This window comes from Anabrus simplex, chromosome X (genome assembly GCF_040414725.1).
Source record: "Anabrus simplex isolate iqAnaSimp1 chromosome X, ASM4041472v1, whole genome shotgun sequence".
Taxonomy (NCBI): domain Eukaryota; kingdom Metazoa; phylum Arthropoda; class Insecta; order Orthoptera; family Tettigoniidae; genus Anabrus; species Anabrus simplex.
The window spans coordinates 190,125,920-190,270,098 of NC_090279.1; the positions used below are offsets into that span (position 1 = coordinate 190,125,920).

Below are 144,179 nucleotides of genomic sequence, written 5' to 3' on the forward strand. Positions count from 1 at the left end.
GAGATCAATTTGGCTTCAGAAGAAATGTAGGAACATATGAAGCAATCCTGACTTTATGTCTGATGTTAGAGTATCGAATTAAGAAGGACAAGCACACGTAATTTGCGTTTCTATATCTAGAAAAGGCATTCGATAATGTTGAAAGGACCAAGCTATTTGAGATTCTGAAGGTGATTGCGATCAGAAACCACGAACAAAGAATTACCTATAAACTATATAAAAGTCAGTCTTCAGTGATAAGAATCGAGGGCTTTGAAAAAGAAGCAGCAATCTAGGAGTGAGGCACGGTTGAAGTTTGTCCCTCTTCCTTTTCAATGTTTACATAGAACAGGCAGTAAAGGAAATCAAAGAGGAATTTGGAATGGGAATCACAGTCCAAGGATAGGAGATCAAAACCTTCAGATTTGCCAATGATATTATTTTATCTGAGACTGCAGAAGATCTCGAGAATTTGGTGAATGGCATGGACAGAGTCTGAGTAAGAAGTACAAGATGAAAATAAATAAGTCCAAAACAAAGGTAATGGAGTGCAGTCGAACGAAGGCAGGTGATGCAGGTAGATTAGGAAATGAAGTCTTAAAGGGAGTAGATGAATATTGTTACTTGGGTAGTAAAATAACTAATGATGGCAGAAGTAAGGAGGACATAAAATGCAGACTAGCACAAGCAAGGGAGAGCTTTCTTAAGAAAAGAAATTTGCTCACTAGAAACATTGATATAGGAATTGGGAAAATGTTTCTGGAGACTTTCATCTGGAGCGTGGCATTATATGGAAGTGAAACATGGACGATAACTAGCTCAGAAAGAAAGAGAATAGAAGCTTTTGAAACGTGGTGTTACAGAAGAATGCTGAAGGTGAGATGGATAGATCGAATCACAAATGAAGGGATACTGAATCGAATTGGTGAGAGGAAATCGATTTGGTTAAATTTGACGAGAAGAAGAGATAGAATGACAGGACACATCTTAAGACACCCAGGACTTGTTCAGTTGATTTTTGAAGGAAGTGTAGGTGGTAAGAACGGTATGGGTAGACCAAGGTATGAATATGAAAAGAAGATTAGAGCAGATGTTGGATGCAATAGTTACGTAGAAATGAACAGGTTAGCACAGGATAGGGTGATATGGACAGCTGCATCAAACCAGTCTATGGACTGTTGACAACAACAGCACATAATTGAATCATATGTATCTACGGGCTTATACTGAATACATTACTTTTAAGAGTATTTAAAAATGTGCAAACAAACTATTTTGCGGCATCACTTTAATTATAACCCTTATTAGTATTACAGTACCAATCAATCAATCAATCAATACTGATCTGCATTTAGGGCAGTCGCCCAGGTGGCAGATTCCCTATCTGTTGCTTTCCTAGCCTTTTCCTAAATGATTTCAAAGAAATTGGAAATTTATTGAACGTCTCCCTTGGTAAGTTATTCCAATCTCTAACTCCTCTTCCTATAAATGAATATTTGTCCCAGTTTGTCCCCTTGAATTCCAACTTTATCTTCATATTGTGATCTTTCCTACTTTTATAAACGCCATTCAAACTTATTCGTCTACTAATGTCATTCCACGCCATCTCTCCGCTGACAGCTCGGAACATACCACTTAGTCGAGCAGCTCTTCTTCTTTCTCTCAATTCTTCCCAACCCAAACATTGCAACATTTTTGTAACGCTACTCTTTTGTCGGAAATCACCCAGAACAAATCGAGCTGCTTTTCTTTGGATTTTTTCCAGTTCTTGAATCAGGTAATCCTGGTGAGGGTCCCATACAGTGGAACCATACTCTTTTTACAAGACAGGATAGAGCAGGCTACATACAACAGTGAAACAAGAAACATACTGCCGTAAAAACCTTTGGAAAAAGCCTGTTAGCCTCTTCTGTTTGTTACTGTTAACCTTTCCTCCCTTCATGTTGAAACTTCTCGTCAGTACCACGCAGCCGAGATTCGTAAACGGAGCTTGTCATCCGCGACTTCGGGGGTCACTTTCGTACGTGACCGGTAATTAATTCACACCCGAGAAACAGCGAGGCTTCGCCGATTTCCCGATTACTAGAAGTTAGGCCTATAGTGTTTCGGTTCCCGTCGTATTAGCTCCCAGCATCAATGTAACCCTTTCTTTTCTTGTTAAACTGTTCCTCACAAACCACAAATAACGTATTGCACAAAATTGGAGTTATAGAGTATTCTTTGCTTCAAGGGTCGAAATGTTTGCTTCGAGAAATCGAGAAATTCGTGTAATCGAATTTCGAGTAATAGGGAAATAAATACACGTGAAGAATAGGACAAACGACCGGTAAATTCAATCCAAACCCCATGGCGCAAAAGTCCTGAAGGGCCTTGGCCTACCAAGCGACTGCTGCTCAGCCCGAAGGCCTGCAGATTACGAGGTGCTGTGTGGTCAACACGACGGATCTTCTCGGCCGTTATTATTGGCTTTCTAGACCGGGGCCGCCATCTCACCGTCAGATAGCTCCTCAATTGTAATCACGCAGGCTGAGTGAACCTCGAACCAGCCCTCACATGCAGGTAAAAATCCCCGACCTTGCCGGGATACTGAAAATTCGAGATATGGAGGCTCGAATGTATATGACTGAACTTCCTTTACAACTTGTCTGAATGCCAAATAAAATAACAAAAACAACAAGGCCCTAAAAAGGACTGAATAATGAATCGCATAGTGTGTTGTGTTTTGTGGTCGAATGGCCGAGTCTGGCAATTAAAAGTTTGCCGGGCTGAGTGGTTCAGACGGTTGAGGCGCTGGCCTTCTGACCCCAACTCGGCAGGTGGTACTTGAAGGTGACAAGTATGTCATCCTCGTGTCGGTAAATTTACTGGCACGTAAAAGAACTCGTGCGGGTCTAAATTCCGGCATCTCTGTGTCTCCGAAAACCGTCAAAGTAGCCTAGTTAGTGCTGTGTGTGTCCTCCGCGCCTACAAGCTCCGCAGCCCGCCGAACACAGACGTTTCCAGAGACCACGAGGCAGTCTGCAGTGCGCTGACGTGATCGTCGGTGAAGTCAGCCAGCGCTATAAAAGGAGCAACATTTCTCCAAAAAACTCGGAATACGATCTATGCCAGTTTTTACTACGGCTAGGGAACACGCCAGTCTCCACTTCGTACCCTAGCCGTGACAAGAAAGCACAATCAGGCCAAGACACCAAACTGGAAGTCGGCCTCCCACCACTATGCCCAACTGCATCCTACCTGGCGTAGATCTTGCCTACACAGACGATGTTCTGTTCCGATACCTGAAAAATGAAGGAATCCCGATTATAAACCTCCGGAGAATACATCAGAACTACATGCCTACTGACCGGGTACTCCTCCAACTTTCTTCAGAACGAGCTGTCCAGACAGCAATAAGATATGGAATTTTCATCAACGCCAAGCCGCACTATGCCGAGCCCTGCCCACCGCAACTGGAAAACGAGTTCGGACCGGACCCGGGAACCAAGCCACCTTGCCAGCCACCTCCAGTAAGGACACCCCCATACATCCCACCACCCCAGCCAACAACCCATCCCCTCACTACCCTAGTCACTACCATCACCACCACCATGGCTACTACTCCTGCCCGCAGCTCTCTCTACACCCCTACAACCACTACCACCATGACCCACTCCTCCCCTATTATGATGTCCCTCGTTTCCCTACCCAATCCAACCCGACCAGCGACAGAAGAAGCAGCCCACAATACCACCATGGACACAGAAAGACCACCGACACCGCCACCAGCTCCCGAGTCCGAGCCCAATAGAACAACCCTGCATCCACCAGTTCCAGAACTTCATACCAGCTGTGTCATTAGAGGAGTGAATCCAGCCATCCCACCAGAACTAATAAACCAAGAACTTCAACGAGCAGGACTACAGCCGAAGAAAGTAAGCAGAATCCACAACGCAACAGGACCCACCTACATGATAAGAGTACAACTCCAGCTCCCCGAAGAAACTCACCGCCTGACCGAAAACGGAATCCAGCTCTTCGGGAAGCACCATCGGGTGGAAGCATCACGCTCCCCTCCGCAAAAACCCACCCACCCCAATCGCAACCCCTCCCAGAACCATACCCGTCTCGCTCCCCCTACCAACTCACACAACAACTCCCAGCTCCTTCTACTACTCCTCACCTCCCTAGCAAACATCACCTCCTTCTACCATCAAATCATCCCTCTATTCCTTCCAAACAATCGCAACCTCATTAGAATCTAAGTCTATCTATGTAACCAGCCAATGTATGTAAACCGTAAACTAATTCCAATTAATGTATGTAACCACAAAGATATCAATAAAAAGCAAAGAACGGATACTGCACCTTAGCCAAGAGGCCAATCCCTCACTTCAACAAATCCAAAGCTCCTTCCTTTAACATCAAACCTCTCCAAATCCCCGAACCCCGCCAAATCTCCTGGCCAGAGAGAAGGCGTAACCTTCTAGGTGGCCCGCCCCTTCCCTTCGGGAAGGGGAATGAAAACTTCCCCCTTGGTCCTTGGTCGCCTCTCCAGGACTCCTACAGTGTCCAACGACCAGACTACACCGCAAGTCAGACACGGAAGTACCCTCTTAAAAATGTGTTCTGAACAGGTGGACTGATTCCTGGCCGTGAGGTTTCACCTCTGGACATTGCCTCATTCATCCTGCATCCCGTAGCCACGTGGAGCACGCATCCAAGCATTCTGCTACTCACTCAAGTCCCCTACAGTGCTCCGACTCCAATCATAGCATTCTGCTATATATGAACACTAGACGCAAGTTCCTTGCTAGTTATACAACTCCTGTTAGCATTCTGCTAATACGAACTCTCTCTACAAGTTCCACTTGTGATTATACATGACCAATAGTTTTCGACTATCAAGAACATTCTCTCATTTGAACAGGGTGTCTCATCAAGACAAGATTGCATGAATATAGGAATCCCGATTCTTACGTATGTAAATATCATTCAGGCCCTCAGCCTACTACATTATATTAACATTAAACGTGTGCAACTCAACAAGCTTCAAGAAAAGTTTCGTTCTATTTTATGTACGTATTGTATAAATGTGTCGAAGCAATAAACTTTTATGCTGTGCCTTGTATACCAAGTTCCTTGCATACAACAGTTAGTGTGGCGTACAAACAAATAACATTATTATTGTTACGGAGTTTTCCGTGGTAGTTAGAGGTGAAAGAAGGTGCGGGGGGTGAACAGGTCTCAGGCTACGAAATTAAAGTGAATTTAAAATTTAACAAGGTTATATTTTCTTAGCAAAAAACAAGAAATAACAATAATGGCAGGTACAGAGTAGCAAAACCACAAATCGAGAATGTACAATTACAGGATTTGGGCTCCGAGAGCCAGACACACAATTCTTGAGCAATTAGCCCAACTTTACGATATACAGAATTCAACAAAGGGGCAGAAGACCCCAATCAAGCCCAGGAGCACTTGCTCCCAATTACATCATAAAGCCTCCTCGAGGCGCGCAGAAACAAATTTCAAAAGAGCGATCTGCTCTCAAAGATTAAGCCTGTCAAAGGCCACACCAAACTCCACCTTCAAGTTGTCCTCTAAGGACATAGACACAGGGGTAAAATACCCAACCTACTGAGGCCTATTAAGTGAGAAAAAGGTTAATTACATGACCTCTAAAATAACAATTTGAGAGGAGGCGATCTGCACTCCTACTACATTTGTTTTAAAACCTAATCTGGCTCTAGGCCACTAATGCAAGGGCTAATCCATACTACAGAGGTGACTTTAGAAAAAGAACAATTTACATTACATTAAGTTAGAAACGGTTGTGAAAATAAGTTCACCTCAATGCAATATGAAAGGGAGCTCGAGAGGGTAAGCACTCTCTATCCCAATGTGAAGCTTGAAAGCGAATAGATACAAAGATTCTTTACATTTTAGGGAAAGTTACATGGTGGAAAAGCTTCGGACCCGCCCCGAGAGTTAAACTGCTAAGCTAGCAAGAAAAGAAGTTATTAATCGGCCATTACCTTGTTGTTGAACTGCTGCCCGAAGGAAGAGGCGCTTCCCGCCCCCTGCTATGTACTTTACACACTGAAAGATGTTACTGAAGTGGCACCGAGACCCGAAAATCAGCAGTTTATATACTCTCGCGGAAAGTTCGAGGCGTTTTTGGAATGAGAACACCCTCCCACAAGGATTTTATTGGTTCACCAAGAAACCCCCTACACAATACGAAGAAGAAACATATTATTGGTGGAAAATTAATTCGAGAAATTCAGGATTGGCTAAATTCAAAACAAGGGGAAAGAAAGGGGTATACAGCCAACTTAAACAATAACAGAAAGAAATTTAACAAGAAACAAACTTTTGAAATAAAATTTTCTCCAAAAAACAGTTCTTTCACCTTGCACTAGGGTGCACTATTGTAGTTCTTCAGTAGTGTCCTCTAGAAGAGAAAGTTCACCCTTCTTACTACAAGCAAAACAAAAATACGTCGAAAACGACCCAGTTCAGAAACTTCAAAATTTCCAAGTAGTGACATCTTCTGGGTAACTTGAAAATTAATACAATTAGATAAGGTTCGGACTTCCTCCAGCAGAGGAGTTTCAATTGGCGCAAATTTTAAATAAGCGGCGTGGAGGTGTACCGCCCGGTACAATTATAATAGTAATTTTCCTTCTTTATCCAAGGGCCTGGCTGTAGAAGAATACAAACATTTTCCTAACCTAGAACACAAGTACATTCGTTAAGTTAATTGCTAACGAACTTTTCATGTCGAGCTCAAAGGATGACTCAGTATAAGCTATCTGAAACATAAATATGAATAAACTTAGGTCTCACTTAGGGCAATCATAGTAACGCATCGATCACGATCCGTGGTATCAAACCTGTTTCTTGTCGACAATTTGTTCACTGACTAATTTCCTTGATCAGAGGAGTGAGTGCTGTGAGAACCAGTTTAACGCTATCCCCCACCTGATCTTTATTCCTCTTGTAAGTCAAGTGTACGGGAGTGGCTGTGGTGGGGAATACCATATGTTATTATTATTATTATTATTATTATTATTATTATTATTATTATTATTATTATTATTATTATTATCAATGGAAATATCCCGGTGACAATGGTCACTTACAGTACTGTGATAATAAGGTAAAGTTTAAACATAATTAAGCAACAACAAAACAAAATACAACAGAAGTACAACAAGCCATTCCATGGAAAGAAAGTATTACGAGAAATATTACTAGTTTAACATTTTTAAGTACCATCCAGTGCTTAACATTACGGCTTACAATACTATAGTTTGAGCTTACTACTACCGGGCGAGTTGGCCGTGCGGTTAGAGGCGCGCACCTGTGAGCTTGCATCCGGGAAATAGTGGGTTCGAGCCCTATTATCAGCAGCCCTGAAGATGGTGTTTCGTAGTTTCTCATTTTCACACCAGGCAAATGCTGTGGCTGTACCTTAATTAAGGCCACGGCCGCTTCCTTCCATCTCATCGTCGCCATAAAACCTATCTGTGTCGGCGCGACTTAAAACAAATTGTAAAAGAAAAAAAACCTCACTACTAGCTTAACATTACAAGGATAATAAAGTTAAAACCTAACTACCCAATAACACCACTAGAACAACTAGAGTACAACAAGCAATTCCATGGAAATAAAATACGACAAGAAATACTACTAGTTTAACATTCTAAATCCAGCATCGCAATATATATACGAATTCACACACAACTTAAATATTTCCAGTGCTAAACACAATACTATAGGTTGGGATTACTATTAGCCTAACATTACAAGTGATAAAATAAACTTAAAACACAAGTGAAAAATGAAAATGAAAGCCTACAACCTGTTTTCCAGTCATTGACCGAGTCAGGAATGAAATGAATGAATCATTGTATAGGCTATTAGTACGATGGGGTCGCCACTCCCAAAGTGATTTTATTAATGACTGATAGATGCTATGAAATGAGAATTGAGAGTGTTGCTGGAATGAAATATGACAGGGAAAACCGGAGTAGCCGGAGAACAACCTGCCCCGCCTCCGCTTCCTCCAGCACAAATCTCACACGGAGTGACCGGGATTTGAATCACGGTATCCAGCGGTTAGAGGCCGACGCGCTGCCGTCTGAGCCACGGAGGCTCTTAAAACACAAATATCCAACGATAATAACTACAACACGAGTAAAACAAGCAATTGCATGGAAAGAAAACATAACAAGAAATACCACTAGTTTAACATTCTACTATTCTTGCTACTAGCGTAACATTACAATGATAATAAAGAAAAGTTAAAAGCAACAACAAGCAAATCCAAGGTAAGAAAATATTACAAGAAATACTACTACTTAACATTCTAAGTCCAGTATCATCATATACAAGTTCATACACAACTTAAGTATTTCCAGGTCTTAACACTACAGCTTACAATTCTATAGGTTGAGCTTACTATTAGCTTAACACTACAAGTGATATTAAAGTCAAGTTAAAAACATAGGTACGGTAATTACCCAACAACAACAACACCAACAACTACAACAACATGAGCACAACAAACAATTCCCCGGGAATAGAATAGTTTAACATTCCAAACCAAGCAGAAAATCACAAGTTCAGTGTCCGTAATTTACAACTTTTACTTTTCTCTTTACACTAGCACTAATGATCTCCTTAAATGACTTGATACCGGAAGGGAATGTATCAAAGACTGCTGCAGGTAATTTATCCCAATCCCTTACGGTCCTGTTTACGAAGGAAAACTTGCTCAATTGTTCATAAGAGGTCGAAGACAGCCGCGAACTTCCAGTCCTCCTTCAGCATGGTGCTGGTCAACATGTGTGTCTACCTAGGACTGCTGTTCCTGGCTGGACAATGTCTAGCGGTACGTACCTTGTTAAGTCAATGTGCACTAGTTGATTTGTTACCCGGCGTAGATTAACATGAAAAATGTATTGAAAATTAAATGGGAACTTACGTTGCAGGCGATCGCGAATATTCGACCCTGTCAGAGGGCGAATTTATCTATTTGATGGAGGAAATTATTTCCGCTCCTTATTTTGACATGCATGTATCACCAAGTAACTTGCATCTGTATTATTATTATTATTATTATTATTATTATTATTATTATTATTATTATTATTATTGATTATCCAGTTAGAATAGAATGGAATACTCCCATATCCAAGATCCGATTCGCCCGAAACTGGGGAGAGAGCACTCTTTTATTGCAATTAATTAAGTTCGATACATACATTACATTTTTCTCTTTCCTCTCCCCAATAGGTCGAGTTTTCACTAACCAGCGTCACGATACTCTTAGATGAATAATAATAATAATAATAATAATAATAATAATAATCCGTTACATTCTGAATAGAAATCTGCTTGCATTACAATATTAATTAATGAATTAACTAGATTACAATGGCATTTATGCACACACATTAATAGGCTAATAGCTTTTTTTTTTTTTTGCTAGTTGCTTTACGTCGCACCGACACAGATAGGTCTTATGGCGACGATAGGACAGGAAAGGGCTAGGAGTGGGAAGGAAACGGCCGTGGCTTTAATTAAGGTACAGCCCCAGCATTTGGCTGGTGTGAAAATGGGGTTCGAACCTACTATCTCCCGAATACTGGATACTGGCCGCACTTAAGCGACTGCAGCTATCGAGCTCGGTAGCTTATAGCTAATGCAATCCCGACTATTATGGAAATGCACTGTTTCACTGATCACAATCACAAGTGATAACAACAACATTAATGAAAACAAATAAGCAGTGCACTCCCGAATTACTCTCTCCTTGCTCAAATTTCAAAGCATGACAACGTATTTAACAATTTGATCACACTACAAACAGTGCCGTCATGTTATGGTTACATTCTGAAGATCCGGTTCGGTGTTTAAGACCTTAATTATTGCACTGTTCTTTCTTTCTTTCTTAATCTGCTTACCCTCCAGGGTCGGTTTTTCCCTCGGACTCAGCGAGGGATCCCACCTCTGCCGCCTGAAGGGTAGTGACCTGGAGCTTCAGACTCTGGGTCGGGGGATACAACTGGGGACCAGTACCTCGCCCAGGCGGCCTCACCTGCTATGTTGATCAGGGGCTTTGCGGGGGTATATTCGAAGGGATAGACAAGGAAGGGGAAAGGAAGTTAGGAACCATCCCGGCATTTGCCACGGAAAACCACTTCCAGAATGGCTGAGGTGGGAATCGAACCCACCTCTACTCAGTTGACCTCCCGAGGCTGAGTGGACCCCGTTACAGCCCTCGTACCACTTTTCAAATTTCGTGGCAGAGCCGGGAATCGAACCCGGGCCTCCGGGGATGGCAGCTAATCACACTAACCACTACACCACAGAGGCGGACTACTGCACTGTTACCTTGTTTTATGCATTCATTCCCCTCTTCGTTACACCCAGTCACGAGGCACGGCGCATTAATATAGTCACATGGTAAAAGGACGTTGCTACATGATTTCGCTAGCGTTCAGAATCGTGTGGTAACTGTGCTCACGGAACATTAGTAACAAACAGTACGCCTGTAGGGGAATAGCACCCCTATAACCATGTGCACGTTAGTTGGGCTGCAGCAAACGATATTGGAAGGGGCTGCTGAATCACACTGCATACAGTACTAAATAAGAGTCGGGGTCTATTGAAATTCACTTCTGAGGAAGGTAGCAAAGTCTTCTGGAAGTTTTCCTGCAGTTCCTCTATAAAATTATATGAACCTTCCAATATTCTCATATCTATTATCCTGGGCCCTGAAATCTATCCACCAAAGTTATTATTCTTAAAGTGGTTCATTACCTGGTAGGTAGATCGTAGCTTTATCATTAGTTTTCTGAAACTGTAATAACTCAAAGCAAATTCGTGACTGTTCCTGACCTTTCCCCACATTCTAAATCCTGAGTTCGCTTCCGTACTGAGGCCTTTCATTTGTCGGTGTCCGTCTATCGAAGGAGGAATGCTCCATTACTGTACGTCTCAGTGTTGGCCGTTATAATAAATATTCTCTTTCCGTGTTGGTGTTCGTGGCCTCCTACAGAGGTCTCCTACCGTTTATAATTATCATAACGCTTGCTGACTGGCTTTGCTCACTGGATTCATGACAGCAGCTACAAATGCCGCGATTATTCCACTAACGTTTGTGTCATTTGAAATGCAAATTATTACTGAACCAATAACCTAATCACTACAATTAGTGTAGGGTATATCTAAACATGTAATTAACAATTGTAAATGAATGGCCGCTAATCAAATTAAATTAATGTAATGTGTAATTCGGTCCGCCTCTGTGCTGTAGTGGTTAGTGTGATTAGCTGCCACCCCCGGAGGCCCGGGTCCGATTCCCGGCTCTGCCACGAAATTTGAAAAGTGGTACGAGGGCTGGAACGGGGTCCACTCAGCCTCGGGAAGTCAACTGAGTAGAGGTGGGTTCGATTCCCACCTCAGCCATCCTAGGTTTTCCGTGGTTTCCCACTTCTCCTCCAGGTAAATGCCGGGATGGTACCTAACTTAAGGCCACGGCTGCTTCCTTCCCTCTTCCTTGTCTACCCCTCCCAATCTTCCCATCCCCCGCAAGGTCCCTGTTCAGCATAGCAGGTGAGGCCGCCTGGGCGAAGTACTGGTCATCCTCCCCAGTTGTATCCCTAACACAGAGTCTGAAGCTCCAGAACACTGCCCTAGACGCGGTAGAGGTGGGATCCCTCGCTCAGTCCGAGGGAACAGATAAAGAAGAAGAATGTGTAATTCATTATTTACTAGATTGTCACCTTCACGGTCTCTGTCCTGAGACTCCGGTTCCTGTGCCTTTGGGGTAGATTCCTGACTGATTTAGAAAGCGGAATTAGTGCTGGAACGCGATGCTCATGGCCTAGTGAGGACAACATGTAGAGGGGGATCGATTTCCCACTCGACAGCCATCTTCGTTGTAATTCTTAATAGTTCACTCTTAACGCTCAACTATAGTATTGAGGCGAGATCTCCAGCTAACTCTGAATAATAATAATAATAATAATAATAATAATAATAATAATAATAATAATAATAATAATAATAATAATAATAATATAATAAATCCGCCTCTGTGGTGTAGTGGTTAGCGTGATAAACTGCCACCCCCGGAGATCCGGGTTCGATTCCCGACTCTGCCAAAAAATTTGAAAAGTGGTACGACGGCTGGAACGGGGTCCACTCAGCCTCGGGAGGTCAACTGAGTAGAGGTGGGTTCGATTCCCACCTCAGCCATCCTGGAAGTGGTTTTCCGTGGTTTCCCACTTGCCGGGATGGTACCTAACTTAAGGCCACGGCCATTTCCTTCCCTATCCTTTCCAGTCTTCCCATCCTCCACTAAGCATAGCAGGTGAGGCCGCCTGGGCGAGGTACTGGTCATTCTCCCCAGTTGTATCCCCCGGCCCAATGTCTCACGCTCCAGGACACTGCCCTTCAGGCAGTAGAGGTGTGATCCCTCGCTGAGTCCGAGGGAAAAACCAACCCTGAATGGTAAGCAGATTAAGAAATAATAATAATAATAATAATAATAATAATAATAATAATAATAATAATAATAATAATAATAATAATAATAATAATAATGATAATGATAATGAAATGAAATGAAATGGCGTATGACTTTTAGTGCCGAGAGTGTCCGAGGACATGTTCGGCTCGCCAGGTGCAGGTCTTTCGATTTGACGCTCGTAGGCGACCTGCGCGTCATGATGAGGATGAAAAGATGATGAAGACGACACATACACCCAGTCCCCGTGCCAGAGAAATTAACCAATGATGGTTAAAATTCCCGACCCTGCCGGGAATCGAACCCGGGACCCCTTTAACCTAAGGCCAGCACGCTAACCATTTGGCCATGGAGGTGGAAATAATAATAATAATAATAATAATAATAATAATAATAATAATAATAATAATAATAATAATAATAATAATAATGAAAATGAAAACCTACAACCTGTTTTCCAGTCATTGACCGGGTCAGGGATGTAATGAATTAAGCATATATAGGCTGTTAGTACGATGGGGTCGCCACTCCCAAAGTGATTTATTAATGAATGATAGATGCTATGAAATGAGAATGGAGAGTGTTGTTGGAATGAAAGATGACAGGGAAAACCGGAGTACCCGGAGAAAAACCTGTCTCGCCTCCGCTTTGTCCAGCACAAATCTCACATGGAGTGACCGGGATTTGAACCACGGTATCCAGCGGTGAGAGGCCGACGCGCTACTGTCTGAGCCACGGAGGCTCCAATAATAATAATAATAATAATATATTTTACAGCCACCCCTCTTTCAAATAATCTGAGAACGATTACATGAACTACAAAGGTGTTGAGAACACTTGCTTCCTTTCGAGTTTCTTGAAGAGAAGCAATGGTATTATGTTGTTTTCGGATCGGTCGTGCTATAGCGAAACACTCCTACTTACAAAAAAGCAGCAACATCCTCGATGTGTATTTGGCGTCAGTTATCTGACCGTGGCACACTCCTTACGGATTGCGTGAACCTGGCCGATCAGCCCCATAATCTAAAACTTCTGAGTACTATGTCCCTCATTCTACGAGACAACGGGCAGTCAACAGAATTTAGTCATTCGTTTTATGAGAGATAGTAGTCCACCTGGTGGCCGTGATTGTTAAGGCGTTGAAGTCTAAACGGTCTGACACAGAGGTTAGCCGGTTCGAGTCCCATCAGAATGTTGGCCGGCAGGGTAGGAAATGTGGTGGTATACAATGTCTAATCACTAGATTACGTGCCAAAAGCCTGGATTAAATTCCAAACCTTTCCGCACTACTCATATGGAGTGAGGGCATATGACGCTGTTGATGGTGAATCGTCCGTCGGATGGTGATGTTAAGCCTTGAACAGACCCTTTGGTGCTATTCAACAGAAGTAGGTTATGTGCCGGCACCAGGTAACCTTACCATCGGTTACGTCGCGCATTCCTGTCTACAAAATGTCACTGTAAAATTTGTCACAAATGGAACATAATAATTGCTTTTACTTAAATGAAGTGAAAAATCTGCGGTAAATTAAGAAATACCGTCGTTATTAGAGAAATATGAATACACTTACGGCCTGTATACTATACGCGCACTTTATCTTGAGCCCGGATCTCCATAGTCTTTTGTTATTTCTTCAGGTCCAGAGCTAGCACCGAGGAATGGGAGTGTTATGTCTGTGGACTCTCGTTATCTTTGTCCATATGACTAGAGCGGCCAGTTCAAACAGCAAAATGGAGGTCAACAGCATTCACGATGTTATTTCGTTCTTCAATGAGGCAAATGACCATGTTATAGTGAAGTGGCTGGAACTCGGAAAAACAACTAAGGACGCATTCAACAACTTGGTGCTGCACATTACAGAGAAATATCGTAAGTACCGCAAAAATTATTTTTGTTGAAAGAAAAATAGCATGATCCCTGGACCAATAAATCACTACCGGTAGTCCACAGAATTCTTCTTATGTACATTGGCCATAGCTTTTTATCGCATATTAAATCTTGCATATCGCGATACAATTCAGGAACTGATGTCATTGACAACTGAAGCAATGAAACGAAAGCAAAGAAGGTACCACCTCATCAACTGCACCTCAAGAACAATATCCATTACCGCACTCGCTAAAGACTGGTAAAGAGGAACCGCATGCACTTACAACGGACGAGGCATGTTCAACAGAGTGTTGCAAATTAGACAGACAGAAGACTCTACATCACTGTGCCCTGTAATTAGCGATCTCAATACAGTGTCGCAAATTAGACAGACATATGACCTCTCACCACTGTGCGTTACAATATGAAACTATGTTTTTACTCTATTGACTCTGTTTTAGTCCTGTCTTCGTGTACTTTTAATGTGTTTTTAAAATTTTAATTTGCATGAAATGATTTCACTTCAAAGGTAATGCCTTATTTAGGCCTAATTTTATTACATCTTAAACTATTTCGGAAGAGTGCACAACTCCGTACAGGTGCACTAACTGCCCTGGTCTTCATTCTCCTCGAGATCGGAACTCTCCGACATATCTGAGTGAGAAGTAGATCCAGGAGATCAAGACCCTGGATGGCCTTTCTTACCAGGAAGTGCGCCGGAAGTTTAATTCTGCGAATATACCTGCCAATAAACCCAGACTACAGCATGATAGCTCAGAGTCTCTCAGGTTCGTTGTTCACGACGTCGTTACCAGTCAAGATAGCTGCGCCCAAGGCGGCTGTTGCTCCCGCGAGCAAAGAGTAAAAGCTCGAGGGGAAGGAGGTGGTGGGGATTGGACCACACCACCTTCGACCACAAACAAGTCTGTGCTGGATGGAACTCCTAAGGACAGCAGGGGAAGAAGACATCGTCTCCTTCCCTCAATAGGTCGATGAAGGCCACGCCCAAGCCAACGGAGGCGGCATCGTCGACCAGGGCTGGGGAATTATCTTCCAACCCGTCTAAACACGAAAAGAAGGCGAAGTGGAACTCCCTTACCGAGCTCTCCCGTATTTCTCCGGCGAAGGGGAAATCATGCCCTCCACCTGGAGCGTATGAATCTGTGCCAACAGGTACGCCTGCTCCAAAACCTGCGCGCTCCCCTCGTAGGGGGCTTCCCGCCAGTGGAAAGCGTCGAAGTTCTGTGCGTCCGTCGCGCCGTCTGTCGATGACGGGATGGACGTCTAGCTGTCATCTGCATCTACGGATGTAGATGTTGATAGTGTTTAGGTTTAAGAGCACCTTGTCGCTCATAACCTAACACATTCTATTTTAACCCACACTATGGCACCATTACAGTTAAACTGTAACGGTTATGACAGGCATATTGCTGAGCTGCGTCGGCTCAGTGAGTTCGCGGCGAGCATAGTCTGCATTCGGGAGACAAACCTAACACCAGGTCATGAGAAATTTCGGACTATACTCGATAGAACAATAATATGCTCACCGGGCGTCCGGTGGCATTGGTATTTTTGTTCGTTCTGATACTTATAGCGAAGAGGTAAGCAGTTGCGGTGCGGGTACTGCTGCCTGTCATAGCAACAGTGTGTAATGTTTATTTTCCAGACGGTCAGCCTTTTAACATTAATGATGTCACTGATCTTATAGACCAACTTCCATCTCCCTTCCTATTATTGGGTAATTTTAACGCCCATCAACCATATTGGGGCACTGAAGCGCCTTGCCCCAGGGGAAGGGAGTTGGAAACATTAGTAACAGAGCTGGATTTATGTATTTTGAACATAGGTGAACCAATTCATTTCAGTGTACGTTACAGCACACACTCTCGCATAGACGTAAGTCTATGCAGCCAAACATTGGTTCCACTGTTTCGGTGAAATACACACAATGACTTAGGTGACAGTGATCATTTTCCCATTATTCTTACTTTGTTGCAAAAATTTGTAGAGGCTCCTCCTTGATGAATTCTTAAACATGCTGATCAGCCAAGGTTCACATCATTAATGTCTTTAACGACATGACCAGGCAGACTGTAGATGGTGAAATAACTTACATAACACATGTTATTCTTGCTGCTGCTGAGGAGTCCATTCCGTTCTTCTCAGGGACTCCTCGCCAAAAACTCCTTCCTTGGTGGAACGAAGAAATCGCAGCAGCTATCAAAGAACGCCGTAACGCTCATAAACGCTATCATAGGCAGCCTACTATGGCCAACTTGGTAACATTTAAAAACCTCCGCGCTAAGGCACGAGTTCTTATTCGCCAAAGTAAGAAAGATTCATGGGAGAGATATGTGTCATTTATGGCGTCACTCCATTATCTCAAGTGTGGACTAAACTTTGACGTATTTCGGGCATCCAAGGATTATCTTCTGTACTGGGAGTTTCCATTGCAGGCAGTATCGTCACTGAACCACTCTCGATAGCTAACCATCTAGCCCGTCATTTCATGGATGTGTCTGGTTCTGGGAATTAACAACGTGATTTCCTCGCTCTGAAGCGGGAGGCAGAACGTCATCACCTTAATTTTTCCACTCAAGCTTCAGAACATGCCCTTTATGGAGTGAAAACTCCCCAGCGCCTTGGCGCTTTACAATGACACATCTCTTGGATCAGACAATGTCCATAACCAGATGTTGAAACACCTTAGTGAGGATAGTCTGTTATATCCCCTTCGTGGTTCAACCGAATCTGGATGGGGGTGAGTTTCCATCTCAATGGCGAGAGGGCATATTAATTCCTGTCCTCAAGCTTGACAGAAATCCTAAGTATGCAGGAAGCTATAGACCTATTTGTCTTACCAACTGTGCAAGCTATTTTTGAGGATGGTAAATAGCTGACTTGTGTGGTGGCTGGAGAAACAAAGACTTTTGTCCGAGTACCAATGTAGTTTTCGAGCTGCTCACTCAACCACTGACAATCTGGTGCACCTGGAGAGTTCTATCCGCAAACAGCATTTGGTAACTGTTTTCTTCAACTTGGAAAAGGTCTATGACGCCACATGGTGATATGATATCCTTTCAGCTCTACATCATTGGGGATTCCGAGGTAATTTGCCGGTATTTATTGCAAATTTTTTGTCCCTCCATCTATTTCGTGTCCAAGTTGGGAGGGCATATTCGCAATACCACGTTCAAGAAAATGGAGTCCACAGGGATCGGTTCTTAGTGTCACTCTGTTCACGGTTACCATAAAAGGTATTGTCACTGCTGCTGGTTCAGCAGTAATAACGTTGCTATAAATGTAGATGATTTTGCTCTGCATTATAGCCTGCTTACTATGGCAGTCATAGAGCAAGAATTACATCAAGCTATTGGGAGAGTGGAACAGTGGACTTTAGAACATGGCTTTCGGCTTTCACCCGCAAAAGAACTCTGTCGTCCACTTTCACCGGCAGCGTACTCTTCACTCGCATCCTGAGCTTTATGTAGGAAATGTCGCTTTTCCTGTAGTTGATACTGATTTCTTGGGCTCCTTTTTGATAGCAAATTATCCTGGCATATGTGGCAGTTAAAAGTGCAATGCATCAAGAAGCTGAATATCCTGAAGTTATTTAGCAGCATTAATTGGGGGACTGACCGCATGGTGTTCCTACCATTTTACAGGGCACATATTTTATCCAGGTTGGACTACGGCAGTGCAGCATATGGCTCAACAAGGCAAAGCGTCCTTGCGAAACTGAATAGCAACCACCACAGCGGAGTTAGGTTGGCGACTGGAGCTCTTTGTTCAAGCCTTATTGCTAGCCTGCTCGCTGAATCTGGTGTGCCGCCTTTACACGCGAGGTACCAGCAAATGCTTCTGTCATATGCTGCAAATTTGCGAGAGATGCCACTTCATCCAAGCTATCCTTGTGTATTCCACAATAGAAAACATTGACAGTATGCTGCTTATCCTCGAGCAACGCGACCGGTTGTAATACGCTTGGATAGCAGTCACAGATTGTTTGATGTACCTTCGGTTCCTTGCCTTGTCAGACAACCAAGTGGGGTACCTCTGTGGATAATGCACGACCTGAAATAATCCTGGATCTGCACACTGGCTCGAAGGAAAACACGGACCCTTCGATCTATCAGAGGCTCTAACTGTCCGTTGTTGGCTGGTACCAGGTTCAGTCGTCGTTTACACGGATAGTTCGAGGACAGAAATGAAGGTGGGCTATGCATCTGTTGTCGACAATGATAGGTTTATTTTTGTTCTCCCGGAAACCTGTAGTGTGTACACAGCAGAGCTCTATTCTATCTGGGAAGCTCTGCGGTACGCACTGTCCGATGAGGCCTTTAGAGTTGCTGCCTTCCTAACACACATCAGTGAGAGATGCAGAGCTCCAAACAGTGTACATAAATCGAAGCAGGACTACGGGAGGCAAACCCGGATGGAAAATTAATTTTTACATGACACAATTAAAACTGTTAATGAAATGGAATTGCCTCCAAAATAAAAAAAGGTATGCTTAGCTGACAAGCTAAGGCATCACAAATCAAAACGGCAAAAACCAGGGTCTAAGGTAAACTCCGAAGCAAACATGTTAATTTAAAATTTGAGAAAAGGAAACATGCTTACCCTGAGGTGGCTGGAGCCTCTGATGGGACCACACCCAAAGTGCATCTGACCGGGTGGACGTGCAAAAAACAAAGACGTGGACCAGGGCCCTGCTGCTACCAAGGAGCCCAAAAGCCAGAAATTCAGAAACATGCAAACAGCCAATCAGGGAAGCTTACTACAATTCGTCCCAAAATTTTCGCCAATGAAGGAGGGCGTTATTCCGACCAATAAAAATAGCTTACCAAATATAGACAAGTTCTAGAGGTTTCAATTGCAAAACACAGCAATTTTGTTACGGAAACCTCCATGCGGCAAATACAGGGTGATACAAAAGGTTGTTTAACAGATTGCAAGTTACAACAAGCACAACTACAGGAGATTTCAAATACCAAAATAATACATCATAATGATTAAATAAATATAATTAAATGCCTTCCTTGCGAATACTGAAAACCCTACTAACACATAAATAAATTCTCAAAATGAAAATGTCTTTCTTGCGAGTACTGAAAACCTTATTGTTATTTTTACATAAATTCACAAAACAAATGTTTCATTGACTTCTTCGACAATGTGTTTGAATGTTCCTTTGTTTTTGTAATGGCAATTTTACAAAATTTTAGAATAATGACAAGACAAGAATTAAATGAACACATCTTGATAAATTGACACTTTCCACGTTATTAACGTCCCACCACTGGCGACAGATTCCGTTGAGGTCTTCGCTCGTAACCCTGAGCTGGGACCCTTACCAGACGTTAGACACTGGGTCATTGTGCTCTCGGACTCACATAGGTAGGCAGGGCTGTCTCCGAAGAGGGTCCCTACCTGCTACCTGTGAAGTAAGAGGTCATTAGAAGAATTTTGTAATGCAAGTGAGAGAATGAGGAAAAATGTAGAGATTATAACAAATAAAGGAAAGAGAGGTAAATATGATGGTTAATGGGGATACACAAAAATAAAGCATATGGAGAAAATAGAGATGAAAATAAATGGTTGCTATGTTCTGAATAAATAGAATGAGTACACCTTATAAAATCAAATATGAGAGCAATTTATAGATGAGGAGGATTTAAGGAAAATTGATAATGAAAATCAGCTGTATACAATTGTAAAGTTATTGAACAGAGAGTGGATGCACCCAGGCAGAATCACAAAATTATTTAATATTATTAGGGGAATGTGGAGTAGGAAACTGAGGGAAGGAAATGATGTGATACATGTTAGCAAATACAGTAGAGATAATACGCGACACTGAGCGAGATATCGAGGGACAGCTACTGGAGCTCACTCTAGCGGATAGACCTGAACAGTACTGATTCTCTCATAAGAGCACGTGTATTTTTGTGTGAAGTTTTTGGTGTTATTTATGCGTTTTCAGTGAGTTGACGTAATTAAATAGTAGCGTGTGTCATTCCTTGATATCTCCTCTCAACATGAGGGGAAAGGTATGTGCTGTGTTTGGCTGCAGTAATTATGAAGTAGAGAAAAATGCGCGGTCGTTCTTCAGGTTCCCTCGTGACAAGAACATGTAAATAATATTGCGTTTGCATATATATTCTTCCAGTGACACAGATTTTTATAGTACTTCATAATCTTCTGACCTGCTCGACCCATATTTTAACTGGCATAAAATGTAATATGCATATTTTATTTTATAGTGCAGCAGTTAACCTTCAATACCGATGTGTTGTTGTAGGTGTGATCTGTGGATTTTGAAATGTCACAGAAGTGATTTGGATAAAGTGTACAAGAAAGAAGGGACTTACGCTTATATAAGAATTATAAGATCTGTTCAGATCATTTCCAGGCCAGCGACTTTAGAAATCCTCGACAATACAGTCAAGGGTATGTTACATTTTTGCTCTAATTGTACGTAAATATTCCTTAAAGCATCACTATCGACAACATTTTCATACTTTTCTTTCTTTTATCCCTCTTCTCAGATTAAAGCCGGGATTTTATAGATTTTCTTTCTGTTAGTAGGCTTCATATTAAGAAGCATCATGTGTGTAAGGAATGTGCTGATATTTTTATTGATGAGTGTCTTAATGTGATGATACAATGTTTTTTAAGTGAGAAAAAAGACAAATCCAACCGTAAAAGTTCAGGCAGGAATGCTAAAGCTAAACAAGTAATGCATAAATGAAAGATCAAGCCATTTCACAGCAGCCCATTTCATATCTTGTTTATGTGACTAATTTCAGTCTTTGAATAATAACCTTTCAAATAATTCTTCATTCATTTATCCAGAATTGCTTTAGCAACTTCAAAGTTAATATCTCAATAACACTTTCTTTCTAGACGTAATTTATTTATCCATTTCCGTATATACATTTCCATTGATATTTGAATTTAGCGTGACTTTTCAGGTCAAGTCACTAGGAGCGCCACCGTCGAATTGTCTCCCATTTTAGCAAGGCGAAATCTGTAAGTGTCGCGTATTATCTCTACTGTATTTGATGTTAGCCAGGAACTGAATTGTGCCTAAGGTAATCTAGACAATATAACTCCGAAGTCTAGAGCCATTAGGTACGTATATTAAGGTACTTTGTCATAGTAGTTCTATTAGTCTGCATTTGCCCTATTTTTGCCTTATTGCCAATAGTCTGAAAAGACTATATTGAGATTCATTGAGCTTTTGTTTGTGTTTTATATTAATATTCATTGATGTTTTGGTTTTTCTTTTAAAGTTCCATCTATCAAGCAAGTTGCTTTACGTCGCACTGACACAGATAGGTCTTATGGCGACGATGGGACAGGAAGGGGCTAGGATTGGGAAGGAAGCGGCCGTGGCCTTAATTAAGGTACAACCTGGTGTGAAAATGGGAAACCACAGAAAACCATCTTCAGGGCTGCCGACGGTGGGGTTCGAACCCACTATCTCCCGAATACTGGACACTAGCCGCACTTAAGCGACTACAGCTATCGAGCTCAGTAAAGTTCCATCTATCAACACAATTCCAACATTCATTTCAGGTTATTCTTTTTGAATTATTGTATACTGCATGTATCACAAATTATGAAACGATTACAATAAACAATACCTCTCCCTAATCTATGGTTTTCGAGATTATGGGAGACGGGTATCTTTGACTTTGACTTAAGATACTACCCCTATACATTTGTGTTAAGTAGCTTTCAGACCTTCTGTGAGTATTTGAGAGTAGATTAATATCTGAAGTTACCCTCCTAATTTAATGAAGTATTTCTGTGAATGTGTTCTTCTGGTTTCTCTACCAATTGGTACTTGTGTGTTAATCTCGTTTCTATCCAAATCCTTTATCCCAAGCATTGAACTTCTATTTTGATGCTGAGCAGTGTTTTGATTTTCTTGCCCTGATAATTACATTTCTTTCTTTCCTTACAGCAAAATGCCTTGAATGACAAGAACACTCTTCTGTACCTGATGGACCGGCCCCTGGAGCCACTGTTCTATGCAAAGGGAGCAAATAAAGAAGTTCTCTTCCAAATTCCTTCAGAATATTTAGTAAGTACTAAAGTTTCTAGAACTAATCAAAAAAGAAAAAGAAAAAGGAAATGGCATAGGGCTTTTAGTGCCAGTATGTGTCCAAGGACTTTAGCTCGCCAAGTGCAGGTCTTTGGATTTGATGCCTGTAGGCGACCTGCGTGGCGTGATGAGGATGAAATGATGTTGAAGACGACACATACACCCAGTCCCCGTGCCAGGGGAATTAATCAGTTATGGTTAAAATTCCTGACCCTGCCGGGAATCCAACCTGGGACACCTGTGACCAAAGACCAGCACGCTAACCATTTAGCCATGGAACCGGACAAACTAATCGGAAATTGCTTGAAATATACTTCATAAAAACTTATGCTAAAAGTAAAGCAAAGTCACTTCCCTACAGGCCATGAAGGCCCTTGGAGGAGTGGAAGGTAAAGGCTTCCACCATTGTTAACCTCGGCATGTGATGGGGTAGAGTGGTTAGCTCTATGCCCGGCAGCCTTTGTCCTCAGGAATTAACCTGGCACTCAATTTTGGTATAGGCTGAGTGAACCTCAGGGCCATATGCACCTCTGGACGTGGACATCTTGTTTCTTAAATTTTACGACTTCCTGGCGGGGATTCGAACTCACGTCCTTCCGGGCGAACTGAGCACACCTTTACCACCTCGGCCAGGCAGCCCCTAAAAACTTATGCTACTGATTAAAAGTATTGTCATCGAATGAAAATATAATGCAAATGTTGAGTGCCAGCAAGTTAAACTTCATTTAAATTCCAGATAGTACGGAAATAGCAATAATTCAAGAAAATATCTACGGTCATGTCCAGAAATTCGACTGGCCTTGTGATGGAGCGGTAACGTATCTGCCGATTTTTATCCATTTCTGAGGGCTTGTTCAAGGTCCACTCAGCCTATGTGATTTCAATTGAAGAACAATCTGACAGTGAGTGGCCCCAATCTAGTGTGCCAAGTTTGTCATGCTGACCAAAAGACGCCTCATTATCTACAGGACTTAAGGCTGAGCAGCAGTGGCTTGGTAGGCAGAGGCCCTTGGGGTTTGGTATGTCCAACAATTCAGAAATCCAATACCAATGGAAGGCTTTACTTTAGCCGCACTTCAAAATGTGCCTTTGAGGACTGGTAAACCTGGAACTGAGAAGGTAAGACATAAACATGTAGTCTAACATGATATAGGCTTTTTTGGGCTTATGCGTGGCAAGGAAATGTGAAATTCTTTACGTTTCACAGAGAACTTTGCTATTCCTCGTGAGCAGTCAAGATTTTCTTCTGAAGACGCAGAGCAAAGTTCTCTGCAAGATGTAAAGAATTTCACCTTATTTTCTTGACATGGCATAAACACAAAAAAGCCTATATTACGAGCCATGAAATCACCAATGGTAACATGTAATCTAACAGTTTATACATTAAATTAAAAATACACTTGTGGCCAGATTTGATCTGCTATGGAGTGAAGTAGACTGTACAGCCAGCAACTCGGTGCATATATCGAGCATTGAAAAATAACCTGACGACTTCGTACAGGGGCGAACAGTTTTGGGCAAAGGAGCCCTTGTAGGAAGGCAAAGGAACCTCAGTGGAAGAAATGCCTTTGGAATTCCATTACAGGAAATGTCAGCAGCATCTGTAGGAGATGGCAGGTCCGGGAACATAGCTGTCTCCAGAAGGGAATTTATAATATAGCACCACTAGCCACGTGCCTAGAGGAAACCTCACCAAGTTATTGCCATAGCTTTTTTTTTATTCTTAGAACAACAAAACACTTCTTTTTTTTTGCTACTTGCTTTACGTTGCACTGACACAGATAGGTCTTATTGCAACGATGGGACAGGAAAGGGCTAGGGGTGGGAAGGGAGCGGTCATGGCCTTAATTGAGGTACAGCCCCAGCATTTGCCTGGTGTGAAAATGGGAAACCACGGAAAACCATTTTCAGGGCTGCCGACAGTGGGGTTCGAACCTACTATCTCCCGAATACTGGATACTGGCCGCACTTAAGCGACTACAGCTATCGAGCTCGGTAAACACTTTTCTAAGAGCAAAGAAACATATTAAATACGTCATTCTCAATCCCTTTGTTTCTCGGGATCGTCGTCGTCGGCTCCAACGTGTATCCGAGTAAACATATTCTTCAGCAGTTTACCTTTTCACACTCACAAAGCTTTGTTAACATGTTTCTATGAAACATACGTCCACACAGATCACATGAATGGTTGGAGAAGGGCGGAACTGAGCTTGACTGAGCTTCCATGCTTGTTGTTTATCCTCTTCACGTTGCCGTCACATTACAAACATTATTCCCCTTCGCTTTAATCATGTCCTAACTCCTCTGTATAAACATCGATTTAACCTCTCGCTTCATTCCTCCTGTATATGTGATACTCCGATTATCGATGTTAATCATTTATTCTTCCAATGCCCTGTGTATGATTCTTTTCATCGGGCTTTTATTTCTTGTCTTGTCAGTCTCCACAAACCTCTCCCCACCAGTGTCTTCTGTTTGCTTACCGATATGTCTCCCACCATAATACATGGATGATTCTCATATTGCTTTGTAAAGTACCGTATTTTTATTTTTCATTTCTGCAAAGTTACATACTCCTGCTTCCACTGTTTTTGATTATGCACACTTCCTTTGTTCGTCTCTTGTTGCTTATGATGTGTGCATAGACATGGTTTTCAACTCTGTTCTTGGGATCTTCATAGTGTGAATAATTGCGTGTGATTCTGCATTATTAGTGTAATTTCAAGATTATAAGTGTTGTCACTGGGTGAAATAATAAAGCCCATAACAACAACAACTACTACTACTACTACTACTGTAGAAACAGTGTTGCACCAAAGTGTACAATTCTCAACAAGTCTATCCTAGGATTGAAATAACTTGGGATAACAGTTAACGGTATGTTCCATAATCTCCATTTGACCTCTACAAATCATGTTTACAAATCTTAAAGCATTTCCTTGGTTTGCAGTTAAAAACTATTCAGAAGAACACTTTTCATTTGTTTTTCATAGTGAAATTAACCTCCTGGCGGTGACCCTATCTCTTACATTATCCTTGGTTGCAGTTCTGAAGTTCTGATGAAGTTCGCTACTGAGACGGAAACTTATGTTTCGTGTGTTATCTATACAATTTACCAGGTTCTGAATATTCTGGTTTTGTGTAATCTTAAATATGACTTATATATGATGTACTGTATTCTGTTTGTCCAACCCTTGTCCCGTTTCCCTACGGGGTCGGGTATGAGGTGAGATGAATTTGTCGTGGCGGTTTTTTATGACCGGATGCCCTTCCTGACGTCAACCTCATCAGAGGAGTTAATGAGAGATGAAATGAATGACGTGATATATGATAGTAGGGAGAGGGTGAAACCCGGTGCCGGCACATAGCCTACTCCTGTCGAATAGCACCAAGGGGTCTGCTCAAGGCTTAACGTCCCCATCCGACGGACGAATCACCATCAACAGCATCATATGCCTTCACTCCATATGAGCACTGCGGAGAGGTTTAGAATTTAATCCAGGCTTTTGGCACGCAATCTAGTGATTAGAAATTGTATACCACCACCTCCCCTACCCTGCCGGCCAACATTCTGATGGTGAAATTTTTTTCGACCAACGGGACTCGAACCGGCTAACCTCGGTGTTAGACCGTTTTTAGACTTCAGCGCCTTAACGATCATGGCCACCAGGCGGGCTGATGTACTGTATTCTGTAGTTACCTCAAATAGTGACACCTTTGGGGGGTGTACTGCTTTAATTGTGCCTGTGGATGCATCAACAGTTTACATTTCAAAATGACTGGTGGAGGATCCTGCAAGAAAATGACAGGCAAAAGAGGTTTCATTTGGATGGGATATTATTGCCAAGAAAGGCAAGGGGACACTACCTCACCATTTGTAAGGTGATATAATTGCAAAGAACAACTGACCACAGAGAAACTTCATGGTGTTTACTAGTCCTAGTATTATTACTTGTGGTGATGAAGAATACACTGTTTGCTGGACATAATAGAACTACAGGGTCTCTGTCATAAACTAAAACAAAATGAACAGTGTTTGTACTCTATGCTACGGCAGCTGCCTCAGCTGAACTTATGTTGAGCGTGGCTGCCCTGGTTTAAGCGTGTATACAATCTTATCTTATAAAAGATGCTGGAAGAGTCGTCCTTCCTGGGTTGTACAGTCACTGTATCTGGTAACCACATTCTGGCTGACGTGAGTGAGTTCTGGCACTTTAATGTTTCTGATTTGATTTGTAATGTTTTCTTTCAGTTCCTCCAATGTGTGAAGATTTGTTCAATACACTTTCTTTTAGCTTACCCCACAAGTAAAAATCACACACTGTTAGATCTGGAGAACGAGAGGGAAGCAGACCAGCACTGATCACTGTCTGCAAATACTTCCGAGGTAGTAAGAAGGGATCACCCTGTGGGAGGGGGCGGTAGAATAACTCCCACGGTATCCCCTGCCTGTCGTAAGAGGCGACTAAAAGGGGCCCCAGGGGCTCTGAACTTTGGAGCGTGGGGGTGGCGACCACGGGGCCCTCAGCTGAGTCCTGACATTGCTTCCACTTACTTGTGCCAGACTCCTCACTTTCATCTATCCTACCCGACCTCTCTTGGTCAACTCTTGTTCTTTTCCGACCCCGACGCTATTAGGTTTGCGAGGGCTAGGGAGTCTTTCATTTTCACGCCCTTCATGGACCTTGTCTTCCTTTGGCCGATTTCTTCATTTTTCGAAGTGTCAGACCCCTTCCATTTTGCCCTCTGATTAGTGTTATATAAAGGATGGTTGCCTAGTTCTACTTCCTCTTAAAACAATAATCACCACCACCACCACCTAGTAGGAAGGGAATCTTCTGCTGTATGAACAGGGACTGAATCTTGTTGAAACCACCCAAGCTGTATTCTCTTCTGTTAACCGATGGAAGCACAGCGTCAAAATGTCATCTAGGTACCTCTCTGCATTTACTGTCATCTCGAAAAAAGTAGGCCCAATTATTCGTCTTGCACCAACAGCACACCAAGCACCAATCTTCCTATCATAACGAGGGACTTCATAAACACCGTTAGCGAGAGTTACGACTGTTCACACGACCTTTAAGACGAAACCGAAACTTTTACATACGAACATATGGTGTTGCAAGGATTACTGTCTCACCATGTTAACAGCTGAGATTCAGACCAGAGACCGATGCTGGCCATTTCAAGCATGTGCAGGCTACTTACAAGGTCAAGAGCTAAGTGTGCGCCTGCCATATTGCAGAACCCCAATCGGGACTAAAAACGCTGCTCCAACTGTCTTGTTTTATGAAAGACCTTGTACAGTAATATGCTGCTAGTGGCGTGATAATTTTTACAAAATACGAGGGGGGATCAAATATAAATGGAATTTTATTTCTTATTTAAATTCACATATTGAAAAACACAAGGCAATTACAATTTATTTTTCCACATAGTTTCCTGCTTTGGAAATGCATTTGTTCCAGTGTATGGGCAGCTTTCTGATGCCCTCATCGTAAAAAGAACAGGGTCGTCTCACCAGCCAGTTGGGCACGAAGTCTTCCACACTTTCGTCGTCCTCAAATCGTTGCCCTGCTAGAGCTTCTTTAAGCGGTCGAAACATACGGAGATTGCAGGGCAATGAGTCCAGACTGTAAGGAGGATGATCAAGTGTAGTCCAGTGCATTTCCTGTAGCTTGGAGGCAGTTAGAGCTGCAGTATGGGGCCGCACATTGTTGTGGAGGAGGATGACCTGTCGAATCGGTTGGTCTCATCTTTTGCGGCGATATGCAACCCTCGCCTAGTTGAACAGCTCGCAGTAGTAAGCAGCACTGACTGTGCACTGCTCATACAAAAAATCAATCAACAAATTACCTCATCAATCGAAAAAAACGGTTTCAAGAACCTTGCCAGTTAACAGTCGAGTCTTGGCTTTTGTTGGTGCTGCCTCCCCTTTCCTCTGCCACTCCTTACTGGCTTGTTTGAATTCGGGACTGTAGTGGTGGAGCCATGTTTTGTCGCAGGTGACGATCCGACTCAAAAATGCATCATCTTCTCCTGCAAACCTCTGACAGACCTCCAAACATCTCGGCTTCAGATTTTCTGTCAAAAGGCGAGGTTCCCATCTGGAACACACTTTACGGAACTGTAGGTTATTTGTGATGATTGCTTGACAGCTCCCATAACTGATTCTGACTTCTTCTGCAATTTCTGATACTCTCGCCCGTCGATCATTGTCAATAATGTCTTTAACCGCATGAATGTTTTCATCTGTAATGCTGGTCCAAGGACAGCGATCGTGTTGCTGATTTTCGATATGTTTTCATCCTTCCTTGAACTGTTTATGCCAGGCAAACATATGCGTCCTTGACAATGTCTGATCACTGAACTGTGCAGTCAATCTCTGGCAAATTTCTGCTGCTGTAACTCCTTCACGAGCAAGAAATTTTATAATTATGTGTTGTGCAGCAGACGGATGCAGCCTGTTGCTCCGACATCATGAGCGTTACTGACGAAACTGCGCAAAATATCTAACAACACGCTCTCCCCACTGTTAACGGTCCTGCCTAAGCATAGCAGAAGTGCAGGGCCAGTCCTACCAACTGTTGATGTTCAGGAACAAAAATCACGTTTATATTTGATCGACCTTCATATTTTCAGTTTATGAATGGAGTTTTTATTGAAGTATCTGGGATTGTCTTGCACTAATAGGAAATCTCCTTTTTAAATACTTGGATATATTACAAAGAGTTCTAATTACATGCCCTGGGGGTTCCACCATGCGAGAAAGACCACGGATCTGGGTGTTTTCTGTGGTTAGTACCATCGCGATACCACTTCTACTTATTATTAAATAAGAATGTAATCACTGCATTTCTTATTCTTTTGTATTGAATAGGTTGAACCTCTTTATTTATTATTTCAATTTTAACTGTGCTACTTTTCAATATGGAACAATGAAATTTTTATCTTTAAATGTATTCCACCAAGGTGCGAGGCGGACACTCGGCTGCACGGACTAATTTTCGTGCGGGAAAAGGTGCCTACGCTGCGCTGGAATGTCGGTTGTCCTGTATTCAGAATGCGTCTGCGTTACCTATGAGTGGTAACACCATATGAAGAACACCATGGGTCTTTCATTGCCTGAGATCAGTACCACTATTGGAGGAACACCATGGTTCTGTTTTACAGTGATTAGTACAATTATGAAGGGCCAGTGACCTGGATTTTGGACCTTATTTTATAATGAGCATCATCTCAGAAAAGGCTTTGTGAATTGGATCCACTGATTGTTTTGGTTTCATGGTCATTTTTTCATTCTTCATTTTATATTTTAGTCAGAGGATACATTTTGAAGTTTAATTATTGTTTCATTTTGTTCCACCTGTTACCATTAGGGACCCTTGACCTAGCTGTTAGACACCTTTAAATAACAAACATCATCAATTTTGCTGCTTAATTCAGATACACAGGATGGGTCATTCTTTTTTTCCAGAAAATCTGACTTCGTTTTTTCCGAATAAAGCAATGATAAAAGTAGGAGTGTGGTGGCCAAACAAAGGTCAGATAACCCTCATCATCTTAAATATTACTTTTGTGATATGCCATATTCTGCTGTTATTTAAATTACTGATGCTTGACTTGTTTAGATTTCATATTTTGGAGAGCACAGGTACATCACAGAGATATTATTTGCCCTATTATGTTTTTCATCTTAATATTTCTACGTAAGACTTGATATAATAAAAGTTAGTTAACAAATGTTCATTTACGTTTTTGCAGTCGGATCAGTATCGGCCTTTTGCTAGCAACCTAGAGAATCGTTTTGGTGCCAACAGTGAGCCAGGTGCAATGCTAATCAATATCCCTTCCCTGAATCTGCCAGACCTGAAACTTCCCAAGAGACTAAGACGGGACGAGTTGTTTTCCACCTTCGTCCCTCTGCATCGTAAGATGGCGGAACGACTTGTTGAAGTTTTTCTAGGTATGGTGGATTTAATTTAAACTAGATATTGTATCTTTTTCTCATTGTAAGGGTCTTCAAAAACTAGTCCTGGCTCATGCTAAAATTATCAAGTAATAAACCGAAAAGGCAATAAATAAACACACAAGAGTCAGTTATAATATCTACATCAAGAGAGTCAAAAGTGTAAAGTACCTTGGGGAATGGTTCTCAGAGGACCTCAGTGAAACAATGACTCTTGAACACAGGAGACTCAAACTAGGTAAGGCTTACCATGCCTGTAGAAAGCTATATGCTTCAAAAAATCTGTCGATGAATGTCAAACTAAGACACTACAATGCAGTAATCAGACCTTCAGTCCTCTATGCAGCAGAGTGTCTATATTTAACTAAGAAGACCCACTAAGAGCCCTCGAAGTACAAGAAAGAAAGTTCCTGAGATGGATAGTGGGACCAAGAATTTTACCAGATGGAAACCAATGGTATCAACCAAATCGTGAGCTATATAAACATCAAGAAAATCTCATAGATGCCATCAGAAGAAGGTGACTTGGCTTTTTATGGACACCTATCCAGAATGGACTCAAATAGGTTATCCCATAGGATCTTCAAGGTTGCTAACAAGGGCAAAGCTACTGGATTCGTGTGGATGAAGCAAGTGGAGAAGGACCTTTTGGAACTCCATATAAATCAAAATGACATAGCTGATCGGAGTAACTATCATACAACTTAAAACTAAATCCTTTGTAACATCCCTCACAGAAGTTACCCACAGACCAAAAGACAAGACCAGGAAATGGTCTGAGGAACGTAAGTTTGAATTTAGCCAGAAAATGAAGGACTACTGGGCCATCAGAAAAGCTTGAAAACAGCTGCTAAACCAACCGCTAAGAACACCAATTGTGGCAAACAACAACGATGACGTCAAGAAAGAGCTAAAACACAAGCACCATGGTCCATAGATAGCCCTAACGAAAAAAAAAAAAGAAAATAAATGCACAAGAGTGTATTAGTAATATAAGTAGTGCTCTTTGTGGCGGTACGCAGTACCGGCACAGATTTCTCAAAAGAAACAATCAATTGCAGCATGTTATGCTGTGAAGTGTTGGCTTATGGCTTAAAATCAAGCTTGTCTCCTTTAAGTTTCTACACATATTATGTGTACAAATACACAATTGACATTTCTGTACACTGCCAGTCTAAAATTATATTGAAACTAAGGACTTTGTGTATATGTATATAGAGCCTAAGAAGGAAGTGCAGATTGGAAAGAAATAGAGTTAGAAATGGCTGAGGAAGTAAGGAGATATTGACGGAACTTACTAGGAAATTGAATCTAGGAAAGAAGGCAGCTAAAGATAACATGATGGCAAGCATAATTGGCAGTCATACAAATTATAGTGAAAAATGGAAGGGTATATATAGGTACTTTAAAGCACAAACAGGTTCCAAGAAGGACACTGTAAGAATCATTAATGAACAAGGGGAGTGTGTATGTGAGGATCTTTAAAAGGCAGAAGTATTCATTCAACAGTATGTAAAGATTGTTGGTTCCAAGGATAATGTCCAGATAGAGGAGGTGACTAATGCTAAAGAAGTATTAAAATTTACATATGATAACAATGACATTTACAATAAGATACAAAAGTTGAAAACTAGAAAAGCAGCTGGAATTGATATGGTTTTGGGGGATATACTAAGGACAATGGGTTGGGATATAGTACCATATCTGAAGTACTTGTTTGAATATTGTTTGCATGAAGGAACTTTACCAAATGAATGGAGAGTTGCTATAGTAGCCCCCGTATATAAAGCAAAGGGTGATAGACATAAAGCTGAAAATTACAGGCCAGTTTGACATGTAAGCTTTGGAAAGGCATTCTTTCTGATTATATTAGACATGTTTGCAAAATTAATAACTGGTTCGATAGAAGGCAGTTCGGTTTTAGGAAAGATTATTCCACTGAAGCTCAACTTGTAGGATTCCAGCAAGATATAGCAGATATCTTGGATTCAGGAGGTCAAATGGACTGTATCACGATTGACCTGTCTAAAGCATTTGATAGGGTAGATCATGGAGACTACTGGCAAAAATGAGTGCAGTTGGACTAGATAAGAGTGACTGAACGGGTTTCTATATTTCTAGAAAATAGATCTCAGAGAATTAGAGCAGGTGAAGCTTTATCTGAAAGAGGGGAATTCCTACAGGCAGTAATATTTTACCTTTATGTTTTCTTATATATATATATATATATATCAATGATATGAGTAAAGAAGTGGAATTAGAGGTAAGGCTTTTTGCAGATGATGTTATTCTGTATAGAGTAATAAATAAGTTACAAGATGGTGAGCAACTGCAACATGACCTCTATAATGTTGTGAGATGGACGGTGGGCAATGGCATGATGATAAATGGGGTTAAAAGTCAGGTTGTGAGTTTCACAAATGGAAAAGTCCTCTCAGTTTTAATTACTGCATTGTTGGGGTGAAAGTTCCTTTTGGGGCTCATTGTAAGTATCTAGGTGGAGGGTGTTTAGGGGTTGTAGTAAGGATGTAAAGGAGAGTGCATATAAGTCTCTGGTAAGACCCCAACTAGAGTATGGTTTCAGAATATGGGACCCTCACCAGAATTACTTGATTCAAGAACTGGAAAAAATACACACACACAAAAAAAGCGGCTCAATTTGTTCTGGGTGATTTCAACAAAAGAGTAGCGTTACAAAAATGCTGCAGAGTTTGGGCTGGGAGGAATTGGGAGGAAGAAGACGAGCTGCTCGACTAAGTGGTATGTCACTTAGTTCACAAAATGAGTATATTTATTATCCCACCTATTCAATACAATTAGTACCATGTTATGTGGTTAAGTAAACACAGAAAATCTAAATTTTATGGGGACTTAACCACATAATGTGGTACTAATTGAATAGGTGGGGTAATAAATATACTTCTTTTGTAAACTGAGTGAGATTGCTGTTTTCAATATGGAACAAAAATGAGAGTGATGGTTTGTAATGTAAGTGGTATGTTCCGAGCTGTCAGCGGAGTGATGGTATGGAATGACATTAGTAGACGAATAAGTTTGAGTGGCGTCCTTAAGAGTAGGAAAGATCACAATATGAAGATAAAGTTGGAATTCAAGAGGACAAATTGGGGAAAATATTCATTTATAGGAAGGGGCATTAGGGATTGGAATAACTTACCAAGGGAGATGTTCAATAAATTTCCAATTTCTTTGAAATCATTTAAGAAAAGCCTAGGAAAACAACAGATAGGGAATCTGCCACCTGGGTAACTGCCCTAAATGCAGATCAGTATTGATTAATTGATTGATTGATCTTGACTTCATCCATGTCAATCTCTTGCACATGAAAGATGAATTTATACATCACCTTCTTAACCTAATTTCTCATGCTGTTAAATAGGAATGAGGTCTCTCTCGGACTTCATCACTGCAGCAGCGCTAACTCGAGACTCCATCAACCCTGGCCTTTGGACATTTGCCATGTCAATCGCTATGCTGCACCGTAATGATACTCAGAATGTGGATCTGCCTCCCATCAGCGCATTACTGCCAGAGAAGTTCTTCGACCGAGCAGCTTTTGCAAGAGCGCGCCAGGATATTAACATCCTAGAGGGTAGACAGAGGGTAGGTCTCAGAAGTTCAATTGCTTTTTATAATATAGAAGAACCTTTCTGTGTCAGTGCAAAGTAAAGCAAGTTGCATTCATCTCACATGACCCCACCATTGAAGCTAGTATGTACATTCAGCTTCACTCATTGAATTTATTCCTAAATTAGCCTTTATCTGCTCATTCTGAATACTCTCCTGATTCTGTTCTCACCTCAATCTCCACATTTTTTTCATTTCAGGCTGTCATCCAGGTGAGATTCCTTATTAGTTGTTTGTCCTTAAGTCTTTTCTTAAATAATTTTAAAGAAAGTAGAAATTTATCAATCTATCAATTTGATGCTGTTATCATTTGGTACCCCTTGTGCTGGGGCTCCCTTGTGGTTTTTCTCTTTGTAAATTATTCCAAATTGTAATTCCCCTTCCTATAAATATTTTCCCCACTTATCCCTCTTGAATTCCAATTTTATCTTCATTCTATGACTTTTCCTACTTTAAAAAACTTTGCTAAAGCTTATTTGTCTACTGTCATCCCAGTTAATCTCTACACTGTCAGCTCAGAAATACCGTTTAGTCAGTCAGCTAGTCTCCTCACTCCATAGCCTCTCCAGCCCAATGATTGTAACATTTAGGGGCCAATGACCAAGATTTTGGGCCCCTTTAAACAATAAGCTTCATTGATTTTAAAATTTCCTTAACTCCACTCCTTTATTGGAAATCAACCAGAACAAATCGTGCTGCTTTCCTTTGGATCTTTTCCAGTTCTTGTATCAAGTAGTCCTGGTGAGTGTCCCATACACTGTTATTGGGGTCTTACCAGCCACATATGCCCTCTCTTATTTATATCCTTACCCCAGCCGCTGTGTAACCGGTCTTTCTCGGTTAGACGATACACAGTTAAGAGAGGAAAATAAATCAAATTACACGGTACTTTAAACCCTAAACAAGCAATAAACATCAGATGAACTGCGCCGCATACACACAAACAAATATCATGTTGCAATTTATTAAAATTCGTATCCACCTTATTCAATACATTAAAATGTTGTTGTTAAGATGAAATTACAACATATATTTTATCAGAACTAGTTTCAACGCCTTATTTTGCGTCATCATCAGCTGAAATACATTCTAGGAAATATTTGGCAAACATATAAGTTTATCTACGTCACATAAAACAAATTTTAAAAACATATCGATGATTTAAAAACATGTTGTAATTAAACTATTTCCAAGTCCATATTAACTAAGACTTGCAAGTATTAAACTTTGAATTGATAAAATCCAATGTAAGATAGTTTATATTATTGTGGGTTTAACAAAAACAACCACTGAAAACACAATCTTCTTAAAAAACATTAGCTCTGTTTGACAATTTATAAAAAAAAAAAAAATCATGTAGAACCGTATTAAAACTAATTCAATTTATCTACTTAATTAAATATCAGGTTGGGCAACTTGACAACTATAAACAAGGAACATGGAACGAGGGCTGAGAAATCTATCAAATGCCATAGAAATGCGAAGGTTGTGGGTTTCCAGAAAAATCAATGGTGATCTCTTGTTTTCAAAATATTATTTTCCGAAAACAACATTACAAGGTAACCTCCGAACATATTCATCTATCCAAGCAATCCAGTCACATAGTTCACAAATACAAGATTAGATGTTGTTTGACAAGAGCTTTGCTTATAGGCCAAGAAGTTAACCACAAATATTTTAGCATAATCCAAGTTCTACAATATGATTTCTGAAGGTAAGAAGGCACACAAGATACAAATACAATTTAGAATGAAAGTAAACGAGCTTTCTAAAACATCTGAGCAATAGAGTGTCGACTGGGGCAAACTCCTATGTGATAACACCAGCGACCATTAAATGTAAATTAAAACGGGACTGAAATCAACCGTGCTTACCCCAAGGTAGCCCATCCTGGGAGCGAGGATACGCCGAAGTGCATCAAAACGGCAGGACTGACGAGAGAACCAAAGACAACAAAATCTTGCCTTGCTCACTTAAAAAGGAAAGGCTGGCCTTGGTGCGATTACTGAGTGGCCAATCAGAGCACAGGAGCTTGTCTATTGCCACCCAGATCCACCAACCAAATGCGAAGTTTTTATTTATGATTTTCCATTGATCATTTTTTTAAAATCCTCCACGCCTGTCTTATCTCCTACAAGTTACTACCTAACAGTCCTATTTTACAACTTTTCTTTCTATCACATTTAATCACCACCACCACTACGATAAAAACAGCTTCATAAACACATACACAATCTATCGCTTCAGTTTCTCTAGAGAGCTCATCTAGATTGTTTCATCAGCACCATGTCTAGAATATTTTTGCTCTAGTAGATTCAATCACTTTCTCATTAAACTATCATTCCCATATTAACTTACTTACCATTTGTTGTTCATGCTTTTCATTCACATTTCAATGCTCTTAGGTGAAAAGAATAATAATTGCATGGCCTCAGTGTTGCAGACATTTTGATTTGATAGCCTGGGTGACACTTTCAACATTCCATTTTTATACTACTGGATGGCAGAAAAACGACAATTCCATGTCGAATGGACAGTGGCGGCACCTGACAAAATTTTCAGGGGGTTCACAGCAACATTTTTGTTCACGCCTCAAATCTAACAAAGAAGAATGCAAATCAGTATAAAACATACTGAAAATTCCTTGTATGGTTCCTTCTCTCATACAATGGTACAACCACTGCAACCGAGGACGTATTTTTCAGAGATTAATCTGTGAGTGTACAACAAAACTAAAATTACCACTGCCGGGCTGAGTGGCTCAGGCGGATAAGGGCTGGCCTTCTGTCTGCAACTTGCTCAAATAAGTCAGCCTTGTGTCGGCAGATTGACTGGCACATAAAAGAAATTGTGCGGGACTAAATTCCGACACCTTGGCTTCTCCAAAAACTGTAAAAGTAGTTAGTGGGATGTAAAAACAATATTATTATTATTATTATTATTATTATTATTATTATTATTATTATTATTATTATTATTATTATTATTATTATTATTATTATTATTATTAAATTTAAGACTACTCCTAAAATGGTTTCTTTCCGTACCCTGATGGTGGGCTTCCTAGAGGGCAACATCCTCTAGGAGATGTGCTGCGGTGATTTGAGGTGAGAGGAACGACTGTGGCCTATAAAAGGAACTTTTAATTTATTTCATCATTTGCTTTAGAGAGGAGAATGGAAAACCACGGAAAACCATTCTCAGTACAGCGGACAGGAGGAGGAGACCGACCCCACCACCTCCCTGAGAAGCCACAGTAAAGCCGTGGCCACTGTTACCCGAAGCTACTCATCTCGGTGAAAGTGAAATTTACAGCAACTGTGCTACAATGCTGTAAGCTACTGTACAAATACTAAAAGATGCGAACACTATTCTTGGTTTTTACATAGCACCAAGCTCGATAGCTGCATTCGCTTAAGTGCGGCCAGTTTCTAGTATTCGGGAGATAGTAGGTTCAAACACCACCGTCAGCAGCCCTGAAGGTGGTTTTCCGTGGTTTCCCATTTTCACACCAGGGAAATGCTGGGGCTGTACCATATTAAGGCCATGGCTGCTTCCTTCCCACTCCTAGCCCTTTCCTGTCCTATCGTCTCCGTAGGACCTATCTGTTGATATAGATCTTGATTCCCATAGGGAATCTGAAATATTTGTCCCGAATGAGTAAATGTATAAATACCAATATAAATGGTTCGTTATTGGACATTATAAATTTTCCAGCTAACTCATTCCTGGTTGCCAGCGTTTCGCCCTCGTGTGCTAGGCTGGGCTCATCCGTTGGTACCTAGCGCATCTACCAAGACGCTGGCTAGTGCATACCATGGAGGCCACTGCGTAGGCTACTTGGAGCCACCGGCAGTGCCAATGCACTATGAGAGACTTTGTCTCTTTACCAAAAATTGATGCCTGCTTGGCCATCAGATGATATAGATCTTGATTCCCATAGGGAATCTGAAATATTTGTTCTGAATGAGTAAATGTATAAATACCAATGGTATGCACTAGCCAGCGTCTTGGTAGGTGTGCTAGGTACCAACTGATGAGCCCAACCTAGCACACGAGGGCGAAATGCTGGCAACCAGGAATGAGTTAGCTGGAAAATTTATAATGTCCAATAACGGACCATTTATATTGGACCTATCTGTGTCGGCGCGACATAACAACTTATAAAAAAGCGTACTGTTACCACTTTTACTGGTACTCAAATTAATTTCACTGGAAACGATTCTCCACCTGTAATGAAATGCAAACTTCTTCTCCCGATTATGGACACCTCTTCAGAATTACCCACTGGCGAAATCTTTCGGCGATGTAATGCAATTGTAACTTCTGGAAGCTGTGGCCAGCAGTAGCAGGGGAGGTGGCAGACACTTGTGGTTAACTTTAATATTATCTCTGCACTGAGGGTGGCTTAGACGGAAAGGCACAAACCGTGACGTCATCGGCATGCACATGCGCATAGTCCTCAGGCTCATAGCACAACAGCCAGTGTGCTTCCTGCATTGTCAGTTGAAACGAAGAACTGTCAATGTAACAGAGCTTCGATACAAGGCATAGAATCTCAAGGATAGTATAATAAAACCAGCTATTCAACACTTTCCATACGTACCGGTACGTCAAGAACATGAAATGATATAGGTGGGTCAAATGAACCCCGGTATACAGGATGAAGCGAAATTCGTGCACTCGGGCGTCGTAGCGTGACTGCTCACATGCCAGCAATAAAAAATTGTCTCTCACAAAAGTTCGTCCTGCGAGTATATCCGGGAGAAAAAGGACGTTGAAGAGTGGCAATCTGGCAACAGCGTAACCACATGTAGGGTAACTACCTCTGTCAGCACATATTAGTCGTACTGTACAGTTGGTGCAGTGGATAAAGTTTTGGGTTAACATGCAGGAGGTCGAGGGGGGTCGATCCTGGGTTGAGGCGTATGTTTTTTATTTCGTAAATGTAGTCCAGGTGGTATGGTATCTGGCATCTTAATCGTCAACAGCGATTGCAGCGGATCCTCTAGAAATTATTTGCACTTACATATTACGATCCTAGAAATGCACGAACATTCGTTTTCATTGGTCAGCTTTGAAAGACGCCCTTTCCACATCGTGGGCGTGAATTTATTCGGACCACTTCATCCACTAGATGCGTTACAACGTGTTCAGCATTACTAAATTTTGTAAATGTAGGATACATGTGACCTAAGAAACGGTGTCTTACTGTATTACAGTATGTAATGACCGATGGAAATTAGCAAATTAAAAAAGCGCCTCAACCCAGGATCGAACCTTCGACCTCCTGCATGCTAACCCAAAACTGTATCCACTGCACCAACTGTATAGCACGAGTGGTATGTGCTGACAGAGGTAGTTACCCTACATGTGGTTACAGTGTTGCCAGATTGTCACTCTTCAACGTTCTTTTTCTGCAGGATATACTCGCAGGACGAACTTTTGTGAGAGACATGTTTTTTATTGCTGGCATGTGAGGAGTCGCGCTGCGATGCCCGAGTGCGCGAATTTCGCTTCACCCTGTATAATATCCTCTTTACCCAAGACTTATGATAGAGGAAGAAGATCCATTTTAGTTTTGGACATATTTTTATGTTAGATAAAATAAGACCTACAAGTTTTAATTGTGTTAAAACACCACTAATTTATGATACCCACAGTTATTGTTTTGTTCACATTTTAAAATTATTATCCTGGCATGTTAGTCTTAAGAGATTATTTACTTTCTTATATTATAGTACATATGGTTAAAAAGGTCCCAATCCTTGACCTAAAGGTTGTCTACAGGCTGAAGATGGGTGAAACATGTACCTGACCTTATAAGTGTACATAAATTCATGTAGATTCAAACCACATTAAACGTGGAAAGTATTGAATAGGTGGTTTTATTATCCTTGAGATTCTATGCCTAGCATCATCTTCAATGTGGAACAGTAATGAGAGTTGTTACTTGCTTTGATACAAGTCGAATGCTTATAACTAATTGATTCAATCAGGTGGAAACAATTTTGAATTATCCATGAATGTGTAAATATGTATGAGAATTGGGTGTTCACATGCTCATGTGCTCCTGAGAACCCATCAGTCTGCGAGTGGAAGTTTTTTTCTGCCCTTCATAAATCAGACTGTCTTTGCCAGGTTTCAAACTACACTCTTGGGATCCTGAACCTGACACACTATCACTAACCTACAGAGAAGGCTTTGTGAAAAGGCATCGCCAGTAAAGTGGTGGCAGAATTACTTTCCTACTCTCACAAGAGCATGGCGAATGTGGCTGTTGGTCAAGGGTATCTGGCATGCAAACGACATTCTTTCTCCTCCTGTGTAAATCCTGGTGGATTCAAAGCAGCTTTAAGTAGGCTAGTTAAGCAGGTCCTCATCTAATTTTCTTCAGACCACAACACAATTGACTTCGCTTTATGGCAGGACCATTGTCATAGTTACAGAGGAAAATGCCAATTCCAAACTCTTTGCTTGGTGAGAGAATGCTTAGCACATCGTAAAGTTAATCAGTCAGTTGATTAAAACTACTGAGCAAAGCCCAAATCTGAGAAAACTGCCACAGATCATTACAGTACTACCCCCAATTTTCACTATTGACACAGTTTGTTCTGGATTATGATGTTCACCGGACATCCACTTGATTCCCACTCATCCGGTGGTGGTGGTGATTGTTTTAAGAGCAAGTACAACTGGGAATCCATCCTCTATTAACATTAATCGGAGGTAAAAATTGGATGGGGTTAGACACTTAGAAAAATGAAGGTATCAGCCAAAGAAATAAAAGGGCCACAAAGGTTATGAAATGACTTCCTTGGCCTCGGAAACCTAATACAGTCAAGGTCAGAAAAGAACAACAGCTGTCAGAGGGAGGACAGATAGAGTAGATGAAAGTGAGGAAATTGGCACAAGTGGAAGCAGTACCAGGACTCGGCTAAGCAACCCGTGGGTGCCAACCATGTTCCCAAATTCAGATCCACTGGGAGCTCTTTTAGTCACCTCTTACGACAGGCAGGGGATACCATGGATGTTATTCTACTGCCCGCACTCCCACACCTGATTGCCATCACTGTCTCACCACTCTTGTACATAAGTATTGCACCCTAAATCTCCTTTAATCTGTTTAACTTGTAAGCCCATGGACTCTCCCAGCATTCCAATGAGGAAATAGGCTTCACATGTGGCTATAATCTCGCATTCAGAAGAGGTTCATTTAAAATCCACTGTCAGCAGCCCTAAAGATAATTTTCCATGGCTTCCCAATTTCCATACTAGGCATATGCCAGAGCTGTACCTTTAAGGCCACAGCTACTAAATTTCTTGTCCTCACTGTACTTTATTTTCTGACAAGAGCACTTCCTAATTGTAGCTTCCTATTGAGATTCCACGGGACTCCACAGCCACAGATGTAGAGAAAGAGCACCGAGTAGCCTATTTCAGGGAGGACATGGGTATCAACTTGCATCACTGGACTTGGCATCTCGTATATCCATTTGGTGGCCCCCTTTCGATAGTTAACAAGGATCGTCGTGGTGAGCTCTGGTCTTATCTGCATCAACAGATAATTGCAAGGTAAGCATAATTCTATGAGAGCAATCTAATACAGACAAAGCCTGATATAACGTCGTTATTGTGAAATGTACTTTGCCCCAGCATTATGTTATCCGCATTATATCGGATGGTGGCCTATATAGTGACAAATTATGGTGTGGAAGGACAGGAAAAAAAGTACAACATACAACTCGCATGGTAAACTTGCCCTTGATTTCCCTTTCTTCATTCGATCAATTATTTCGGGTTTATCACTCGCAGAATATGCTTTTCCTTTCCGAGGCATCACTCGCATATAGTAAACTCGGAATTAAAACACTATTTGCAACAATACTGTTGTATAGTCTACACTTGTTGACAGAAGGGGAGGAGTAGCTTTGTTGCCTTGTTCCAAGAACACCGCTCCCTGCTTTGGCAAGAATTCCTTGAAATGAACTGTTCAGGAATTGTTTCTGGTTGCTTCTTATGATATCCCACAAATTCAGTTCTACATCCCCCAAGGCTAAGACCGTTATGCATTGGTTTGATCCTTGAAAGGCTTAAAGAACTGCTGAGCTACAAAGTTAGTATGATAGTCATAGTAAGTAAGGCACTAAATACACTAGTAAAACTTTTTACATAGTTGGACTCTGGAGAAACTGTTCTAACCCCACATTGGAGTTTTAAACATGGTGTTTTGTGGTTTTTTAAGTAGGCTAATTTACTGACTCCAAAAATGGCTTTCACCGTCACAGATCATGGGAATAGAACCAGCTTTTGGGTGGTTAGGCCATATGTGTGTGCAGAGTTCTGCCCAGTCGTGCTATTTGGGTTCATCAGTTTGATTGGCACGCCCCTCCGAGGCTCTACCTAGCAGTGACAGTCCAACTGCGTGGTCCTGCCGTGTTAGCAAATAGGAATTGCTTACTTTCTAAAGAGAAATGAATTCTGTTTTAAAAATATGTATGTTGCTTGGTAGGCAAAGGCCCTTCAGGGCTGTAATGTCATGGGGTTAGTTAGTATCTCCATGGGGAGTACATATTTTTGAAAACAGAATTCACTTCTCCTTTAGCAGGTTGTAAGGAAAGGAATAGAATTAAGTAATTTAATAGATATATATTTACCAGATATTGTAATAGGAGTTGAATCATGGCTGAGAAATGATATAATGGATGCAGAAATTTTCTCATGGCACTGGAGTGTGTATCGTAGAGATAGGATAGGAAGGGTGGGAGGGGGAGTGTTTATTCTGGTGAAAGAAGAATTTGTAAGCTACGAAAATGTTAACGATGAGACACATGAAATTCTAGGTGTAAGGCTCATTTCTAAAGATAATAGGAAAGTTGATATATTTGGAGTGTACAGATCGGGAAAGGGTAGCACTGACGCGGATTCGGAATTATTTGATAGGATAGTCAGCTATGTGAGAAACGACATGGAAAGAAATGTGATTGTAGCGGGAGATCTGAATTTGCCAGATGTCAATTGGGAAGGAAATGCGAACGACAGGAAGCATGACCAACAAATGGCAAATAAGTTAATATGGGAAGGACAGCTGATTCAGAAAGTGATGGAACCAACCAGAGGGAAAAATATCCTGGATGTGGTGCTGATAAAACCAGATGAGCTCTATAGGGAAACTGAAGTAATAGATGGTATTAGTGATCATGAAGCTGTTTTTGTGGTAGTTAAAAATAAATGTGATAGAAAGGAAGGTCTTAAAAGTAGGACTGTTAGGCAGTACCATATGGCTGATAAAGCAGTAACTATGATCGGTGGAAAATGGTAAATAAAAATGTAAACAGACTCTGGGATGGGTTTAAAGAAATTGTTGAGGAATGCGAAAACAGGTTTGTACCATTAAGGAGGTAAGGAATGGTAAAGACCTACCTTATTATAATAGAGAAATAAAGAGACTAAGAAGGAGGTGCAGACTGGAAAGAAATAGAGTTAGAAATGGCTGTGGAAGTAAGGAGAAATTGAAGGAACTTACTAGAAAATTGAATCTAGCAAAGAAGGCAGCTAAGGATAATATGATGGCAAGCATAATTGGCAGTCATACGAATTTTAGTGAAAAAATGGAAGGGTATGTATAGGTATTTTAAGGCAGAAACAGGTTCCAAGAAGGACACTGTAAGAATCATTAATGATCAAGGGGAGTGTGTATGTGAGGATCTTCAAAAGGCAGAAGTATTCAGCCAGCAGTATGTAAAGATTGTTGGTTACAAGGATAATGTCAAGATAGAGGAGGAGACTAAGGCCAAAGAAGTAATAAAATTTACATATGATAACAATGACATTTACAATAAGATACAAAAGTTGAAAACTATAAAAGCGGCTGGAATTGATCAGATTTCTGGGGATATACTAAAGACAATGGGTTGGGATATAGTACCATATCTGAAGTACTTATTTGATTATTGTTTGGTCAGAGGAGCTATACCAGATGAATGGAGAGTTGCTATAGTAGCCCCTGTGTATAAAGGAAAGGGTAATAGACATAAAGCTGAAAATTACAGGCCAGTAAGTTTGACATGCATTGTATGTAAGCTTTGGGAAGGCATTCTTTCTGATCATATTAGACATGTTTGTGAAATTAATAACTGGTTCGATAGAAGGCAATTCGGTTTTAGGAAAGGTTATTCCACTGAAGCTCAACTTGTAGGATTCCAGCAAGATATAGCAGATATCTTGGATTCTGGAGGTCAAATGGACTGTATCGCGATTGACCTGTCTAAAGCATTTGATAGGGTGGATCATGGGAGACTACTGGCAGAAATGAGTGCAACTGGACTAGACAAAAGAGTGACTGAATGGGTTGCTATATTTCTATAAAAAAGATCTTAGAGAATTAGAGTAGGTGAAGCTTTATCTGACCCTGTAATAATTAAGAGGGGAATTCCTCAAGGCAGTATTATCGGACCTTTATGTTTTCTTATATATATAAATGATATGAGTAAAGGAGTGGAATCGGAGGTAAGGCTTTTTGCGGATGATGTTATTCTCTATAGAGTGATAAATAAGTTACAAGATTGTGAGCAACTGCAATGTGACCTCGAAAATGTTGTGAGATGGACAGCAGGCAATGGTATGTTGATAAACGGGGTTAAAAGTCAGGTTGTGAGTTTCATAAATAGGAAAAGTCCCCTCAGTTTTAATTACTGCGTTGATGGGGTGAATGTTCCTTTTGGGGATCATTGTAAGTATCTAGGTGTTAATATAAGGAAAGATCTTCATTGGGGTAATCACATAAATGGGATTGTAAATAAAGGGTACAGATCTCTGCACATGGTTATGAGGGTGTTTAGGGGTTGTAAGTAAGGATGTAAAGGAGAGTGCATATAAGTCTCTGGTAAGACCCCAACTAGAGTATGGTTCCAGTGTATGGGACCCTCACCAGGATTACCTGATTCAAGAACTGGAAAAAATCCAAAGAAAAGCAGCTTGATTTGTTCTGGGTGATTTCCGACAAAAGTGTAGCGTTACAAAAATATTGCAATGTTTGGGTTGGGAAGAATTGAGAGAAAGAATAAGAGCTGCTTGACTAAGTGGTATGTTCCGAGCTGTCAGCGGAGAGATGGCGTGGAATGACATTAGTAGACGAATAACTTTGAATGGCGTTTATAAAAGTAGGAAAGATCACAGTATAAAGATAAAGTTGGAATTCAAGAGGAAAAACTGGGGCAAATATAAATTTATAGGAAGGGGAGTTAGGGATTGGAATAACTTACCAAGGGAAATGTTCAATAAATTTCCAATTTCTTTGAAATCATTTAGGAAAAGGCTAGGAAAGCAACAGATAGGGAATCTGCCACCCGGGCGACTGCCCTAAATGCAGATCAGTATTGATTGATTGATTGATTGATTGATTGATTGATTGATTGATTGATTGATTGATTGATTGATTGATTGATTGATTGATTGATCCCTATGTGCTAACATGGCAGGACCAAGCAGTTGGCCTGCCACTGCTAAGCAGTCTTGGAGGGGTGTGCCAATTTAACTGAATCCAAATGGCATGTCTGGGCCTAAGTCTGCAAACGCTCACGGCCTAACCACCCAAAAGCTGGTTCTATTTCCATGATTTTTAATTTACCGACTTTCAAAATTAAGAATTTCAGTAATGAATTACAGTAATACTGCATATTTTTGGGGAACACCATGTTAAATCTGTGATATATTGGCTCAAGATATATAAGGATTCTACTGTGCAATAATATTATAAGTTATGGAAAGAAACTAACAAATAGTCACGCGGTATATACAAAGCCAGGAATGTCGCAACGGGCGCACCTAATTGGAGAAACACTATGACAGGTCATTGTGAGAAGAGGGAGAAAATGATAGGGGGAGAAAAGGACGAACATGGAAACACAGTAGAAAAACACTGCCTTCTTCTAGTAGATTAGATCTCTCGTCATCTATCCCTGTTCACCTTTATCTTAGGAGATTTACATTTTTTAATATGGAAGCTTAAGTGGAGCTTATAAGGGTAGAAAAGAGAGTTCAAATTAAAGTGGCCAAATTGGGGCAAATATTCATTTATAGAAAGAGGAAATAACGATTAGAATACATTATCCAGAGAAATGTTCAATACATTTCTAAGATTTGAAATCATTTAAGAGAAGATAAGGTAAAAAACTGATAGAGAATCTGCCTCCTGAGTGACAGCTAGTCCCATTCACAATGCAAACGTAACTGTAAAATTAACGTAAAAATTTGTTGTATCCACAATGGAGGAATGTAACATGTTTGTAAAGAGTATACAGCAGCCAATTCGTACGGAAGTCTGGTTTTAGGCTGTCTCGCAGTTTTACATTTTAATGCCTCAATGGAATCAAACAACGTGATGGCGGATTTCATGTTACTTCAAACATCTCTTACTTTGTTCCTGGGAGCTATGTACCCGAAAAGGCTAAATAAACGATGGCGCAGAAAATGGGTCCATCCCTTGAAGCAAAGGTTATCTCAGAGCGATTTCAGTAATCTACCGCAAGAAATGACCCTCATCAGTTTGTTTTGTACGTGCGGATGAGACCTGAAATCTTATGATTTGTGTCCGTGTTTCTAATAAAAAGTATAAGACCTCTTTTGATGATATCTATGCTCCTCACTATCACACTTCGATGAGATGTTTTTGTATGATATGGTTTTCGTGAACTAGTAGACTGTTGTAATGTTAAGAAATATACAGGGACACAGTTTATTGTATGACGGGGATTGTCACTCGCCCGGTTGCCAGCACTGCGAGTTTGTCTCCCGCCATTTACCGTTGGATTTAATTTCTACAGCATACAGTGATTATTTCTACGTATTCTCTTTTGATATAGCGTCTTTGTAATTCTTTTTCCTTTTAACATACTTACAAACAAGGATTGTTTTGGAAGAGAATAATAAAGTGTTTTTTCGAAAGAAGTCATTATATGGCGCACAAAATACAATGTTTATGTCTGCTCTGATTGGCTGGTTCTTAAACTTAAAGTAAATTTAACTGCAAGACCTTGGAGTTTGCAATCCCGTAATTTTACAGACTCGCATTTAAGTTTACGTCGGTGCATTGTGAATGGGGCTTAAATGCAGATGAATGATGGTTGATTGAACGATTGGGACATATAGGAGAAGAAAGTTAGCCTACACAGTAAAATGTGGAAAGGAACATTGTTATATGGGTGGAAAAAATGAGGAATACAGGATAAAAATTGGAGACAATGTTAAAAAAGGAAAAATGTTCCACCTTTTCAATACAATAACCCTGTTGCACGAATCATTGTAGCAACATATTTAATTTAATTTATTAAGGGACCGGTTTTGACATCTGTCCATGTCATCATCAGCCTACACAAAAAATGGCAAGAAGTTAACACAGTGGTAGCACTTATGACACTTTTCTTGAATTACAAATAGAAGTTCATGTAGAGGTTCTTGAGCACTCTTGAGCACTTAATAAATTAAATTAAATATGTTGCTACATTGATTCGTGCAACAGGGTTATTGTATTGAAAAGGTGGAACATTTTTCCTTTTTTAACATTGTTACTATTTGTTCAATACGGATCAGTTATGAAGTTTTTAACTTTAAATAAAAATTGGAGACCGGGCGAGTTGTCTGTGTGGTTACGAGCCAGCTGTGAGCTTGCATCCAGGAGATAGTGGGTTCGAGCTCCACTGTCAGCAGCCCTGAAGATGGTTTCCCATGGTTTCCCATTTTCACAACAGGCAAATGCTGGCACTGTACCTTAATTAAGGCCACGGCCATTTCCTTCCCACTCCAAGGCCTTTCCTATTCCATAGTCACAATAAGACCTGTCTGTGTCAGTTGCGACGTAAAACAAATTGTTAAATAAAATTAAAAACGTTGGAGAAAAAGAACTCAATTGGTTTAATACACTATATAAAGAAAGAGGGGGAAAAAACAAATATATGAGTGTTATGTTTCAGGTATGATTTTGAAAGACTGTGCAACAGACTGGGACGAGTGAAGCCTTTCAATAACTTCAGGGATGTTCTAGAGGAGGGATATTTCCCCAAATTGGACAGTCTCGTGGCCAGCAGAGTGTGGCCTCCACGTTTCGAAAACACTAAGCTGAGGGTAAGTTCAAACTCGCACTTTCGCGAGAGAAAGAGTGATATTGTCATAGTAAATTGTTCATGCCATCTGCTCTGGTACTGTCATTTCTTAGTCTTGTGGCTCAGAATAAAGTGAAATAGAGAATGAACCTGGGTTTGTTCTGTTCTCAGATGATAGAATGTACAGGTTAACTTTGTGACTTTTGTAAAATTTACTTCAACTGCTCATCAATATAAATAAAATTAGCCCATGTAGCTGTGCTTCACTACGAAACTCTACATTGTATACAGAATTCCAGATGAAATACTATAGAGGTTGTGAGTAAGATTTTCTTACTTGCATTGCTGTTAGCGTTACCAGGGCATCAACGTGAGGCTAGGGGATGCAGACTGAGATGGAATGTTTAAAACTGTTTCCAGATGAGAAAATATAGACCTGCACTAAATATATACAACATAACATGTGCATGAAACAGATGCAAGACCTCCAGATGAAGTAAAAATTAGTGTCTTTTCTTGGTGTTGTGTGGTTGGCACGATGAATCCTCTCAGCCATTATTCTCCGCTTCCTAGACCTATCGGATGTAATCACGTAGCATTCCAAGTAATAAAAATCATTTTATCTGTATTGAAAGAATCTTAATTTATAATAATATAAGAAATTTATTTTAACTCAACCTATTCAATACAGTACAAGATGTTAACATATTAGTTAAACATCGTTAAAAATAGTTGAGACATGTTTCACCCCTTCTGTGGGGCATCATCAGTCATATCAAATACCTCAAAATTCTACCAGACGTCTGGTTGGAAATATGTTGCATGAGTGAATATATTAAAAAACATTTACAAGATCTTATCATTAACAAAATATCAACTTGATCAAAAAATGTTACACTAGTGAACACGTTGGTGAATTTTCACTCAAAACAGGGCTATCCTATGTACAGTATTGACAATAATGGTAGTTAAAGTCTTATTTGATGCTAAGTTCGAAGACAGTTTAAAATTTATATACAAATGTTGAGAATGAATGCAGAATACATATAATTACAATTTACTGTATGCGTATTTTACATTGTAAAATAATGTGGGAAAGCATTCCAAATTTTTATTAATTTCCATGAAAATTAAGAAAAATTTTTTTTTTTTTTTTTTAACCTCAGTATTACAGTCCTGGTGCAGTCTAATCAGAAATGTGCAACATTTTTACATGAGCTGGTCATAAATCACATACAAAATTTCACATCTTGAAGCCATTTCTGAATAGACTGCAGCAGGACTGTCTGCATCGCATAACAAATGTGAGGTGGCTGGACATAATCTCAAATGCAGATTTTTGGACCATGACCAATCAGCAGCCGATTGACATCCAGATCATGGAGAAGAAATGGCGCTGGATTGGGCACACATTAAGGAAGCCGGATGAAGCTGTTGATAGGGCGGCGCTGGACTGGAACTCTCAAGGCTCCAGAAAGCGAGGTCGGCCCAAGAAGACCTGGAAGAGGACGATTGTAAAGGAAATCACAGAGGTTGACAAGACTGAGTGAAGTTAAGAAAATGGCCAGGAACCGTACTGTGTGGAGAAATTTTGCCAAGACCCTATGCTCCAGAGGGAGCAACAGGAAATAAGTAATTCAAGTCAAATAATGTTACCAAGACAGCAGTGATGGTGGCGATTACCATTTTAAGAGGAAGTTCAACTGGGCAAACATCATCTCTTAATACTAATTGGAGGGGAAAATGGAACAGGTCTAACATTTTGAAGAATGAAGATGTCGGCAAAAGAAAGTGAAAGGACATGGAAATTATTCCTTAGGCCTGGCAAACCTAATACTGTTGTGGTCAGAAGAGAACTGGTTTACCCGGGGAGGCTGAATAGGAAGGATGAGAGAAGAGCCAGGCTCAGGTAGGGGAACCATGGTCACCAACCCGCACTCTAAAGTTCACAGCCTCTCATTCCCCTTCAGGTGGATGTATTCTACCCACAGGTGGATACTAAGGGTGTCATGCACCATCTTGGAGTAAATTATTCTGGAAGTAGCATTTACTAAAGAAGTCCATACTACAGAAGTAAATTACTACGGGAGTTATTTACTCCAGAAGTAACGTCGGAGAGCTGAAGTACAATGTACTCTTTTAGTTACTACTATACGAGTAGCGTTCGTTACTCACAGAGTGTAGTTGTGTTTGTGTGTTTTCTTTAAAGAAATCTAAGTGGCTAAGGTTATGTCTGATAGGAAATGGGAGAAAAAACGTACGCGAAAAAGATAAATTTATTAGTAGAGATAATGAAGATCTATGCAAAAGATATAGAGTGTAAGAAACACAACATAAAGATGCTGAATAAGAAAAGAAATTCATGGAAAGCCGTAACAGAAGAATTCAATGCTTCGAGTGATGGAAAATGCAGTGAAGAGCAAGTTAAAATTCTGTGGAAGGACTTAAAAGCAAAGGCTAAAAAATAAAAAAATAAAAGCAGAAAGTCATGGACACGTGGGAAGAATAATGAAAACTGATGGTGGTTTCTTCATACAGATCACCTACATTCACAGCAAAACTGTTTCCCATTTTCACACCAGGAAAATGTTGGGTCTGTACCTTAATTAAGGTCACGGCCGCTTCCTTCCCACTCCTAGGGCTTTCCTACCCTATCGTCGCTGTAAGACCTATCTGTGTCGGTGCGACGTTAAGCATATTGTTAAAAAAATAATAATATACCCCTTCCTATTTCTGAAAAGTTCAGCGTTGTCACTAGGAGGACAAAAAATGAGAATATGTGTGCTGTCAGTTACATTCACGATGTGTGGGAACCTGCCAACGTGAAGAATTTCCTTTTATTTTCCGAAAAATCATCATCATTTGCATTAACCTTACTAGTGCTTTAACCACGCGATGAAAGATGCGGACAGCAGACATGCGGTAAACTTTAATTAGATCACTGGCAACTAACTGAAATGTTCCGGTACGAAACACTCGTAGGGCACACAACAACTCTAATTTGGGAGATACAACAAAATTAAGACTTTTAAGTGATCTCCAAGTAGACTTAGAAGGAAAATACCAAACGTTCCTTAAACTCTCCGTGTGCACATCATACATCTCTCACTTTTCACACACTGTACTCACTATTCCATTTCCCGTCGTTTTCTGTGTCAAGATCGTCAATATAATCTAAGTAATTCATAAACACGTTTGAAATATCTTGCTCTCGTATACATCATGATATTATCGTTGTCAACAAGTCTAAACTTGGCTTACTCCATGCACAACGTGGGAGTAAATTCTAATCTATATTTGTGCGTTATTGACTTGTTTAGTAATATACTGCAAGATGGTTCTCTTCAACATTTTACTCTTGTAGTAATTTAGTCCAAGAGTACCTGAAGGGACTTATGTTGATGCATGAGAATCGGCCCGCAGAAGTGAGTAATGTTGGCAGACGAGCAGTGCGTGCCAGAGGCCACAGTGCAGATGAAAGTAGGCCTAAATCATATGACACCACTTTAAAGCAGAATTTAGGTTAAATATCTTAAAATTTTAAACTTTCTGTAATAATAATAATAATAATAATAATAATAATAATAATAATAATAATAATATTCAGTGCTGTATTGAATTTGTTTTGCAGGATGTCAATCAAGACGAATTGGAACTAGTGTTCACTATCCAGGACCTAGAATGATGGCGTGACAGGATCTACAAGGCTATTCATGAGAATCGTGCACGCAGTGTAAGTTAAGTTTCTCGTAGAATATTTTAGTTTATAACTGCTTGGTCCTTCAGTCTGCTGAAACAAGTTTAAAGTAAATAAACTACGTGAAAAAGGAAAACTTAATTAAAATAGAATGATGTTTCATTCTTGCAAGAACATCAATTTTTCAGGTATAATTCTCTAACCATATGTTTTCTTTCCCAGGTAGTTTATAAATGTATTTTTTCAAAATTAGTTTCAGCAGACTGAAGAACCTAAGTCACAATAGGAGTTAAAACTGAAAAGAGTGGGGCTTCAGATATTTAAAACAATTATAATGACTGCAGAGATGGTAACTAAAAATTAAACTGATGCCCTATTGGAGGATATGTTTAACAACACTTTAACAATGCACATATAAGAGGTCCACTTGATTATGCAGTGGTGCTAACTATTACGGATTGTCCATAATTACTACGGATTTCACCTTACGATTATGGAATTACGGTCAAAGGGGAAATTATTACGGAAAAGCTGACATTATCTTGAAAAAATAATTTTGTATGGGAAAAAAGGAAAAGAAAAGAAAAGAAAAGAAAGAAAAATGTCCAATCCTTTCGAGCCTTTCTCCTAAATCGTCCTCATTTCACTGCTTGTGAATTGGCGATAATACTTATTCGACAGCGACTTCCTTTTATTATTAGAAAGGGCACCCGAATGGGCATTAGGGTTTACAATATTCACTTATCGACATGGTTCTCTTGTTGCAAGTCTTGATGTGATACCTGTCACACTGTTTGCCACATAAAACGCATATACAGTTAGCATCTGGATTATGAAAAGACTTCACTGTGCATATCTTTGCTACCCATAAGCATTGTAAAATTTATTGTGAATGAAGGAGCTCAGGTGCTGCTCTTCTGCACTATAAATCCTTGAATAATAATGTATCTGCTGTGTTAAGTGTACCTGACAGTTGACAGAAAGACTGAGAAAGAAGTGAGGCCTACATTAAGCACATCTACACTGGAATCGCTTACGGTTCAGAAAAGAAAAGAAAAGAAAAGAAAAGAAAAGAAAAGAAAAGAAAGAAAAATGTCCAATCCTTTCGAGCCTTTCTCCTAAATCGTCCTCATTTCACTGCTTGTGAATTGGCGATAATACTTATTCGACAGCGACTTCCTTTTATTATTAGAGTGGGAAGGATGCTTAAGAAAAACTACACTGAAAAGCAGCTGCTGCATGAGAAACAAGCTACAATGAATGTTTTTATCACAGAACTGACACGTTCTGCAAATATTATTGTGTAATATGATATACTTTTGAATAGATTGCTAGGGAGAACAACAAAAGGGGTATCATTATCGAGAAGGAAGGAGCATGCTTTGGACTTGACTCTAAATTTTTGTCGGAGGCAGAGGGCAATTACCGATAATCCACTTTGAATCGAAACAGACTTTCAACGTATTAGGTCGTGTTACGTACATGTAGTACGTGTTGAAGAGATGTTAAGTACAGAACAAAAATGGCCAGCCGGACACCAGTGGGATCCGAACCCACAACCTCAACACGTACTACATGTACGTAACACGACCGAATATGTTGAAAGTCTGTTTCGATTACAATACGGTCGTGAAAATTCAATATTCAATCCACTTTGAAGGTTGGCACCTCTGTTTACATAAGTACTAGCGGAAATACGAGGTTTATAATTTGGCACAGTGTGTGACACACGTGTCGTCATTGGCACTAAGTGAAAGTGGAGTCATGACGTGAACATGTTAAATTGTATACTTTATTATACAGTTTATGCCACAGTATAGCAAATACCCAGTTGTCAGAATGTTCCGACTGAATTGGTCGAACAGGGTGGCCCATGACTGGCAAATGAAGTACATTTTTTGAATACATTCCATTTTCTCCAGAAGTACTTTTAAATGACTGTGCTGAGTTTGTAATGCCAGGAATTAAAAATACCAGGTACAGAAAATGGTGTAGTTCTGTTTAAAAACCCGAAGTTTGTAGTTATCTTGGCAGGTATTGACACCCTGCAGTACTGGAAGTCTGATTGTGAGCCCCTTGTTAACACAACAGAAAGTGAAAACGTAAATCTATATCTAATGGTCCAAGAATTGGCATTTTGGCTGAATAACACTATGAATCTGCATTTTGTTATGGTTTTCCATTTAATGGTGAATTACACATAAAGGAAGAGGATGATTTTCAGGCAAAGTGGAAAACATTGCATTATTTTCAAACCGCTGTTGTAATCTGACAATGAATGACAAAACTTATTTGGAATGTGTTAATGCTTCTCTTTTTCAGACTCAAGGTGAAAATGTGGATCTGTCTGGACCTAATGGTATTGATATTCTTGCTAATATGATAGAGTCCAGCTCTCTGTCCATAAATACGAACCTGTATGGGAATCTTCATAATCTGGGTCATTTTGCCATTTCTATTGTCCACGATCCTGAACACAAGCATTTGGTAAGTCTTTTCCACTTGACTATTTCATGATAATGCTCTGATAAGGAAGCAAATGGGCAAAAAGAGTTGTTCAACTCTTAAAGCCCATTGCTCCTAGAAGTCCTTCATTGCTTGGGGTTATCCCCCCCCCACATATTTCCCAGAACACACAGTATAAGTTTCCAGACTCCAGTCTGTTCTGGTGTCCATCCAGTATTTTTCATGACAGTACTGTTCCTGGCCGTATGTTCCAATGTCCTGACAGTTTATCTGGGAATGCTTTAATGTATTTACGCTACATGATGTTTCCGTTTGTAAGTCTGAATGTAGTTTGCTGTCCAAATGTAGGTAAGTTATATTGCAAGTGGCTTCTTGGGAAGCAGGAAACCAATTGTGAACAAATATGGTTAAATTTGATACAGATTCACATTTGCTATATACAGGGTGTAACTAAATATGTGGGAAAGCTCCAGGCATTCGATAAGAGGACCTGACAACAAGCAGAAGATGTCCTGTAAACATATAGCTTATTTGCTTTCATTACCGCGTTATAGACATTGCTTGTGGTGTACATAACACAGACCACTTCACTATGCAGGTTGGTCATTTGTGTTGATAAAGTGTAATTTACTAATTACAGTTCTCTGCAGAAGATGCTCAAAATGCACACATTAATTGCTCCTTTCATTTTACCAGGAACATTGATAAGAGTTTCATACTGCGCCTTTTTAACAATGATTTACATGGTTTGTTAGAAGACGTTCCACTGGATTTAATTCTGCGCATGTGATTCATACATGATGGAGCACCGCCTCATTATGCTCTTGCTGCTAGAGCAATTTTACATCAGCAATTCCCAAACAAATTGATAGGGCATCAGGGACCAACACGGTGACCTGCTCGTTCTCCCGATCTCAATCCATTAGACTTCTATTTATGGGGTCATTTGAAGGCCATTGTGTATGCCACACCTATTCATAACGTGGAAATGCTACGTCAGCGAATAGAGCAAGAGTGTCAACAGATACGACAGACACCTGAAATATGGGAACGACTGAGACAGTCAATGATGCGGCGCGTGACAGCTCGTGCTAGACACTTTGAGCACCTTCTGTAGAGAACTGTAAGTAGTAAATTACACTTTATCAATGCAAATGACCAACCTTTACAAAGGTGAAAAATTAGAGTATCCTCCTAATTCAATACAATAAATATTCCATCATTAGACATGTTTTGTTATTGTTACTAAACAATATTTTGTAAACTATGAGGTCCACAACCTCACCATGTGCTACTATTGTTCATTTTCATCTGCATCATTTGTTTTTTTCATTCCTTTGTTTTCTTAGGTTAACACAGTTTTTAGTTTCAATTATTATTTTAAATTAACACCTTTTCGCTGAATTTTTTCGCAGTGAGTTGTTTTTTGCTCCGCATATTGATGTAAATATTGTATATTTGTGCTAATTTTGTTTCCGTCTAGGCTCCCTTTTGTTTGTTTTTTCATTTGCTCCATTATGTTTTTTAGCATTTTTTCAACTTATATTATGTAAATTATTTCAAACTCCCCTCATTTTGCACCGAAGATGGCTCAAACGAGCCAAAACATGTTTGAATTTGTTTACTCCGTCTAATGACGGAATATTTATTGTATTGAATTAGGAGGATACTCTAATTTTTACCTTTGTAAAGTGAAAACTCAATACAGAATGATTCTAATATCTTGTAATGACCAACCTGCATAGTGAAGTGGTCTGTGTCATGTACACCACAAACAATTATTGTAACACGGAAACGAAAGCAAATAAACCGTATGTTTACAGGACATGTTCTACTTGTTGTCAGGTCCTTTATCGAATCCCCGTAGCTTTCCCACATATTTAGTTACACCCTGTATTTTTGCATGTATTACTTGGTTATACAGTGGTTCCTTTTGCTGTAATATTCAGCGGTTTTACACTTAATCTGTTGGATCATTTGTTCTCTTTTATGTAGTTCAAGATGTGTTACTTTTCATTTGTAGCACTAGTATATTCTTATCTGAAACTAATCTTGTCCTGTCAGTAATTTGAAACTATACTCGGTCGATTGATTGCCCACTGTAATTCCATCTCACCCAAGTGCAGCCTTATTTTGAGTGAGCAATACTTGACTTTTTTAAAATGTTTTCCTTTCTTTTGTAGGAAGCTTTGGGTGTGATGGGTGACCTTGCCACAGCCATGAGAGATCCAGCCTTCTACCGCTTTCACAAGTTCATTGATGACATGTTCCAGGACTACAAAGCCACTAAACCTCGCTACACCACCCAAGAGGTAGGTTTGCTTTCACCTTCTTGAATTGGTTCAACCCATATTGCACATTCGGGTTCCTATTTAATGTTCCTTAACCCAGTGACATCACATGATAAGCTGAGCTCACTTGGAGTTGTTACAGCATATGAACTGTTTGAAAAGCTCAACTTGCAGTGATTGAAAATGAAATGGCATATGACTTTTAGTGCTGGGAGTGTCACAGGACAATTTTGGCTCACCAGATGCAGGTCTTTTGATTTGACACCCGTAGGCAAATTGCGCGTTGTGATGAGGATGAAATGAAGACAATGTGTATACCCAGCCCCCATGCCAGCGGAATTAACCAATTATGGTTAAAATTCCTTACCATGCCAGGAATTGAACCTGAGACCTCTGTGACCAAAGGCCAGTACGCTATCCATTTAGGCATGGAGGCAGACACTTACAGTGATAACATTCTTAGTATAAATGAATGCAATTTAAATCCTAACCTGTAGATGTCTCTTGTGTACATTCTGAACTGTACTGTAGACTTGTGACTTTGGAAATTCCCCCACCTGGCTTATATAACATAGGTACACTGGACATATGTTATGATGATAATAATTCCTTGTTGCTTAGCTAAAATGGAATGGATCAAATTAATGACCATATCACATGAATGTGATCCAGGAAGTATGTTGGTTCTCAGCTGACACATTAGGTTATGTTGCATTGGGAGATGGAGTGGTAGGCCACCCCTATCCCAAATAAGCCGAGAGCAATAAAAGGAACTACAAAGGTATGGAAGACTTACCTTTGTGCTTCTCGGAGGGAAGCAGTGGTATTAATGTCGTCTTTGAATAGGTCATGGCATAGCAACGCACTCCTACTTACTGAAGGGTGAAGATCCCCCCCCCAGTGTGTATTTGCGGCAGTCATCTTACCATGGTACAAACCCTTACAGAGTCATCCTAATGGTCCTCATGTCAGATGAAGAAGATCCATTTTAGTTTTGGATATTTTAAAAAATCAGATAGAATAGGACTGACAAATTTTAATTGTGTTAAAATACCATAAATTTTATATTACTCACATTTATGTTCTGTTCACATTTTAAAAATATTATTGTGGAATGTTAATTTTCGAGTTTTCACGTGCCGAATGCAGTGTGTGCTTCCAGTACCGGAAAAATAGGCACCTGTGAAGTATATATTGCAGAGTTGTTGTCTTTGTTCGTCACATGAACAGACTTCCATGCAAGTACGCAAATTATTTTGTCTTTGTTTTGGTGGCAAAGTGGTGACAGACTCCATTTCATTGTGAATACTGTGTGTGTGACTGCTGAAGAAGTATTTATTGCGATTTTGGTTGCCAAATTTACATATATTGTGTTACGAAATGCAAAAGGTTTGAAATAATGAAGCGACTTCTTTTGCAAGAAAATACGTGTGATGACGTTACCGCGATTAGTGATGGTAGTAATAAACCAAAAATAGTTCAAACATTTAGGGAGGAATACTCAAAAGAATGGCCCTGTTTACTGCGTTCCTCAAAATCTCGCTCACCCATGTTTTGTAGTGTGTGTAGCTGCGATTTTTCAGAAGCGCCTGATGGGGAAGAACAAGACTGAATTCAATACTAATATGAACACTGAACTGTTAAGTACTCTGTTAGTGCAGAGGATGCACATGATATCAAAAGAAAAAGCATGCCACCAGTGTACGTTTACCAAACAGCAACTACAAGCTGCTAAGGGAGCAACTACAGTATCCAACAAAAGAAATGATCCTTCAACCTCCACTCAGATATGTACTGTAGATCACCTGTTACTTTAGCAGGTATGAATCATACACTCTTTTTATGCCAGTCTTTGAATATGTTATATGTTATACCTGGTTGAAACTTGGCATCTCTCCCACTGGCACATCCTTTTTTGTGTTCATGTTATTCCTAGTTCCCTCTTGTCTGTTGCTCCCATTTCTCACACTGATCTGTCATAATGTCTTGGTGTGCATGTGTATGTATCATTACTATCAGTAACATCAATAAGGTTCAAACAGGGGACAGTACAGAGATAATGATGCATTATAATATTGTGGTTTGCAGCTTGATTTCGAAGGTGTCAATGTCAGAGGAGTAGAGGTGCTATCAAATGGAGGCCGCACAAACGAGTTCAACACTTTCTGGGAGCAAAGTGATGTCGAACTGTCCCGCGGGTTAGACATCACCCCACGAGGTCCTCTATTTGCTCGAATCACCCATCTCCAGCACGCTCCATTTATGTACCGCATTCAGGTGAGTATTATTACCACATAGACATATTCAGGACTGCGAAATTACTGAATTGCTAATTTAAGATCAGTATCATGTTAGAGTAATTATGTTCAGCACAGTAGCAAATTTAAACTGGGAATAAAAATACACTGTTAATCAAAGAATGACATGTTTTGTACTTAAAAAGAACAAAATCAGATTCAATCAAGTCACGCACAATATTTATTTCTGTCAAAATGCCTAGAAATATAAAATTTGGAACTTATCTTAATGAAGTCCTGCAGGGAGGGGTCCTGCAAGGCACTATTATTGGTCCTTTGTTTTTATATATATATATATGGTGCCTTTGCTGGCAGGACCTAGTGTTTACAGTGCACTATGTCTTCTGGTATAGGCTAGAGCAATTTTGTTACTTTCATTGATCTGTCTCAGCTTTATCCTTGGCTTTGACAAAATGAAAGTGACTGAGGTCTGAGTGATGCTAGTAATGCCATTCCTTCTGCAGCCAGTCCCTGCTATGAATGGTGTGAAAATATTGCTCATAGGGTCAGTTGGTGCATGCATTTCAGTGGGCTTGGCAGACTTATGTAATAGCAACTTCTGGCTCGATGAGGAAAGCAACGGGAAACTACCTCGCTCCTCATTTCCCTAGTATGCCTCTTCATGACAGCTGATGGCAGAACTGTTGAGGATCCAACCAGCCTTCGGGCTGAGGACTAAACATACATAGATACATATAAATATGAGTAAAGAATGGGAATCACAGATAAGGTTGTTATCATCATCATCATCAGCAGCAGCAGCAGCCAGTTTAACTCAATGCTGAGCGTCGTGACCTCATTTCTTAGTAGCAGCGTCCTTAAAGAGATTTTTCCATCCTGAGCGGTCTTCAGCTCTTCTTAAGATATTGTGAAAAGGTAGACCGGCGATCTTCTTTGCTTGGTATAACCATCTACTTTATGTTCTGCCTTTTGGTCTGGTACCTTCAATTTTGCCTTCCAGAATGGTCTCTTCTAAATTGTCTCATCTCCTCAAAACGTGTCCCAGGAACAGGAGGTAACTTTCACTAACGCGGGAAGATAAACGCTTTGTGATGCTCAGTTCTTCTATTATGGGGACATTTGTTCTTGTTTCTGTCCATGGTTTATGGTGCATTCTTCACCAACATCACATCTCAAAGACATCTATTCGGTTCTTGTCACTATCTTTCACAGTCCAGGTCTCACAACTGTACAGGAAGTCCGAAAACACCAATGATTCCACCGATCGTATTTTCACTGTTTTGGATAATGCCCGGCTTTACCAGATCTTTGTAAGTATAACTATTGCGGCACGACCTAGGACAATCCGTCGTTTTATTTCTGTATCACAATTTCCCGTGTTACTGATTATGGAGCCCAGCTATATACAATCATTCACCAACTCCAGATCTTTCAGGCAACCTGTCATTTGGATTGGGATTTAACTTTGTCAGTTGATAACCATTAGTTTGGTCTGTTTCATGTTAATTTCTAGGCCAAAATCCAAACTAATGATTTTTACTCTAGAGAGCAATTCATCAAGTTCTTGTCCACTTCCTGTTTTTTTTTTTTTTCTTTTTTTTTTTTTTGCTAGTGGCTTTACGTCGCACCGACACAGATAGGTCTTATGGCGACGATGGGATAGGAAAGGCCTAGGAGTTGGAAGGAAGCGGCCGTGGCCTTAATTAAGGTACAGCCCCAGCATTTGCCTGGTGTGAAAATGGGAAACCACGGAAAACCATTTTCAGGGCTGCCGATAGTGGGATTCGAACCTACTATCTCCCGGATGCAAGCTCACAGCCGCGCGCCTCTACACGCACGGCCAACTTGCATGGTCCACTTCCTGTGATGAGTGTAGTATCATTAGCGGAGCGTAAATTGTTGATTTTCCTATCCCGATTGAAATTCCACTATCCCAGCCATCCAGTGCTCTTCTCATTACATACTGTGCGTAGATGTTGTAGAGTCGGGGTGACAATATGCAACCTTGCCTGACTCTATTTGTTACATTGAAAAATTGTGAGCATTCACCATCCACCCTTACGGTTGCATTATGACTGATATAAAGACCTTTCAATAATGACGTTAAGTGTTTTGGGACTCCACAGTCATTGAGCACTTCCCACAACTTGTCCCACTTGACACAGTCGAATGCCCTTTTGTAATCAAGGAAACAAATACAGTGAAACCTTGTTAAGACGTTTCTGCAGGGGACAAGAAAAATGAACATGTTAAGCGAGAAAACTTACTACTGAATACAGAAAGTAAAACTATCCAACAGGGGTATGGAAACAATAGATACGATTTTTGTGACGTAAGGGGATTTTACGTCGTATATCGACAGGTACAGTGAAACTCTATGAGAAGAGAGTATTAAAAGAGGTGAAAAATCACGAGAGAACAAATATGAGAACTTATTCCGCTAGGGCACTGAAAAGTGTTAAAAACATAAAACATAAAACAACAAATATGAAAAAAAAAAATAATATTGAAGTATTATTGCAGACCACACTCTTTCTAAACCAAATGTTAGAGAAACCCTTTTATTTCAGACCATTGGGTTATTACACATTATTTTTCTGGTCACACACTTAGACAATAAATTGGAGGTTATACACAGCCATGTGAGAGTGCAACAGAATGACTTTGGCTGCCATTTTGAACCAAACTAAACCTTGACGACCAAGTTCGAGTCGAAACTGGAAGGTGCGAGATTGAACATTCTGCCAACTCTGTGCGCTTAAAGATGTAGATGCCAGTCTACTTGCCAACAAACTTTAATTTTGTCTTCATTAGTAAGGAATTTCATATCCATAATTAGGCTATCACTAGACAAATATGCACCACGCTGGTCAACATCACTCGATTATGTTCCAGATGAAGGCTATCGTCGACAAATATTTGCTACCAATATTAATGGTCCACTATTGGAATTATAAATTTTCCAGCTGACTCATTCCTGGTTGCCAGCGTTTCACGCCAGTGTGCTAATTTGGGCTCATCAGTTGGTAAATAGCACACCCATCAGGACGCATGGCTAGTGCATACCGTGGAGGCCACTGCGTAGGCTACTTGGAGCCACTGGCAGTGCCAATGCACTATGAGAGACTTTGTCTCATTACCAAAAATTGATGCCTGCCTAGCCATCAGATGATATAGATGTTGATTCCATTCGGGAGATAGTAGGTTCGAACCCCACTGTCGGCAGCCCTGAAAATGGTTTTCCGTGGATTCCCATTTTCACACCAGGCAAATGCTGGGGCTGTACCTTAATTAAGGCCACGGTCGCTTCCTTCCCACTCCTAGCCCTTTCCTGTCCCATCGTCGCCATGAGACCTATCTGTGTCGGTGCAACGTAAAGCAACTAGCAAAAAAAAAAGATGTTGATTCCCATAGAGAACCTGAAATATTTTAGTTTTTTTTTTTCTTGTACTCTTCCTATCTCTTACACAGAAACCCATTTTCTTATTTGAGCTAGTCTACAGTTTATATCCTGTTTGTTTCTTCCATCACAATTTGTTCTCAAACAGTGAAGCATCTGATAAATTTTCCTCTTGTCTATAGGTGGAGAATACTGGTCAGCCGAGAATGGGGACTGTTCGCATTTTCATGGCTCCTAAATTTGATGAACGTGGAGTGCCATATGTGCTACGTCAGCAGAGAATTCTCTTCATTGAAATGGATAAATTCCAATACACATGTAGGTATAACTTGTATAAATAGGGCTAATAAAAAACTTCACATGAGATGAAGAAATATCCGGTTCTTTAACTGAATGGTCAGCGTGTTCAAAGGACCCCAGGTTCAATTCCTGGTCAGCAAGAGATTTTAAGTGTATGGTTAATTCATTTGGTTTGGAGTCTGAATGTTGTATGGTGTGTTCACTGTTTTGTGGAGTGGGGCTGGAGGGGGAGCGATCCATTATGGCCCCAAGCTGTGTGACGTTGGTGTGCCAGAGCCTCTCCTGCCACTGTACAGCCAACCTACTGGGGGAGGGTCGGTGCCCATTGGTCAAACACCACTAAAAGTGCAGTCATTGGCCACTATGTCTCTTGAGGCCTCAAGGGGTGTAGAAACTACTAGGCCCATGAGCTGAGAGCCCTCTATTTCTGGAGTTCCCCATGAGCTTTGAGATGCCAATGTATCTCGAACAGACGGCCCCCTTATATAAGACGGACAACCACTGGAGTTCAGTCGGTGTGGTTCAGTTTAGTTGGAGCTCAGCCAGTGAGCGAAGGAGAATGAAGGGTGCTACAGTCTCTGGTTCAGTAGGGTAAGCTCGGTGTGAGTTCTGTCAGTCAGTAGTTGAGTGAGAGTGCAGCCTGAGCTGAATGTACTAATCTGTTGGAGTGTCTGCCGGTTGGAGCTGAGGACTCTCTCTGAACGCCTGTCATGGATGTCTCTCTTGGGCCAGCTTTTGTGCCTCGTGTTCTGGTACAGCATGGAAGAAAACACTGGATTTAGGTATGATGCTGTGAGCGGACTTCTACCGGAGTGTAGACAGTGGGTACCATTCTGAACTGAGACACACCAGTGGGATACGAGCCCTAAGTCTCTTTTTCACTGTTCGTATTATCATAGTACTGGGAAGAAAACACATTAGCGGAGTCTGAAAAGACAATCATAATAGATTTATTGTTTAAGTGTGTATCTATAATAATAAAAGGAAGTGTTTATCTGTGTGCGCAATGCCCAGACAAATCTATGGCACACAGAAATCTGAAATTTTCAGCATAGGAAGATGGAAGAGTTCTGAATGCACCTCGAAGCTGGATTTTTCATTTTTGCTTTCGTTGATGAGTTATGAATGAAAAACTATCTAAAATCTTGTGTTTGGATATGACAATCCAATGTCTGTCACCAAGATTAAATGTATAGATTCACTGTCGCTAGGCAACGTACATAAGTTATGCAGAGAATAGAAGTCATGGAGCTGCTTTTACGTCCATGTTGTAGGAAGCTGTTTTTGGCCCCAGACACAAAGAGCCAAATTAAATCCGTAACGGAAGTGTCTGTGTATATGTGTGAAATGCCCAGGCAAATCTATGGCATGCATTAATTGTTTATATTACTTTTAATCGTTTTAATAATTATTTTATTTATTTACTTGTTTCTTATCTGCCTGATGTTCATTTTATTCACTAAAATGTCAGAATACTAAGAGGGTTTCAGTATATCAGCAATAAAACTTGAACCATATTTTCTTTCAACTAACTCAATCTTACATTTTATTATTTTATATTTTATCAGAGGAAACAAAAGATAAACAAAGAATAGAAAACAGAGTGAGCTGACCGTGCAGTTAGGGGCATACATCTGTGAGCTTGCATTTGAGACACAGTGGGCTTGAACTCCACTGTCGGCAGTACCTGAAGATGTTTTTCAGTGGTTTAACATTTTCAGACCAGACACATGCCGGGGTTTTACCTTAATTAAGGTCACGGCCGCTTCCCATCTCTACCGTAAGACCTATCTGTGTTGGTACGATATAAAGACAATTTTGTGAACAAAAAACCCCGTCAAGACGTCATTTTAAGTCCATGCCATAGGAAGCTATTTTTGTTCTGCCCGTGATATCTGGAACTGTGTATCCGATGACTGGCATTTTTGTTATTTACTGAACATCTCTTGGATACATATTATATATACTGAACAGTATGTAATATATTGAAAGTTCATTTCGAATAAGCATAAATTTTCATATTGATCATTCTAATCCAGTTCTAACTAAATATTTGTGAGAGATATTAAAGTTTTCACAGCTTTAATGAACATGACAGCTTCTGGAAATAAGTGTGCAGCTTCATGTAAATGTAGCAATTTTTTTTTTTTTTTTTTTTTTTTTTTACTGTAATATTTTCAAAAAGGGTTCCACTCCCAAATGGTTCCACTGGGTTATCCCTGTACTTCTGCATTCCAGCACAACACAACTTTCAGATTCTGCACAATTTCTCACGCTTTTACTTATAACATTTGCCCACTCACTGTTTCTTTGCTTGAGCACACTTGAACCACTCATACACTGCAATGTTCACTTCTGAAAACATTACACTTCATTTTCACTGCTTCCACTCTCTTAAAATTTCATTTTTATACATCAAAATTATGTTTGAGTTTTCCTGCATTTGAATTTTTCTATTAACTTTCTCACTGAACATCCTTGCACACTGTTTGCAGTTACATTTCTTCTAGTCTTGAGATCTAAACATGCTTGCCCCTTGTTACTCATGTTTATTGGGCAGTTGAAATGCTAAGGTAATTCTTTTGCAACAATTAGAGTATGCAAGTCTCCTCCTTGTAAAGTTTAACTGAGCTACCTGATCTTGACCTTATCTGGAACAATCTGAGCTGTGAATAGAATGATTGAAGATGGCTTGGAAAATCCCTTAGTAATTTGTGAGTAAAGTCACTGGCAGCATTCCTGGGCAGCTACAATTCTTGGAATGTGTTGTGTGTGTCCTCCGCATCGCAAGTTCTGCGCCTATAAGCTCCGCAACCTGCCGCAGCACCGAAGTTTCTAGCAGCAACGAAGTGTCTTTACTGCGCCTGGCACGCTCACTGATGACGTCAGCCAGCGATATATTAGGAGCTTCATTCCGAGCCTCTCCAGGACTACCCCAATGTTCGACGACCAGAACACACCGCAAGTCAGACACGGAGGCATTCCTCTTAAAAACGTGTTTTGAACAGGTGGACAAATTGCTGGCTGTGAGGTTTCACCTCTGAACATTGCCTCATTATCCTGATCCCCGTAGCCACGTCGAGCCCCGAGTATAGCATTCTGCCACTCCCTTTAGTCCTCACCAGTGCTCCGACATCCACCTTAGCATTCTGCTATTTGAATAAATTAATGCAAGTTCCTTGCAAGTATAAACCTAGTACCAGCATTCTGCCTCTCTCTACAAGTTACGCTTGTAATTTCACAGAAGATAGTTTTCGACTATCAGGACAATTTATTAGTGAAACAGACTATCTCCGCAAGATAGAACTAAGTGTATATAGAACTCTCGTATTGTATAATTGTACATATGCAACAGACATTCAATTTAAGATTTAATTTCAACATTAACTGCGTGCATTCAAACAAGTTTCAAGAAGAATTCAGTTTTATTTCTTATATATATTGTATCAAATTATTGAAACAATAAACTTTATGTTGTGTCACTGTATACCAAGTTCCTTGTATACAACACAATGTACACTGAGAAAGGTTTGGAAAGAGACCTGTACAGAATTAACTTCATGGCTACTAAAACATTTCTGTGTAAATTACATTCTCTTATCCTTCAACTTGAAGTAGTACAAACATTTAAAAGTAAATCCTCTATATTAGGAGAAGTCATAAAAAAAAGTGACATAACCCAGTGAAAAAGTGTGTCCCAGAACGTGTCAAGTGTCCTTAAGAGGACTAGACTAGTGGAAATGTCCATTGTCCGGGGTTCAAAGTGTCCACTTAAATGAGGTTTATTTATCATGTCTTATGTAAAATACATTGATTCCATGAAAAATCTCAATTTATAAAGACGTCTGGTGCAGAAAGGTGTCATTTTAGGCAGGTTCACATTATTAATAATATATGCATGCACAATAAATACATGATGTTGACCACAAAGTTACTACTAGCAAAAAGCAACATTGCAACAGTAAATGAACAGATTTTCTCATTTATTGCAGTAATTATATTTTAAATAAATCCTGTTCCTAACGTTCTTGTATTGGTTTCTCAGTGCGCCGGAGTTCCAACACCATCGAGAGGAGATCCACAGATTCTTCCGTCACCATCCCACATCCCATACGAACGTACATTCCAGCGATTGGATGCCACGAAGCAAACCCCTGATGATCAACAGTTCAACTACTGTGGCTGTGGATGGCCTCAGCACCTCCTCGTACCAAAGGGATCGTCTGAAGGATTTCCTGTCGAGCTCTTCGTCATGGTGACAAGCTATGCTGACGACAGGGTTAGTACAACACTTAGTTCTCAAAGTTCTTCCTCTGCCTGTTCATACTAAGATTTTAAAAGGTTATTCTTTGAGGCAAGAACCAAACAAGTTAAAACTAATCAAATGTTTTTGGTGTACAGAGAGAGGCAGTGCAGTTAGAGGTGCACAGCTGTGGGTTTGAACCCCACTGTTGGTAGCCCTGAAGATGATTTTCTGTAGTTTCCCCATTTTCACACCAGGCAAATGTTGGCACTGTACTTCAAGACCACGGCCGCTTCCTTCCCATTCCTAGTTCTTTCCTATCCCATCGTTGCCATTAGACCTATCTGTTGATATAGATGTTGATTCCCATTCCCATAGGGAACCCATCATCTTATGGCCAGGCAGACATAAATTTTTGAAAATCAGTCATAGTGCAATGGCACTGCCAGTGGTTCCAAATAGCCTACGCAGTGGCCTCCACAGTATGCACTAGCCACACATCTTGGTAAGAGTGCCATTTATCAACTGATGAGCCGAACTTAGCACATTGGGGCAAAATGCTGGGCATCAAGAATGAATTAACTGGAAAATTTATAATGTCCAATAATTGACCAACTGTATTGGTACTATAGACCTATCTGTTTCTATAAAGAGTAAAGCAACTTGTGTGTTTAAAAAATTAAAAGTGTTTATGAGATACAGTAAAAGCCTGCTCATTCGAACCCTGCAAATTTTGGATTTCTAATAATCCAAACTGTATTCATGATGCAGGAAAAAAAAAACCAACTTAAAAACCCACTTTCAGGGTAAAGAAAGGATTTAACTAGAGTAGTGTACTTAAATATGATTAAGCTGGCATTTATTGGAAAAGAATCCAAATATCGTGCATACATACAGATTCATTAAAGACTTATGCCTTTCAACATTCAGTCTGCAAGCCTCTGTGAATTGACTGCCACCACAATCCTCTATTTGTAACTAGTTCTGTGGCCTCATTTACTTCTAAACCTCTTATCTTTAAGTTGTTAAACAGTCTAACCCATTGTAATCATGGTCTCCCTCTACTTCTTACCCTCTGTAACAGTCCATAATTCTCCAAGGTAACTCCATTCGCTTCACTTGACCCCGCCACCAGATCTGGTTTACGTGTACAGCTTCAACCATAGTTAATTCCTAATTTAGCCTTTATCTCCTCAGAGTAACCTCTTGCCATTTTTCCCACCTGTTTGTACAAGCAATCATTCTCTACTTTAATTTCTCTTACTTCCAAATTATGAATAAGATATCATGAGTCCTCCAAGCATTCACTCCCATAAAGCAAAGTTGGTCTGAAAACACTGATGTAGAGATACTGTAGTTTCATCCCACGTCGTTCCATCTTAAGCGATGGGTCGGCAAATGAGGCTTCTCCACCAGTTGCGGTCCCTGAACTTCTCTCCTTCTTCAATGCTTTCCATAGTATGTCCTCTCTGTGGAATGTCAATCTTCACCATGTCCTTGTACCTGAGTCTAATAACAGTCAAGCTATAAAATAGGAATGAAGATACTATAAGCAGTTTCATATTGTACTGTACTTGCAAGAAACATGATTACCATACTGTATTTTAGTCTTAATTTAGGTAATTTGCACATTTGTATGAAAACTGTCATTTAAGTAGAAAATTAGCTTCTGTATCCCAAGATTGTGGGTATGAACCCTGCAGAGGTACAGTGGAACCTCGATATTTAGAATCACCTCGGGAGCTAAGTTTTATTTAATTATTAAAATTTTGAGATACAGAGAATAGTTTTTCGGTATGTATAACAGATAATTGTATCATAAGTATATACTTATACTTATACTAGCTGCCTCTGTGGATCAGCGGTAGAGTGTCGGCCTCCAGATCCCAAGATAGCGGGTTCAAACCTGGCAGAGGTAGTCGGATTTTTGAAGGGCGGAAGAAAGTCCATTCGACACTCCATGTCGTACGATGTCGGTATGTAAAAGATCTCTGGTGACACATTTGGTGTTTACCCGACAAAATTCATAAAAAATCTCAGCCATAGACGCCCAAGAGAGTTTTGGTTTACTCGGTCTGCCATCTAATGGGGGCCTAGAGTAAAACGGAACGTCGAAATTGATGAGCAGACAGCCAGATGGCGTCAAATTGAAATGTCTGCACATGGTAGCTGAGGCCATACGATTATTATTATTATTATTATTATTATTATTATTATTATTATTATTATTATTATTATTATTATTATTATTATTATTATTATTATTATTATTATTATTATTATTATTATTATTATTATTATTATTATTATTATTATTATTATGGGCTTATACTGAATACATTATTTTTAACAGTATTTAAAAATACACAAACAAACTCTATTTTATGGCATCACTTTAATTATAACCCTTATTATAGTAACTTTTTAGAAGACAGGATACAGTACATGCAGTAGTGAAACACGAAACATACCTTGGTTGACACCTTTGGAAAACATTTGTTAGTCTCTTCTGTTTGTTACTGTTAACCTTTCCTCCCTTCACGTTGAAACCTCTCATCAATACCACACAGGCGAGATTCGTAAATAGAGCTCGTCTTCCAAGACTTCGGGTGTTGCTTTTGTACGTGACCGGTAATTCACACCCGAGAAACAGACAGGCTTCGCTGATTTTCCGATCATTTGATGTTTGTTTTTTGGTTCCTGTCATATTAGCTCCCGGCATTACTGTACAACTTTCTGTTTGTTAACTCTTCCTCACAAACTACAAATGCCGTATTGCACAGTTAATGTTGCACAAAATTCGAGTTAGAGTATTTTTTGCTTCGAGGATTCGAGAAAGTTGTGTAACCAAATTTTGAGTAGTAGAGAAATAAATACACATGGAGAATAAGGCAAACAGCTGGGAAATTTAAGTTACTTAGAAATTCTGAAAATTCGAGTAATGTGGGTTTTAGATATCGATGTTCGATTGTAGTCATCTTTTTGAAGGGCTGCGAAAAGTCCTGTGGTATGATGTTGACTGTAAAGTGACACTTAAGTGGTTAAGAAACAAAATTAATTTTAAAAACTCTGCTATAAGTTGCAGAAACTCTTCTGGTAGTGGAAAATATAACATAACTGACGTGCAGAGAGCCTAAATGACATGGCTTATGGTAGCAGACGGTACGAATACTAGTATTTAACAGAAGACATAAATATCCCACTCAAGTTGTAATGTAAAAGTGCTGCCACTTGGGCAGGTATTTAGAAACCACAAAGAAAGAAATCAGGACCTTACAGTGACCTTTTTTTAAAAATTTCAGGTGGATCAACCAGAACCAGCTGGCTGCAATGCTGGTCACAGCTACTGTGGTCTATTTAACCGCAGGTATCCTGACCGCAAACCGATGGGCTTCCCGTTCGACCGCAATCCTCGGCAAGGTGCAGAGACTCTTCGTCAGTTCTTAACGCCGAACATGTTTGTTGCAGACATGGCAATCCGCTTCTCGGACAGAACTCAAGTGCGCAATGGCACGGCGAGAATTCAAACTACCAACCGACGAGGCTCCAACGTTGGCTGAAAAGCTTCAGATCAGCAGTTATCTTAATGTTTTTGTGGACTGCTTGCAAGATGTAAATGATTTGATTTGTTTAAGCTCTCTTCAGCTGTCTGAAGTCTCAGACATAAAGGAATATACTGAACAGATAAATATTAAAATATGTATTTTGGAGTAAGTTCATTGATAAGTGAACGATACTGAGTGAAAGCCGATGATTAATGATTTTTGTACTGAGCTCGATAGCTGCAGTCGCTTAAGTGCGGCCAGTATCCAGTATTCGGGAGACAGTGGGTTTGAACCCCACTGTCGGAAGCCCTGAAGATGGTTTTCCATTGTTTCCCATTTTCACACCAGGCAAATGCTGGGGCTGGACCTTAATTAAGGCCACGGCCGCTTCCTTCATATTCGTAGGCCTTTCCTCTCCCATCATCGCTATGACCTATCTGTGTCGGTGCGATGTAAAGCAAATAGCAAAAAAAATCATTTTTGTATGAAAATAAAACCTAAAATACAGGTGCCCTTGAAAAAGGTTCCAATATTTTCAGAGGAGGAAGAACACAACAAACGAATGTTCCTATAAACATTTGTCACAAATCCAATATCTTTGCAGTTACGGTCCGCTACCACTACTATTGATGATCACCGACCTACATCGGTCACTCTCTCTAGATTTTTTGAGGAATGGGAATAGTTTTACACTCTACATTTTTAATTGCATTAGCATACTATTTACAACATACCTTTTTCCCAACCTATTTCCTTCGTGTGTTGCATGCTGCCTCCTAGGTAAATATTGGAACCTTTTTCAAAGATATCCTGGATAAGAACATTTTAATTCTATAACAATGCTTTAAAGATTCAGGCTAAGAGATTTGTCATGGAAAGCAAGTAAGATTATTTTAAATTTACAAACATTACTATTGGCTTTTCTTACTTAGATAAAATCGCACAAAATGCATAGAAAACTTGTGAATAGCTTTGTAAGTATTTTCCATTTAAAAGAGGCCTAATGCAATTGTACTTTTCCTCTTTTTCTTCTGCTGTGGAATGACCCTCCTTGTTTGATTTAAAGGCTTCTTAATTTCTCCTTTTGTATTCTTCGTTCTTGGCCTGTCTACACAGAGGACAAATGTTTCAGCTGCTCTCTTCAGTAATCAAAGGAATGTCACTGAGCAGAGGACATTCAACAGTGTCCACCTCATTTCTGCCAGATGCCTGGCTCTGGGTATTGTCAAAGTTCATAGCATATCTTCATTTCTGCTTTTCAGGTGCAATTTCAACATTCGAACCCCCAGCACGGAATGGCACATCATTCTCTTTAGTTATATGGGATAAACCTGATCCTGAAGCTGTTGCACTGACATTTCTGGATGTGGATGGCATGTCAGCACGATGTACTGTCCCTTCAGAAGATTCAGTAGTAGCAGGCAATACATTCAACTCTGACAGGTCACCCGAAATCTTCTCCATCAAATTGACGCTACTTGAGCAGACCATCTAATTTCTCCTGAAGATTCACCAAATCTTCATTAAGCTCCAAAAGAACTTGAGTTATTGTTACATACGGTCTTGGAAATTTGAGATCTTTCCGCAGCATCTGCAACTACACTACAGCAGTTTGAAATATGATCCAACAGAAAACTTGTTTCATTTAGATAAAATTTGCTCCTATTCATGTCTGTAGTTCAGAATAAGGCCGGTATCTCATGTAGTATGGTGCAAAGCAAGGCATCAACAAAGAATTAAAAATGTTTATTTAAAAGGAGCCTACCGAGCTCGATAGCTGCAGTCGCTTAAGTGCGGCCAGTATCCAGTATTCGGGAGATAGTGGGTTCGAACCCCACTGTCGGCAGCCCTGAAAATGGTTTTCCGTGGTTTCCCATTTTCACACCAGGCAAATGCTGGGGCTGTTCCTTAATTAAGGCCACGGCCGCTTCCTTCCCACTCCTAGCCCTTTCCTGTCCCATCGTCGCCATAAGACCTATCTGTGTCGGTGCGACGTTAAACAACTAGCAAAAAAAAAAAAAAAAAAAAAAAAAAAAAAAAGGAGCCTCTAGGTCATCAGCTCAAGGAAATGAGAAAGGGAACATTTTGTAAATTCTTCTTCCCAACTTTTCTTCACTTCCAGATTTCTTAAATTTCCTTTTATTACCAAGAGACTTCCTTTAGCTTTTTTTTTTTTTTTTTTTTTTAATCTCTATTCCATGTCCATGTCCAATCTTGAGCGTTCAAGTGGTTAATGCTGAAAAATCATGTGGCGTCAAATTTAAAAACCATTCTCTCGTGCCATTTGAGTTACTGTGATCATGTTGGCTATCGCAAGTTTGTCAACAGTAGCCCAGAACAAATTGTTAGCTAGAGACCCTTAACCACTGCCACATCAGAAACTTCTGTAGTCTCCCAGATCTTTTCTTCCCTGGGTGCCTCATTAAATGATCAAAAGTACTGGAGCTTCTGAACTTCAATTGTCTCTAGAAATTTTCCTGCCTTTCCAAATTCGAAGCATCACCTCGTTCCGAATCTTCATGCTCCAACAAATTTGGAGCATTCAGCAGTAAATGCAAGTCTTAAAAGCAGCCAACATTTTCGCTGATGTTGCTGCGAATGTCCAGGTTAAACCCAGAAATCCGCAGTAAAATTAAATGAATGAATGTAGCCAATGAGCAATAAGATTTACAATAAAAGCTTAAGCTAATCTGAGTTACAGAACTTGAACAGCAATTCCACTCCTAATTTACAATTCATGACAGTCAAACCAGTCACAGTATTTCTTGTATAATCTACAAATACAGTCTATATTTGTAGAGCGAAACGTACGACTGTTTCTGAAGTTGTAGTTAGTTCCTTTAGGTCTGTCATTAACATAGCATCTATTGCATAAAATTCGCTCTGGATATCACTTTTTTCATTGATTCAAGTTTAAAAACTTCATGTTTATTCCGTATTGAACCGAGAATCTAATGGAAACAAGAGAGGTCCACCTATTCAATACCATATAATGTTATAAGAAAAATGATAACATTTTATTATACTCGGTACCGTTTTCGATGCTGGTGTGCATCATCATCGGCCAAAAATAAGAAAAATATGCATAGACAAAGTTACAATAAACAATGCATAAAGTACATACAAATTTTACAAAACCGACAAGACCAAATTAAAAACGGGATCTATAAACATTAACCTATGACCTAAACTTAAAAAATAGCACTAACTGTCTTAAAATTATGAATATTCATCCTCTTGATAAAAGTCCTCTGAATCTAAAAAACTTAAACCATGTGCGAGCAGATTAAATTTGAGGACAAAAAAACCAATGCTTCACTATCATAAAAGTCCAAGAGCATAATTTTAATTTTGTAAGAACATATGTATAAAAGGTTTTCTTGACAAACATTCACTGAGTGTTAGAGTAACCGGTGCAAGAATTAAGAAACCATTTTTTTATTGGTTAAAAATGGCTGTCATTAAAATAACACAACCACTCAAAAGACGTAACAACTTCCTATTTTGCGTGATAAAACATATGTCTTCTCTAAATTAGCCGCTTTCTTTAAGTATTAGATAGCAAGATCTTTTTAATGAAAATTGGCCGACGCCGTGTTTCCAGGGTACTGTTCTCGGTTCAAATTAGGACCTGAAGCAAATAAAAAAGAAAAGAATGTCAAGAAAGGCTTTTTTTTTAAATCTTGTCGTAAAAATTTTACGTGAATAAGAGACTCACCTCTGGGAGCGTATATATTATGTGTTGGCTGTAGATGGCTGACGGTACTTTGTTCTGAGGTCTTTGATTACGAAAGATTCCCTTGTTAATTCATAGGCCAATCTTGAGAGCGTGTATTTTGATAGACAGAGAGCAGCTTTGATAGCAAGCTTTAACCTTCTATAGTATTTAGGTCTTTCACTGATAATTTGAGTCAGAAGATTTAAAGTCCATATGTCAGAATCAGTATTATTTTGGTGTAGGACAAGGTCATGGCAATTTCTGTTGGTAGCTGTTACTTTTCTTCACAACATGTATTGCTTTTATTGCAGCCATTGATCTGTCTTCTACATGGGATTTGAATGAAGTAATTGTAGTCTGCAGAGTGATGCCGAGATAACTGCAGGTATTAACTAAGGCCAGTGGGTTGTCCCCATATGTTATTCTGTCCTGTATTGCAATTCTTTGTCACTGTCTGAAGATCATTTGCACAGTTTTCTTTTCATTCATTCAAAGTCCATCATCATCTGCCCATTCTGAGATGGCATTTAGTGCATTCTGGAGATCATCTCTTTTTGGTACATGCAAGAACCATATCTTTGACATACATGTAGAGCAGGGGTTTTCAATTAGTACGGGCTAGAGGGGAAACATTAGAAAACTCAGGTATGTACACGGGCTGCACTTTAATAATAGGCCGATTTTCATAAAATTCGGCAAATAGAACGGAGGTACCAGCATGAAATAATATGCATAGTTCAGGGTTTAATAATTTTAATTGTTTAAAACACTATTATACTCAGGACAGTTGAATTTGGAAGAACAGCACCCAACAATGTCGGTGCATTTGAATTAATATTCGACAAATGACAAAAAGTTAACCAAAAGACAAACTGAAATGAATAATGTAGTCAAAACAAAAAAGGACAATTTTGTAGTAGTGTGAAGGGCACAATGCTATACAGTTGTAATAGCCTAAAATCTCAGCAATGCACTTCCCCGAAAAGTTCAAGCGAGCAGCACCGTGTGCCAGCCAGTACTACCAACGAGATAAGAACAAAGAATTGAAACTGCTTCTTATACCATTGGCAATTAACACACTCACTACCTTGGACGCCTTAAGGCGTTTAAGAACAGCCTATGTGCAGGTCTGTATCCGAGTTAAGGCGTTTAAGGTTGTGCGATGTAGATGTTTCGAATTTAGCACTAAATTTGTGCGATGTCGTACTTCGTGTTAAAAACCAAAAGGGGCATATATATGAACAGTCCCTCACCCTGACTACCTGAACAGAGGGTACACTACAATGTTTTCTTTCTTTTTTCTTTGAGTAAACATGGACCTAAGCCAGTCGTGCTATTCTTGGGAGGGTGTGTAGTTAAGTGAGTTATTGTGTCGTGATAACACGACGACTTACAAACACAGTATATGTAGTGAGGAAATTTAAGATATACTACTGAACGATGATTCTGGTGATGAACTCATCCCTGATTTCAGAGGTGGCAAAAGCAATTCCGATGATGATATACCAGACTCTGGGTTAAGTGAAATTCAGCACATTCAAAGACCGATACGCATCCGTGTTATTGCCCGCCTGCAATGAAGTTCACTGGCCAGGTAGGATTAAAAATTGATCTCAAAAATAGCAACAGAATTATGTCTTTTATCAATTTATTTCTAAATGATGATTTCCTTGAATATGTATGCCATCAGATAAACCTTTATGCAGAACAAGTTATTAGTGCAGCACCGCGTCCATTCACTGAATAGGCCTATTCTATTTGTCGGACGTGGAAACCAGTCGACGTAGATGGGGTAAAAATGTTTTAAGGACTAATGTTTGTAACCGGAATAATTAAAAAACGAGATCTGAAAATGTACTGGACAGAGGACACTATTTCCGTTCCGTTGATTTTTTTCTAAAACAATGGCACAAACCGGGTTCAAAAATATATTGACATTCTTGCACTTTAACAACAGCAATCATTATGAGGGGAATTCTGATAGGCTGTGCAAAATCAGGCCGATTTTCGAAAGTCTCAGTGACCAGTTTTCGTATAGTAACATTTAATATAAAATAGTGCACTATACTTTGCATCGACATTTATTTCAAGTTTATAAACATCTTGAGAAGACAATATTATGATACTGTAATTTGAATTGATCTCTGAATGAACAGCAGCATCGCATGAAAACCAACCTTTTTCGATTTCCATGACCAACAACTTAAGGATTACTTTTACAACTTGTTACTTTTATATGGCGCACTGGACCTTTTTATGGATCTCTATTTTTCAACATAATGTAGCACATCTCTGGATTCTTAAGCCTCCACGTGCAACAATGACCTTCCTTCAAGTTCCAAAAAACTGAAGAGCCTTTCCAGCATCCATGTGTTTTTACGTCTATGAATATCTTAAAAAACGATGTAACTTCATCTCAGTTGTTCTTCGAATATACAGCAGCAAATTTAAGAATCCAGCATACGTTGAATTCCTTGACCCACAACTGAAAATTTTCCATCCCTATCAACTTTTTAATGCTATACGGTGCACTGGCCTTTAATCGTAAAAAAAGACGTGACTTCGGCTAAGTGGTTCTTCAATTGGATACCAGTATCTTAAAGGAGCCAGCATATTCTAATCTCCTTATCCAGCAACTCAAGAATTCTTTTCTATAACATCTTTTTAGTGCGCACTGGATTTTTTAATGCTATATGGCGCACTGGACTTAATCATAAATAAATGAGGTAACTTCGGCTCAGTGGTTCTTCAATTGGATACCTACATCTTAAAAGAGCCAGCATATTCTAATCTCCTTATCCAGCAACTCAAGGATTCCTATCAATAACATCTTTTTAATGTTCACTGGATTTATTATGAATCTCTTTCAGAGAGTTATTATTTTTTAACATAGTGCTGCACAATATCTCACATGGTATGTAGTTTTACGAGACCTTATGTGCCATTACATTGTTTAATTTCTTCGGTAGTTGTGTTTTAATTTTACTTTAGGCTAACAATGACCTAGTACTAGGTCGAAACTAGTCCCTAAACATTTATGTAATTTAAACTCTTTACACTTTGTATTGAAAAGGTGGACCCAAATAATACATTAATTTACTCTATTGTATTCACAGTTCAATACGGATCTATCATTATGAAACTTATTTCATTTAATTACTGTAAATAGAACAAAAAATTGGACCTTGACTATTTGATTTTGTGTTTCTGAAAATATGAATGAGCAGGTCAAATAGAATAATCATTTTTTCAGAAATGTCATTAAGATTGTAATTTGGATTTTAAATATTGGTCCAAATGTATAAAGCAGTTTTCTGCTATGTTAAGCAGGGGTCCTTTATTCATAACTTTGAAGATTTCCATATCCTGCTTAATGTCAGTAAACATGTGATTGTAATCATGCATGTGTTGTCCTACTGCTGAAAATGCCCTCGAGACTAAGCTAGAGGAACCGTGGTCGCCAACTCACACTCCCCGGTACCCTTTCAGTCTCCTCCTCTTAAGACAGACAGGGGATACCACTGACGCTGTTCTATCATGCCCATCCACAGGTGGATGTACTAAAATGTGATGCAGATGTGTGTTATGTAGCTTACATTAAAGCATCTTTATTATTTTAGTGCCTATTTTTGTCGTTACAAATGTCTATTTTAATTATGTTACTGCCTATTTCCTAAATGCCAAGTGCTTATTTGCCTGCCTATTTTAGCAAAAATACATGCCAGAATTTCCAGGCTCTAGTGATAACGGTGTTCACCTACGGTTACTGTCAGTTTCTGTACTTAGCCTACGGTACTCACATGTGTACTTAACCCTGCGTACAATGCTAGAATACATATCCTTCATAATTATGTTATACTGTGTCAATAATGAACCTCAGTAGAAATGAACAGCCTAGTCATTTGTTGACATGTATCTATGGAATGGAGAAGGCCCATGGCTGGCTACTCACATAATCGGCACAAACAACATTCGGTTATTGGTTTAACCAATAAGTCAATTTAGTGATGAGTCGAAATCCTGACGGTTTCCAATCAGATTCACAACTAAGTATTTTTTATTTTCCACCTTGTTTAGAAAAACCACATCTTGAAACACCGGGCGAGTATGAAGTTCCATGTGGTTATGGTTGCACATATATTAGCATGACGAAAAGGCTTGTCAGCACCAGGGTGAAAGAACACATTAGGTCAGTAAAGAATGTCGCTCTTTCATCCTCCACGGAGAATGCCATAAGCTAGTCTACCATAGCAGAACATTTCTACAGTACAGACCATGAAATCCTCTTTGACCAGGCGAAGGTCATTGCGCCTGTAAAAGACTTTTATGTTCGACTGGTAAGAGAAGCCATAGAGATAGAGCTGTACCCAAATAACATCAACAGGGAAGATGGCTTCAAATTATCAAATACATGGAGACCTGTACTCCAGAAATACATGCATAACACCACAATGGAACAGCGGGACACTCTCACGAACCCATCGACAGAGGGCGGTGAATCACAGCACAATGATCCTCGAGTCCAATTAGTGGGGTAGGCTGTGGATAGTACGGTCATGACTTCCATGTTTCTTGTAATTACTTTGCTCACTGTCAGAAGCAGAACTTAACATGCCCTGATGAAGGCCAATGAAATTTGGCTGAAAGCTTGGCTTCATTAAATAAATATAGTGGCTTTAATTCAGTATTCATTTGTTTATTTACGTTAATACTATGAGCCACGAAAACCAATGTTCATTAAATATGTATCTTTGTTTTTGGAAAATCCACTTAAGGTGCTGAAAAAAATGAAAAAGTGGGTGAATTCTTTTAATGAGTACCGGTATATCTACATTATATGTCAAACACTTAACATATTACAGGTATGAAACTTGGTATTTGCGAAGTCCTTTAAAAACACGGGAACATGTATGTTTTTGTTTTCAGAAAAGGTACTTAATGGGGGTAAAAAGAAGAGAAAAGCTTTAATTATATTTTATGAGGATACTTATATCTCAAAAACTGAAGATGTTACAGTCATGGAAATACGTATTTGGAATCTCCTTTAAAAATAAAGAAACATGTATATATATATATTTTTTTTCTCGATAAGAGAGAAGACTTTCTCACATGTACAGTTCTTTGTCACATGGTCATCTTAGCCCCAAAAGGCAGTACCAGAAACATGGTTTACAAAGAGTTTCTGTGGTAAATGAAACCCAATTTTTTGGCGAGTTTTTACTTTAGGGATTTTCAGATAATGTCTTAGTACAGTACCGAGGAACAATTACAGTACTTTGATCAAATTACAAAATCCACGTGAGCGAAGCCACAGGTAACTGCTAGTAAAGTAATAAAAGTGGAATGCTATTAAGAAGCAGCAATGGTGGTTGATAAAGGAAGAAGATGGAAAGGGGCTGGAGAGAGAAATTGATGATGAATGGAGGAAAAATAAAATAAATAATATTCTACAATAACTTTAATTTGTTATATTATAAGATATGCACAAGATAACAATTGCAACTTGAAGAAAGGAAGTGAAAACTAAGAACAGAATCTTGGGACAGATGTAAACAATTTCACTGTAAGACCGAATGATAAATTTTAAACTTTCTTCATGAAAGTTGGTCATAAAAAGTAATTATTAAATAGTTTAGTCTAATAGAACTTTTTTATTAGCAGTCAAAATGGATCTATACTTAAACATTTCTTCGTCTTCTTCTTCTTATTATTATAAACAAGTGCTCTTTCTGTTTGAATCCTTGACCTATCTCCATTTCCTGCCTCAAAACTAGATATTTATTCAGTGTTTCATTATTCATCCAGGACATTGAGAGGACTAGTAAATGACCTCCCTTACTTCTCACATAAGAGCATAATGTTTCCAGTTTTACATCTCACAAACTACTCTTATAGTTTTTGGAGATGCTGATCTGCCAGAATTTTATCTGCTTTAAAACTAAAATGTTCTTCGAATAATACTGACAATATTTCTGATTTGTGACCTTCACTCAGGCTGGCCACATAAAACGCTTGTGTGTTCCATATTCCAAATACAAATTGGTGACACATTTGTTGTGTTGTAAGTTCACCCGTACAACCAGAATTCAGGTTTGAGTTACCACAGATACATTTACTAGTCTTTTCTCTTTGATGCTGTTGATTTCTGTCGACTAGTTAGATAATTATTAGGCAAAACAAGATGCACAGTATCATGGGCCAACATGATACCCTCGCGCCATCTGGATAGACGTTGAAAGCAACTGTTTCCTATGTGTCTCATATTATTCAGCTGTATTCTAAAAGCAAGCAATAAAAGGGAACTTGAATACCTGGAGTATATGATGAGACATCCTGATAGATAAGGGCTCCTTCAGCTAATGCTTCAAGGTAAAATGATCGGTAGACATAGACCTGAAAGACACTGAATTTTATGGCTTAAACATTTAAGAATGCAGTTTCAAACTTCATCTGCTGAACTGCTCCAAACTGCAGTAAACAAAAACAAGTTTGCATGTGGACAGCCAATGTCCAATCAGCAGTTGAAGATTTATTCATAAAGTTCTTTGAACAGAGAATGCCATAGAAGTGATTACAATTAATAAACAAATTATATAGATCTTTTTCTTATCATAATTTGACTGTTCTTCCAAATACATTTTGAAAATATAAGTACTGGTGTTGACACTTAATTCTTACCTTGTAAAGCATCCTTCATCATTCTTTCAGAATAATAAGGTAACGATTATTTTTAAATATGTACACAAAAATCATGTTCAAAATTACTTGAAGTAGTCCTAAAAAGCCTGGGTGTTTCGAACGAAGGGTTGAAGTAAGGGCTGAGACTAAATGTGTTAATCAATGACCTTTCTATAGAATCATATTAGTTTTAAAAATACATAAATATCTATTATTTACATTTTGTTATGTTTGAGACCTATAAAAACAGCTGAAGAGAATTGTCTGCATTTTGTAGCTGGTACATAAGAACGTTAAGGAAACGGCTGATGATCTGAAGCTCCTCAACCGACTGTCCTACGCTGTGTGGGACCTTGTCGTTTAGCAGGTTGAGCTCTTCCTGAAGTGTTACGTACTTGAGTTCGCTCTGTGAAGCGGATCGTCATGTCTGCAGCGAACATGTTTGAGGTTAAGAACTGACGAAGGGTCTGGACACCTTGGCGAGGATTGCGGTCGAATGGGAAGCCCATAGGTTTGCGGTCAGGATACAAGCGGTTGAACAGACCACAGTAGCTGTGACCACCACGGCAACCATCAGGTTCTGCTTGTTCCACCTGAAATAAACAGAAATTATAATGTGAGCTTGTTTTGCATTTGGACCTGGTGTCCATTCACTACCTGCCAATATCTGCCAAGGTTAGAACACAACATTACCTCTCACGTAGGGCATTTTAAATTTTCTATCATGCTTTAATTATACTTTATAATACTGGGTGAACAAAAAGTCCAAAAAGTATGTGCAATTTGTAAATAATAATAATAATAATAATAATAATAATAATAATAATAATAATAATAATAATGAATCTTAAGTCTGTTCTTTCCTATCTGAATCTCAGAAATAAGAAGTCTGTGGTTACCTTCTTCAACTTCAAAACAGCCTATGATTCTATAGATCAACATACACTCCTCCAAATTCTAAAGGAGATGGGTTTAGACAACAAAACGAAAGCAATTATCCAACAGACTCTAACCAGCACAACCTCTAGAGTGAAATTCAGTGGAGAGATTTCGGACATCTTCGAAATCAAGACAGGTGTAAGGCAGGGAGGTGGATTATCGCCTATACTCTTCAACTGTGTACCGGAGAAAATAATTCGTGAATGGCGCAGAGAGATGTCCAAGGAAGAGGTCGGGATAGGACTTCAAATAGGATACAAGAGAACTGGCCTGACGATAGATTGCCTCGCTTTTGCAGATGATATTCTCTGATTCCCTACATACTGCTGCAAAACAAATCAACCTACTTAAAACCCAAGCAGTAAAGACTAGCCTCCAGATCTCCTTTGAAAAAACAGAGTTTATAACGAATATCAAGCCAGCTCCTAGGGAGTTAATTTTGGAACAGGGGAAAATAAAACGAGCAGAAAAGTTTAAAGACTTAGGCAAGTAGATAGCACCTAACAACTCTGAGAAACCAGGATTCACATCTACAATCAACAAGATGGAAGTGGCATACCAACTAACTAGAAATATCTACAACAAAAGATCAGTGTCCATCAAGCCTAAGCTTAGGCATTATTGTTCAGTCATTTGTCCAGAAGGCCTTTATGCAGCAGAATGCCTTGTTTTGAACAAGAAGGGTTTAAATGAAAAGTTAGAAGCCAAAGAAAGAAAAATCCTGAGAAAGATCCTAGGACCAATCAGAGAAAATGGTGAGTACAGGACACGGCATAACAATGAACTGTACTTGCATGTGAAAAGGATAACGGACACCATTTGGAAACGGAGGATTAATTTTTATGGCCACATAACACGTTTGAGCTCGCAGAGATTGACCAACCGATCTTATCCTACTTTGTAAACAAGAAAACCAAGAGACCCTGGTTCACCAAAGTTGAAAAAGACCTTAAAAAAAAAAATAGGGATCACAAATGAAGACATCCAGGAATGTGTTTCTCTCCAGAAGAAAGTTCGAGTATATCAGCGATTCCAAGAAAAGCTGAAGTTGAAAACAGGCGAGAAGTGGACTGATGAAAGAAAGGAGGCTCACAGAAATTGAATGCGGGAATACTGGCAAAGAATTAAAGCTCAAGGATGCAAATGGCTGAAATAACATGGTCCACAGCTGGCCAAAATTAATAATAATAATAATAATAATAATAATAATAATAATAATAATAATAATAATAATAATAATAATAATAATAATAATTCTAACATTTTGAGAATCTGATTAATATTAAATAAGGTGCAACTACAATAATTTTCTTGGGGGTTGTTATTCAGGGTGACCCAAAAGACTGAGCCCGGCAATGGCAGCTTCAGTAATGGCGGTGCTGTTGGTCACTGGAGAGGTGCAGATGAAACCTGGAACTGGTCCTGCTGTTACAGTCAGATGGGAAGAGATGGAGCACAGCAAACAAGAGAGCTCCAGTGAATTGAGAGAAGTAAAGGACTGAATGAAAGAGGAGCTAAACAAGGTGACAGAATTGGTAGTCCAAAGCAATGACGAAGTAGCAAGTTTTAGGGATATAGTGAAGAGAATGGAAGAGGAGATAAAAGAATTGAGGTGGCAAGAGAAGAAGCTCCACCAGGGAACTCTTAAGAAAAATATTTTAACATACAGGTTACCTGAGGATGCTAAAGAAGATTTAATTCTTAAAGTGCTACAACTAATAAATGAGAGATCAACTGCAGGGAAACTGACAATGCATTCTGGCACATGCCTTATGCCATAAATAAAACAAAAAAGGAGCATGCATGTAGGATTTGGTATTAAATTTCCTATTAAAATATTCATATGCATTTTCTTCGTAACTCCAATACTAACCCTGTCATCAGCATAGCTGGTCACCATAACGAAGAGCTCCACAGGAAATCCTTCAATCGATCCCTTGGGTATGAGGAGGTGCTGAGGCCACCCACAGCCACAGTAGTTGAACTGCTGGTCATCAGGAACTAACTTTGTGGAGTCCAACTGGCGGAATGTGCGCTCATATGGGATAGTGAGGGAAGAATTTATAGATAGTCGTTCAATGATATTAGACCCTTGGCGCACTGAAAAAACCAACACAAAGAAATCAGATAATTAATTTCAAGGATTACCTATTGTAACAAAAAAACAACAATTTTTAATGCATTCATAGTTATGCCATCATCATTGTTGATTTATATAAATGGTTTAACTCTTAAAGGGTGGAATTTAATATGTTAACCCTAGAACTGGCAACTGTTGAATATTCAACACTTGGATCCCTGCTGTAGTGGCACTGTCGAATATTTGACATGTTCGTATTCATCGCGTAATTTCCTCAATTCTTCAACAGATGTCATGACAGTCTACTTCTTGTCGTTCTCTATGTCCACAGCAGCCATGCGTTTAGTGTCATTCATATTTACAACCTATTTGGGCACAATTTCACGGAAGTAAATGAGTGTAGTTTTCCGACCATGTTTTAACGCCATTGCTGTAATGTTGGTAAACAAACTTTCACAGGCTCTGATTTGCTATTCTATTTCATTTTATTTTGTAGTTTTCCATTTGGTGCAAGTTATTTACTTCTGTGTGTATATATATATATATATTGTTTTGATTGATAATATACATTTTTAGTACAGTGTGTGACATCTTCATTATGGAAAATTAGTGATCAAGTATAATAATAATAATAATAATAATAATAATAATAATAATAATAATAATAATCGTATGGCCTCAGCTACCGTTTGCAGACATTTCGATTTGATGCCATCTGGCTGTCTGCTCGTCAATTTTGACGTTCCGGTTTACTCTGTCTGCCATCTAGCGGACCTAGAGTAAACCGGATCTCTCTTGGGCATCTATGGCTGAGATTTAATTAATTTTGTTGGATAAATACCAAATGTATCACCAGAGATCTTTTACATGCCGACATCATACGACATGGAGTGTCGAATGGACTTTTTTCCGCCCTTCAAAAATCCGACTACCTCTGCCAGGTTTGAACCCGCTATCTTGAGATCCGGAGGCCAGAGGCAGCTTGATCAAGTATGATGAAATATGTTGGAGAATGAAAGTGACAGATCTGACTTTGAGGATATTGAAAATGAACCAACAGATTCTGAGTCTGATTCGGAATGTGTATCAGCTATTTCCTTGCGTCAAATATCGGAAAGTGAACGTGATGACGAGCCTGCCATACAGTAACCTATCTTAACAACACCTCCTGAGCAAGGCATGCCAATACATTTTCTCTAATATTTTCAAGAATATACCTCTCAGAGAGATGAAATCTTTGCTAGTGCATTACAAGTACATTATTGATAATCCGTTATCTCAGCTTGTTTGTGACATTTTTCAGTTTTGTGTTCCTTTACATGTTCACACATCTTTTTGCCACAGAAAACACCTAGGACTTGTTTCTACTTCGGCCATACTGCATTGGCTCTAATCTAGGTGTCCAGGTTGGAATCATTTACAGATATTAAGGTATTTGAATGTCATTTTCTTCAAATCCTACTCAATACTGGTAGTACCACTGGTTTGAGAACCACCTTCCAGATATTTTGTCTTTCCAAATTTGCGCCTGATTTTTGAGTGCCAAAACAGGTGTCCTGAATGAGTACTACATCGTCTGCATACAGAAGTGTCCAGGGATGTGGGGACTATATACTGACTGCTTCTATGTCCAGGCAAAGGATGAATAGTAGTGGAGAGAGGGCCGAACCCTGATGGAGTGATTTTAAAAGGAGGTGAAGTCTTAGTGGGACACTGGACTACACTTGAAACATTTTGATCCAGCTCACATTCACTTTTCATACTTCATTGTGTCAGAGAGATCTCCACATCTTTTTTTTTTTAATTTTATTTTTACTACTGGCTTTACGTTGCACTGACATGGCGACGATGGGATAGGAAAAGCCTACGAGTAGGAAGGAAGTGGCCGTGGCCTTAATTAAGGTACAGCCCCAGCATTTGCCTGGTGTGAAAAAGGGAAACCACAAAAACCATCTCCCGGTTACAAGCTCACAGCTGCGCGCCCCTAACCGCACGGTCAACTCGCCCGGTGCTCTCCAGATCAGATCCTGTAGGACCCTACCAAAGGCTTTCTCTAGGTCAAAGAATTAGAATTTGCTTTATGTCACACAGGCTTTTCTCCAAGTATTCCAGTTTTCCTCGTGATCTTTCATTCCAGCAACACTCTCCAATATAATTTCATTTCATCTGCCAGTCATTAATCATTGCCCCAGAGGAGTGTGACAGTCTTCAGCAGCTGGCACAATTCCTATCTTCAATCAATCACTACTGATCTGCATTTAGGGCAGTCGCCCAGGTGGCAGATTCCCTATCTGTTGTTTTCCTAGCCTTTTCTTAAATGATTGCAAAGAAATTGGAAATTTATTGAACATCTCCCTTGGTAAGTTACTCCAATCCCTAACTCCCCTTCCTATAAATGAATATTTGCCCCAATTTGTCCTCTTGAATTCCAACTTTATCTTCATATTGTGATCTTTCCTACTTTTAAAGACACCATCCAAATTTATTCGTCTACAGATGTCCTCCCACGCCATCTCTCTACTGACAGCTCGGAACATACCACTTAGTAAAGCAGCTCGTCTCCTTTCTCCCAAGTCTTCCCAGCCCAAACTTGGCAACATTTTTGTAACGCTACTCTTTTGTCGGAAATCGCCCAGAACAAATCGAGCTGCTTTTCTTTGGATTTTTTCCAGTTCCTGAATCAAGTAATTCTGGTAAGGGTCCCATACACTGGAACCATACTCTAGTTGGGGTCTCACTAGAGACAAATATGCTCTCTCTATTACATCCTTACTACAACCCCCAAATACTCTCATAACCATGTACAGAGATCTGTACCCTTTATTTACAATCATATTTATGTGATTACCCCAATGAAGATCTATCCTTATATTAAGGCCTAGGTATTTACAATGATCCCCAAGGGGAACTTTCACCCCATCAATGCAGTAATTAAAACTGAGAGGACTTTTCCTATTTGTGAAACTCACAACCTGACTTTTAGCCCTGTTTATAACATACCATTGCGTACTATCCATCTCACAACATTATTGAGGTCATTTTGCAATTGTTCACATTCTTGTAACTTATTTATTACTCTGTACAGAATAACATCATCTGCAAACAGCCTTATCTCTGATTCCACTTCTTTACACATATCATTGATATATATAAGAAAACATAAAGGTCCAATAATACTGCCTGAAGGAATTCCCCTCTTAATTTTTACAGGGACAGATAAAGCTTCTGCTTCACCTACTCTAATTCTCTGAGTTTTATTTTCTAGAAACAGAGCCACCCATTCAGTCACTCTTTTGTCAAGTCCAATTGCACTCATTTTTGCCAGTAGTCTCCCATGATCTACCCTATCAAATGCCTTAGACAGGTCAATCACCATACAGTCCAACTGACCTCCAGAATCCAGGATATCTGCTATATCTTGCTGGAATCCTACAAGTTGGGCTTCAGTGGAATAATCTTTCCTAAACCCAAACTCTTACTATCAAACCAGTTATTAATTTTGCAAACATGTCTTATATAATCAGAAAGAATGCTTTCCCAAAGCTTACATACAATGCATGTCAAACTGACTGGCCTATAATTTTCAGCTTTATGTCTATCACCCTTTCCTTTATATACAGGGGCTACTATAGCAACTCTCCATTCATTTGGTAAAGTTCCTTCATGCAAACAATAATCAAACAAGTACTTATGGCACTATATCCCAACCCATTGTCTTTAGTTTATCCCCAGAAATCTTATCAATTCCAGCAGCTTTTCTAGTTTTCAACTTTTGTATCTTACTGTAAATGTCATTGCTGTTATGGGTAAATTTTAATACTTCTTTAGTATTAGTCACCTCCTCTATCTGGACATTATGGGTTGGGATATAGTACCATATCTGAAGTACTTATTTGATTATTGTTTGGTCGGAGGAACTATACCAGATGAATGGAGAGTTGCTATAGTAGCCCCTGTGTATAAAGGAAAGGGTGATAGACATAAAGCTGAAAATTACAGGCCAGTAAGTTTGACATGCATTGTATGTAAGCTTTGGGAAGGCATTCTTTCTGATTATATTAGACATGTTTGCGAAATTAATAACTGGTTCGATAGAAGGCAATTCGGTTTTAGGAAAGGTTATTCCACTGAAGCTCATCTTGTAGGATTCCAGCAAGATATAGCAGATATCTTGGATTCTGGAGGTCAAATGGACTGTATCGCGATTGACCTGTCTAAAGCATTTGATAGGGTGGATCATGGGAGACTACTGGCAAAAATGAGTGCAATTGGACTAGACAAAAGAGTGACTGAATGGGTTGCTATATTTCTAGAAAATAGATCTCAGAGAATTAGGGTAGGTGAAACTTTATCTGACCCTGTATTAATTAAGAGGGGAATTCCTCAAGGCAGTATTATCGGACCTTTATGTTTTCTTATATATATAAATGATATGAGTAAAGGAGTGGAATCGGAGGTAAGGCTTTTTGTGGATGATGTTATTCTCTATAGAGTGATAAATAAGTTACAAGATTGTGAGCAACTGCAGCGTGATCTCGAAAATGTTGTGAGATGGACAGCAGGCAATGGTATGATGATAAACGGGGTTAAAAGTCAGGTTGTGAGTTTCACAAATAGGAAAAGTCCTCTCAGTTTTAATTACTGCATTGATGGGGTGAAAGTTCCTTTTGGGGATCATTGTAAGTATCTAGGTGTTAATATAAGGAAAGATCTTCATTGGGGTAATCACATAAATGGGACTGTAAATAAAGGGTACAGATCTCTGCACATGGTTATGAGGGTGTTTAGGGGTTGTAGTAAGGATGTAAAGGAGAGGGCATATAAGTCTCTGGTAAGACCTCAACTAGGGTATGGTTCCAGTGTATGGGACCCTCACCAGTATTACCTGATTCAAGAAGTGGAAAAAATCCAAAGAAAAGCAGCTCGATTTGTTCTGGGTGATTTCCGACAAAAGAGTAGCGTTACAAAAATGTTGCAAGGTTTGGATTGGGAAGAATTGAGAGAAAGAAGAAGAGCTGCTCGACTAAGTGGTATGTAGGATGCTAAAAGGTTTGTTTTATCACAAACAAACCTTTTAGCATCCTACATTCAGTATCTTCAATACGTATAACAATGATTTTTATCACTTGCAAGTGGTATGTTCCGAGCTGTCAGCGGAGAGTTGGCGTGGAATGACATTAGTAGACGAATAAGTTTGAATGGCGTTTATAAAAGTAGGAAAGATCACAATATGAAGATAAAGTTGGAATTCAAGAGGACAAACTGGGGCAAATATTTTTTTTTTTTTGCTAGGGGCTTTACGTCGCTCCGACACAGATAGGTCTTATGGCGACGATGGGATAGGAAAGGCCTAGGAGTTGGAAGGAAGCGGCCGTGGCCTTAATTAAGGTACAGCCCCAGCATTTGCCTGGTGTGAAAATGGGAAACCACGGAAAACCATCTTCAGGGCTGCCGATAGTGGGATTCGAACCTACTATCTCCCGGATGCAAGCTCACAGCCGCGCGCCTCAACGCGCACGGCCAACTCGCCCGGTGGGGCAAATATTCATTTATAGGAAGGGGAGTTAGGGATTGGAATAACTTACCAAGGGAGACGTTCAATAAATTTCCAGTTTCTTTGAAATCATTTAGGAAAAGGCTAGGAAAGCAACAGATAGGGAATCTGCCACCTGGGCGACTGCCCTAAATGCAGATCAGTATTGATTGATTGATTGATTGATTGATTGATTGATTGATTGATTGATTGATTGATTATCCTTGTAACCATCAATCTTTACATACTGCTGACTGAATACTTCTGCCTTTTGCAGATCCTCACATACACACTCCCCTTGTTCATCTTCCAAGCTAGATGGGGACTTCATTCATTCCATTCGTGACCCAATCGAATGACTGGAAAACAGGCTGAGGATTTTTTCATAGACTTCCTGGTGAAGTACAACTTTCTTTATAAAATGTAATTTTAGGGGTGTTAAGTCGTGTAATACTTATTATATGCTGATGCGTTTCAAACCTGCAACCAGGATCCTATATTATAATGTAATTTAGTGGTCATGAAAGTCTACGTCTTAATCCCTTCCTGGTACCAACCGCTTATAAATGTCAAGGTAATTATTCGCAAGTTGTGTGAACTGCTTACAAGCATCATCCAAGTTCGTGTGTTTATTACAGATTGTATCAACTACTTATAAGCATCAGAAATTTATAGATACTTCTGACATCTATTGACCTTATTTTGCAACAAAGTACTACATTTCATTTTCATGGAATATCGTATTCCATGTAGAATTCATGTGGCCATGCACACACGTTTTCTGTGTGGTCAGCAGCCGAAGCAATATGGCTTTTGTGCTATAACCCCTGAGTGTAAAAAAAGTAGTTTAGCAGTGATATTGAGCGAATGCTCTTCCTTTGCGGTGAAAGTGAAGACGAAAGTGACAATTATTCTTCTGAATCGAATTATGATTCCATGACGACAGGCACGAATGTGAAGAAATTGAAGACGTTCAGACTGGCTGGGTTACGTTAGGAGGGCCGCGCAACAGATTCGATTTTATCGGCAGTAGTGGGATTCGTGCTAACTTTGGGGATAATCCTGAACCATTGACAATATTTGAACATTTTGTTAGTGATGAGATACAAAGTGAAAGTAATGAAATGGCGTATGGCTTTTAGTGCTGGGAGTGTCCGAGGTCATGTTCGGTTCGCCAGGTGCAGGTCTTTCGATTTGACTCCCGTAGGCGACCTGCGCATCATGATGAGGATGAAATGGTGATGAAGACGACACATATACCCAGCCCCCGTGCCAGAGAAATTAACCAATGATAAATTCCCGACCTTGCTGGGAAACGAACCCATGACTCCTGTGACCAAAGGCCAGCACGCTAACCATTTAGCCATGGAGCCAGACAGTGAAAGTGATATTCCATCTGATACAAGTGACAGTGAAATCGTACCTAAAGCAAGAAATATATATACATGGCACGTGGAGAATTAATGCTCACTCAAGGGGTTAAGATCACCTTATTTGTTTAAATTACTTGGTTTTTGCTAATGTATACCTTTAAATTTCCTCACTATCTGTTAAGTACCTGTATTGTTCTCTCATTTTACAGAAAGATGTGAAAATATGACAATCCCACTATTATCGGCACACTTTATTTTGGTGCATTTACACCCTAGTGCTGAATCGGTCAACCTCGGCAATCTTTGAGATTCGTACTGGCAACCTTTGAAACACAAACCACGAATCGCTTAAACATCGTTGTGTGACATCTGGCGTACACATAACGTACTAGTACTGTTGTTGTTTACACAACAAAGCCAAACTATAGAATTCATGCTAGGAACAAGACTCACATCGAGAAATGTTATATAATGTTATATAATGTGTATGTGACACAGTTATTGGCTTAAGATAATAAGGGTTTAGAAACTTCATATCGATCGATCATATTCTTGATTCAATTCAGATTTCATATTCATTCAGTTGGCAGCACTACCGGAACCGAGACAGCTCCCTCCTTACTCCTCACCCCCGTACACAAATGCACCAACATAAAGTGTGCCGATAATACTACAGTTTGTCAAAGAGCTCATAGTATAGTATTTTCTATCAAACTATTTGCTAGATTACTCACAATATTTTACTCTTTGTTATAGCTGTTAAAGTGCTCTTTCCTTTTGGCCGTCTAGTCGAATATTTGTTCTTTGTCATTGCTCCAGCTCCGTTTACTCTTAGCATGTGCTCAAGAACTCATAATATTTACTCTTTATTACAGCCACGGATAGGTATTATGGTGACAATGAGATAGGGAAGGGCTAGAAGTGGGAAGGAAAATGGCCTTGGTCTTAATTGAGGTACAGCCCCAGTATATGACTGGCATGAAACTGTGAAACTCCTCTTCAGTCTCCTTATAAGATTCCACAAAATATGATGATAGCTATAAGCCTACTAAAGAGATCTTTAGCCCTATTTACATTTAGCTCTCTTATATGATTATACTTACACATAGTTTGGAATTTATCCAATTCAATGAAGAGAATTCTCTGTTGACGCAGCACAAATGGTACGCCACGTTCATCAAATTTCGGGGCCATGAAAATACGAACAGTTCCCATTCTGGGCTGGCCAGTATTCTCCACCTATGGACAACACAGAAAAAATTATTCCATACTACACAGTTGTTGGAGAACAGCCTGTGATGGAATAAACAAAGAGGATGTAAACAGTGGACTGGCAAATCAAGAAAATGCCATTTTTATAAAACACATACCTAATTTCCCATAGATGTATGTCTGTCTCTGTTTGTGGGAGCTAACCTCGAGAACCATCAAATGGGTTTTGATGTGGTTTTAACTGTTGTTAGGAGCATGTATCAAGGAGGGTTTCAGTGCACAAAACGTTGATCTGTGACCAAAGCGAGCTGATCAGTGGCAATTTTAGTAAATCAAAGATAAATTGACATCTCAGCAATTCCTTGGCTATTTACTAACTGATGAGCCCAAATTAGCACACTGGGGCAAAACGCTGGCAACCAGGAATGAATTAGCTGGAAAATTTATACAGCCAAAACTGATTAGGACGTTTATATGGGGGCCAAAAAGTAAATAATGTCCTAAACAGGGAATGTGCTAAAAAATGAAAAACAATTACACTGTTAACTTTAAGGTTAGATTTGAACGTAAAAATAATGACAATGAAAACAAAGAAACAAGTGTTTACAATTATACTTAATAAAATAAATAATGAAAGAATACATTTTAAGAACACCAACATAGCAAAACGTCAAGAAAAACTATCCTTAGAGCCGCCAACTATACAAGTCGCTTACAATTATGTTTGAAGTTATCGTAGGAATATCCAACATCTGGGCAATTTGCACACATTTCATGTGTGGATTATCATCCACTCTCTTAATAAAGTTTAATTTTTCATCATTTGTAAACTGTCTAGCTTTCTTCTTCTCCATGACTGAATGTCCTGCAAACCACTATGCGTAAGTATAGTAGGCCTAATTTATGTACGTTGCACAATTCACCTCTGTCTCTAGTCACATCTCTGCTCATGGTTATGAGGGTATTTAGGGGTTGTAGTAAGGATGTAAAGGAGAGGGCATATAAGTCTCTAGTAAGACCCCCAACCAGAGTATGGTTCCAGTGTATGGGACCTCACCAGCAATACTTGATTCAAGAACTGGAAAAAGCCAAAGAAAAACAGCTCAATTTGTTCTGGGTGATTTCCGACAATAGAGTAGTGTTACAAAAATATTGCAAAGTTTGGGCTGGGAAGACTCGGAAGAAAGGAGACGAGCTGCTCAACTAAGTGGTATGTTCATTCTCAACTGTTCTAATACTGCACTCTGTTTCACTTATTTCTCTTCACAATGGTGTTTAATTTCAAATTTTCTGCATAATGAAACAACTAGCTATTTGCATCCCTATGGGAATCAACGTCTATATTATCCTGACTGAAGATCTGTGAAGATGGCTCCTCAACGAGTGTTGATGCCTGCCCTCCTGATGAAGTTGGGAAGCAGAAATGAGCTTGTCAGGGGCCGAGAAGATATGCGATGTAGAGAAGTGAGATTGATGAGGAGAGAGCCTGTCTATTTGAGGGTGTAAAGATTGTCCATGTCCTTTCGTGTTTCCACCTTTTTCCCCTGTGTCCTCTTTCTGTTGCTCCTTCGCTGACCTGCCATTGTGTTGTGTGTGCTCCTTTTCTTATTCCCGTCTCTATACACGACTTAAATAGCAACTCAGTAATTTTTTGCAATCCTTAAAATATCAATATGGTAATGTTACTTACCTGAATGCGGTAGGTAAATGGAGTGTGCTGCAGATGGGTGATGCGAACAAACACAGGTCCTCGTGGAGCGATGTCTAAGCCTCGGGACAACTCGACGTCGCTTTGCTCCCAGAAAGTGTTGAACTCATTCCTGCTGCCTCCATCTGATATCACCTCTATTCCTCTGACATTGATACCATCAAAACCAAGCTAAGAAAAATAAAGGGTTACCCAATTATTCACTTCCATTTGATAAACTCTTGTAAAAAGTAATTACACAACATTGACAGAACAACATCGAAAGTAAAATTTTTAGGAGAAATTCCTGAACTATTTGAAATCAGAACAGGAGTCAGACAAGGAGATGTATTATCTCCCTTATTATTTAATTTAGTTATGGAAAAAGTGATTACAATATGGCAAAATGAAACTAAAGGTATAAATATTGGTAGATTATCTCCAAAACAAAATTTACCTTAACTCTTTGCTGGTGGAAACATATATATGTGGTTGACTTTTCTAACACTTCGGGCAGAAACCTATATATATATTCCGTTCGAAAATCACGGGTTTATTAGCTGAGGAGGTACCCAAATATGCTCAGAGATGGCAGGAGCTGTTCTTTCAACTCTTCCGCTGAGGGAAATTCCCGCAGTATCTTGCCGAGTTTGTTCTCCTGTTTGTGGGAGTTACATAATGCATACGTAGCGTGACGCAGTTTTCTCGTGTGCATACTTCTTACGTATTTTTGTGGTTTTCTGGTAAAATGGCATCGCGAAAATGGATTAGTGATACAGACATAGAGTCAATATTGGATGATACGGATGAAGAAGTGTCTGATTTTAGTGAATGTGAGTCTGAGGACAAAAATTCTTCCTCCAGCTCGCCTGAGTGCAACAACGACGCAAATGGCACTGACACAGATAGCGAAAGTGCGGACAACTGGACGGACGTAATAGCGACCCTGGGCCAACAAACATTATTCCCGTTCGTAATATTGATCAAGGGCCAATATTACCATCACACTTTGATACTGATGTGCCTCCTGTGGAATATTTTCATCTATTTTTTGATGAGAAAATATTTGATGATATGCTCAGTGAAACTAAATTACATGGGGACGAAAGGAAGATACAGGCAACACCGGCCACAAAAAAAGCACAATGAGAAATTGGCATCACCCAACATTGGGTGACATAAAGGCATTTATTGGTGTCATCATCAACATGGGGCTTCACCCCTTGCCAGATGTCAAAGACTATTTTTCTATGCCCGGGTTTTAAAAAAATGCAATTTTTTAGTGATGTGTTCTCCAGGGATGAGTTTTTACTTATTTTCTGGAATCTGCACTTTGCTCATGGGGAAGGAAATATGCTTCAGAAAAAGAGTGAACACATATAGGGTAATAATATAAAGTCTAAAAGTCTCCTACACACTATGTAATAAATGTATTGATAAGGTAATGTAATAAATGTAATGTAATAAATGTATTGATAAGGTGGAGACTTTTAGACTTTATATTGTGAATAAAATCAATATGGAGATGAAACTTATAGATTATAATAAAAAAAATAACACATATAGGGTGTTCTAGAGAAAATTAACCACTGTCACATCATAAAGTGGAGTGTGCCTTGTGCCATTCTTCCAATGAAAAAATGATTTTACGATTTTTATTTTGCCTTCAAACCACTTCAAATCTGGATTTCCACTCCTAAACAAGGTATCTGGTATATTTAGGCACATTTTCATGGTTTTAGTAAATTTCCCAAAATTTTGCATTCATTTTTATTCTTTTATTTTCTTTGCCACCTATGGCCTTGAATGACCGCCACCCGCGAATGGTTAATATATTTGCATTTGATAATGATATTGCTGTCCCATCCAACAACAGACAGGAAGCAATCCAGTCTGTAGAAAAACTCCATGAAACAAGACTCCAAATTTCTTATGAAACAACAAAATATATGGAAGGGACTAGATCAGATTTCAACAGTCAACTATTAATCACCAAATATGGAAATATTGCTCAAGTAAACAAATATAAGTCTCTAGGTGAAATTATTGAACCAGCAGGGTTAAATAAGCAAGCTAACAATGAATGAAGTGCAAAACTTCAAAGAGCATACAAAATTACTAGGAACAGACACATTGTAAGAACTACATCAAAAAAGGCAAAATTATACAGAAAATAGAAGCACTTTATGTGCATCTGAAACTATTATAATTGATGGCAAATTTCAAATAAACATGATCAAAAAAAAAACAAGAAAGGAAAATCCTTAGAAAAATCTCAGGACCAAAATGCAAAAATGGAATTTGGATTAAAAAAAGAAGTCACATGAAATTTATCATTAACTCCTCTGATATCAGGAAGGGCATCCGGTCATAAAAACTGGCAACCAAGATTCATCTCACTTCATACCTGACCCCGTAGAGGAATGGGTTGGACATGCACACCACAGTAACCATTCTGTACTTTATGAAAGATGTTACAATGGGCCCCTCTTTCATTAATTATTTCCAGTCATTAATAATCAAATTATACCTTGAAAATCAGCACAGACAAAAGCAAGACCACCGGGCGAGTTGGCCATGTGGTTAGGAGCGTGCGGCTCGCATCCGGGAGATAGTGGGTTCGAACCCTACTGTTGGCAGCCCTGGAGATGGTTTTCTGTGGTTTCCGATTTTCACACCAGGCAAATGCTGGGGGCTGTACTTTAATTAAGGCCACGGCCGCTTCCTTCCAATTCCTAGGCCTTTCCTGTCCCATCGTCACCATAAGACCTATCTGCGTTTGTGTCAAAGCCTTAAAATTGTGGACAGTTTCAAATACCTATAAAACAAAACAAACCCCACGGCGCAACAATACCAAAGGGCCATGGCTTATCAAGCGACTGCTGCTTAGCCCAAAGGCCTGCAAATATGAGGTGCCGTCTGGTCGGCACAACGAATCCTCTCGGCCTTCTAGACCGGGGCCACTATCTCACCATCAGATAGCTCCTCAGTTATAATAACGAAGGCTGAGTGGACCACGAACTAGCCCTCAGATCTAGGTACCGAGATCGACAGCTACAGTCGCTTAAGTGCGGCCAGTATCCAGTATGTCAAAAACATATCATATGTAAGGCTTTTCAGGTGTTTGCTCTATTAACCAGCATTTCGTCTTAGGTCTGACACTAGACTCATCAGAGTGGGATGTGTCAGACCCTACCCACTGACGCTGGGGTGTATGCAGGTGAACTTATCAGAAGCCCTTATAAGAGCCACAGTCTGATAACTGCATACGGAAGATAAATCTCCACAATGGAATTATTGCCCGCCCAGCAATTCCAAATGGAAAATTCTAAATTCCCAGTATTCGGGAGATAGTGGGTTCGAACCCCACTGTCGGCAGCCCTGAAGATGGTTTTCCGTGGTATCCCATTTTCACACCAGGCAAGTGCTGGGGCTGTACTTTAATTAAGGCCACAGCTGCTTCCTTCCCACACCTGGCCCTTTCCCGTCCGATCGTCACCATAAGGCCTATCTGTGTCGGTGAACGTAAGGCAAAATTTTTAAAAAAGTACCAAAACAGATGACGGAGATGAAGTTTGAGGAAAAAAAGAGCGAGAGTGAGACCTAGATCAAGGTGGATCAGTTCAATAAAAAGTGGTGCAAGAAGAAACCTGGACTGGGACAAAATGATAGAAGAGGAATCGTGAAAGGAGAGAGAAGGTGGAGAAGTGCCATAAATTTCCCGACCTGGTACGAGTTGGATAAGGCGAAATGAGAAGGATTTGGTAGTAGTGTTTAGCAGTGCTATGAGCAATATGCTGCCATGAATATTGTAGTTCTTTGCACAAAAAAAACAACCCCTGTTTGATCAACCAGAACAAAAATAAGTTAACATGGTAGATAATAGTGTACAGCACGCTGCTGCCAACTGAACGTGAGTTAAGCCACTCTTATTTTAATTATTATTTATTCTTTGTGCTTTTTGCTCTCAAATCTTGTCTTTGTCAGAATTAAATGTTATGAATTATCTGGTAATTAATGTAGCTGAACTGTGGGATGTTTACCTATGCACCTGTCAAAAAAATGAAACACAATGTAACGATAACTTCCTGTACAACAATACTTTTCTCTGGTACGCCTGGTATCGTTGCAACGAGATTTCACTGCATTCCAGATGTTAACAGTTAACTAACCTCTTGCTCGGTGTAACCAGGTAGAGTGCGCTTGTAGTCCTGGAACATGTCGTCGATGAACTTGTGCAAGAGGTAGAAGGCTGGATCTCTCATGGTTGTGGCAAGATCACCCATCACACTGAAAGTTTCCTAGAATATAATGAAATAAAAATAATTATTATACTCATCTCTTAAAATAGACTTTCAGAAGATAGGGAAAACATTTATTTATCTGTGAAAAGTTACGGAAATATTATCTTTCTTATTATAATTATAATACAACAGAAACACTTTTTCACCTGAATAAACAATCAAAGACTGACAGATTTCAGAAAATTGAAAGGAGGATTGGAAGAACCTGCATCAACAAAAAATACCAGAAAGATGGACAGTCACGGATAATACCTAACAAAGTCATGTACAAAGAGCTAGAACCCATTACTGATTCTATGCGTAACAGGAGACTGGGATTCTTTGGACATATCATGAGGATGCAGGATTCGTGACTTCTGAAACAACTAGTACAACACAATCTCGTCTCAAAAAATACCATAACAGGATGTAAATGGATGAGAGAAGTAGGAGAGGATCTGAAGGAAATAGGTCTTATAACAGAAGACACCACAAATAAGATAAAATTGAATACAAAACTCAAGAATACAAACTTCCGCTTTACCCTTACATGAAACAAACCAACAACATGCGTATTTTCAACCGAGGAAAGGGCAGGAAGATTGGAGCATCTGAAGAAGTACTGGTAGGACCGCAAAGCCCGAACAATCCCTTCAAAGAGACATGAACAATGGACTGACTAAAGTGATCCTATGCGGTCATAAAAGAAGAAGAAGAATCTGACATTCGTCAGAAAGAACACAACAGATAAAATGACTGTTCTTCAAGCTCCTATTGGTTATTAGAAAACAAAGTTACTGATATCACATGCTCACTTTGCAGTTAGTGTTTCTATGGAGGTTGTTTCCTGAGCCAAGGCAGTCCGGCCTCGCGGTGTAGGGGGCAACACGTCCGCCTGTCACCCGGCGGCCCAGGGTTCGATTCCAGCTGGGTCAGGGGTTTTTAATTGTAAATGATTAATATCCCTGGCCTGGGGACTGGATGTTTGTGCTGTCCTTAACGTTCCTCTCCTCACAATCAACACTGTACACTTCCGCAATTCCAACTACACACATGTTCATATCATATGGTGCACGTAGGAGCAAAATATCTCCAAACGTCGACGCCCCGAACAAATAGCATTTAAAAAAAGAAGGCCAAGGCAGTCACGTTACTAAATTATAACACACATCTACGCTGCATATTTTATGCGAGGAAAAATTTGTGACAAACAAATTAGACATATTAAAACATACATCTTTTCAAATATAGCATCAATGATATAGCAAGTCAGTAGCAACTACAAATGATGTACTGATCATCTTTGTACACCAGCATCTATGTCAATTGGGGTGGCGCACGGAGCGACTTTGCCTCACAAAATGTCTCTTCTGATATGTGCAAAGGATTTATCTCCATTCATTCAGAGTGTTTAGAACCCTAACATCTTAACAATAGCACCACATCTCTAAGGCCATGGAATTACAGTTACAAATTATTGATCAATGAGCAGGAGACAAAACTTACCAAATGTCTGTTGTCTGGATCATGGACGAGAGCTATGGCAAAATGGCCCATATTGTGTAGATTCCCGTACAGGTTCGGGTTGATAGAGAGAGTGCTGGCTTCTATCATATTACCAAGAATGTCAATGCCATTAAATCCGGACAGGTCCACAGTTTCACCTCGAGTCTGTAAAAGAGAAACAGTAACATTTTATATCTGTTTGTCTGTAGACTGGTCTCAATAAATCCTCAAAATGCCCTTCTCATTTATGTTCCGCAGCAACATCGTAAATAAAATTACAGCAGTTCTCTTGACTTTATATTTTTTGGAATATTTATCTGTTTCTATTCAATTCAAGACCATATCCATGGCTTTTAGCTTTCCTGTCTGTTTGCTTGTTCCACTGCACCATCACAAAGTATGTTGAGAAAAATCAAAATTAGGCTTTCATCATGTGTTTATTGTCTCAAAAGGTGCTCAGTAGGGTTATGACTTTATAGTGACCCCATGTTCTTGTGCCATAGATGGATGAACTTTTGCTCAAAAATAAAGAAAACGACTTTATTTGTAATTAATTGTTTAAAAAGGTCACCCCAAATCAAAAATTTGTTTTTACCATATACAGGTACAGTACACATAAAACTAAATCAAAATAAGTATTTTAGAAATGATTTAGTTCAATTATAATGACATAATTATATACTGACTGTCTGGTCAGAGCACCCTGCTACCGTATGTGACAGTAGACGGTACTACCTGCGACTGTCTGGCAGACAGTTGGGCGGTCAGTACCAAACCCGACAAACTAAGGGAGAATCAATGGTTGTTTTTTTTTTTTTTTTGCTAGGGGCTTTACGTCGCACCGACACAGATAGGTCTTATGGCGACGAGAATCAATGTTTAAGGGTGGAGGAGTTCTCCCTTAGGAGGCTTCGTGAAGCCTTTGTGTAGAAAATGACACACACAAATTCACCAAAACACTGGTGCCTTAGGTGTGACAGGGAACTGCCCAAGACCAAGGGAGATTACCCCAACAGAAAGTCCTCTACAGTGTCAGGCCTAACAAGCCAGCTGAACAGAAATGATGAGTTCGCTTTCAAAATCGAAACAAGTGGCAAGCACTTGTACAACACATCCAGAAAACTAGATTTGGAAAATGATGATGATGAAGAATTGTATAACACATAGTTTTGGAGCAATTAATTTATTGTTATAGAATAAAACACAAAATGAGAAAGAATCACAAAACCAAAAACTTACATATCGATTCTACAAGTACCAACTGAGCTATAATAACCGAAAATGAGTACAGTATTTAGCATAATAATGGCATAGTGTAAAGTTGTTATTTTTGTTAGACTGCACATTCTGCATACTGTGATTTGATCTGGGAATTTCCAGTCTTGAAGGTTCATGATTCCACAACCTTTTTACACTATTTAATGCATTTTCATGGCCCTGCAAGGTGCTGCATATCTTCTGATAATCATTTGAATTGTCAGTAAACTAATGATCTGCTCAACTGTCGAAGATAAATCTACAGATTTTGAGTTTTGAGGTGGTTCTTTCTGGTAAAAGAATAAATGACATAGGAGCTAGTATTCCTGGGGAATTCCATCTGGCATTATGTAAGTTAGGTAAGAAAATGACTTCTTCAGTTATTCAAGTGATTTTTTAAATTACACAATTGTCCAGAAAAGCACATACTTATATAGTTCTATATTTTTAAAATTAGTGATTGTTCTAGAAATTTCTGGACACTTCTATTAAATAATAGAAAGTTTAATACTGTCCTAGAAGGCTCTAGAGAGTTTTACAAACATCCAGAATATGCAAATCAAAACCACAGCAAGGATCTTTTTGACAAAATTAGAATAATCACTCGATAATTCAAGCCATATTCCTGGAATATACAGAACTCAAAGGGGGATGATGTTGTGGATATAGAGAATGTTCTGGAAACATGGAGATTGTACTGCCAGGATCTGTACAGTAAACAATGTAATGCACAAGACCAAGTGAAGATAGACAAGCAGTCAGATCCTGAACCTGATATCCTCCGAGATGAAGTAGAAATGGATTTGAAAATGCTGAGAACTGGAAAAGCGTGTGGACCTGATGGAATAACTGCAGAAGTCTTGAAAGCTACAGACGGTGCTGGAATTGAAATGCTGTTGAAAATCTGCCAAGCAATACGGAATTCTAGAAGATGGCCCAAGGAATGGGTACAGTCAATCTTTGTCCCAATCCACAAGAAAGGATCAAGGAAAAAATGTGAAAATTATCGCTTAATTGCTTTGATTTCACATGCCAGTAAAGTTATGCTTCATATCCTGCACAAGAGACTTCGGGCATTTCTAGAGTATCAAATTCCTGAAGTCCAGACTGGATTTATGAAAGGAAAAGGTACTCGAGAACAGATCTTAAGCCCAAGACAAATCATAGAAAAGGCTAGACAATTCAATGTTCCGGTATATCTGTGCTTTATTGACTACCAAAATGCCTTCGATACTGTCAAATGGAACCATCTTTGGAAAATATTGTATGACATGGGTTTGCCGCTCCATTTGATTGATCTCCTCAAGTCCTTGTATAAGGAAAATACAGCCACTGTGAAGATTCAAAACAAACAGTCTCAGCAGTTTCGTACAAGGGCTGGAGTTCACCAGGGATGTATCCTGTCACCGTTACTTTTCAATATCTATGGTGAATATGCAATGAGAACTGCATTAGATGGCTGGGACAAAGGGTTTTCCATTGGGGGATGCAAGATCAACAACTTGAGATTTGCTGATGACACCACCTTGATAGCATCATCTGAAGAGGAGTTGACAGAGTTGATCAAGAGAGTAGAGGAAGCAAGCCTAGAAATTGGATTACGCCTAAATCGACAGAAAACAAAGTCATGATTGTTGATCGTAAGAACAACAACAGTCCACATATCAAACAGATTGGAGGGTGCGAAGTTGTACATCAGTATGTATACCTAGGCTCCTTACTATCCAATTCTGGTGGTTCCAAAGATGAAATAAAGCGAAGAATTGAAATAGCAAAGGTAGCAATGATCCATCTGCGGAAGATCTGGAAAGATAACAACATCACCATTAAGACAAAAAAAAAAGAAGCTTGTTGAATCTCTAGTCTTCTCAGTCTTCTTGTATGGCGCAGAGACGTGGACCATCCTCAAACGTGATCGTGAACGGATAGAAAGCTTTGAAATGTGGTGCTGGAGGAAAATGTTAAGGATTCCTTGGACAGCTTATTGCACGAACACATCAATCCTGAACCAACTTCAGATAAAAGTTTGTCTATCATGTAAGGTCTCTCAACGGATTGTACGCTACTTTGGACATATAATGCGCCGAGATGGTAGTCTTCAAAAGCTGATTGTTGAGGGCAAAGTCCAGGGAACCAGACAACGAGTATGAGTACCAACGCGATGGAGTGACATGGTGAACGGCCCCCTACAGTGTTCTCTCACAGTAACCACATTGAAAGCTTTAGATAGGGAAGAATGGCGAAGTATGGTTCATCGGCTAGAGGGCTGAATATTATGATAGTCACGATGCCTCAGTCATGAGGCAAAACGAAGAAGGAGAAGAAGAAGAATATTCTATAAAGTACCAAAGAGTTAGAGGTGTTTGAAGAAATTTTGACAAGACTCAAGAAAGTACCAGGGATGTATCTTGCATATATGACTGAAATACAATTTTAAAAATTTCAAGTTAGGAGTGACCTTTTTGAAAAAAACTAAAGAAATGTAAGTCCTTTTTCATTACTTTTGAGCAAAAGTACATTATTTCATGACAAAGGAAATCAATTTTCTTACAAACCATCATAACCCCAGTGCTCACTGGCCCAATTCGACCAAAACAATCATGTCTGTCATCCTTAAACTTTACAATCGTAAAAACACAGAATTTTTTTTTCTATTTTGCTTAACGTCGCACCGACACAGATATGTCTTATGGCGACGATGAGATAGGAAAGGTCTAGGGTGTGGAAGGAAGCGGCCGTGGCCTTAATTAAGGTACAGCCCCGGCATTTGCCTGGTGTCTAAATGGGAAACGACAGAAAACCATCCGCAGGGCTGTCGACAGTGGGGCTCGAACCTACTATCTCCCAATTACTGGATGCTGGCCGCACTTAAGCGACTGCATCTATCGAACTCGGTCACACAGAAAATACTTTCTAGTCCAATCGTCCAGTAATGTAGAATAAATTGAGTTATAAATTCAAACTTTTTCATGGTACTTGTATTCATAAAGGCAAACAAAACAAAAGCATGCTAATAACATAGTGAAAATCAATTAATAACATGACTTCAACATTTCTAGATTTTTCTCAAATCAGTCATCACCAGCACCGTCTAAGATAATATTTTCCTTGGGAGAATAGACTTACATTTTGTGCACGATTCTCCTGAATAGCCTCGTAGATCCTGTCTCGCCAGCGTTCCAGGTCTTGGATAGTGAACACCAGTTCCTGTTCATCTCGTTTAACATCCTGGAAAACAAATTCAGCACAGCACTATGAATAACACCCATAATAAACTGCTTGAAATAGCACCGCACCAATGAAATACCTGCAGCCTTTCATTCCTGGTTATTGCTTCCAGATTATGGAATAAGAACATGGTAGATACCGTATTAAAAAGCCTCGCTCATCTGGGATGTTTAAAACAGTCTACCATTAATTCCTCTAGAGTGGCCACGGCCGCTTCCTTCCCACTCCTAGCCCTTTCCTATCCCATCCTTGCCATAAGACCTATCTGTGTCGGTGCAATGTAAAAACAAATTGTATTTACTCAATATTAATTTCTGCAGACAGAAGAACCTAACAGTTTAAACTAAAGAGAGATAGTTACAATGATCCATAGCCCGAGCCAGGAGCTTCCTGGACAAGGGTGGTAGAAGAAAAAGAAGATAAAAAAAGAAGAGAAAAATAAGAAAAAACTGGACCACTATTCAGATCCTAACTTCAGACAGATTGGGCAGATTGCAGAAACATTTTTAGACAATGTTTGCAGTTAAACAATGTCTAAGTATGGCTGCCATGTTGCAAAGACTGTTATTTATCACTTAGACAGTGTATAAAATCAATGTTCAACTGGTCATGTTTAAACACTGCTGAGAACAATGTTTAACCTCAAATTTTAGGACTGAACCACAATCAGAGGTTATGTACCAGAAACATATAATTAGTGTCATCATGCTGAGATGTTTCCGGGGAAAAAGTTTAGTCCGACTGCCACTCTGTGAGTCATCTCCTGCAATTAATTTGAAATGTACAGGGAGGTACAGTTTAAAATACAATTTCGCTTCCCAAGGGATAGTAAGTATAAGGGACTAGTTCCTTGTAACCTACACAAGGGACAGTCCAGCAACTGTCAACTTGACTACAATTCTTGGCAACCTATATATTTTATTATATTAGAATAACTTGTCCCGATCGTCAGAGGGCTATCACATAGATCAACTGGGAGGTATTCAGTTATATATACTGCCAAGTAAGCACACATCATAATGACACTAAAAATTAGGTAGTCTGTCTGTGTTTTTTTGTGACGATCTCCAGAATGCAAGCTACATCTGTATGGCCCATACAACTCATTTGGTTACACGGTACTATAGTTTCATCTTCCCTTCGCCAAAGCTATTTAGATTATACTCACTGTTACAATGCTATAATGAAAGCTACACTTCCTCGTACGGTGGTGTGTCGCTTTAGTTTCAATTATATTACAGTATTTAATTTCCATCAAAAGCAATATTCTTATCTGTCATGCTCATGCTTAGCCATACTTCAGTAATGTGTAGGAAGATGACACGTGGCTAACGTTTAACACACGCACAGATGAATTTCATTGATTGCAACATTCAAAGAGATGCATGGAAGATACATCTATTTCCATTTTCAAACCAATATTCACACTTTAAACAACATCTAACTAAACACTGGCTGAACATTGTTTATGCAATGGAAGTTCATATTTAACTTAGAAGTTGTTTGCATAGACGTTGTCTAAGTCTTAAAACTAGTCATCATTTCTGCAATTGGCCCGCTATAGCTGAATGAGACATTAAAATAAATTTTACTACAGGTGAGAAAGTTAACCCTCATACAAATGCAGGTTCATCCTTTTCTTGTTCTCATTTTTTAGCTAATTGTGAGCTATAAGATACAGAAATAACGATTAATTATTTGGTAGTTTCCTCAAATGTCAATATATTGATTGCACTTTCTCCGTTAAAAGTGTGTATTTAAACTTACCTTCAATTGAGTGTTCTCAAAACGTGGAGGCCACACACGGCTGGCTACAAGACTGTCCAACTTGGAGAAGTATCCTTCCTTTATAGTTTCTCGGAAGTTATTGAAGGGCTTCACTCGTGCAAGTTTGTTGCACATTCTTTCAAAATCATACCTGAAACATAGCAAGGTTTCATCTTAATACTGCTTATGACTGTTTTGCAGCCCATCTTCAGTGAATAAAAATTTTTAAGAGTAGTTTCTGCACAATATACAAACAATGGAAATTTACAAGGGACAAGCATCATCTCCTGACGTGCCAAAAATTAGACCACACCTATCAAAGCTATTGGGATACGAGAAGATTAATAAATCATTATCATTTTATAGTTCCGGTTTCCTGGGTACCGTTGGTGAGCCTCTTCCATTCTGTCTTACTGAGATATGTTCTGTTGTTAATGACGTACTCCAGTGTCCTTCCCTGATCTGCAACGTCCATCTTTATGATGTCCATCCAGTGGTTTCTTGGTCTTCCCACTATCCGTTCTCCTGCCACGTGTCCAAGCTGTCCTTATTGGCTCTATCCTCATTACATGCCCAAACCACCTCAATCTGGAAATGCTGACTCGATCTAACAATGATATCTCAATCCCAGCTTCCTTCCTAACCACATCATTCCTTAATTGTCCAGTTTGGTTTCTTGAATTGTGGACCTAAGGAATTTTATGTCATGTGCCTGCAACCTTGATGAGTCTTTCTTAGTGAAGGTACAGGTTTCGATATCATAGGTTAAGATTGGTATGAAGTACTGATTGAACATCACCAGCTTTGATTTTGTTAGGCCTTTGGTATCACAGAGGAGTGTTCATAGTTCCTAGTAAAAGTGAGAGCTCTTCTGCACAATATTTGACACCTCCTTTGTGGTTAGTGTATCTTGAAATATTACACTGCCGAGGTATGTAAAGTTTTCCCACACTTTCCAGTTGATGGTTTCCTAGCATGATGTTCACTGCTCGTCCCTCTCTGTTTATTTCCATCACTACTGTTTTGACTTAGCTTATCTTGAGATTGAACTTCTGGAACTTAACCTTCCAGTCATTAAGTCTCAACTGTACTTGTTCCTCAGTTTCTCAGCAGATCATAACATTAGCAAAAGCCACTGCATTTAGTTCACCAGAGGTTTTCTTGATGTTCCTCATTATGTCATCCAAAATGGTGATAAACAGTAATTGGGATAGTGCACTGCCTTGCTGGACTGCACTTCTGGTCTGGAACCAGGATGAATGTCCGTCACCCAATCGCACACTGCTGGTGCTAATACAGCATCTGAAGATTACTCACCAGTCCCTCTGGCACATTCCTCTTTCTCAGGCATTCCCGTATCTTTCTCCTGCAATGGTGTCATATACTTTCTCAATATAAAGGAAAACCATCAACAGATTAATAAAATTAATACAAAATACTGTCATTACAAAAACATCACCAGCAACAATTACAAAGCAATATATTCATACACTTGTCTGTTTCTTATCCATTAGATGTGTTTTACAAAACCTACAGGGTTCCTTTACTATTTCTGTGTTTGTCCTTGCATTCCTCAACTTCTATAATGTGTGCAAATGTATCAAATTGCTCTTTTTATTCAGTACTTAACATCTCTTTGGTACATCCTCGACATGAACTAATATGCTGAATATGCATATCAGGAGCAATATTTTTGTAAACTAGTGCTCCTAAAATAAATGTTCTTACCTTGCAATGATCTGCTGATGCTGATAATACCAGAGCTCACCACGACGATCCTTGTTCACAATCTCCATGGGTCCAGAACTAGGATACACAAGATGCCAAGTCCAGTGATGCAAGTTAATACCCATGTCTTCTCGGAAATAGGCTATGCGATGCTCAATCTCTACATCCGTGGCTGTGTAGTCCCGTGGAATCACAATAGGTTGCTACAATCAGAAAACGGATCTTGCATTATCATTATTATTATGAAATTAATAACAGACTAAGTAAAGGTACAACATTTTATCATCAAGTCAAAGAGCTTTTATGCGATGACAAAGTACCCAAGAGAATGAAATTAACATTATATAAACAGTATTTCATACTAATTGTAACATATGGACTAGAAACACTGGTAACTAATAAGAGACAAAATAGTAAGATCCAAGCAGTAGAAATCAAATTTCTAAGAACATTGGTTAAAAAGACAAGAAGAGATAGAATTCAAAATATTAAAATCAGAGAAGAGCTGAATATAGAACCGTTAGTACAGAACATACAGAAAGCAAAACTGAGATGGTCCGTATATGTAAAAAGAATGGGGAATGAATGGGTAGCAAGAAGGGAATTGGAAGGAGAAGTTAAGGGAAAGAGACCAGTCAGAAGACCGAGAAGAAGATAGATGGCTAAGATTTGGAAGGACATTATAGAAGCTGAATTGGATGTGGCAGAAGTAATGGAGTAGGAAAAGTTAAAGGACAGAAAGGAGAGGAGGAAGCTTGTAAAACACCCCCGGGTGACTGGAGTGGGACATTGATGATGATTATTATTATTAACATAACTGGCCACATTGGACCACCTAAGTCCTTCTACGTTCACTATCTCTTTTAGTTCTTGCAATCTGCCCAGTACTTTTTCATTCTGAAGGTATTTTTCTAAATTCATCTGAAATCGCTACAGTCCTTCCATGTGTCATTTCAACTGAAAATTTGGTAGTCTTAAGAAGGGTGTTAATTTTGTTTTTTGTTCTCTGCATCTGCTATCTCAAGTCCAGCTGCTTTCAGATCTTTCTAAATTTCATGGATCCATTGTCCCCACGGTTTCTTTCCATGATTTCTCATCAATCTTCCGTATTATAGAAAAAGCAAGGAAACTCACAACACAACTATTTTCAATGCCCAAAAGAGCACAAAGATCGGAACATATGAACAGATACTGGGAGGACCTCAGGTCCTGAACAGGCTTGGATAATGGACTGACTAAACAGATCTTATGCGGTCACAAAAGTGAAAAATTCTCCGAAACTGTAAACAAGTAGTTAGTTGGGCATAAAAAACAAAAAAATAAACCATTAAAAGTGAATGAAGAAATATGAAGAAGAAAAAGCAAGACATACCCTTTCTTCTGTCTGAAGAATATTGATATCCTGGCGCGCTTTTGTAAACACTGCTCGGTCGAAGAACTTCTCGGGCAGCAAAGCATTGAGAGGAGGCAAATCCACATTCTGAGTATCATTACGGTGCAGCACAGCGATGGACATAGCGAACGTCCAAAGACCAGGGTTGATGGTGTCACGTGTCAGGGCTGCTGCAGTGATGAAGTCCGAGAGACTGCGCATTCCTGTTTGACAGCATCAGACATTCGGTCAGGGAAGTGGTGTACGAATTCATCTTTCATATGCATGAGAGAGACATTTTTGAAATAATGCACACATCAGGGGCAGCAATTGCAGCAATTGGGAATAAGAAGTGGGTGTTGAGAAGTGCATATAAAATTTGAATAAAGTTATAAAAATAGCTACAAAATAGTAAGTTTGTTATGCTTTCTGGGTGAATTTTGACAAAGAAATAAAGGTTGACACTTTACCAACTTAAAAGTAACAGTCTGGAATTTTGATTCAATACTAAAATAAAACTTTCACTAAAGGAAAAATAATTACACATGTATTACAATTAAATAGAAGTTTGGTGTGATTATACAATTAAAAAAGTCATTCAGTATTTTACTACACACACACATTGAGTGAGATCATTGTAAGTACCTAGGTCTTAATGTAAGGAAAAATCTTCATTGGGATAATCAGATAAATATGATTGTAAATAAAGGGTACATATCTCCACACATGGTTATGAGGGTATTTAGGGGTTGTAGTAAGGATGTAAAGGATAGGGCATATAAGTCTCTGGTAAGACCCAAACTAGAGTATGGTTCCAGTGTATGGGACCCTCACCAGGATTACTTGATTCAGGAACTGGAAAAAATCCAAAGAAAAGCAGCTCGATTTGTTCTGGGTGATTTCTGACAAAAGAGTAGCATTACAAAAATATTGCTAAGTTTGGTCTGGAAAGACTTTGGAGAAAGGAGACGAGCTGCTCGACTAAGTGGTATGTTCCAAGCTGTCAGCGGAGATATGGTGTGGAATGACATTAGTAGACAAATAAGTTTGAGTGGCGTCTTTAAAAGTAGGAAAGATCACAATACAAAGATAAAGTTGGAATTCAAGAGGACAAATTGGGGCAAATATTAGATATTATAGGAAGGGGAGTTAGGGATTGGAATAAATTTCCAATTTCTTTGCAATTATTTAAGAAAGGGCTAGCTGAACAACAGATAGGGAATCTGCCACCTGGGCGACTGTCTTAAATGCAGATCAGCAGTGACTGAGTGATTGATGGAGACCGCTAAACTGACGAATGCGCGTGGCAAGTGGGTGAATCGTACTTCAGCGTGCATGATCTTGACAAAAATATACCCCGGCTACCCTTCCTCACACGCTAAATCTCCACTAGTTGCTGTTGCGCTGTACGAATCACCTAGCCTTAGAGAACGACATTTTGAGCGTATTTAAAGGAAAGAATTAGGTGATGAGACAACAGAAATGTATAAGTTGCTTTTAAAAAAAATATATATAATTTCTAGTTTCAAGCCTCTAAAATGGAATAAAAATGTAATATTAATATTGAAAAGATTTCATAACAGACAAAGTAGGTGTCCCCCCATACTACAAAAAAACGTATTTTTTTTTTGGCGTCGCACCGACACAGATAGGTCTTATGGCGACGATGAGACAGGGAAGGGCTAGGAGTGGGAAGGAAGCGGCTGTGGCCTTAATTAAGGTACAGCCCCAGCATTTTCCTGGTGTGAAACCACGGAAAACCATTTTCAGGGCTGCCGACAGTGGGGTTCGGACCTACTATCTCCCGAATACTGGACACTGGCCGCACTTAAGCGACTGCAGCTAACGAGCTCGGTAACGTAAAATTTAACAATTTTCTTATTTGTGCCGAAAGTTGAAGGGCTAAAGGTCCCAGAAAGGTTTCAAATTTTGAGTGTCGGATAGCTCTATCAAACTTAAAAAAATAATATTAATTTTTTGATTCAAATCCTAGCCAAATTAACTTATTTACATAATTCTTTCTATGCTGTGTTCCTTGGTTCAACATGCTGAGCGTTTTTGATTTTTTGAAAAATGTCCCCACCACATGTAGTTATAAGGGCTTAAGTGAAACAATGCGTTGGCTCATATTGGCGCTCGTAGTGGTAGAAAAAGGCAAACTGCCAATCTAATCAACTGGATAATGATGATTAAGAAAAGGATTGTCATTTCTTTAGGAATAAATAAAGAATATATTTTCATACTTAATTCACCTAAAATTCATAGCTCATATACCTAGGATGCTTTCAACATTGGGTTGCTTGCCTGAAAGGATTTTCTTTTTCTCCACAAATGGCTGCCTCCCTTCTTCCCCAGACCAGGCGAGTTGGCCGTGCGATTAGAAACATGTGGCTGTGAGCTTGCATCCAGGAGATGCTGGGTTCGAATTCCACTGTCGGCAGCCCTGAAGATGGAAGATTGTTACCCATTTTCACACCAGGCAAATGCTGGGGCTGCACCTTAATTAAGGCCACGGCCATTTCTTCCAACTCCTAGGCCTTTCCTATCCCATCGTCGCCGTAAGACCTATCTATGTCGGTGCAACGTAAAGCCACTAGCAAAAAAAAACAAAAAAACAAACAAGGGACCTTCATCCGCCTCCCTAGTCGCCATTCCTGTATTTAGAGTCACAAATGCTCAGCACATATTAACATGAGACAACCAAAATTTATATTTATGAAATAGTAAAAAGTAACCATTTTATTATTATTTTATTCCCTTGTAAAGATAATGTGCCCTATGTAGAAACATCACTTGAAAGACTGAAAGACAAATTAAATACATCACATTATTCGCTATGAATTATCAGTTCATCAGTGGTGTATACTGAGGGTTTCCAAGGCTATCGGTAAAGGCCAAACCTCAAATGAGAGCAATAGAAATCTAGAGCACCTATCGGACATTCAGCAGCATGCCACATGAAGTGAGGCGAGCCGAATGGAGAGGGACGCAGCCTTGCTCTCAGAAATACACGCAACATTTTTTCTCATTGCATTCAAGTTTTGTAAATGGAATAATGTTAGATGCTTACATAAATATGTCTGTGACGTATCCCTGTGCCGTCACAGTTTGTCGAAGCACTATTAGAGGTGACCTGAATGTATGTCCTATGGCTCCCCACACCATGATGCCATGGATTACGCCTGTGCATCTCTCCACAATATGGACAGGATCTGCCCTCTGCCCTTGATGCTGCCAAACCCGAACAAGATGGTCATCAGAGGTTATGGAGTAGCGGGACACATCACTGAACATGATGCGACGCCAGTCGTCCTCTATCCGTGCCTCCCAGGCAAGGCACCACTCCAAACACAGGCGTTGGTGTTCTGGTGTCAATGGCAACCGACGTATGGGGCAGTATGACCCCAATCCGGCGGATGCGAGTCGGAGTCTCTAGTACATGTTAACGGATGGCGGGTGCCGAAGTTAAGGTATCCCACAATGCTTGGTGCACCGTATGACAGTCCTCCCTCGAGGTGGTGTTTCTTGGTCGACCTGAACCTGTACGACATGATTGGGTGCCCTCATGTACCCACTGAGTCCAACATCGGGCCAGTGTGACATCTGAATAGCCCACGTGCCTGGCAACTGCACCATATGACCAACCAGCCTCATGCAGTCCCACAATGAGGTCTCTGTCAAATGATGTCACTTGGTGGATAGACTGTCTAACACGTCTGCTAGGCATCGCAGGTGCTTCGTACTGTGCGTAGTCCTCACTGCACGTCTTGATTAACTGTCTGACTCTCAGCAGTTGACTGGTAACAACTTATCAACAACAGGACAGTGCCATCAAGAATGCACTCTGGTGGGCATTCTACACATTACAATTCCTTGAAAATCTAATCATTTACTCATACATCAATGGTATGCATGTATACTGAAATGGGATGATATTGGACCACTCCTTCTGGCTACTTAACTTTTTTTGTCAGGCAGTGAATTTTAAAATTATAGTTCATGAGATTTTGGAGATAAAGAGACATAAATATTGCAATTTTTACATATTTTATGAAGTAAAGCATTTGAACTCCCCTTAAATTAATTTTTCTTACCTAGAAAGACTTCAATAAGTCGTCCTGCCATCCTACGGTGTAGAGGGATGAAGGTAGAAAACATCTCATCCCGTTTCAGTCTCCTGGGAAGACTCAGGTCTGGCAAACTCAGGGAAGGGATATCGATGCGCTTTGCACCTGGCTCACTCTGTCCACCACCAAAACGATTTTCTAGTTCGGAGGAGAATGGCTTATACTGTTCTGGCTGAAAAATAATATAAGTCTTACTAACTTCAGTTTTATAAGTATAAGAAATGAGACAAGTGTAAAATTGCTATGCAGTAGACATGTATTCTCTAATGCAGACTACGACTTATGAACTTTTTAAATGTGTATGTATGTGTATTTTGCTTTTGTATTTTGTAATGTTAACTTATGGGATTCAACACCATTTAATTAAAATGATACTGTGTCCTTCTAATAATCTTGAAAGGAAAATCTGTGAGGCTATCAAAATTAAGAAACACCCAAACAATATGAATTTAGAAGGACATAAAATCAGCAATTCTTGGATGCCTATCATATATAGTTTAAGAGATGCAGACCACAGCAAACACACAGGACGAACCTGAAGTTATGAAACAGCACTGGTAATTTCCACCACCTGGATGTGACACATAACGTTCCAGAATTCTCACGAGACTGCCAGGGGACTTATGTCACACAGAGACAGTAGGATATATAAGGCCAAGATCAGTAACTTCTCTCATAGTTTGATTGCTGCCTAGGAGACCGATTACCTCTGACCGAGTAGGGTTATTTCAGTTGCCTTGACAAAGAATACTGCAAATATATTTGAATTGTCAGGAAACTATACGGAATGTACAACACAGTTCAACCCGGAAGAGGAACTAAATAACTGTACACACCATGGAAGCTCCAATTCTAAGATACAGTGAGTTTCTCTCATCAGATGGCCGGGAGGCACACTCGGCTCACCTGCCTCCCATTGACTCTAACACAAGTGCGATAACAGGTATAACTTGAAAACAGTATTCTCTCACCCATGGGTCACTAATGCAGTTATTAAGCATGAATTATTAAGATTATTATTATTATTATTATTATTATTATTATTATTATTATTATTATTATTATTATTATTATTATTATTATTATTATTATTATTATTTCTTGTATGTATAGTTGGGAAGTGTTACATCCATTTAGTATTATTTATATAGTTGAATGATCGTATTCTGTGTGAGGTTATGTCATGGAACATATGTTGTACATAGATATTCATGAGTTCAGTTAATATAAATACAGTACATGGAAATTAATTTATTCTTACCTGTATAGTTTGTAATCCATAATTGTGAAACACACTGTAACTTCCAGGATGGTATAGTCACTAGAACGTTTGAGAATATTCTATACATTGTAATCTATGTATTGGACGCTGTGGAATATTCAAGAAGGTAGTTCCTTTTGTAATGTATCTTTCTGCAAATCTGGCCCGATATATATAAGGAGAAGATCTTAACGGTGAAGTCAGTTACTGTTAGTTACTGCTGAGCTGTGGTTTGGAAGCTATTGGAAGAGGGTTATTGTTCAGTAGCATGTGGCTGACATGCCGAATTAGGCAGTCTCCATGTTGAATCGATCGGTAGTCATCTGTTTTCAACTGCGCTTCAAAGTGTCAGTTGTCAACTCTTTAAAGATGGTGGCTTTGTTGATACTCTACAAGTGAAGTGTTTTTGTTTTGTGATACAGTGATTCAGGTTAAGTGTATATTAATCTGTGAATAAAAGTATTGTACCAACTGACAGCATCTCGTGTGCGCCTGTGTGGATATGTTAACTCATCACTCCCCGCTCCGCTCCGCGACACAGCAACAGCACAAAGCTTCAAAGTTCAGGTCCATTAAACGTTGATCTATCACTCCAACTGTTCTCGAGCTGTGGAGTGCTTTGAGGTATGATTCTCATAATGCCTCCACATAGAGAGACCGTGCAAGAACTTGCAAACAAATTGAGGGGGACTGGTTCTTTACTCGATAAGAAGCGAAATGTTAAACAAGTGTACTTGAGGGAAAAGTAAATGAAATTGCATAAAGATTAGAATATACGCCAACAAAATCCCTAAGATGACTTGGACAAGAAGAGCTCAGCATAGCAGGCTATGAAAATGTTAACATTGAAATAAGTGTATGCAAGAAAAACTGAAAGAACATATCCGGAGAAAAATAGCCTCAATTATGGAAGACAAAGTTATGCGTGTCAATCAGAGTTTCCTAGATGATACCAGAAATGTGTGGATGCAGGAGGAGAACATTTCCAACAACTCCTGTCATAAGGAATGAGCTTATTTTCTTAATTCTTAAATTTATTAATTCTTATTTTCTTAATTTTAATTGTTATGTCATGTCATGCATGGATAAAGTGAGCGAAGTGTTATGTCGCGGAGCGGGGAGTGATGAGTCAGTGGGAGGCAGATAAGCTGGGCGCGCCTGCCAGCCAACCGATGAGAGAAACTCGCTGTACATAATATGTTGGTACATGTTTCAGTCAGTATGATCTCCTTCAGCTAAAGAATTAATATGTTTATTTAATAAACTGCTGAATTGTTGTAATGGAAACATAAATATATTATATTCTCCATTCTGAGAATGTTTATTATCATTAATGAAATTAAAATATTTCATGAGTGAAATGAAATGTCTGTCTGTTAGGTCATCAGCTCAGAGGCTGGTTGGATCCTCAAATAGCACCACCAAAGGTTATGCGGTTATAAGGAAACCGCAAAAACCAATGGCAGCACCAAAATGAGGCATACTAGGCAAGATGAGGAGTGAGGTAGTTTGCCATTGCTTTCCTCACTGGGTCAGAAAGTGCTACTGCAGCACGACTGACCCTATGAGTAACACCTTTCATAACACTTAGATGCACTAGTTGTGTTCTGAATGTCATTACTCAGCACCACCCATACCCCAGCAGCTACCATATTGTCACAGCCATGGATGAGACTGGGACTTCGGTGGAAGCTACACTTTACTCTGGCCTGTGCCAAGGGATGAATACAAAAGTACTGTATCCATCAAGAAATGGCAGCAGGCAATGAAATGAAATATATAACAAAATATACATTTCCAAAGAACGTTCAATTTGAAATCCTTTAGAGAGGGAAACATATCTTTCATTTGTTTTTTCAAGTTTAATAGAAAATGCAGGATTGCTAAGCAAATGTGTTGCTGGGTTAATGTTATTACATAGTCCAGATGGGAAGGAAATTATCAGATAAAGTCAATACGGAACAAATATATTAGTTTCAATATTCGTCAATTGCAAATCAAAGAAATACACACATTTAAAATACAGTACTGTCTTTTATGTCTTTTTTAAAGCAATTTCAGATTAGTTCCACATAAATTGATGAGCACTTACCAAATAATCTGCAGGGATGTGGAAGAGAACTTCTTTGTTTGTGCCCTTCGCATAGAAGAGCGGCTCCAAGGGCCGGTCCATCAGGTACAGAATTGTGTTCTTATCATTCAGGTCATTTTGCTATATAGAAAGAAAGAGAAGTATGTATAGCAGGAAAATAAGAACCCACTCAGCTCAGAAATGAAACTTGGATGCTAGGAAACAATGGAAAAATAAAGAAATACCAGGTTCAATATTACCAAACATCTTGGTCTATCATTCACTACTAATCTGCGATCATGACAGTCGCTCAGGTGGCAGACTCCATATCTGTTGTTTACACAGTCTTTTCTTAAATAATTGCAAAGAATTTGCAAATTTATTAAACATCTCCCTTGGTAAGTTATTCCAATCCCTAACTTCCCTTCCTATAAACAAATATTTGCCCTAATTTGTCCTCTTGAATTAAAACTACTACTTCTTCTTCCCAGCCCAAACTTTGCAATATATTTGTAACGCTAGTATTTTGTCGGAAATCTTCCAGAATAAATCAAGCTGCTTTTCTTTGGATTTTTTCCAGTTCTTGAAACAAGTAATCCTGGTGAGGGTCCCATACACTGGAACCATACACTAGTTGGAGTCTACCAGAGACTTATATGCCCTCTCCTTTACATCCTTATTACAACCCCTAAACACCCTCATAACCCTGTGCAGAGATCTGTACCCTTTATTTACAATCCCATTTTTATGATTACCCCAATGAAAATCTTTCCTTATGTTAATACCTAGATACTTACAATGATCCCCCAATGAAACCTTCACCCCATCAATGCAGTAATTAAAACTGAGAGGACTTTTCCTATTTGTGAAACTCACAACCCGACTTTTAACCCTGTTTATCATCATACAATTGCCTGCTGTCTATCTCACAACATTATCAAGTTCATTTTGCAGTTGCTCACAATCTTGTAACTTATTTATTACTCTATATAGCATAACATCTGCAAAAAGCCTTACCTCGGATTCCACTTCTTTACTTATATCATTGATATATACGATGTAAGAAAACATAAAGTTCCAATAATATGGCCTTGAGGAATTCTTCTCTTAATCATTACAGGGTCAGATAAATATTTGCCTACTCTAATTCTCTGAGATCTGTTTTCTAGAAATATAGCAACCTATTCAGTCACTCTTTTGTCTAGTCCAACTGCATTCATTTTTACCAGTAGTCTCCCTATCGAAAGGTTCAGTCAGGTCAATCACGGTACAGTCCATACGACCTCCTGAATCAAAGATATCTGCCATGTATATCTTGCTGGAATCCTACAAGTTGAGCTTCAGTGGAATAACCTTTCCTAAACCCAAACTGCCTTCTATCAAACCAGTTACTAATTTTGCAAACAGGTCTAATATAATCAGAAAGAATGCCTTCCCAAAGCTTACATACAATGCATGTCAAACTTACTGGCCTGTAATTTTCAGCTTTATGTCTATCACCCTTTCCTTTATACACAGGGGCTACTATAGCAACTCTCCATTCATATGGTATAGCTCCTCCGACCAAACAATAATCAAATAAGTACTTCAGATATGGTACAATATCCCAACCCATTGTCTTTAGTATATCCCCAGAAATCTGATCAATTCAAGCTTCTTTTCTTTTGTGTCTAATTGTAAATATCATTATCATATGTAAATTTTAATACTTCTTTAGCATTAGTCACTTCCTCTATCTGGACATTATCCTTGTAACCAACAATCTTTACATACTGCTGACTGAATATTTCTGCCTTTTGAAGATCCTCGCATACACACTCCCCTTGTTCATTAATTATTCCTGGAATGTCCTTCTTGGAACCTATTTCTGCCTTATAGTACCTATACATACCCTTTCATTTTTCACTAAATTTTGTACAACTGCAAATTATGCTTGATGGTTATGAATTTCATGTTTTTGGTCCGTATTGAACAATATATAAGTAATAATAATAATAATAACTTAAATGTTTCCACCTTTTCAATACAATATATTCACAAAATTACAAAATTATACGGTACTAGTTTCGACCCATCTAGGGGTCATCATCAGCCGTATTGGAGCAAAGATCATTTGTGGTGAAATCCTAAGATTTTTGTAATTTTGTGAATATATTGTATTGAAAAGGTGGAAACATTTAAGTTATTATTATTATTATTACTTAAATTATGCTTGCCATCATGTTATCCTTAGCCGACTTTTTTGCTAGATTCAATTTCCTCCTAAGTTCCTTCAATATCTCCTTACTGCTGCAATTTACAAATTCCATTATATAGGTCCTTACTGATACAGCTTAATTTAGAACTAATATTTGGTTTAATGATCCACCCAATCAATACACTTCACTTTACACTTTACAAGCGAGAATACACTTAATCTTAAAATATTTTACGCATTCTTTGGTACATGTTTTGTCTTTTATTCATGACATTTTCAGCCATAGCATCTCATAAATTATTTTATCTAATTAAAATACAGAAATGTTACTGTCCAATAATTTAAAATTGCTGAACCCATGTCCTTTCTAGAATGTTTAAAAAAACACTCTAAAATCAATAACCTCTGTTTTCCTATAATACTGTCCACCAGTTTCTTGGAAAAAAATCTTTTATATGTTAATATTTTTGTATTTTAATTAGATAAATTAATTTTTGAGATGCTGCAGCTGAAGAAGTCTTAGACAAAACATGTACCAAAGAATGCATAAAATATTTTCAGATTAAGGATATTCCCACTTGTAAAGTGTATTGATTGTATGGATCATTAAACCAAATATTAGTTCTTAGTCGAGCATCTCGTTTCCTTACTCCCAAGTTTTCCCAGATATATCAGAGGTATTTTTTATGTGCCCAGGACATAAGTGGTTTTTTTTTTAATTCACAAGATACAATATTAAAATCACATTTGATAGTGCCTTTCTGTGAGAGGCAGAGAAAGGAATGTTTAGGAATGAGGAAACGTATGTAAAAACTATGTAATGATATCTGACGTAGCAGAGGAGAAAGGTCCTTCCTTTATGATTGACAGGACCCACCAACCTGCTTCAAGAAGTATTCTTACTTGCACAGAAATAAAACAGAGACTATGTAAGAGTATGAAATGCAACCGATTTTCTATGCTTTTATTGACCGGCTGTGATGAAGAGAAGTTTGCTTCCATACAGCTCTATTAATGTCTGGCCACAGGACTGAAGGAAGCCACAAAGTTCAAATTGTGTCCTCTCTTGAACTTAGAATGTGCTACTGTTCCAGGAGGATTTTATTTATAAAAAGGGCTTGTAGGCCACTTTGCAGCAGTTAACCTGGGGTCTTATGACTTTTAGACACACATTGCTTGCTTTATAAGTCTGGGACCTAAATCCTAACCAAAGCACAACAATGGTCTTCTCATTTAGACTTTGGCAAGCCTCGATGTCATGCAAGCTGTGCCATGTTGGATTTCAAACCTGTTTTTGCTCACCTGATAGGAAAGTTTTACCTTACATTTTAAAACATGCACACCTCAGAGAGGGATGATAAACGAAAGTCCATACTAAAATCGTACAGCGATTCCATTTACAGATCTGCATGTTGGTGTGAATGAATTGTTTACAATGATCACTGGTAATTTGTGAAGATAAAATCAAATGGTTTATCTAATGACTCCTGAAACCTTGCCACATAATGCTAATTTGGTATAGCAAGATCACCAATTTAGGTTCTGTTTAAAAATAATTAAACAGTTTTTATGATAAACTTCTTGGTTTGTTTATTTACTTACATATTTTATGCCAACATTGGAGCACTTAAACCATATCCATCTAAGTCTTCACAAAGAGTTAAGTGGGAATTTAGCTTTCATCATCTTCCTCCTCTCCCAGAACCTTTCCAGCCTGGCTGCCATTTCTTTATCAGATATGACGTATTGTTTTCTTTGCTAAGTTTTCAGTTTATGTTTCATATTTTGTGTGGCAGAATTAAGACAGCAGTGTTTGGACCTTTGATCTTTAAAAAAAAAAATCTGTTTTGAAAATTTTTGTGTGTGTAAAATTTTCATGTTCATATCTGTGAGTTATATTTTTGTTTGTTATCTAATGTGTATAACAGTGTGTACCTACATGTCCCGTTTTAGAGGCATATTTCCTGTTGTGTAAAAGCAAGAAAGAAGAGACTTCTGATTGGTGAAAATAAGATGAAATGTATATTGAATTTTTACGACCGCATTGTAATCGAAACAGACTTTCAACGTATTAGGTCGTGTTACGTACATGTAGTACGTGTTGAAGAGATGTTAAGTACAGAACAAAAATGGCCAGCCGGACACCAGTGGGGAGGTTGTGGGTTCGGAGCCCACTGGTGTCCGGCTGGCCATTTTTGTTCTGTACTTAACATCTCTTCAACACGTACTACATGTACGTAACACGACCTAATACGTTGAAAGTCTGTTTCAATTAAGATGAAATGTAATTTGTGAATGTGAAAGTTGGGGATAAAGTCTGTTTCCTGATTGGAATTTTTGTCCCTAACATTACCAACAGACAGGGGGAAGGGGCATTGGCGGCTGAGGAGCCCACTAATAAACTTTTGTTTTCTTTATACCACAAGTAAGTTATATGGATATTTTATTAACTAGATCTTATTCATCCAAGACAACAGGGTAATTGATTCTAGATGTAGTTAAGTTCACTAAAGATCGTTTTAACTATACCGGTACTCGGTTTTACACGTACATCAAAACGTTCTTTGCCTGCCTTGAGAAGATTTAAAACTTACATGTGCAGTACCACCACGCAAGGGAAACTGAACAACAATGCAGTCATGCATGTCCATAATCGAGGAACAAAAGAATTAAATCTCGCAACTGTGGCGAACATTTTCATCACGCTTCAGGAGTGAAAATTAGAAATTCAGGAAAGATTTTGTACTTCGTACTAAAGACTTAAGAGATTCAGTTTCTCTTTTATTATTATACTAACAATAAATGCCAAATTTGCTTTGTTTAAACTTTCTTTGATATCATTTTGTGAAAAAACTAGACTATTGTTTTCTTACCTTGAGATTTTAGAGATACAATTTCTATTTCTTTAGCCTGCATCCTTTTAATTCACATACATTTAAAATCTCTTACTTTTGCATTATTAAAACACACCTTTACCTTTTATAAGGATTTTATTTCAATTATATGTGGGTTTACATGGACTTTTGTTTGTTCTCATTCATTTTTTGACAGTAAATTGTTGTTTGTCTCACACACAAACAGGGTCACCTCGTGTGCTATGTCACTCGTTGGTTTACTCTACAGATATTCTGACATCACAAATGTAAATGCCCTCAGAGCATTCTGCGTTTTCTGTATCTTACCGACTGTTGAATATGCCTCTCCAGTCTGGTCCATTTCTGCTTCTTCAAATCTCAGCCACTTTGACCATGTACAATCTTTTTTTTTCTGTGCTATCATCAGTGCCAGGGTCCCTGCATGTCACAACTTAAGCACTATCCAAGTCCTTGGGAAACTGAAACTCAAGACTCTTTCAGCTTGGAGGAAAGTAGCCAACCTAAAGCCGCTAAACAAAGCAGCTAATGGTCTATTTAGGTCTCCAGATTTAGTTTCCTTATTCCCCCTCCACATCCCGTCCCGTAGTACCAGAATGAAGACCCTATTCCATATTTCTTACTCCCGGCTTTCTCTCACCGAAAGGTCCTTTTCTGCTCATATTCCAGCGAGGTTTGATTCCTTATCTATCAACAAGCCCCCCATATCGTTTCCTCCCTTCTGCCATGATATTTATCATATAACTTAATTGTCCTTCTTGTTCTTTCCCGTTTCTACTCCTGTATTTAATGGAATGTTAATGTCGTCGTTTATGTAATTATGAATTATATAGGACTGTGCAGTTTTTACTGTATATATTTGTGTCCTTTGTAAATATTTATGTTTCTCATTTTAGATTAATATCTACTGTACATAGCTTGGATCTTTGTAATTCAGCGTTAGGCTGTTGCTGATCCTGAATGAAAGAATGAATGAATGAATGAATAAATAAATAAATAAATAAATAAATAAATAAATAAATAAATAAATAAATAAATAAATAAATAAATAAATAAATAAATAAATAAATAAATAAATAAATAAATAAAAATTATTGTTGATAAAGCGCCTAATAAAACAATAGTTTATTTTTTTATCAATCATTGCCCATTCGAAAACACCTAAACTCAGTTTTTTTTACGGTTAAATTTCAACATTTTCTGGGGCCTTCCCCCTTTTTGGACTGTGAATATTCGCAATTTGCTTTACGTTGCACCGATGCAGGTACAGTAGGTTTTAGGGCAACGGTGGGATAGGAAAGGTCTAGGAGTGGGAAGGAAGCCCCCGCGGCCTTACTTGAGGTTCAACTCCAGCATTTGCCTGGTGCGAAAATGGGAAACCACAGAAAATCATCTTCAGTGTTATCGGCAATGTGGCTCGAAACCACTATCTCCCAAATGCAAGCTGATAGCTACGGGACCCAAACCATGCAGCCACTTGCTTGGTTGGACTGTAACTTAGAGCTCCCCCGCTAATTTTAAAACCCAGCGCCCCTACATACATACCGTATGTTCTCACATGAACATATTTTGATACTAACTCATTACATTGTGAACTAGTGTGCCCATATTGCTCCCACCCCGGCTACGGGTCTGCTGGGCGGGGGGGAGGGGGTGTAGAATAACACTCACAGTACCCCCTGTCTGTGGTAAGGGTCAACTAAAAGGGGCCTCAAGGACTCTTAACTTTGGAGCATGGGGTGGCAACCACGGCGCCCTTAGCTGAGTCACGGCATTGCTATCACTTGTATTTGTTTCATGCTCCTCACTTTCTTCTGTCCTATCCGACCTCTCTTGGTCAACTCCCGTTCTTTTCCAACACCGACGGCATATGAGGCCTAGAGAATCTTTAATTTTCACGCCCTTGATGGCCCTTGACTTTCTTTGGCCGATACCTTCATTTTTTATCTCTGATTAGTGTTATATAGAGGATGGTTGCCCAGTTATACTTCCTCTTAAAATAATAATCAAGCCAGGCTGAGTGGCTCAGACGGTTGAGGCGCTGGCCTTCTGACCCCAACTTGGCAGGTTCGATCCTGGCTCAGTCCGGTGGTATTTGAAGGTGCTTAAGTACGTCATCCTCGTGTCAGTAGATTTACTGGCACGTAAAAGAACTCCTGTGGGACTAAATTCCGGCACCTCGGCGTCTCCGAAAACCGTAAAAAGTAATTAGTGGGACGTAAAGCAAATAGCATTCATTATTTATTATTGAAACAATAATCACCGAGCTCGATAGCTGCATTCGCTAAAGTGCGGCCAGTATCCAGTATTCGGGAGATATTAGAGTTGAACCCGACTGTCGGCAGCACTGAAAATGGTTTTCCATGATTTCCAATTTTCACACCAGGCAAATGCTGGGGCTGTACCTTAAATAAAAACCACGGCCAATTCCTTCCCACTCCTATCCCATCGTCATCGCCATAAGACCTATCTGTGCTGGTGCGACATAAAGCAACGTGTTAACAAAATAAAAACTCTGCACTCCGCCCGGCTAGGATAATATTGAAAAGGAAGCAAAGAAGTCGCAATTTTCCAGCTCTGGATAATGACAGGTCTGGCCACCATATCCGGAATATGCACGGGATGCTACGTCCTTTGTCGTCTTATATTTGCGGAGAACGAAGACAGATTAAAGATATGATCTTGTGGTGAGAAATATCTCATAGGAAAAAACATCCTGTACTTGTTCCTGTCGGAGGTGAGCTATTTCCCAAGATCCGACATCAATCGGAAATGCAACAGTCTTTATCAGTAACAAAACAGGTTGTTTTTATGAGATTACTTCCGTTTGCATTCAGCCTTTGAAGCCTCACAATCAATCACAATGAAGAATAGAGAGATGAGACAAGAATCCATTAAATGTCCTGCTATAGGCACCGTGCGTGTAGCAATGTGCTGCTGCGGGTGGATATTACGAGAACTACTGATGGGCACGTTCATCAACAATATTGACCGTAAGGAGCTGGAGTATGTGCGACGTGTACATGCATTTATTCAATCACTTCATAGTGCTATCTTCAGATTATTATTTTTTAATACCATAACGTTCTGGCAGAAATATGAGCTTACTGTTGGCTGCATTAATACCTAGGTAGATACCGCAATACAGAGCTACAGAGCTTTCTTTTACGGTCTAGCGAAATCAAGCAGTAAATCGCAAGAAGAAAGTAGGTTTAAATATTTTAATTAATACAGAGGAACTCTTTACGAAACTTATTTTAATTATTTTATAAGTAGGTTAACAATGAACTAACAAATGCTTCGAATCAAACTCAGAGGGTTTGCTTTCCTGCGGCAATTCCCAAGCGGACAGCGCGGAGCAATGTGGTTTCAGTAGCGACGAACCTAAAAGCCTGTATAGCATCAGGTAGCACGCTCGCCTATATCGGTCCTTGGGTGTTGCAGGAGATCGGCAAGCCCCCTGTCGAGAAACAACTCCAATTTTTTTACAATTGGTATTACGTCGCACCGACACAGATAGCCTAGGTCTTATGGCGACAGTAGGATAGGAAAGGCTTATAATAATAATAATAATAATAATAATAATAATAATAATAATAATAATAATAATAATACGGGCGAGTTGGCCGTGCGCGTAGAGGCGCGCGGCTGTGAGCTTGCATCCGGGAGATAGTAGGTTCGAATCCCACTATCGGCAGCCCTGAAAATGGTTTTCCGTGGTTTCCCATTTTCACACCAGGCAAATGCTGGGGCTGTACCTTAATTAAGGCCACGGCCGCTTCCTTCCAACTCCTAGGCCTTTCCTATCCCATCGTCGCCATAAGACCTATCTGTGTCGGTGCGACGTAAAGCCCCTAGCAAAAAAAAAATCATTGTTTAATTATTTTATGATTATTACAGGTACCCCACTGGCGGCAGTCCTATAGATGGTCTTCCGTGGTTTTCCATTTCACTCCAGGCAAATGCTGGGGATGTACCTTAATTAAGGCCACGGCCGCTTCCTTCGCACTCCTAGACCTTTCATATACTATCGTCGCCGTAAGACCTATCCGCATCAGTGCGACGTAAAGCAAATAGTAAAATAATGACGATAATCTGGACAAAAATTATAAGAAGTTCTGTAAAAGAAATAATGATGTTGCCGTATGATACTCCGAATTCCATGCTGTGTAGTGCCAGATAGGTAAGAGGGATGGGAGTAATTTGCGCAGAATGGGAATAAAGTTCACAGTATTGTAATGCCGCAGTATTATGTTGCAATCGCTTACTCCACATTTAGGATGCTCATATACAGTACGTAAGGAAGTTACCTGAAGCACAAGATGTGGCACTCCACAGACTTGACATACCGTACATAAAAAAAGTCTTCCTCCAAAGCTCGACGGAAGAAAACTACGTAAAATTATGGGGAATCAATCCGTTGGTGCCAGTTGCCACATAAAGGAAAGGGAGTAGTGTTATATTCAGACTGCCCGAAGGCAAATTGCTGAATGATTCATAAATCACCTCTGCTTTCTTCTCAGTACATACTGTAAACGCAGTGAAGATGTCGTGCAACTTCACCGCAGTCAGAATCGGTTCCCGATAGGTCATTTAGCACAACACGTTGCCGCCAAAATGGAACAGAAACCCTTGGACATGTGCTGGGATTCGTGATGATTGATGTTTGTTAATTAAAGGGGCCTAACATCGAAGTCATCGGCCCCTAATGGTACGAAATGAGACGAAATGAAATGACAACTTAAAATTCCAAAATCCTCCGCTGACCAGAAATCAAAACATGAGGACGAAGAATGAATGCATGGACGGATATGAATTTAAAACGATCAGTGGATCCGACCCACAGTGCCTCACATGCACAGAAGCTGGCACAGAACAATCGTATTACCGACCAAGGGACTGCTTCTATAGCACGATGCCGAATCGATTATGCCTATAGTCGAAACGGGTCCAAAATCCAGGTCGTCAGCCTCTCATAATGGTATTTACCGCTAGGAAAGTAGAACCATGCTATGTGTAATATTCCGGTACTAATCAAAAGTAGCGGAAACTCACGGTATTCCACACATTATGGTACGATGACAGGTAGTGTAATGCGCATTTGTAACACAGACCTATGGTGTTTCGCACACTGCGGCACCGTTTGTAGGCAACGCAAACCTATAAAGGCAACGCAAACCCAAGGCGTTCCTCACATAAGGGACTAACCACAGGGACCCGTACTATCCCGTGGAATTCCTCACATAGTGGGAACTGGGCATAGGTAAGGCAGAACCATGGTGTCGCTCATATAGGGGTATGAATCACAGGTACTGTAGGACCCCCATCCTGATTCACAAATTGTCGCTACTAATCACAAACCTATTGCGTACCTAACAGAGTGGTACTACGCGCAAGTAAATGCAACCCATGGTGTTCCCTGCGTGATGGTACTAATTACAAGTAGTTTCATGATTCTAATTTGATCATCCCTTGGTCGCCCCTTTTAGCCACCTCTTACGGCAGGCAGGGGATACCGTGGGTGAATTCTTCGTCTGCCTCCCCCACCCAAAAGAGGTGTGTGTGGTCCGCGAGAGGTATTTTATTTCTCTCAAGTCCGCCGGCAAGCCGGTTAGGACCCCCCTATCCGCCACCTGGGACGCGCCACGTGGGAGTATCACCTCTCCCCCAACGTAGTAAGTTCGTGGTGTGCTGGGATTCTGTCGGAGCACTGAGCTGCCACCACCGTGTAAGAATGTCGATTGCTCAAGCCTCGAGACAGAGTGTATGGGAGGTGTAACGAGAAGGTACACTGCATTTCTATCGATGACATCATCATAGCCTTCAGGAGAAAGGACAGTAAAGCAATGTTCTTGGATCCCACCATTCTCTTTGAAAGAGACTCGAATCAAACTCAAGATGTAGACCTAGAAAAAACAAACTATTTATGTATCATGCTTGCCTTACCTGTCAGCAAAGTATAAAATCGATCACTGGATTGTCAGAGCCCTGCTATTCGGAGCAAGAGGCGCCCCCCCCCCCCCCAAGTCAGTCAACTTTACTTCAAAATTTGAAATTTGCATTCTCCAAAATAGAAAGAAATAGTAATACAGATTCTGAGGGACTCTCTACTAATTATATATTTCCTGAGAACGTGATTAACATTCCTCTTCCTCCCTCCCCGGCGGATTTTTTTATTATTTGCTATTTTTCTTTACGCCGCACCGACACAGATAGGTCTTATGGCGACGATGGGATGGGAAAGGCCTAGAAATGGGAAGGAAGCGGCCATGGCCTTAATTAAGGTACAGCCCCAGCATTTGCCTGGTGTGAAAATGGGAAACCACGGAAAACCATCTTCAGGGCTGCCGACAGTGGGATTCGAACTCACTATCTTCCGGATGCAAGCTCACAGCTGCGCGCTCCTAAAGGCACGGCCACCCGGCGGAAAAGAAGAAGACAATAACAGCATTAATAATAATTATAAATATCCACTTTTTGGTGTTTTAAAATTCTATTGAAATTGTAACCTGATTTGATTCCGACCCGAACATCCCTGCAACTCACACACCACACATAACACTACCTTCCACCACAATAACACGCAGTTACCTACACATGGCAGATGCCGCCCACCCTTATCGGAGGGTCTGCTTTACAAGCATAGCCACACGAAATTATTATTTATCTCACAACATTAACGAGGTCATTTTACAGTTGCTTACATCATTTTTTCCCCTCTGATTAGGGTTAATAGAGGATGCTTGCCTAGTTGTACTTCCTCTTAAAGCAATAATCACCATCACCACCTTTCGTAAGAGTACCGTTCCCGGTTCCAATACGTCTCTCGTAATGAAAATGAGAAATACAATTGCAGGACAGACAACGTGGGATTTGAACCCGCTGTCTCCCAAGTGCGTCGATAGATCCAGACAGCAGACGAACGCTCTGGCATAAGTGGGTTGAAGCTGATAATGTTCTTTTTACCACTTAGTTCCGTTTCGGATATGAACTCGAGAGTTGAGCGTTGTGATGAGATTCACATAGTAGACTACAAATTTTAGGGCAGAGTATTTCTTTGGAAAATGATCATGAGCGGAGAAATACAGTATACCGAGTGAGTCAGCCACGCCTGACGTTTTATGCTGTTAGGCATCCCACCGAACGACACTGGTGTCGTTATGGTATATTCTCCTCTGCTGCAGACCAAGCAACAACCGCCTTTAATCACTCACTGCACCATTACCGTTGCAAAAACATGTACCGTGTGCGACAAGCATTTACACAATGCACATCTTCTAGCAGCAATGTGAAGACATGGATGGAAGAAGGGCGTAACTCAAAAAACACTCTTTTGAGATAAATGAGTTTAAAGTATTACAACATCAAACACTTTTCTCAGAAATACAGAATTTTGGAATATTATACTTAACTACATTCTTGATTATTTCATAATATGTACATCAAAAATATTTTTAAATTTTGTGGTTTGTTGTCAATTTTGTAATTTGGAGTTACGCCCTTATTCCATTTTCAAGAATCATTTTCATTGAAAATTAATGTTATTTACATTGTTGGAAGCATGTAGACAAGTTTTACAGGTTAGAACATTTGACAGGTCACAACATATTATTAGGGGACTCACTATATCGAGAATTTCCTACTCTTACAGATTCAGCTCCCCAGAAAATATTTTCAAACCATGCACGTGCACCTGCGCATAGAAAGCTTAACATATTTTAATTTCCCGGGTTCAGTACCTACATGAGGGACTGGAAAGCTACCCAAAGTATCTACAGTCCTCATATCCTTCAATAACTGAAACTTATCATGAAACGTAATATTGTAAGTCTGGCTTCCTCATACAGTTCCTCCAGGAGAGTGACATAATATGATATACTTTGGAATAGAAAACTTAATTCCTTTTGTTTGTGGTGTTCCAAATGACACTGGGCTGAGAACGGCAGAACATTCGGATAGTAAGGATTTAGTATCCGAATCATCTGAGGTTTCACTTGGAATATATTCACTGTCATCTGCTGAAATATCACATTTCTCCTGCTGACATTACTCCTGCGTCAGCCGTTTCGCTTCTGATGAGTGATGATTGCTGGCTCGCCGTAAGTCAGCATTGGAGTGTATTTTAAGTCGGGCACGAGCAATATTTGGAAGAACGGCGCAATTCAATATAGCACATCACACGCCATCTATTGACACTACCAAGAAGCCATTTAGGTAGAATCTAGAACAGCCTCCAAGGAACGTATATATGCAATTTACTGAAGAACGCCACAACCTGACTTAAGCCCTTCTTCCATCCATGTCTTCAGTTGGTCTTGAAGAAACTGTAGGTACCGGGCTCCTGACAAAAGATCCTCAAAGAAATATGGTCCAATAAGGTGATCGCCCAATATACCACACCGGACATTTACTCCCCATCGTGCCTGAAATGCTGCCTGCCTTACCCAGTGGGGATTTTCAACACTCCAGTAGTGCATATTATGACGATTCATAGAACCATTATTATGAAATCGTGCCTCGTCCGAAAATAAAATGTGAGATAGATCATTTGCCACTTGCGTCAGAATCCACGCACAGATATCAACACGAGATTCGAAACCTTGTCCGTGGAGTACTTAGATGTATTTGTAGGTGATACGGACGAAAAGAACTGGAATGCAATATCCTTACAACAGACGCCTGGCTGATGTTGGCCTGTTGTGCTACTGCCCGGGTACTTGTGTAAGGATTCTCCCGAAAAGTGTCCAAAACCATCTCAGCAGTTTCACTGGACGTAACTGGCGTCTCTCTAACAGGACCTGCTTCCTGTGCGTCCTGTCCTGCTTCACCGTAGATGAGGAGCAAGTCAACATACTCATCTGCTGAATACATAGCGAAGAAATGTCCAGGACTGGTAGACTACGCCAAGTGTCAGGCCACTACACATTTAACATGCATGCTATGGCCTCTTATTTGATCCTCAAAGTTTAAAATGTGAATGAATGTATTTATCGCTCGTGGGATTCGAACCCAGCTACCAACGCAACATGCGTCAACATGTCTCTGGTTAGTTCACTACACCATGATGACTGTTGCCTCCAGTTTATCAGAAAGCTTACTTGGTGTAAAACTCCGTCTCGCTTCACAAACTCACACACGTTTTCTATCAGTATGCCATCGCTTTTTGCGATAATTAGCTGATGTACCCGTGCTTCGCTACGGAATTCTACATTGTATACGGAATTCTAGCGTACACGTTGTGAGCAAGATTGTGTTAAATTGCACAGCTCTTAACGTTACCCTAGAAACGCGACGGGGAAGTCACCAAACATATTTTCCCATATGAAGACTGAGTTAGGTAATTTTCTCTGTAATGGTAGACCCACTTGCATGCCATCAGTCACAATCAGGTAGGGAAGTTTTCATTGTAATGGTAGGCACTCACTCTCCACCTGCCTTTCTACATCCTCAAAAAGACCGTCTTAGTGGTTTGCCGAACTGAAATGAACATACATTACAATGACGTCAGTAGGAATGGCGCGATTAAAAGCAATGCTTTCATACGAAATACTCGGTCAAATGAAACACCACATATTTTCTCACTTTTAACGAACAGGACTACACTGCCGATCTAACAGTCCAAAGTTCCAGAGCTGGAATGACCAAGTCGCATACAGCCGCGATTCGTGAACACTCTTCGTCTATTTTCGGCGGGGAGAGAGTCGAATAGTGGAGACTCCCGGGGTAAAAAATGTGCCCTTTTTACTAATCTGCTTCCTAGGAGTACCCGATGAGTCGGAAAATATCAATTCACTACACTGGCGGCAGAAAAATCTATCTGACTTGGAAGCAAATTTTTCCTCCAAACTAGAGGAGAAACCCCCGCTTCACTGATAATTTGGAATAAAATGAATGTAGAATTTAATAAAAATGAAGAGGAAGAAGCTTTCCTTAGGAAACGGCTCTTTTCAGGGTTGAATGTTGAGTTATTTAGTGAATTGTGGTGCTATAATTTTGAATAGGCCTAAATTGTTATTCTAGACCAGGCCGTACTACTACTACTACTACTACTACTACTACTACTAAGCCTCTGCCTTAAGTATGCACACTGCTCATTCAAAACAGCGCGTCAGAATAGGGATCGGTTAACTGGAATATTATGAAGAACCAGTGTGTTACGCATCAGCTGTATCAGAAAATGTATGAACCAGAGGAATGGCATGCTAAAGAAGAAAGAAAACTTTCTTAGAAAACTAACTCCCCGGCTATTTCCCGCCAATATTTAGTCAGGCTGTTATACTCGGTACGCAGCAGTTGAGAGGCAGCATAAGAGACTAATAATATCACAACAAACAATGGTCAATGTAATGTTATTGTTGATCAATGTTATGGGCATTCGATATTGTAGACCTTCACATTTAGTTTTCTTCCGACTCTGAAATACCACTCTTATCATAGTTGGTACGGTAAAACTGAATAAAACATAGATGATCGGAAATTGTATTCTCTGTAACTTTTGTTATGTAGGCTAGTACTTTTCAATAGGACCAAATATATAGGTATTTAAAAATGAAATTTTAGGCGCTTTCCCTTAACTACAATTTCATCCAGGGTGAATAAAATTGTTTATATATTAGACTGTAGTATCTTATTCGCCGACTCTATATTCCGATTTTCATTACATTCTGTTAACCCATTTTCTCGTGGCTCAGCGTCGATATGGACTTAGCAATAAAAATACGAATTCATGGATATCTCTGTTATCATAGCCGGTACGGTAAAAAAGACATAAATGGTCGAAAATGTAATTCTCTATAAATTTGGATATGTAGTATTTATCGATGCGACCACTAATAACGTAAATATTTAAGAATGAAATGTTAGGCCTTCCCCTAAGCTACCATTTCACTCAGGTGAATAAAATTATTTATAGCCTAGATTGTAACGACTTATTTTCTGAGTTGGCATACCAATTTTTATTAAGATAGGATCACTAATAATATAAATGCTTGAAAATTAAATTATAGGCCTTCCCCTAAACTACCATTTCTATCAGCGTGAATAAAATTATTTATGGCTTAGATTGTAGCGACTTATTCCTCGACTTTGCATACCGATTTTCGTTAAATTCTCTATAGCCGTTTTCCAGTGATGCGTGTACAGACAGACAGAAATTACGGAAAAGTAAAAAAGTGCATTTCCTTGTTACTGTGGACATGACCGATATAGAAATGCCATTCTTTTCAAATTCTGAGCAATGTACAGATTTTATGACCAATCGAAAGCTTATAATTGGCGCGTACATTTTACATAACCGTATGACAGTTTGATGTACTGTGTAAATACTTGTCGCATACGCGTTTTTGCAAAAGTCATGCAGTGATGACACAGTAAGTGCTTTAAAGGCGACTGTAGCTTGGTATACGGCCAAGGAAAATCGACCATCACCCCACTGACGTTCGGTGGGATGCCTAACAGCATAAAACGTCAGGCGCGGCTGACTCACCTGTTACTGTGTATCACTACCAGCCAGCCCGTGGAGTGCAACCTAAAGCTGCTATTTTGAGGTTAACATCGCTCTTCCAAACTCGGAATACGATCTATGCCAGTTTTTACTACGGCTAGGGAACACTCCAGTCTCCACTTCGTACCCTAGCCGTGACAACAAAGCACAATCAGGCCAAGACACCAAACTGGAAGTCGGCCTCCCACCACTATGCCCAACTGTATCCTACCTGGCGTAGATCTTGCCTACACAGACGATGTTCTGTTCCGATACCTGAAAAATGAAGGAATCCCGATTATAAACCTCCGGAGAATACATCAGAACTACATGCCTACTGACCGGGTACTCCTCCAACTTTCTTCAGAACGAGCTGTCCAGACAGCAATAAGATATGGAATTTTCATCAACGCCAAGCCGCACTACGCCGAGCCCTGCCCACCCCAACTGGAAAACGAGTTCGGACCGGACTCGGGAACCAAGCCACCTTGCCAGCCACCTCCAATAAGGACACCCCCATACATCCCACCACCCCAGCCATCAACCCATCCCCTCACTACCCTAGTCACTACCATCACCACCACCACCATGGTTACTACTCCTTCCCGCAGCTCTCCCTACACCCCTACAACCACTACCACCATGACCCACTCCTCCCCTATTATGATGTCCCCCGTTTCCCTACCCAACCCAACCCCCACCAGCGACAGAAGAAGCAGCCCACAATACCACCATGGACACAGAAAGACCACCGTCACCGCCACCAGCTCCCGAGTCCGAGTCCGAGCCCAATAGAACAACCCTGCATCCACCAGCTCCAGAACTTCATACCAGCTGTGTCATTAGAGGAGTGAATCCAGCCATCCCACCAGAACTAATAAACCAAGAACTTCAACGAGCAGGACTACAGCCGAAGAAAGTAAGCAGAATCTACAACGCAACAGGACCCACCTACATGATAAGAGTACAACTCCAGCTCCCCGAAGAAACTCACCGCCTGACCGAAAACGGAATCCAGCTCTTCGGGAAGCACCATCGGGTGGAAGCATCACGCTCCCCTCCTCAAAAACCCACCCACCCCAATCGCAACCCTCCCCAGAACCATACCCGTCTCGCTCCCCCTACCAACTCACACAACAACTCCCAGCTCCTTCTACTACTCCTCACCTCCCTAGCAAACATCACCTCCTTCTACCATCAAATCATCCCTCTATTCCTTCCAAACAATCGCAACCTCATTAGAATCTAAGTCTATCTATGTAACCAGCCAATGTATGTAAACCGTAAACTAATTCCAATTAATGTATGTAACCACAAAGATATCAATAAAAAGCAAAAGAACGGATGCTGCACCTTAGCCAAGAGGCCAATCCCTCACTTCAACAAATCCAAAGCTCTTTCCTTTAACATCAAACCTCTCCAAATCCCCGAACCCCGCCAAATCTCCTGGCCAGAGAGAAGGCGTAACCTTCTAGGTGGCCCGCCCCTTCTCTTCGGGAAGGGGAATGAAAACTTCCCCCTTGGTCCTTGGTCCTTGAGGTTAACGATTCATTCTTTGCCGTGGGATATTTTAAGACATTACCAATATTATCAAGCAAATACTCAAACGTTCTGTAATCTAACGTAAACATCTCATTGTAATCAGATGTTTGTTACCAATACAGGCTGCTTTTGGCCTAAAATTTATTGGACGGTGAATACCTATACCCTCTCCTCATCAGTAATAGAATCTGAGTCGACCATTTCACTGATCTTCACGATTTTATGTCAAAATAGTAAAACATCACTCACTTTAGTTTCACTAATAAAATGGAGTATGAATCACAATACAGTTATGGAAATAATCCCAATAATGTAACTTTTATTACCGGTACTCATATTGGCTATGAAAGAATTTACTAATATTATTAGGAATATCTACTAATAATTTTGACTCATAAACTAATTACTAATATTATTAGCTAATAACTTTATGAAACATAATACTAATATTATTGATTTCTTACTAATATTATTGCAAATGTTTTATGAAACAGTGCCCTGGTGTAGTAGTTTGAATTTTAATTAAATAGGTACTTACCGCTAAACATTGTCCGGCGAGGAACAGCAGTCCCAGGTGGACACACGTGCTGACCAACACCATGCTGAAGGTAAGACTGTCAATGAAAGGTGCCGGCGATGTCTTATAAATAGACTTGAACTTCCTCAACACAACCACTCCTCACAAGATGACTCACAAGAGGAATAAATGTCCGGTGGGGGATAGAAGGAAAACTGCTTCACTCTCTGATCCGGGAATCCACGAAGAAAACAGGTTTATAATATAATTTATAAAACATCATCGATATGTGATCATCGGCATTGTCCTTGCTGGGATCTGAGTTCATTCATTTTTTCGTTATAGTCATACTTTGAGCACAACATATATTGTAACAAGTGCGTTAGCTATTACAGGTACAGTGAAATCTCTGCAGATCGCTTTTCAAGGAACACAACCTATAGCGGCGATTGGGAATTAGAAGTGTGGGTGGCATAAACATTTATAGACAACGTAAAGTTTCAGGGTTATAACAGAGCTACAAAATAGTAAGTTCTTCTAATGCTGTCTGAGCGAATTTCGATAGGGGCGTAATAATAATAATAATAATAATATTCACCAAAGGGAGAATAATTACACATCTATTACAATTAACTAGACGTTCGGCGTGATTATACAATTAAAATGTAATTTAGTATTTGACTACAAACTAATAAAATAACGGACACTTACATAGAACTACAACAGACACATTTAGGGAGTAAAATGAAATGGCGTATGGTTTTTAGTGCCGGGAGTGTCCGAGGACAAGTTCGGCTCGCCAGATGCAGGTCTTTTGATTTGACTCCCGTAGGCGATCTACGCGTCGTGATGGAAATGAAATGACGATGAAGACGCCACATACACCCAGCCCCCCTGTCAGCGAAATAAACCAATGATGGTTAAAATTCCCGGTGCTGCCGGGAATCGAACCCGGAACCCCTGTGACCAAAGGCCAGCACGCAAACCATTTAGCCATGGAGCCAAAGGGAGAATAATTACACATGTATTACAATTAAATAGAAGTACCGGCATGATTGTACAATTAAAAAGTAATTTAGTATTTGTCTACACACTAACAAGGTAGCCTAACAGACACTAGATAGAACTACACAGATGCATTGAGTGAGATTGCTAGACTGACGAATGCTCGCTGCAAGCCGGTGACCTCGGCAAAAATATATCCCTGCTACCCTTCGACGAACGACACTTTGCATTTTGTGAATGTTTCCTCTAGGTATTTTTCTTAATAATTGAATAAATTAAAGGAAAAAAAATATCTGAAAAGACAACAGGGTTTATACAAATTAAAAAAATAATTCAAAATTTCAGGCGGCTAAAATGGAATAAAAATTTAATTTCTCCCCGCGAAGAGTTGGCACCGCCCCCCCTCCCCCCCCCCCTCCCCCCCCTCCCCCCCCTCCCCCCCCCCCCAATGGCCGCTACTGTTGGACACATCTTAAGGCTAGGTTTACACTAGTTCAGCAAGCTGGCTTGCGGCGGTTAGCAATTTCTTGGGCAAGACGCTTGCAGCCAGTCATGTACTAGCAGTGTGAAGGGGACGTCGTGAGCTTCCACCAAGTTACTTGCACGGATGGAATCCGATCCTATTTTGTGCAAGTGGAAGACGCAAGTTGCTAAGTAGGTATCACATTTCACGTATTTATTTCTCTGTGTATTGCAATGTTATTTAGAGAACGTAATTAAATTCATGCAAGCACCACACCACTCATAGGTCCAGGAAGGACACTGGTGAATTAATACAAAAAATTGAGAGCTTCACATCAGTGAATTCTTCTACTTCTTCTTCATCTTCTTCATCTTCTTCTTCTTCTTCTACTACTTCATCTTTATCTGTTTACCCTCCAAGGTCGGTTTTTCCCTCGGACTGAGCGAGGGATCCCACCTCTACCGCCTCAAGGGCAGTGTCCTAGAGCTTCAGACTCTGGGTCGGGGAATACAACTGGGGAGGATGACCAGTACCTCGCCCAGGCGGCCTCACCTACTATGCTGAACAGGGTCCTTGCGGGGGAATGGGAAGATTGGAAGGGATAGACAAGGAAGAGGGAAGGTAGCGGCCGTGGCCTTAAGTTAGGTACCATTCCAGTATTTGCCTGGAGGAGAAGTGGGAAACCACGGAAAACCACTTCCAAGATGGTTGAGGTGGGAATCAAACCCATCTCTACTCAGTTGACCTCCCAGCCCTCGTACCACTTTTCATATTTCGTGGCAGAGCCGGGCTTCCGGGGGTGGCAGCTAATCACGCTAACCACTAAACCACAGAGGCGGACACGCAGTGAATTCAAAGACAGAATTATGACACCCAATGCTTTCAGTACCACTGCGGAGGACTTGAACACCCCGCCCCAATACTGAGATAATGGTACAAACTGAAAACACAGTTTTTCCACGAAGTGAAGAAATTCGTCAGTATATATATATTTGCTAATTGCTTTACGTCGCACCGGCACAGATAGGTCTTATGGCGACGAAGGGATAGGGCAGGCCTAGGAGTGGGAAGGAAGGGGCCGTGGCCTTAATTAAGGTACAGCCCCAGCATTTGCCAACAGTAGGATTCGAACCCACTATCTCCGGAGGCAATCTCGCAGCTGCGCGACTCTAACCGCACGGCCAACTTGCCCGGTGTCAAAATAAATAGGGACACCAGCCGAGTCTCGGTGGCCGTATTTTTCAGGTATGAAATTCGTAGAGAATAGTATAGCATGTTCCTTAACAAAGGTAAAATAATAATATTCTTTCTTTCCTAATTCGTTTACCCTCCGGGGTTGGATTTTCCCTCGAACTCAATGAGGGATCCCTCCTCTACCACCTAAAGGGCAGTGTTCTGGAGCGTGAGACTTTGTGTCGGGGATACAACTGAGAAGGAGAACGAGTATATCGCCCAGGCGACCTCACTTGATATGCTGAACAGGGATCTTGTGGGGGATGGGAAGAATGAAAGGGATGGGGAAGGAAGCGGCCGTGGCCTAAAGGAGAAGTGGGAAACCACGGAAAACCACGTCTAGAATGACTGAGGTGGGAATCGAATTCCCTTCTACTCATTTGACCTCCCGAGGCTGAGTGGACCTCGTTCCAGCCCTCGTACCAAGTTCCAAATTTCGTGACAGAGCCGGGAATCGAACCCGGGCCTCCGGGGGTGACAGCTAATCATACTAACCACTACACCGCAGAGGCGGACACCTAGGAGACCACTCTCCAAAATTTACAAGATTCAACCTTCTCCAAGGCACAGTATAACTTCTACATTAGATCAAATACAACTAGTTTCCACTGTCTTTTTCCCTCGACAGTCTAAGTTACATTTAAATAATAGTTAAACATTAACACAGGCAATAAGTGCCCACGTCCGCCTCTGTGGTGTAGTGGTTAGCGTGATTAGCTGTCACCCCCGGAGGCCCGGGTTCGATTCCCGGCTCTGCCACGAAATTTGAAACGTTTTACGAGGGCTGGAACGGGGTCCACTCAGCCTCGGGAGGTCAACTGAGTAGAGGTGGGTTCGATTCCCACCTCAGCCATCCTGGAAGTGGTTTTCCGTGGTTTCCCACTTCTCCTCCAGGCGAATGCCGGGATGGTACCTAACTTAAGGCCACGGCCGCTTCCTTCCCTCTTCCTTGCCTATCCCTTCTAATCTTCCCATCCCTCCACAAGGCCCCTGTTCAGCATAGCAGGTGAGGCCGCCTGGGCGAGGTACTGGTCATACTCCCCAGTTGTATCCCACGACCAAGAGTCTGAAGCTCCAGGACACTGCCCTTGAGGCGGTAGAGGTGGGATCCCTCGCTCAGTCCGAGGGAAAAACCGAACCTGGAGGGTAAACAGATGATGATGATGTTGAATAAGTGCCCATTCTACTTAGCCTTTTAAAGAAAATGCTATTTGTTCGGGGCGTCGACCTGTAGAGATATTTTCCCCCTACTTGCACCATATGATGTATGAACCTGCGTGTAATTGGAATTGTGGAAGTGTAGAGTGTTGAACGTGAGGAAAGGAACGTTGAGGATGACACAAACACCCAGTTCCCAGACCAGTGATATTAATCATTTACAATTAAAAACCCTTAACCCGGCCGGGAATTGAACCCGGGGCCGCCCGGTGACAGGCGGACGCGTTGCCTTAGTGAAAAAAGTAAAGATTTAATATGTCGGCCGTAAACCAAAATGTTAGGAGGCGAGCTCTTGCACTCCTTTGAAGTTCACTTGAAAATTCTTAAAGCCCTGTGTGGGCTTAAGGGCCGAAGTTACAGAGGCTAAGCCTATACTACAAAGGTGACTAGATGGAGATACATTTTTAAATTAAAAAAGGAAAATATAAATTTTAAAGTTTATGGAACCATAGTCACCCCAATACCAAGTGGAATGGGAATTAAAAGAGGGTTCACAATATTTATTGAAAATTTATATTGAAAGATTGAAATTTACATTACGAAAGAATGTTTTAAACCTTCCCCTCAAGTTAGCTTTCTGAGGCTATTACATGATTAAAAGGCGTCTGCCATTACCTTGAGCTGGTGGGCCTTCCGGAGATGGGCAAGGCTAGCCCATGCTTCCTCTAAGAACACACTCTAAATCTCTTGATTGCAGCGATCGAAAGACCATATGGCCCAAAAGGTCCCAGCTTTTATTGCGGAGAGGAAGGTTCCATAATTCTCTGGGCCGAAGCTCCGTACACACCTACAAATCCTATTGGTTAATTAAATAAATATAAAAAATTCCTAATTGGCTAAAATTTTAAGCAGGCGAGAAAAGATATATAAGTGCTAGTAACCTTAGAACACACACACAAAAAATCTACAAACAATTCAATTTACAAAACTTATGAATACCAAAATTCTCTTGAAAATGAATTGTTAAGTGCGGCCAGTATCCATTAATCGGGAGATAGTGGGTTCGAACCCCACTGTCGGCAGCCCTGAAGATGGTTTTCCGTGGTTTCCCATTTTCACACCAGGCAAATGCTGGGGCTGTACCTTAATTAAGGCCACGGCCGCTTTCTTCCCATTCCTAGGCCTTTCCTATCCCATCGTCGCCATAAAACATATCTGTGTCGGTGCGACGTAAAGAAAAAAAAGAATTGTCCATCCTCCCATCCGAGGGGGCGCATAAGTCGACAGTAGCGACATCTGACGATAAACGTTCAAACTTCTTCTAATACACAGTCTGAAGTACACGATACAGGTGGCCTTCTAGTAGGTGCTGAGTTTAAATGCACCGAGCGGGTGTACCTCCGGTACAATACTACTACTACTACTACTACTACTACTAATAATAATAATAATAATAATAATAATAATAATAATAATAATAATAATAATGTAAACATGATTTGTAACAACTAGCTAAAAAGTTACAGTTGAGAATGGTTAAATGCTATATACGGTCTACTCTTCTCTATACAAACTTAACTCCGCAAACCAATTACAGTCATTTGACATGTCGAAACATCGGAGAAAGCTGCACGTGTCGTAAACTCATTTAATATCGAACAAAGAAGTTCTTAGACAAGCAAAGAGGAAAAACAGACTTGATCGAAACAATGAAAAGCCGCAAACATTCCCTCATCTCGGCCACACAATACGGGGAAAGAAATGTAACCTCCTCCAACTAATTTGGAAGGGAACTAGTCGCCTGCCACAGAAATAGCTGTGAACAAGAACTAAATCTGAAAATGATAGTAAAGAAAACGTGAGAAAGGAAAGAGAGAATATTTAACCCCAGAAAGCTAATTGTTTGCCTTCACATTTACATGCAGATTTTGATTTATTGCAACTGCCCTTTCGTTATCTCTGCAAATTAGCTTTTGGTTAATGACAAAAGATACAGACAGTGATATTCATTTCAATAAACTTTTGTTTGTTTTTGTTTAGCTTATGGCTACACACACTTACGGAACAAAAACTGAACATTATTTGCAACACACAAAATGATAAATCAAGACTATCCAGCTACTTTTTCATTTACCAGTGATCTGCATCTAAGGCTGTCGCCCTGGTGACAGATTTCCTATCAGTTGTTTACCTAGCCTTTTCCTAAATGACCGAGCGAGTTGGCCGTGAGGTTATCGGCGCGCAGCTGTGAGCTTGCATTCGGGAGATAAATTAAGGCCACGGCGCCTTCCTTTCCACTCCTGCCCTTTCCTATCTCAGGCACCTTTCAGAGGGCGCGGGCTCGATCCGCATCCGCGCTTAGCCGCTGGTCCACCTAAACTAAGAACCGATTGTTCAAAAAGGATCTTTCAGATGACGCGGAGGCGGAGAGTAACCGCATGCGGGAGAAATATTTAAGCGGGGTTCCGTAGTGAGACGCGCCCCCGCGGCCGCGTCGTCAGTAGATTGGCACCCACTCATCGGATGTGTTACTAAATTTATTTATTTATTTATTTATTTATTTATTTATTTATTTATTTATTTATTTATTTATTTTCAGTTTATCAATTCATGCTTGTGTTTTTGTCTGTGATTTGCTGCGGTTGTTATGGAGCCCGAAATAGACATTGAGAACATGACAACTTTAGTGTCGGGAAGACCAGTGGTATGGGACTAAACTTTGAAAGAATACAAATCCAGGACGAACACAACAGAGGCATTGCGACAGATTTACCACGAAATTCCAGAATATGTTTGTGTGACTTTGGAGAAGTCCATCAAACAAGGATATTGGCAAACGAAAGTAGTTTTAAAAACTTTCCATCGTCCATGAAACAGTCATGAAACAGTGTGGCAAATGCTCCCACCTGACTTCTCTGTCCTATCACTGGGTGCACCCACATTATCCAGCTTCGTTTCCTTTTTCTTGAGTGTTGACGGCTTTTATAAATGAAGGCGATGATGGTCTATATTTATTACCTACACTGAAAAGTGTGTTGAAAAGGATCTGCTGAAATGCGCTGTGAGTGAAAGAGTCAGCGGAAGCGGGTGCACCCGCGCATACACGCGGGAGCGATTTGTATTTCCGCGCCATAAAACCTATCCGTGTCGGTGCGACGTAAAGCAAATTGTAATTTTCTTAAATGATATTGAGTAAGTTTGAAATTTATGGAACATCTCCCTTGGAAAAATACTCCAATCCCTCTTCCCATAAACGAATACGAGGCTCGACTCATAAGTCATGGCAACTACTTTTTTTTTTCTCGCGAACAGGAGACAACACGGAATATCTAAGATGTGCATTTGAAAATATAGGGCATGTACTTATGCATAGTGCCTGAAGACAAATTCTGACTGCAGGAGATTCTCGTAGGAAAGTGACAGAACACAGGCCATTGGTAAACATTGGTTTATTATGGTATAGACAGCAAATACACAAGACTACGAACAAAAGGACAGGTATCCACTGGTTACAAACCTTCGAAATAATGCGTTGCCAGCGGTGGGGCAGGCGCTAAATACCATTCGCTGCATGTGTATCGCTAACGTGTGGCACCTCTGTCCGAAATGCTGTTACGATGTCCTCTTTGTTAGCAAACCGTTGTCCACGTAATGGCTTCTTGTCTTTGGGCTCATATCAGGCGAATAAGGCGGGTGTGGAATAACCTCCCATCCCCACCGTTCTACGCGACGCTGAACAATGGCTGCTGTGAGAGCTGTCGCGTTATCGACTAGGATTGTGGCGTTGTCCAAAAGATCTGGAGGTTTGGTTCGCACTGCACGACGCATTGGTACAACAAAAAGGAATTGTAATAAACTGCATTGACAGTGTGCCCCTCACGCACTGGATGAACATCGTATGCTAGGATTACCATAACCACCTTGCCACTGTTCTATAGGGCATGGCATGCACACCTAATGCTTCCCGCAGCTCTGCATGGCATTGGCGTGTATTTCTGCCGCGGAGAACTGCTATTTGAATATACGATCGTTGCTCCTGATTGTTGATTTCCATTTTGTGACGCTCTCACTCACACACTGAACTTGGGGGCTTGCTTAGACCCACACTGTTGTTTACATACACCATCTAGTGGCATCATACACAAGTAAGTTACATACCGTACGTTTCCAAATGCATCTCTTATATTGTCCGTGTTGTCTCCTGTTCGCGAGGAAAAAACAATAGTTGTCATGACTTATGATGACTCGACCTATGTATTTGCCCCAATTTGTTCTCCTGAACTCCAAATTTATCTTCATAATAGCTGCAGTACGTTTCCTTGATGGGACAATCATTAGAATGTGCAAAGTTAAACTCCCCAGCTACTTTCCTCCAATATTCACCCAGGCTGTTTTACTCGGGACGGAACAGTAATGTCATCTATCGGAGATGAGTGGCAGCAGAAGAGACAAAGAACTTCATAAGAATGGTCAATGTAATGTTAATGTTGATCAGTTTTATGAGCTGTAATTTAAGGTGTTCACATTTAGTATTCTTCCGACTCTGCGATATTAGAACATCTTATGTAAAGAGACTCCTTCCATCTTGCACGACTCCCTCTTGCCTTACTCTTCAAGCAATAGTTCATTTACGTTTTTTTCTCATTGTTTATAATCGTGTTCACAATTTTCCTCGTCGATATGGACCGATGACCACCCGGTTTTACACCCAAGTCAATCATAACTTTAAAAAGAGATAACGTCAGGTAACGCGACTGTTAACGTGTTAGCAATGTCGGTGTTGATATGGACTAAACAACGAAAGTATAAATTATTGAATTCTATTATCATAGTCGGTGCGGTAAAACTGCATAAGACTTAAATGATCGGAAATTGTATTCTCTATAACTTTTGTTACATTTCGATAGGACCAATAACATAGGTATGTCCTTCTGTCTGTATCAACTTCGAACCACGAGAAAATGGGTGAAGAGAATGTTATTAAAATCGATATGTAAAGTCAGGGCAGAGCATCCGTAGCTCAGGCAGCAGCGCGTCGGCCTCTCACCGTTGAGTTCCGTGGTTCAAATCCCGGTCACTCCATGTGAGATTTGTGCTGGACAAAGCGGAGGCGGGACAGGATTTTCTCCAGGTACTTCGGTTTTCTCTGTCATAATTCATTCCAGCAACACTCTCCAATATCATTTCATTTCATTTCATCTGTGATTCATTAATCATTGCCCCAGAGGAGTGAGACAGGCTTCGGCAGCCGGCACAATTCCTATCCTCGCCGCTAGACGGGGCTTCATTCATTCAATTCCTGACCCGGTCGAATGATTGGAAACAGGTTGTGGATTTGCATTTTTCACTTCTAATTCCCAATCGCCGCTACTGTACGTGAACGAATCGTATTCGTGAAATTTCATCGTAATTTTTGTTCTGATTGGAGGATGATAATTATCTTCACACAAATCAACAGTAAAATTAACGGTAAAGTAATAAATAC

At 39.9% G+C, this 144,179-nt stretch overlaps 1 protein-coding gene and 1 pseudogene across 1 annotated transcript; one reads left to right on the top strand and one right to left on the bottom strand.

Moving 5' to 3' along the window:
* Nucleotides 1-8,797: 8,797 nt before the first annotated feature.
* On the top strand, nt 8,798-70,419 carry LOC136886765 (phenoloxidase 2-like; annotated as a pseudogene).
* Nucleotides 70,420-79,562: 9,143 nt separating this feature from the next.
* Nucleotides 79,563-134,947, bottom strand: LOC136886317 (phenoloxidase 2). The gene is made up of 13 exons (XM_068230698.1): nt 134,857-134,947; nt 116,246-116,365; nt 112,860-113,064; nt 108,766-108,989; nt 107,394-107,596; nt 105,666-105,816; nt 103,797-103,898; nt 99,414-99,578; nt 97,797-97,925; nt 93,628-93,816; nt 91,829-91,964; nt 83,613-83,839; nt 79,563-81,393 (listed from the first exon to the last, which is right to left on the bottom strand). The coding sequence occupies exons 1-13, from the start codon at nt 134,917-134,919 to the stop codon at nt 81,124-81,126; spliced, it is 2,184 nt and encodes a 727-aa protein (XP_068086799.1). The 5' UTR covers nt 134,920-134,947; the 3' UTR covers nt 79,563-81,123.
* Between the last annotated feature and the right edge of the window lie 9,232 nt (nt 134,948-144,179).

Excerpts from the sequence above, each read along its gene's own strand:
- LOC136886317 (XM_068230698.1), bottom strand. The coding sequence starts at position 134,919 with ATGGTGTTGGTCAGCACGTGTGTCCACCTGGGACTGCTGTTCCTCGCC. Across the intron at positions 105,817-107,393 it reads CATCAGCAGATCATTGCAAG|GTATGATTTTGAAAGAATGT; the intron begins GTAAGAACATTT and ends GCTATGTTTCAG. Across the intron at positions 97,926-99,413 it reads ATCCAGACAACAGACATTTG|GAAACTTTCAGTGTGATGGG; the intron begins GTAAGTTTTGTC and ends ATTATATTCTAG.